We start from the raw sequence: 144179 nt of genomic DNA on the forward strand, positions 1-144179 counted from the left end.
TGTGTCTGTAAAGTCATGGTGCATTTTTGACCAGTCGCAGGAAAGCAACAAAAGACGATAGAAATGTGAAATCTGCACCAAATAAAAGGAAAACTCTCCCAGTTTCATACCTATTCAGTGCAGTTCGATGTGGGCTCACGCACAGATTTTTTAGGGCTCCTTAGGTAGCTATCCTGTATAGCCTCTACAGACTCGTCACTGACTGATGGCCTACCAGAACGGGGTTTCTCCACCAAACTGCCGGTTTCCTTCAACTGCTTATCCCACTGAGTAATGTTATTCCTATGTGGTGGCACTTTGTTATAAACATGGTGATGTTCACATTGCACTTTGGTCACGGATTCGAATTTAGCGAGCCACAGAACACTGAACTTTCCTCTGTACTGTCCACATCGTGCCTGGCATGGCTGTGGGCTGCTCCGCTGTATACACAGTGTTACATCATCATCTGCGCATGTGCACATGCTGCCACATCATCCTACAGAAACTGGGAGGGTTTTCCTTTTATTTGGTGCAGATTTCACATTTCTATCATCTTTTGTTGCTTTCCTATGACCGGTCAAAAGTGCACCATGACTTTACAGACACACTGTATTAGGTTAGCCCAACCAGGCAGTGGCACATTGGATAGAGCGTTGATCTGATATGCTGAGGACCCAGTTTCAAAACCCTGAGGTCACTGGCTTGAGGCTGGGCTCACCAGTGTGAGTGGGGGTCACTGGCTTGAACATGGGATCATAGACATGACCTCATGGTTGCTGGTTTGAGCCCAAGGTCACTGGCTTAAGCAACGGGTCACTGGTTCAGCTGGAGCTCCCCTGTCAAGGCACATATGAAAAAGCAATCAGTGAACAACTGAGGTACTGCAACGAGTTGATGCTTCTCAACTCTCTCCCTTCCTGTCCGCCTGTCCCTATCTGTCTCTTTCTCCTCTCACTAAAAACAAACAAACAAAAAGAAATATTAGGCTAAATATTGAGGTTCTGCTCCTGCCACATTTGTTAGTTTTCTGGGAGAACTTGGCCAAATTTCCAATACCTCAAGATTCCTATCTGTAAAATAGGGACAGGAAAGAGTTGCTATAATGATAAAATTATTCAAATTAAAAGGTTTTTGAAATTTAAAATAGTGTATACATGTATCTTAGGTTTAGTTCTAAAAAAAATTTAGAAATATTTTTCCAGTAATTCTTTTCCCCCCAGATTTTTGAGATTACACTATATTAATACTTTGCAATGCCAGATTTCCTTCTTATTGTTTTCTTTCATCCACTTTGCTTCCTGTCTTTTGCATTTTTTTTTAACTTTTGAAGCTAGGAGGATTCATTTCTTATGAATGATATAAAGCCTATGTGATCTGTGCCTTTTCTGTTAAGTAAAGATAACCACCAGCATCCATAAAGACAATTTTTAATCTCTTTTGACTGACATTGGTGTGTTTTGACTTAAAATTTTATCTTTAAGATATCATTATATACTATGCCTTTCAACTTTTTTTTTTGTGTGTGTGTGGATATGTGTCAAATCCAACTATATTGTATGGGTGTAGTTGAAAAATGGGAGTATGTTTTTATGAATTTGAACATCTAAAAATTCTACTAAACATTACGGTTTTAGCAAAATATATTTCAGAGTTCAAAGAACAGAACTGACTTTTAGTCAAGTTGTGAAATTATGATACTCTGGAAAGTTTAGAGATCAGAGGCAAATCTAGAACTCTAAATCTATTGTAACCCATGAACAATAAGCACAGTGACGTTATTTATGGTGCAAACTCAGTACTTACTATCTCCCACATTTAGGCTTGTCCTTTGATTTATTCTGGAATAGAATTAAAGATGAGTGTGCTGTTTGACCTATCATGGAGAGAAAATGAGGAGTAATGGGAGATTAAAATAGAAATTTACCCTCATGATGTTAACTCTTTGATAACCTTGTGACTGTCTTGACTAAATTTAGCATTTTTATTTGTGAAGAACTGTTATGGAGACATTCTTTCATGTATCCTTCTATTTGTTTTTTGACGTCAAAATATTTGTTGTGGACTTACTATTAAATAAGCAGTTTTCAAGGTACTAGTAATGAAAACAGAAGCATACTTAACAATTTGACAGGACTATCCTTATTCTTGTTCGTTTGGGTGTAAGTCACAGGGGTGTGGGAGATGATAGAAACATTAGTGCAGGAGACCATTTTTATCCAAAACTATGACAGGTCCTGTGGAAATACTTATTTAATATATTTTATCTATTCCCGTAAGTTTGGAATTAATAATTTAAATTTATACATTTTCTTTGTTTGAACACATTATCAGTTGCAGAATCTTGGAGCTCTAAGATAGTAAAGTTTCAAATTTTAGTATGTTCTATGGAATCATGCATGAGAGTATTTCCATTTTGTTCATTTAAGGGAGAAGAAATTGCCAATCATTGCCATGGGAACTTGTGAACAATGATGACGAAGGTTTTTTTGAAGTTTTTTAAAATTTTCTGATGCATTTAGAATTTACTATATGGTTGCAGAAAGTGACTTTTAAAGTTTTCCTCTGTAAATTGCTAATTTATGTGTCTACTTATAATTTTTTCCAGGTTTATTGACACACTTGCCTATTACAACATGGTTATCTCTGTAGCCTTAGCTAATGCTTCCCTCATGTCACATAATTGCCATTTCATTTTTATGGTGAGAACATAACATATAGATCTTCTCTCTTAGTAATTTTTAAATATATAATACAATATTGTTAAGTATAATCACCATGCTGAGCATTTGATGCCCACAACTTATTCATTTTGTAACTGGAAGATTGTATTCTTTGACCAACATCTTCACATTACATATTGCCCCCAGCTTCTGGTAACCACCAGTTGACACTCTTTTACATTTTGGATTTTTTAGATTCCACATATAACTGACATCATACAGTATGTATCTTTTTCTGCCTGACTTATTTTACTTAACATAACGCCCTCATGGTCCATCTGTGTTGTGCCAAATGGGAAGATTTCCTTCTTTTTATGTGGTTAAATAATGTTCAATTGTATATACATATGCAGACCACATTTTCTTTATCCATTCATTTATTGACAAACACAGGTTGTTTCCATATCTTGGCTATCGTGAATAATGCTGCAATGAATTGGAGTGTAGCAGATATCTCTCTGAGATCCTGATAGCAATTCCTTTCCATTAATACCCAGAATTAGAATTGTTGAATCATATGGTAGTTACAGTTTTAATTTTTTTGAGGAACATTCATACTGTTTCCCATAGTGGTTGCACTAATTTACATTCCCGCCAACAGTGTGCAAGGGTTCCCTTTTCTTCACATCCTCACCAACATTTACCACTTGTCTGCTTGATGATAGTCATTCTAACGGATGTGAGATGATATCTCATTGCGGTTTAGATTTTCATCAGTGATGTTGAGCATCTTTTCATGTACCTGTTGGCCATTATAACTTTTATTATATACTATTTATAATCTATAAAAATATGTAACAGTTATGTACATTAGAATGTACAATATTAGAGTGAACAATTGTGTGAAAACCTACTGGGGCAAATCGTCAGTGGGTGTGCGCACTTTGGGTTGTTCAGGTCATTTCTGGCTTCTTCTGTTCTAATTGATTTGGAATGATGTTGTACCATTTGGTAAATATTTTGGATATCTCTGCTTTTATCAGCTAACTTTTGAACAAGAGCATTATCAATGCCATTGAATATATTCTTTTGCTTCCTTATTTTCCTATCAGATGAACCGACTATCCTGAGTTGTATGTATATCAATTTGTTTTTAGAATATATATATGATATTATTTTGCTTTCTTGCTCTGCATTTTATAAAAATAGTATAATACTGCATGCATTTGTCTGGGACTTGCTAGTTTCATTCAGTGTCCTATTTCTAAGATTCACTGAGATGGTTCTGTGAAATAGCACATTTGTTTCCATGGTGTTCTGCAATGGCACTCATAAATCATGTCTCCCTGCATCTAAAAGTCTGTTTCTGGGCTCTCTATTCTGTTCCATTATGTCAAATTTTCTTTTGAAATTCCATATTCTAGTGCCACGTTGTAATTGTGCATTATGATAAGTGTTGGTATCTAGGACAAAGCTCATGTTTTGTGCTTAGACCTCAGTATTTAGGCAATTTTTGACCTTTCACACCTTTGTAACATTTTTTAAAATCTGTCTTTCAAGCACTTAAAAAGTTAGAATTTGATTAAAATTGTATTCAATACAAAGATAATTTGATGGAAAATTGATGCTTTTTTTTTTTTTTTTTTAAATCAGTCAGCATTCAATCAGAGAAACAGATCCAGCAGGAGATATTTATTGAGGGATCTTATGCAGGGAATTGACTGACAGGATTTTGGGACTGACTACGTGAGTCCAGAATCACAGGGCAGTCCACAAGGAAGGGCAGGCTGGACCTCTTGCGACACACTAAAACTGCTGTCCACAGATGGGATTTCTTCTTCAGGAACGTCTCAGCATTGCTCTGAAGGGCTTTGAACTGATTGAATCAGGCCCGCCCAGATTATTCAGTATGTATAGCCTCCATTACTTAAAGCCAACTGATTATAAACTTAATAAATTAGCTTAATAGCAACAGCCAGATTAGTGTTTGATGAAATAATTGAAGACTGTTGAGTAGCCTGTACATAAAATTGGTCGTTGCATTTGTCACAAACATGGTAGGTTTCTCCATTTATTTACTGGAATTTTTCCACATTTAATGCCTTTTTGAAAAGTAATTTTCTTTATACAGTTCTGTTTTAATTTACATTTTCTAGTAGTGACATCTCTTGGTGCAGACAAATGCAATTGATATTTATATATGGATCTTCCCCTATCTACCCTACTGTTTATACTCTTATTCTTTCTAATATTTTTTTAGAGATTCCTTTTGGTATTTTATATATATAATCATATAATTTATAAAAATAACAGTTTTCTTTCTTCCTCTTCAATGCTTATGTTTTCTGAAGCAATTTTTATATTGCATATGATGGAATTTACTCTTTGTGGTAAATAGTTCAGTTCCTATGGCATTTTTAAAATTCACAAAGTCATCTATTTACCACCATAATCAAAATAAAGAACAAGTGTCATCATCCCCTGCCCCTCAAGAAAATTCCTCTGTGCCACATGTCTGTAGTTTTTCCTCTCCTTCTCCACAAACCCTGGAAACCACTGATCTGTTCTTATTCCTTAAGTTTTGCCTTTTGTGGAACGATACACAAACGGAATCTCATTATGTGTTTGTGTATATGTGTGCACATGTGCATTAGAGACAAAAGGACAAACAATGGAAGTTTGAAAGCTCAAACACATTGGCCACAAATTCCCAGTTACACAATGAAACTGTGCGTCGCTACTGACACTCTGGCTACGGCTGAGAAACCAAGAGAGAAAAATTATCTTCTATTATAGTAGCAGAATTTTCTATTTTGTATCACCTTCCAATAAGATTGCATATTTTTACAATAACTAATTATTGCAGCAAAATTTCAATGAAGAAAGGGCAATGTTTTATGTAATTTGATCAAGTGAACCTAGTAAGTGTTTGAGCAAATGTGAAGCAATCAGAGATGGAGTATCATTTTTTTTTCTTCAAAAGGGTGATAAAAGAAGGAAGATCTGCTGACTGTTGAATTTTACTTTTGGCTTATAACCACAGTGATCATAAACATGATGTTATCAATTCCCTGAAGTCTGCATCTGCAAGCAAAACCTTTTCTTCTAGAATGTCTAGTGATAATCAAATCTTTGTACCTATACTTAAGGCATGCAGTAAAGGGAACTATTAAGCTTCTGCTAAATGGTAGCACAGAATCCAGTGTTTTACATATATTTTAATTCAATTTAGCTTCATATCAGGGTAAGGATTAATATCCATTATCCATAGCAGAAAAAACTGCAGTTTGGAGGGGAAGAGCTTGCTTACAGTCACACCTGGAGAAAACAGGTACCAAACACAATTACACTTTCAATTCCCATGAGTAAAATTCATGAATGATTCTACCCCATAAATCTTTAAATTCCTGTTTTATAACAGCATTCTCATTGTTGCTGGAAAATGACCTTTTTCATTGCTTAGTCCAAAGTCCTCAATATTGAAGTCCTTTTGGCCAAAGTGTGGTAGTTGGCCCGGGCTAACTGTTCTTTGTACTATTTCAGTCTGTTGTAACAATAAGAGCTCCGTGAGGCCATGTAGCCATATATAGCCTTGAAAGAATTTAAGGCATTGAAAGAATTTAAGAAAAATAATGAAGTCCTGGTCTTCAATGGTTGCAAAGGGAACTTATGCCTTAGGGAGAGCTACCAAGGAACAAACAAAATCAAATAACTGAAAAACAATGGGAAACTGTGCTTTTTTACTCTCAGCAAGGAGGACTGAGTTTTACTTGTTCTGTTTCAATTAATTTACCTAATTTAACCTTTGAAAATGTCACCTTCCCTTCCAACCTCAGTAATAAATATAAATTTTTTCTGATTTAATTTTAGTAGCCTCCACATTTATTCTCAGCAGCTGTTGCCATTTTGGTTTGAACTGGGATAAAGAATGAGAAGAAGGCCCTGGCTGGTTAGCTCAGTGGTAGAGCGTCGGCCTGGCGTGCAGGAGACCCAGGTTCAATTCCTGGCCAGGGCACACAGGAGAAGCGCCCATCTGCTTCTCCACCCCTCCCCCTCTCCTTCCTCTCTGTCTCTCTCTTCCCCTCCCGCAGCCAAGGCTCCATTGGAGCAAAGTTTGCCCAGGCGCTGAGGATGGCTCTGTGGCCTCTGCCTCAGGTGCTAGAATGGCTCTGATTGCGGCAGAGTGATGCCCCAGATGGGCAAAGCATCACCCCCTGGTGGGCATGCTGGGTGGATCCCGGTCGGCGGGCACATGCGGGAGTCTGTCTGACTTGCCTCCCTGTTTCCAACTTCAGAAAAATACAAAAACAACAACAAAATGAGAAGAGGGAGATATGGAAAGAATGCTTTTAGAACATTTTTACTGCATGAACTTGTAGAATGGGTTGATCTCTTAAGTGTATATAAATATTTTCTCCCAAGTTGAGGGCAAAACAGTAGCATTGAGGAAGAATAGTAAATCAATGATAAGTTAATAAAAGCAAACACCTTACAGACCATCCAGCTATAGAAGACTTTCTGTGTGTGAAGTGAGTGATTTCAAAGACTGTTGCTGAATGAAATGCATGTCTTTTTACTTTGAATTTGACAGATACTAGCACCTGCACATTCACTCAGCTCTCTAGCACCGGGCTGTAGACCAGTACTTTTCAAATTTTTATATGTATTCGAATCACCTTGGATCCTTGCTAAAATGCAGATTCATCATGCCTGGGTGGGACTTGAGTTTATACGTTTTTTTATAGAGTTCACAGGTGAAGCTGATATTGCCGGTCTGCGTTTTGAATAGCAAGGCTATAAAGATTTTGGTCTCTGAAAATATCTTAAGGACTACATGGGAAACATAGCCTGTGTTCATATGTACCATACCCGTATAAAGAGGATCGTTTAGTTTAATATCTTTTTTGATGGAAGTTTTGCAGTAAGTACAGTTGACCCTTGAACAATGTGGGGGTTAGGGATGCTGACTTGCCACAGTGTTGAAAATCTGCATATCACTGTTGACTTGCCCTAAAATGATCAATGAATCACTTACTGTTCAAAGGAAGCCTTACTGATAACATAAACTGTCAACTGGCACATATTGTGTGCGCTATATGTATTCCTACTGTATTCTTACAACAAAGTAAGCTACAAGAAAGAAAATATTAAGAAAATCATAAGGAACAGGAAATACATTTACATTATTTATTGAAAAAGATCTGCATAGAAGTGGACCCATGCAATTCAAATCTGTGTTGCTCAAGGGTCATCTGTATTTCTTCTGTTATAAGGAGGACAAAATGAACAACAGCTACAATTCAGGACTGTCCGTGGTAGTCACGGTGCTGAGGACTTTACATGTTATGTTCTTTGGTTTTCACATCCTTGATAAGACATCTGAATTATCATTTACATTTATAGATAAGCAAACCAAGGCATAAAGCCATGGTTTCTTACCTCCAAGAGACCATGTAACTAATAAGGTGGTAACTACATGGTTAAAGAGGCTACATTCGGAACTGTCAGGCATTTAGAAGTTGCTTGCTTCTAAGATCTGTGATGTTAATCACCACTCCATTATAAAATATTGGGTAGTAATTTAAAAACCTTTTTATAAAATTAAAAGAATAAGGGCACAAATTTTACAGCTGGAAGTGGATTCAAAGCCTGAATCTTTCACTGACTGCCTGTTTGACCCTGAGAAAATCTTGTTGCTTCAATTTCCTCATTTGAAAGTGGAGACAATACCTGGACTGTGCTCCTCTGGAGAGCATTTGAAAGGTGTGAAAATCAAATGAGATCAGGATCTGATGTGTTTTGTGAGTTGTAAGATAGCACATCGTAGTCCCTCCCCCCAAAGTCTATTGTCCATTGCAAGTCAAGAATAGGTATCATGGCTTTAAAAAGAACTCAATAAATATTTTGCCTGGTCTCATTTGATGCTTGTATGTTGGAGGAGCTCTGCACACATAGAAGCTGGGTCACAACACCGTTGAAATATGTTTAATTCAGAATGTTCAGTATTGTCCTGCCCAATGTGGGGCCTGTTTCCTTATTTTTGGTTTGAAAAAGGTGGAGCCAGTGATCCCCAAATTTCTTCCCAGGTGGAATAGATGAGTTTTTTATTTTCACTTTCAATTGATTTATAACCACCAACTGGTTAAGTCTGCAGGGTTTTGATGATGATGATTTACCACTTTGCCTCTGTTTCATTTGTGTATATAACTTTTGTCAAATTCTAGTAAAAGAATTTATCTTAGGAGCTGCCACAGATTTTGTAATAAATTCAAGAGTAGGAAAGACTTACAGGTTTGAGGAAATAGGTACAATTTACAGGCTGTGAGTTCAGAAGATTATTTATTGATAAATATATAATATTAGACAGAGGGCTGTTTTAGGGAAATGTGACCTGTTCCCCAGCTTTAGCAGAGATAACAAATCTCAGAGCCAGGGAGATGCAGCAGGAACAAAGTTATATGCTCTGCTCACAGGGAGTCAGGAGAAAACCACGAACAGAATAAATTCCTGAGCTCCATGGGGAGAGTGTGGAAGTTGGCCATGACTGAGAGGAGATCTGGAAGCCAGATAAGTGCTACAGAGGAAAAGCGAAAGGCTCAATGCCTGGGACACAGCAGGGAAAACATGAAGAAGGAGGTGATTTTTTGAAATACTAATAAGAACTACCATTTAATGCTTTTCAGTTTATAGATCACCATTAAGTGTAATGCCACTGTATTCTGACTGCATTTCTTTGTGATGGAAATGGATACCTTCACTCTAAAAAATGAAGAAATTAAGTCTCAGAGAGGTTCATTTATTTACCCCTGGAGACTGAGAAACTCTGAATTTCACGCATTTCCTGAGGTGCTCTGTAGCCTCTCTTGAAACAAACTTATTGGGAAGGCATTCCTTTCACAGAGCCATAAAACTGCCCATTAAAAATGGTTTCATATATATTTTTCTTGTTCCAAAAACCAATTCTCACAACTTTGATTATGTTAGGTTCAATTCTCAAGTCTGCTCTAGGAGAATTCAGAATCCCTCCCTCCCTCCTTGCACCCATGGGTGCTATCCTAGGGAATCTCACATCTGGCCAGCCTCTAAACTGGGCTGGAAAGAACTCGATCTTCTTGATGGGTGGGAGGAAGAACGATCATGTCTTCAGAGTCATTGTGGAACATCGTAGAATATTTTGCCATGATGTCTAGGTTGTCTAGAGGGTGACATTGGTAAAAATGAAGATCCTGTAAATTAACTAAAATGGTAAACTCTGTAAAAACAATATTTGCAAAGATAATAAAAAGGCAGAGTCCCAGTAGCTATCATATAGGAAATTATTACCTTGATAATGTGTCTACTTAAATGCAAGGCAGTTCTCTTTTTCCTAGATTCCCTTCTGGCTCTTCTACAAGTTATTTAGATCTATAGATTATTTTTTGTGTTTACTCTGTTTACTTGACACCCCAGTTTACATCTGATGAAAAGCACTGGATAAATTTTTTTAAGGAGAGATTTGAGAGTTATTGTATCTCACAGTGGTCATCTCTCTGCTAACAGAGCTGCCATTGAATTGCTGTCATCCACATGCGGGGCCTGTCCAGTCCCTGTGCTCCTGCTGCTACCCTGGGAGGAGGAATGTTACACCCTGGTCCAAGGGTGGCCTAGTCTAGGAGCAGGTTTGCAGCTGTAACCCTTGATTGTTGACCTTTTGATAGAAACTCTCATGGTATAAGGGTTGTCTATGTTGTGATATGGTTAAGAAGGCAATATTATTTATATTCCTCACATTTTGAAGAGTTTAGAGAAATACTTTTTTTTTTTAGAAATAACTGGTTTTTATCTAGTTTTGGATTCCTAGGAATAATGCATTACTGTTTGAAAATCAGTGTTTTCTTGATGTGTTATGGTACTTTTATTTGGGGAAAAACAGATTTGGTATAGTCAATTATTTGCTTTATAATTTTTAAAATTTGAAACAGAAAAGTCATATCTCATCTATAACAGTAGTAAGAGTGTAATATAGAAAGGGCAATTTGAACTCACGATTCTGATATTGTGTGTTGTTCCCAAGTAAGTGCCTTTAGAAGATTTGAATTTAGAAATATTTATTTTACCAAAATCTTTGCCATTCCATAATTTCTACTTGTTAGCAAGATATATGATTTTAGGTTTTTTTTTTAAAAAACCACTTTTTATCTATTAATATACCCAATAAATTATAGAAGGATAAAAGGACAAATTGTATTGAAAGATTTATTAATCTACTTATACTTTGAAATGAGATATAATTAAAGTATTCCTTATAATGGCAAAACTGAACTCCGGTGATGAGGTCAGTGTAGTGGCTTTCTTTTGGAGAGAGTGGACTGGGAAGAGGTCCAGGGGAACCTTCTGCAATGCTGGAGATCTTCTATGTCATGATCCAGGTGGTGGCTACAGCATGTGCACGTATCAAAAAATTCACCAAATGCCTAGGTACTTTAGAGTATATATGTTATACTTCAGTTAAAAAAAAAAAAGAGAGGGAATAAAGTGCCTATAGAGACATAATATTTAAAATGATGTAACATGAATTAGTTGGTCTCAGGTAGGCAAATACCAACTTTCCCTTTTCTTGCTTAGTTTAGTCCTATCACCCATCCTCCTAATCTTACAAAAACTTTTAGTACCAAAATGAAAAGACCTATCACAAAATATTACTAACTGGTTTGGGAAAGACTTTATACAAAGTACAAATGGGTAATAAGAGCTGACAAGAAATGAGTTAATACTCTCAAACTGAAACTGGTAAAGAGTAGGAAACAAAATTCCACAGAAGAGGATATCCAATGATTAATAAAGAAATGAAAAAGATGTCCAAACTCACTAAAAATTAAAGCACTTCAAGTTAGAGCAAGGTAATTTTATTTAAAAAGTTAGTAGAAAACAATTGAGAGGTTATTTTTAATTTAATGTTATTTAAAAGGCACTAGTTTATAGCTCTCACACTTTAAATATTTTAGAGAAATATACTTTTCAGAAGCAAAGTGAAATAGGTTCTTTGTAGTCTAAATGCAATTAGAGTCTTTGAGATCTGGTACCATTTCTTAAAATTTGTTTTCAATTGTATTTTTTAGATACCTAGCAGTTTAACATTTTTCTATTATACATTCTATTTTATGTTTTATTGCAGTTGTGAGCTTCCTATAGTTTTTAAACTATAGGAAGTTAAAGTTAAAGGTTAGATGGCTAATTTCTCCTGAGTTACTGGACTCAGATACTGTTTAATAAGATACCATAATTTGCCATCCAACATGAAACCTTGTGAAATAAGAGCTCTCAATGCTGAATACTTCTCTGAATTCTGAAAATAAAGCATGTAATGATACTCATTGGCATGCAGAATATTTTAGAAGTAGAACAACTTCATGGTCAGTATATCCAGGAAAGTACTCCAGGACCCTTTAGGCCCAGAGATAGTAGATTTTGGCAATAAACCTATACTTAGAACATATATTATACATTATCTTTTGGCCCTCTATCCTGAACTATCTCAACTGTGCATGTCTCCCAGAACATGGGCCTAAGCTTGTCTCCTCTGCCTGTCAGGTCTTTTCCCCTAGTGCTCACCAGTTGAACTAATTATGAGTCTGCTTAAATACCTGATATTTGACTGGAGGCTTCCAGAACCCCTCTGCCCAGATTTGCGTGCTCCTGCCACTGACTCCTACAGTCCTTCACACTTGCCCTCTCCACACAGGGCTGTCATTATTTGCATACAAGACCTTGGACATGACCCATGTGTTAGTAATAGAACCATGGGTCTATTACTATAGAAATGCAGATAGTTTTGTTTCCAGTGCCTGGAGTCTGAATAATTAATGCATATTTATGGATGGGTGCAAATAATTACAATCACATGGGGTAGCAGTGTGGCAGAACGAGAAGTACCTTGAAATGATGAGACAGATTGACTGCGTATGTTGGTAAATGAGAGAACAGATGTGAAACACTGGAGTGCCCGGCACACAGGACATTCTCGTCTCCCTGCTTCCCTCTTCCTTTTTAACCTCAGAAGGCTTTGAGATCATTGTTTAACTGGAGTGAGTGTCTCTGCATGGGTAAGGAGCAGGCACATGTCCGATCTGCTTTCCTGTGGGCACGTGTACAAACACACATATAGAAAAGCACTTTTACATGTACTCTTTGTTATGAGGACTATTTCTACCATGGATCATTTTAATAACATTTAGAGGGATTTCATCATTAACTTTTTGGAATATCAGAAATTTTTCATCTAGTTTGGGAAGCAAAGTGGTTTTTGAGGTCATCAGTAATTATTTTGAAAATCTAGATTCTTTCTATGTTTTCTCCACATAGGCCTTCTTAACATGTTATAATGCTTTTGCCAATAAGCTATTCTTCATTGTAGCATTTCATTATACATTTAGATTTCTAACCTTGAAGATTTTTAATGGAGCTATATAAATTTGCCTCAAGATGACATGAAATATTACCAGATCTTTTTCTCTATAAGTCCTTATCACATAATCATATTATTTTTGGTGAATTCTAGTTAAACTGTTACCCAAGTTAAGTAAACACAATGCTTATACTGATATAAGATTTATTTTTCTATTCTATTTCTGCATTTTAATTATACTGAGTGGAAACAGTTATTATTTGTTGCTAAGAGTTTAGTTGCTAAAAATGCTGGTTGTCATGCTGAAACTTCATGTACTTTATGACATGGTGAAATAAGAAAATTTATTAAAATTTTTCTCATTCTCATCAGTTCATTATTAGCTACCTTTCAGCCAGTTCTCAACATTGCTTTCAGTTGAAACTTCTTTGTCTCAAGGTCTTATACACAGAAATATAGCTCTTTCTGAATACAAATAATATTTTCCCAAATAGCTTTTTCATATCCCTCTCGAACTGCATTTTATTTTATTTGTGATCTTTAATCCCTTATCTCCTCTCACTTCACTCGCCTCTCCTTTCTTCCTCGACTCCATGAGTAGCTATGTCCCATGTACTGACATGTACTGACTCTTTTTTCTCTTTCTTTCTTTTTCTTTTTTTTTACAGGGACAGAGAGAGAGTCAGAGAGAGGGATAGACAGGGATGGAGAGAGATGAGAAGCATCAATCATCAGTTTTTTGTTGCGAGACCTTAGTTGTTCATTGACTGCTTTCTTATATGTGCCTTGACCACGGGTCTTCAGCAGATGGAGTAACCCCTTGCTTCAGCCAGCGACCTCGGGTCCAAGCTGGTGAGCTTTTGCTCAAACCAGATGAGCCTGCGCTCAAGCTGGCAACCTAGGGGTCTCGAACCTGGGTCCTCTGCATCTCAGTCCGATGCTCTATCCACTGCGCCACTGCCTGGTCAGACTGCACTGACTCTTTTATCCCTCCTTTCCTCTGACCTTCTATCGTTCCTGCCTTTGATTCTCCTACTCTGATTATTTGCCACTGCATGTCTCAAGAAAGAACTACTCTTTCATTCATTCAGTATGTACTTACTCATTTTCTTCTATGTGCCAATCATGGTGTCAGATGCCAAACATAGATAACGTCAGATTGTTTCTGCAGTCTTGATGTGTAACATTTAGTGGGAAGATTATATTTGTCCCACTCCAAAATTCTTTTGCTCATTGCTAAAGTGTTCCCTCTAGCCTTGCTACCCAAAGTATGGTCGTCAGCATTCCCAGAGAGTTTGACAGAAATGTAGAGTATCAGGCCCCAGTACGAAATTAGAATCTGCATTTTTTAAAAACAAGATTCCAATGTGATTTGTGTGCACGTTGAAATTAGAGAAGCACTTTCTGATGGAAATCCCCATATCAAGTGTTCCCATTCTTCTCCCCTCTAGTCAGGCCTTAGCTCAGACATGCTTCCTTACTTTTAGTGGAGATTCTTGCTTTTTCTACAGACAAGATAATTGAGGCCTCTTGATATGAGCTCCTTCACTTTCTTCCTACTTACTGATAACTCAATCTCTGTCTTCACTTTCATCTCCTCTTCACACATGTTCGACCTCTTCAAATTTCTGCTCTATTTCCTTTTTCCTTTGTTTCAAACTTACTCATTAATTCACTCTTCCTTTGTCTACATTTCCTGTTTGTTCAGTCTCCAAAAAATTGCTTTTTCTTTTCTAATTTGGGACACCTTTCTCCTATGCTGAAATTGTCCTTTAATTCCATATCCACCTGGTTCTTCCGGCTGAGAGAAGCCTAAAATCCTTTCCTTAATTTCTTTACCACCTAATAACTCTCAACCTCTTGAAATCTAGGTTCTACCTTTATCTTCTTTACTAAAACAAACCCAGAGTCATAAGTCACCATCTGCTTGCCCAATCTGAGTTACTGTTCTCATACCCTTTTTATTTTGTGTGCTAGGATTTAATGAGACTGGCTACATTTTTATTATTGGACTTTTACTTCGTGGGCATCTATGAACCTGCAAACTGTTCCTTTGATGGATTCTCCCCTTGCCTGTTTAAACACCTCTTTTTGCTTTTATTCCTTTCTGTCGCTTTTTCTTCCTTTTAACCTCTAAGCTTTTTAAAAAAAGAATAATTTTATTAATATATAAGTTTCATATTATAAGGTGTATCCATTTTAATTGTACAGTTGGTTCTATTCGTTTTGACAGTGGGTATGCCCGGGTAAATACTACCACTGTCACAGTCAAGTTAGAGCACATTTCCATCCCCACAGAGAGTTCTGTTGTGCCTTTTGTAATCAATTCTCACCACCCTGGAAAACCACTGATCTGCTCTCTGTCAATATATATTCCTTTTTGTTTTCCAGAATTTTATATAAATGCAATTATACATATATGGTTTTGTTTGTTTGTTTGTTTTGATTCCTTCAGTAGGCACATTTATTTTGTAATTCATCCAAGTTACCATGTATGTTGGTAATTCATTTCTTTTTGTAGCTGAGTAGTAATTACTTTATCCATCTACTACCATATATTTTAAAATTCAATTGTGAGCATTTTTCAGGGTATTCTTCTTTGAATTTCCTTTCTTTCAAAAATGGTATGCACTTCTATGGCAGGAAACATCATCTTCTTTTGCATGACTTCTGAATCTCCACTGAAAGCCTTTGCCTACATCATGGATTTTAGAATTTTCATTCAAGCCTTGTGCTTGATATCTGTTCATGGGTGGCTTAATTGCAATTTATTCTCCAAAATAGACTTCTACCTAATGTCCTTATTTCTCTTAATGGTACCTTCTTCTTTCTGTTACTCAGGCAAAGTATATTCTCTTCACCTACAAGGTAGGCTTGATTTTTTAAGCTCTACATGTTCTACTTTTTCCACCCCTTATATTCATTCCTTTGTTTTCCATTTTTCCACCCCTGATCTGATTTCAGGTGTTGTTTTGTTTTTTTTTGTTTTTTTTTTGAGATATCTCTCTCTGCACTTCTAATCATTCTCTTCCCAGCTGTCATGTTTATTTTACTGAGACACAGATCTCACATTTATATATCCCTGCCCAAAGACCTCCTACTCCTTCCTTTTGTCTCCTGGAATAAGTCTTAGTTATGAATACCAGTGACTGAGTAACTTCTGCAGCCTGGCCTTTAGGTGCTCCCTGATGCACTGTAAACTGAAGAGTCTCTTTAACTTCTATTTGAATCATTTAATTATTATCTTTTGAAAGGACAAATTTTCTTCTGTGGTAACTTGGGATGTAGAGCCCTTGGCTCTAGGAGAATGATTAGTAAAGGCGGAATGTTGGGGACTTTTTGCTGCTCTTGGTCTTTTTAGAAACTACTACATGATATCCTCTTCCCATTTTTTTATTGGATTGTTTGTTTGTTTGTTGTTGAGTTTTATGAGTTCTTTGTATATTTTGGATATTAGGCCCTTATCTGAGCAGGTGTATAAAAATATCATTTCCCAATTAGTTGGCTGTCTGTTTATCTTGTTATCAGTTTCTCTTGCTGAGCAAAAACTTCTTAGTCTGATGTAGTCCCATTCATTAATTTTTGCTTTCACTTCTCTTGCCTGTGGAGTCAAATTCATAAAATGCTCTTTAAAGCCCAGGTCCATAAAAAAATGGGAAGAGGATATGAACAGACACTTCTCCCAGGAAGAAATACAAATGGCCAACAGATATATGAAAAGATGCTCATCTTCTTTAGTTATTAGAGAAATGCAAATCAAAACTGCAATGAGATACCACCTCACACCTGTTAGATTAGCTATTATTAACAAGACAGGTAATAGCAAATGTTGGAGAGGCTGTGGAGAAAAAGGAACCCTCATCCACTGTTGGTGGGAATGTAAAGTAGTACAACCATTATGGAAGAAAGTATGGTGGTTCCTCAAAACACTGAAAATAGAACTACCTTATGACCCAGCAATCCCTCTACTGGGTATATACCCCAAAAACTCAGAAACATTGACTCGTAAAGACACATGCAGCCTCATGTTCATTGCAGCATTGTTCACAGTGGCCAGGACATGGAAACAACCAAAAAGCCCATCAATAGATGACTGGATAAAGAAGATGTGGCACATATACACTATGGAATACTACTCAGCCATAAGAAATGATGACATCGGATCATTTACAGCAAAATGGTGGGATCTTGACAACATTATACGGAGTGAAATAAGTAAATCAGAAAAAACTAGGAACTGCATTATTCCATACGTAGATGGGACATAAAAGTGAGACCAAGAGACATTGATAAGAGTGTGGTGGTTACGGGGGGAGGGGGGAGAGGGAGAGAGAAGGGGGAGGGGGACGGGCACAAAGAGAACTAGATAGAGGGTGACAGGACAATCTGACTTTGGGTGATGGGTATGCAACATAATTGAAAGACAAGATAACCTGGACATGTTATCTTTGAATATATGTATCTTGATTTACTGATGTCACTCCATTAAAAATAAATAAAAAAAAAAAGAAACTACTACATGAGAAAGCTGACTTCAGGCAAGGGTGGACTACTTTGCAAGTGGAGATGGGAGGTAGTGGAAGTTTGCTAAGGGAGGCTCCCTTTGCCTATGGCCCACACTCTAAAATGAATGGGAATTTAGAGGTTTAGGGCCCCATGACACTGAACAAGTCAACTTCTTCTGTGCACCAAACAGCACAAAAGATTGCTGCCCATGGTTTTCTAGCAGCAAAGAGTGACTTAAGAGTCCTGTCCAGCGTACTGTCCCAGATGGCTGCGAGGCAGCTGTCATGAAATTGAGAAAGATAAGCACAGAAGCCAGTGACTAGCAGAGGAAAGCCGCAGACTTAAAACTCAACCAGAGAGCTCTGGCTGTGGCTGTTTTACAAGGAACTGACTGGAGGCAAAGCAACCAGAAGTAGGCCTGGACATTCTGTGATGCCTCCATGCCTAATAGAACTCACTGCTTTCCTATACCACATTTGGAGGCCTCTGTGTTAGAGAGACTCAGTCTCTACTCTTGCTAATACACTGCTGGAATCTAATTAATCTTGAATATTATCCATGAAGCTTTTATAATTCTCCCAACTCAAAGTAATCTCTATCCTTCTATCTCTAATAGCACTTTGCTCTTTTCTCGTAGTGCTTGTACTTTGTTTTATGGTCATTTTTCTTGCCTTTCTCAGTTACTAGATTCTAAGCCTTGGTGGTGAGGAGGGGGGACTAGTGGGGAGGAAAAGCAGTATCTAACTTATAGGGTTTGACATACAAAAGTTATTAAATAAATATTTTCTTAATTGTATTGACTTTGTAATCATTTTATAGGCAGTATATGTTCACTAGTTGAATGTATATGGGAAATGATGAGATGATGAACCTAAGCCAGAAATATTTCATATAAGAATATATGAATAGTGATGCATGTTTTATCTATATGTACATATGTACAAACTTTTATCCCCTTGGTAATATCTTATCAGTCATAGATGATTGATATATTTGGTGAATATCTTGTCTTCTTAAATAAACTATATTCCCTTGAGTATCTTTTCATAGAAGAGCATGGCATCAAATTGTAGCTATGAGCTGCTTAATAAAAATTTTCTTTTGCAATAAAAGAATATCTTATTTTCTTGGGTTGTGTTCAAACAGGCAGTTTGTCTTTGTGGTTGTGATTAATGGGATTTGGTATCAGATAGTTCTGTATGGATTCTGATTTTATCAATTGTTAGTTGTATGACCTTGGGCAGAAAAGTTAACCTTTCTAAACCTGTTTTCTCATCTATAAAATGAGCAGAAAAGCATTACTTTACATAACTTTGTTATATTTTAACTAGTATACATATAACACTTTTTATTATCTTGAAGTAAATCACAAATATTATTTCAATAAGTATTTCACCATGTATTTCTAAAAGATAAGGACTCTTGCTAAGCTACAACTATAATACTATTACACAGTCCTCCAAATTGACAAAAAAAAAACCCTTAAAATCATCAGGTACCTTCTCGGAGTTCAAATTTCATATTATCTCATAAAAAAATGACATTTAAGAAGTCTATTTTGAAAAATATTACAAGTTATATGTAGTGAAAAATGGCCAAACAGATAGTTCACAAAAACCTTAGCCCATTTAAAATTTTACTCCCATAAAATGAACACATTATTTCTATGTATTTGTGGAATGAAATATTCTCCAACTTATTCTCTTAGTAACTTGGGTTATGAGAGTTCATCGACAGGTATAGTAAGTTTCCTGTCATAGATCACAACAGATTCATTGCTGAAATTCCTCCACACAGTTTCTTTCTGTTTAAATAATTTAGCTGTTGCCTGCTGTATATGTGGCTTCATCACTTCTCATCATCTTTAAAGATGGCATTGTAGGATATTGTTAGTTCCTCATGACATATACTTCCACTGTGGATAAGATTAAGTTTTGAAATGACTACCAAAAGAATGGATTATTTTGCACTTTTTTGCCTTAGCCTGAGTATATCCTTTTCCTCTGGGGGCATATTCTGGGCACCTACTTCAGGGGTAGTTCATATTTAGGTTCTGGAGAGGGGTTTGGAGAATATACAGAAAGCAAGAGATAGGACGCTGTAAAGCCAGGAGCCACCATGTGACCATTCACATGAGGTTCGCATTGGATTCGGACGGTCGGTAAAGAAACAATGGAGCCAAGAACTGGTGGGCCATCATCTTTAATCCTAGCTTGCACCCAGTGGGCAAGTAAAAACACACACTGGGCTCCAAAACCCACTCACATTCAGTGCTCACAAAGCTACTGACTTATCCAAGTTTCCTAGAATCAAAGGTTTCTAGCTCACCAGACTTATTCACCTCTGTTCTCCATCTCCTTCCTTCTCCCTGCACAAACTCTGCACAAACTGGTTTCTCACTCAGCACTCCAACATCTTGGCTGCTTCTCCTGGCTTCCTCTATGTGGCCTTCTCTGCTATCCTCTCTAATGCTAATCTCAGGAACCGAGAGAGCAAGCTCCCGTTCTGCCCCCATTTTATAGTGTAGAAATCAAAACCTTTAATCCAATATACAAAATAGGGAAGTCTCTAATACAAAGTCACTTACCTGAGGCATGATGGAATTATACCACCCCACATCAAAAAGGGTGGGAGAGGCTTAGTCCTAAAACCAAGCTCCAGGCTACAAGGATCCTGCCTGCCCACAGCCCATCCCAACACACATTATTATCACCTGGGCAATGGGCTTCTACGTAGGCAGAGCCATCTTTAACAAAGTGAGCATAATATATTTTATCTGCCCAACAGACCCCTACTCCATAGGAGCTTTCCCTTTCCTGAGGAGAAAAGATACACACAGAAAATGACATGAAACCAATGAAAGCATCACATTCACAACTGCGAAAGTGAAGGACAAACAGAGTTCATAAATCCTGATAGGGCGCAGCATCCCAGAGAGATCAGAGTCAGGTGGGTTTAATTGAAGAAGGCTTTTGGAATTGGTAATCTTGAATTCAGTTTGGAAGGAGCTGATAGGCATAAATTTGAGTTGAATGAAAAAGGCATTCTAGGCGAGAGGAAAGAAACAGAAGTAGAAACAAGGAGTCATCAATGGTGATTGAGTTTAAAATGAGTATGGCTTGGATTAATGATTTTTTTATTGTGTTGGCTTGATGCTAATAGAGAATGTATATTAAGGAAAATATGAACTGTGAATGAATATGACTTATGCAAATTTCAAAAACCATCATTTCACTATTATAGAACTTTTCAAATATCTCTGACTGCAAGAATTATTACTGTGTAGGCATAGAAGTTCTGGGAGCAAAAATGAGGCAGTTATAACAGCCTCTAAAATGAAACAGCCACAACATCTGGAGTAGCATATGGGTGTAGCATGGTGGAAGCTGACTTAGACGTCAGTTTAAAAAACAAATTCCAATCTATGTGTGCCAGTTGGTAGCTCATAGAATTTTCTTTACTCATCCTGGAAATATATGCCAGTAACAGAGCCACAGATATGTTGGGCTCTGGTTGTGACTGTCATTCAAATGGAGACAAATTAAAAATAAATTACTCTGCATGTGAAGAGTTAATGGTTATGATTCTCAATTATACATATTATTATTTATATTTTTCCTTCTTTCATTGAACTGATGTGCCCCGAGTATCTATTGGGATTTACTAGTCAGTTGTTGCTTGTGTGACATTTAATTTCGAGCAATATGGAGGGAAGAAGTTGGTGTACATCCATTTTTCTGACAAAGGAGGAAGCAAAGGTATGGAGGTGGGTTAGCGCACAGTGGCGGCTGCAAGATTTAGTTTCTGGTCAAAAGTGGTGTCTGTGCTGGAGGTAGTGTCCTTGCAGTAGAGTTGAGTTCTTGGCAGGAATCCAAGCTGTAGTACACAGCCACTCAGTAGGGTCAGTGGCAGGAGCAGCAGTTGCCCGAGGCTGTCCCAAAAGGCTGTTTTGGGAGCTATTTCTGGAAGACTGGACTCAAGTCTGATTCTTCAACACTTCAAAAGATTCTGTCAAATACTCAGTAACCTATTAATAAACTCCTTTTGTCTCAATCACCAGAGTTAAATATCAGTGCTTGCAACCAGGAATTCTGAGGTTGAAGAAGTGGGAAGAGAGTTTCTGGAACTCTCTTCTGGTGCAGTCCTTTGGGGTTTGCTTAAAGATGAATAAAAGTGTTAATGCCATTATGGAAACCAGGGCCAGATAGCCAAGTTTTGAAGAGCAAAATGTTTTGGCGAAAGAGGCTTCAAGTAACACAGACGTTTGTGGAAGAGGGAAATTAAAGAAATGTGGAATAGTTAAGGAGGCAGGGGTACAAGGTACAACAAGGTCTGTGAGGGAGGTCCAAGGAGAGGAGTAACTCATCTCTCCCTTTCTCCCTCCTCCTTCCCCCCAAAGATGGCTAGGTCAGAGAAGAAATTGAGCAAAGATGCTGAGAACTTTTAAAGTCCTGAGAAAGGGAAGTCAAACAAACACAGTAATAGGGGTATAAGAGCATCTGCAGAATGGGTGATTTTGAGCATTTGTGGAGAAAGAAATCTTAGGAACTTGAACTATGGCAGGGGTCGGGATCCTTTTTGGCTGAGAGAGCCATGAATGCTACATATTTTAGAATGCAATTCTGTGAGAGCCGTACAATGATCTGTGTACATTACGCATTATCCAATAAAAATTTGGTGTTGTCCCGGAGGATAGCTGTGATTGGCTCCAGCCTCCCGCAACCATGAACATGAGCGGTAGGAAATGAATGGATTGTAATACATGAGAATATTTTATATTTTTAATGTTATTATTATTATTTTTTTTAAGAAACAATGAACGATTTTTTAATTTTTTTATTTTTTACAGAGACAGAGAGTAAGTCAGAGAGAGGGATAGACAGGGACAGACAGACAGGAATGGAGAGAGATGAGAAGCATTAATCATTAGTTTTTCATTGCGTGTTGCAACACCTTAGTTTTCATTGATTGCTTTCTCATATGTGCCTTGCACGCGGGTCTTCAGCAGACCGAGTAGCCCCTTGCTGGAGCCAGAGACCTTGGGTTCAAGCTGGTGGGCTTTTGCTCTAACCAGATGAGCCCGCGCTCAAGCTGGCGACCTCGGGGTCTCGAACCTGGGTCCTCTGCATCCCAGTCCGATGCTCTATCCACTGCGCCACTGCCTGATCAGGCTGTTACTATTTTTTTTTATTAAAGATTTGTCTGCGAGCCAGATGTAGTCACCAAAAGAACTACATCTGGCTCACAAGCCATAGGTTCCTGACCCCTGAACAATGAGAAAGGTAATAGAAAGTTAAATAAAAATGAATAAAAAATTGCTGAGTGATAACACATTGTATTCAAGCTCCTGGAGTCTCAATGTGAAGTGGCATCAGCTAGTCAAGCATTGACATTATCTAACATCCCTAAGAAGTCTGGCTGGGGGAGGGTGGGGACTGGGCAGGAGTCTGTCATGCTGGTGGGGTTCACTTGAGGTTTGAAAATGGCAATGCTGGTTCAGGGGGAAGGAAAAGGAGTAAAAAGTATGTTGAACTTTTTCTACTTCTCAGAGGTTATTTATTTATCTTTCTTCCCCACCCTCTCCTCTTGAATTTACTATGACATCTTAATCTTCCCTCAGCTCATTTATCCAGGTTTTACCCTTTCTTTTCCCATAGCCTCCTGTTCACCAGCTATCATTTCTCCTTGTCACTCTATGATCTGTTGCCTCAGGCTCTTGCTGTTTTTATTTTTCTTACTATTCTGATACCTACCTGATTCCTTTATTTTCTCTCTACAGTTCACTTTATTTTTCTCTTTTGCTTTCTGAATTATATTTTTTGTTTTTATCAATTTGTATATTTTATATCTTACTTTCCAAACTTCCTAATTCTTCTAGTCTTTACCTTCTGAACTTTATTTTTTATTTTTTTTATTATTTTTTCTTTTACAGAGACAGAGAGAGTCAGAGAGAGGGATAGATAGGGACAGACAGGCAGGAACAAAGGGAGATAAGAAGCATCAATCATCAGTTTTTTGTTGCGACACTTTAGTTGTTCATTGATTGCTTTCTCATATGTGCCTTGACCGTGGGCCTTCAGCAGACCGAGTAACCCCTTGCTCAAGCCAGCGACCTTGGGTCCAAGCTGGTGAGCTTTGCTCAAACCAGATGAGCCCGCACTCAAGCTGGCAACTTTGAGGTCTCGAACCTGGGTCTTCCACATCCCAGTCCAACGCTCTGTTCACTGTGCCACTACCTGGTAAGGCTAATTTTTTTTTTTTATTTGAAGAAAATCAGTGTGTTCCTTTTCTCTCCTCCATATATCAGCCTCCATCCTGGCCGTATACCTTCTCTATCCCAAGGGGCTTTGGGTCTCTACTTTCCAATTCTCTTGGCTATTTTCTACTCATTTTCATCTAAGCTGCTTTTTTGGCCTCCAGACTGATTTTATTTTTAACCCTGGCATAACAGTACACTTAATCCAGGTAGATCACAAATGAATATATGACCTTTCCCTGCTAATAAATCTGTTTGGGACCCCAAAAACTATGACCCGTCACTACTCAATTGTCAGTGCTGCTGCTAGCTTTGGACGTTTTTCCATGCTTTGACCATGTTCCTTATCTCCAACAGTCCTTTATTAATCAAGCCTCCTTTTTCCAAATGAATACTTTCACTATCCCATGAACTGGTAATCAGAATTTCTAAATTCTTGATGCTGTTCATATTGTTTCATAGCTTGGAACATATATATATATATTTCTCTTTCAAAGCTTTAAAATCTTGCCTCCCATGACAATTCTAGAGTTTTCTTTGGTTTCTCCTAGCACTAGATGTACCAAGCAATTTAACCGTAATACATGGTGTCTTAAGCATTGGCCTGTTTGCTATTTCCTTTAATCAACTGTGGAAGAAACTATGAGAATAGAGCTTATATCATTTAATTCTGTATCATCCACAACATCTAGAATGGTTCTGAGTACATATTAGGCATTTAATATGGTTGCTTTTATGAATTATTACCTTCATATTGCCTAATTCACATTACATTTTTAAAGCCTACTTGAAATATAAATTTTGGTCCGAGATTAAATGACCAAGGGGCCTGATATCATTTATTTTATGCACCATGGATCTGCGCAGCATTTCCTCCGGTGTCTTCCTGAGCTGGCAGGAACCAGCCATTCATTTAAATAGGCAATGGAAATGAATTTATGTGTTGTCTTACTTGGTAATAAAACTTAAAGTGCAGTGTAATTTGTGATGGTTTGAAGCAGTAATGCAATTTTGGCAAGTCTCTATAAGACTTACTGCTTGAGAATTTTCAAGCCAGTAGGTTATAGACTGTCTTCCTAAAAACAATTGATTAAAATCACCTCCTTCTGGACTTGATCCAATCCTTATTGGCAATAACTAAAGGCCAGATTACAATTTCTTTTTTTTAAATTTTGCTTGATGTTTTCAGGATCAAACCAAGCTGGCCTTTTTATACAGTGCATTTTCTGGTCTATTTTTATCATCAGGTATAATACTTCTCCTAATTTAAGAGATACAAGATAATAAAAAATGTGTCTGATTCATGTTAAATTTGGAATTGAAGCAGCAAGGAAAACATCCCATGACTCAAGAAAAAAAATACTGATGGGAATAAGAGCATAAAATCATTTCAGCTATCCAACTTCCTTTACAAAAATCATCCTCACATTCTTGGATATGTAAATGTAAAGCAGTTGGGTGTCAGCATGCTAGATTTGAGAGGTTTTCAATAGCTAGCTCTTGCTGGCAATTTTTTTTTTTTTTTTATTTTATTTATTCATTTTTTTTTTTTTTTTTTTTTTTTTAGAGAGGAGAGGGAGAGACAGAGAGAGAAAGAGGAGAGACAGAGAGAGAGAGAGAGAGAGAGAAGAGGGGGAGGAGCTGGAAGCATCAACTCCCATATGTGCCTTGACCAGGCAAGCCCAGGGTTTTGAACCGGCGACCTCAGCATTTCCAGGTCGATGCTTTATCCACTGTGCCACCACAGGTCAGGCCATTGCTGGCAATTTTAAACTGCAGAAGTAAATATTCCTAGGTGTAATGTTCCACAATCCAGAATTTATTTCAAAAATTGGATGCTAAAAAAATAAATTCTAAATTTATATTTGTTCCCTGGTTCTAATAAAGATTTTTCTAAAATGATAAATGATCCCCAGGCTTTCTATTATGTTGAGGTCTTTAGTTCTAATGATCATCCTTTATTTTATTTTCTTTTTCTTTTACAGAGACAGAGAAAGTCAGAGAGAGGGATAGATAGGGACAGACAGACAGGAACGAAGAGAGATGAGAAGCATCAATCATCAGTTTTCCGTTGTGACACCTTAGTTGTTCATTGATTGCTTTCTCATATGTGCCTTGACCGTGGGGCTACAGCAGACCGAGTGACCCCTTGCTCAAGCCAGTGACCTTGGACTCAAGCTGGTGAGCCTTGCTCAAACCAGATGAGCCCACACTCAAGCTGGCGACCTCAGGGTCTCGAACCTGGGTTCTCCGAATCCCAGTCTGATGCTCTATCCACTGCGTCACCGCCTGGTCAGGTTCTAATGATCATTCTTAAAGTGATTTATGTCTTCAGAATTGCAAATCAAGTTTACTGGAGTCCATATTTCCTTGTTGGATAAATATGTTAGGCTTCTATGACACATTCACATATTCATCAAAAGGTGCAGATTTATTAGCCATCTGCATAGTATTAATGCCCAGTGCCAGAGTAGTTCCACTAAAAGTCTCACCAAAGAGAGCACACAAATCTTACTTGATTTAATTGTACCCCTATAAACAGCTGTTACTGTATTTCCAAGGGATTTGTTTTATTAAGGAGTATTTAAAAAATCATTATTTTCATTGGAAAAATAACTTGAATAACACTTTCCCCTCAGTTGATGAATTTCTTTACTGGTTTATCCCCTCTGCCTCTTTCCTGCTAATGCCCTAAACACTCCAGACTCTCGACTGTCTGTTGCAACAGCAAAGTGCCAAACATGGGACAATCCAAACATCTTGGGTAATCTTTCTTTCCGCTCACTGCTGGGGAAAATTATACAACCGTCCAAATAGATGCAATTGTAAACATACCTACTAAAAACATCTAGAATATTATTATGAACCAAGAATTACTCAGCAAGTCCTTCATCTCCCACTTGCTAGAGTAAAAACTCTAAACCTGCATCAAATTTCTAAGTACCCTACCTCTCACCCTTACACTCTTATACCATTATTGCCTCCTATTTCACATAAAACAAAAACAAATACAAAGGTTATCAAATATGAACTGCACATTCCATCTCCATTCATGGCCATCCTCACTTCTTTCCTGCCCATTTCTAATAACAAGTATCCCTTGCACAAAAGTTCTCTGTCATATTGTGCTCTACCTTTCCTTCTCTTCTTTTTAAAACTGTGTTCTTTCAATTATTCTCTCTGGTCTGTCTTCAACCTCACCCTCTCTCTTTCACTTGGCTGGTACAAGCAAGTCATGCTTACCCTTAGTAGTCAATAAACCTATTCACAAATAGTAATCTTTTCTATTTATTCATACTATGGTATATGGTTGTATTTTTCTGTTTCCTTTGAAGTCATATATGGCCACATATTGTGCTTCGGTCAATAGCAGGTGATGACTTTCACTGATGGCTGAAAGTTCTAAGAGCCGAGATGATAGAACCTCCACTTTCCTGGTCCCCTGAGTGGCTATGATGAACATAACAGAACTTTGATGATCTTCACTGGACATGGAGAAATGTAGCTTCAAAGTTTTGGGGTTATAACTGCACTTTAACTTTTAACTTACCTTGACAACTACAATTTTCTTCTTAAAAATAACCTTCAAGACTCTGCTTACATTCTCTTATACAGTGTGTCTGTAAAGTCATGGTGCACTTTTGACCGGTCACAGGAAAGCAACAAAAGACGATAGAAATGTGAAATCTGCACCAAATAAAAGGAAAACTCTCCCAGTTTCATACCTATTCAGTGCAGTTTGATGTGGGCTCACACACAGATTTTTTAGGGCTCCTTAGGTAGCTATCCCATATAGCCTCTACAGACTCGTCACTGACTGATGGTCTATCAGAATGGGGTTTCTCCACCAAACTGCCGGTTTCCTTCAACTGCTTATCCCACCAAGTAATGTTACTCCTATGTGGTGGCGCTTTGTTATAAACGCGCTGATATTCACGTTGCACTTTGGTCATGATTCGAAATTAGCAAGCCACGGAACACACTGACCTTTCCTCTGTACCGTCCACATCTTGACTGGCATGGCTGTGGGCTGCTCCACTGTATACACGGGTGTTACATCATCATCTGCACATGTGCACATGCTGCCACATCATCCTACAGAAACTAGGAGGGTTTTTCTTTTATTTGGTGCAGATTTCACATTTCTATTGTCTTTTGTTGCTTTCCTGTGACTGGACAAAAGTGCACCATGACTTTACGGACACACTGTATTACATTTATTCTTTCCTTAACAACTTATTTTCTTGAAATTTACTTTGTTAACTTTTTCACTTTTCTGTGATTCCTTAGCTCTTTTTTTTCTTTAATTTTTTGACAGGGACAGAGAAAGAGTCAGAGAAAGGGACAGACAGGAACAGACAGACAGGAAGGGAGAGAGATGAGAAGTATCAATTCTTCATTGTGGTTCCTTAGTTGTTCATTGAGTGCTTTCTCATATGTGCCTTGACCAGGGGACTTCAGCTGAGCCAGTGACCTCTTGCTCAAGCCAGTGACTTTGGGCTCAAGTCAGCAACATTGGGCTTCAAGCCAGTGACCTTTGAGCTCAAGTCAGCAACCTTGGGCTTCAAGCCAGTGACCTTTGGGCTCAAGCCAGGGACCATGGGGTCATGTCTATGATCCCATGCTAAAGCCAGAGACCCCTCATTCAAGCTAGTGACCAAGGGGTTTCAAACAGGGGTCCTCCACATCGCAGTCCGACACTCTATCCACTGCACCACTGCCTGGTCAGGCTCCTTAGCTCTTCTTATATTTTCTAACTGCTCCACTTAATCGGAACCGTTCTTGCTAAACCTTCCAATGACCTCTTAATGTTCTGTGACAGTGGACTGATTTTATTACTTTAATGGATCCTGGGTAGCATGTAGCACTGTCGACCTTTTATAAACTTTACATGCTATTCACTTCTCATTCTCTTCCTTATTTCTTTTCCATCAAACTTTTGCTTCTTCCTTGGTCTCTTTCTAACAGTTTGCTGCTCACATGTTGGTGTTCTTAGTATTTTGGTTTCTCACCCTCTATGGTCTTTCATCTCTCTCTCTCTCTCTCTCTCTCTCTCTCTCTCTCTCTTTTAACAGGTTCCATAAATAACTGCTTATTTAGTCCTGATTCCAAATCTACATGCAATAAAGATAATATTGTGCAGCATTAAACTAAGGTCTTTTTTATTTTCACCATTACTTCATAAACTTTGTGTTGCTATTCTTATTATGCCAAAAGCTTTTTGTTTTGATACTAGGAGAGTTGCTCTTACATAGATAGCAATCTTATTTATTTACTTATTTATTTTTAAAAATAGACTTAAAATTTTTTTAAAGAGTTAGTTTATTCATTTTAGAGAGGAGAGAGAGAGAGAAAGAGAGAGAGAGAGAGCAAGATCAGGAAGCAACAACTCTCATATGTGCCTTGACCAGGCAAGCCCAGGGTTTCAAACTGGCGACCTCAGCATTTCCAGGTTGACATTTTATCCACTGAGCCACCACAGGTCAGGCTGATAACAATCTTTTTAAAATTTTTATTCATTTTAATTTATTGTGTTTACATGGATTCAAGTCCCACTGAATATAACACCCTCACTCCCTACCCCCATGTTCCTATTTATACCCCCTTTGCTCCCCTCCCTCTAACTTCCTCCCCTCTTCCTTCTGGGATTTGCTGTCCTGTGATAGCAATCTTCTTCAAACATTTCCAATGGTAAGTATGGCAACAGATTATTTTCCTGTGGCCTATTGGGAAAAAAATGCTGGTACTTGATGTGTTTGCATGAAAATGGGCTTAAAACTCAATTTATATGTATACAGAATGGAGTTGCTAAATTTCTTTAGTTTCCCCAAGTAACACATAAAGGGTTAAACCTAATGAAGTCAAAATCATTAAACTTTCCCCCTGTTATAATAAATATACTTCATCTTTTCTTAAGGCATAGGCAGGAGGTTGAGCCAGAAAAATGATCACACAGAGGAAGTTTTTGTTTTTTAAAGTATCCCTTCTGCAGTTGGAGGCTTGTTAAGCAAAGAAGAGAAAAAGGAAGGAAGTAAGCAAGATGGTCAGATGTGTGTTCTGGTCTCTCCACCCAAGATTCACACATAAGAGGAGATCAACCAGGACAGGCAAGCATAGGTCACCCCTGGTGGAAACTTTAGGAGAAGAATGCTATGTAAGGTAGACCTCCAAAAAAAGTTAGTGGTCTCAACATATGCAGGTAGAGCTTAGTGATCAAGAAGCAAGAAAAGTCCATTTTGCCCTGCTAAGCCTTCCTTGGTGCACACACTCTGTTGAGAGCTTGGGCCTGCCCTATGGCCTCTTGTGGATCCATAGCAAAGGCTAAGAGCAGATTACTCTCAACATGAAGAGTCAGAAAGAGAATAGAAATGTGACTCAGGCATTTACAGCCATGAATTTACAAGGAGAGACTATATCATTTGGAGGGTGGAGAGGGAGGGGGCAGGGAATCAGGCTGTGAGTAAACTAAGAGAAAGACTGGACAAGACATGGATTAAATAAATTATAGATGTCAACAGAAGGTATAACTGTACAGAACTTAGCCAACCATACTTCAGAGGATGGCTGACTGGCCTTTTGCTGTCAAGACCATGAAGACCCAGAGAATACCATATGGATCTGAAGACTGCCTTCAGTCCCAGCCAGAAGTCACATAAGCATCCACTCCCACACCCAGCATGTCATAGTAAAGGGGTGTGAGGGGCAGCTGCAATTAGGAGAGTGTAGGCAATTAATGGTAGTGTTTAAATTAGCGGTTGGAAAACACTTGAAAGCCAATGAATCATTCTGTTACTCCAACATTCTCCTCTTAGTAAATTGGACTGGTGAATAAGGCTAGTTTAAATATAGACCAAATAAGAAAACTGTATTTTATATGTTCATTCAAATAGTAATGTGAGTAAAATTTATGACCCTTACACACACACACACACACACACACACACACACACACACACACACACTTCTTTTCTGTAATATGTTCCACAATTTAACTATTTTTAGCTAGAGGTCTCACCAACCAATGCCCTTCCCCCTCAAAACCGGCTTTATTTTAGCAAATTTTTTGTCCCAATCAACAGCATCACAAAACACAAAAACCACACCAAGGGCTTGTTAATTCTCTGTAATCTTTCCTCCTACTCTCCCTACTCACCAGTTCTGTAAACCCAATCTCATAATTATCTCTGACTTCATAGAGCTCGCTCACTATAGAGAGACAATGGTATCTGTAGATCTATGTGAACAGACAATCATTATTTCTTTTCAGATATGGTGGTCAGTGTTTTGTAGAAATTTTTAGAGAGTTAGAAAGGGTTGGTTGGTTAGATCATCATCCTAATATGCAAAAGCTGCAAGTTCCATTCCCAGGCAGGGCACATATAGGAACAGATTGATGTTTCTGTCTGTCTCTCTCCCTTCCTCTCTTTCTAAAATCAATAAATAATTGTTTTTAAAAAGAGAAAGGGCGGCCCTGGCCGGTTGGCTCAGTGGTAGAGCGTCGGCCTGGCGTGCGGAAGTCCCGGTTCGATTCCCGGCCAGGGCACACAGGAGAAACGCCCATCTGCTTCTCCACCCCTCCCCCTCTCCTTCCTCTCTGTCTCTCTCTTCCCCCCCTGCAGCCAAGGCTCCATTGGAACAAAGATGGCCCGGGTGCTGGGGATGGCTCCATGGCCTCTGCCTCAGATGCTAGACTGGCTCTGGTCGTAACAGAGCGACGCCCCAGATGGGCAGAGCACCGCCCCCTGGTGGGCATGCTGGGTGGATCCCGGTCGGGCGCATGCGGGAGTCTGTCTGACTGCCTCCCCATTTCCAGCTTCAGAAAGATACAAAAAAAAAAAAAAAAAAAAAAAAAGAGAGAGAAAGGGCTAGATCTCCCTAAGGTCCATACCATGAAGAATAGAAATAAAACAACAACTGGACCTTTATAGATACGTGTGCAATAAATGTATAAAAACTCGATGCATGCCAATCATATACACAAACCCCGTGGCTGACTCTGAGGTTGGAGGTTGGGGCACTGCAAGGTCTGATTCTTAACAGATAAAGAGAAAAATGATGTGGTACTATATTTGCCTATGTTAAATCTGGGTGGTAACATGGTTGTCTATTATATTAGTTAATTAGGTAGAACTTTCATTATATATGGCTCCAAATAATCTAAGTCAAATTCCCTGTTTCTTAAGTAGAAGAATTCCTACAGGTTTAAACATAGATGTTTGGTTCAGGTGGATCCAAATGAGAATTCTACCAGCTTTGACTTCCAAGAGAGTCAACTAGGTAGGGAGTCTCCATCATATATCCAAGCCTGGATAGGGCAAGTTCCTGTCTGGGTATCCTTCAGGTTGTGCAAGTATTTAAGAACTCACATTAATCTTTCAAATCCTAAGTATATAATGACTGTAGGTGTAAACTTGCTTTTCTTGTCTCCTCAGCAATTTACCTAGTCAATTAAAATTTAGATAAATTTCTGAAATCAAATGAGGAAAACAGATGTGTTATATCCTCCACATTTTCCATTGAAAATATACTACAGAATATATCACTTCTCAGTGTTCTTAGAGAATATACAACCATGTGAGATATTTCCAATATAAGTAGGAAAAAAATACTTAAAAGCAAACACCCGAAGACTAACAGTGATTGCAAGTTAGAATCATATGCATTTTTCCTCTCTATTTTCACCCTCCTGGGTAATGCATGATTTCACTTTAATAATGTGAAAATAAATGTAAAGGATTATAAAAATAAATTTAAAAATCCTCCAACATAGTCCTCATCAGGGCTCCTGAATGTCCCTCTTCTTGCGTACTTGTTGCAGCTGTACGGTCTGCTCCACGGGGAAGTCCACCGAGTGTCTTGCAGATGGTGTGTTAAGTCTGCTTTAGAAAGAAGAGAGGACCTATTGGCTGGTGCCTCTCACAGAGAACCACTAGCTATTCCACATCTTTCTGTTTTGCCGTGTGCCAAGAAGTTTATTATTGGAATTTGCCTTTTTAGGAAAGCATTTATTTACAGGCCAGATCTAACTGACTCTATCATAACTGTGCAACCACAGGCCCTTTTCGATTTTATGGATTAACTCTTCCCCCTCTCGCCTGGCCTCTTTGCACCCTGCCAGTAGTCCAGTTAGTCATGACAAAAGTAAAAAGATATAAAGCTTGAAAAGTCCTCCAACCATTCTGGTAACCATAACAATTTTCAAAATAAGGGAATTATATTAATATAATTTTATTTATGATAATAAAATTAATTGCTTTTTATGGTTTGCATTGCAAAGTTAACATTATTGGTACTAATCTCCACTGAGAACTCTGAAATACAGCCCTTCATGTAAATTGTGTCCATTAACTTCATCAGAATGTCAAGGGAAATAATCATTCATGTTGGAAAAGTTTCCACCTCCCTTTCAGACAAGGGAGGGTCAGAGGTTCACCCAGTGAAAGAGCCAGTGCAATTGGTACTGCAATCATAACTTTTAACAAGCATCCATTTTATAGACAAAAGAAAAGTTTAATGTATCTGCATGAACCTGAACTGTGTCCTTGAAGCGTTTTAGAAAAAGCAGGCATTTGAGGAATCCATGAATAACTACTTAACATGTAAATTACGTTCTCTCTTGTATCACCTGTAATGACTGCTGAGTCCTATTAATGAGCTGGTGCTACAGTAAGAAATAGCGATGCCCTTTCAAAGCCATGGGTGGTAGCGGCAAGCTGATTTGTGAACAAGGCTTATCTTTCTCTGTTATCGCCTTGCTTGACAAGCTTCTCCTCCTTCCCCACTGCCTCCATGGCTTCATAACTCAAATCTTAGCTGCTGGGACTTCCCTTCACCCAGACGGCACCATTTGCTGCTTTGTAAAACCGTGGCCCCAACCCAGTGATCCAGAAGTTGAACTCAATCATTCTGCACAATAAAGATAACAGCTCCTGGCCCGGGTCCTGTGTCAAAGCTTTCTAACCCAGTCATAAACGGCCGAGCTTCATTCAGACTCCATTCAGCAGTGGCGGTGCGCGCCTTCGGCAGGCGGATAAACCTGCAGCAGGAGGTGCTCCGACGGCCAAGCAGAACAGCTTGCAGTTTTTGATAAAACCTACATTGCTGTGGCGTTTTATTCTTTAAAAAAGCACAAACATTGACTCCTCCTCACATATCTATCGGGCTTCTTTCTATCTATGGCAAACCCAGGAGACATAATTTAACCACAACGGCACTTAGAAACCTCCCGCACGATGGGGGGAGGGGAGTCCGCACAGGGGCTCCTTTCCCTTCCCTTTATTCTCTTTCAGGAGGGAAGTTTCAAAATCTAACCCCGCACCTCCGTCTCACCTCGATTGTATGCTCCCCTAATCCCACAGGTCCAGTTTCGCTTTGGCATCATAGGGTATGGATTAAATCAGAATGTAAGGCTGAGCTCCAAACCCCACCTCCTGGCCCTTCCTTCGTGCTCTGGCTCAGCAGGGGGAGGTGAAGTCAGCAGCCAGGGCCAGCACCGCTCAGGCCAGACCCCTGTCCGCCAGCTCTCATTGATATTCTAAAGCCGTACTAAGTCAGGATGCTACAAAGCACTTCTATCTGTCCACTAGTAAATAAACCTTAAATGAAATCTTTCAGTGCAGATGCAACGCGCTTTGTTACCAGCATGAATTTTAGGCAAATATTGTAACAATAGCGCTTATTTAAAGATGCACTCCCTGAGATGGTTAATGTTCTGCTGGAAAAAATGTTGCACTTCCTGATGGTCCAATACGTCTGGTTTTACGATAACCTTTAGATAGAATGCTGAATAAATGGAGGGGAGGTGGCTTCTGCTTGATAAACCAGGAGTGCTCTGTAAAGTGTTTCATCCTCTCCTGAGGCGGAATTGGTCCAAAGCTGCATGTGCGGTTTTAGATTTTAGGTTGGCTTATTGCAGGAAGATCCCTTATCCCGGCTTAAGGACCTCTGGTGGGGTGTAGGGGGAAGGTGCAATTAATTCTATAGGTTTCTTTGGTCATTTCTTTGATGATATTTCTGTTCAGAGTGAGTAGAAAATTAGCGAAGGACCAAGAAGAAATCAGGGTGGGCACTCTTCTGTCTTTTTTGTTACAGTCTCTAGGTCTTAAAAAAAATAGTCTTTGCTGATGGCCAAGACCATCAGTGAAAGCAGTTGTCCCCAAATGTCCAGGGGACAACTTTCTCCCTGTCAATACCACCCATTTCAAACTTTCTTTTTCTGAGAAATTTCAAGTTACTTAGCACATTGAACTACAGATTTGAATGTTCACTTGTGACTGGTTAAAATATATTTATTTATTTATTTATTTTGTATTTCTCTGAAGCTAGAAATGGGGAGACAGTCAGACAGACTCCTGCATGTGCCCGACTGCGATCCACCCGCCATGCCTTCCAGGGGGCGATGCTCTGCCCATCCGGGGCGTAGCTCCATTGTAACCAGAGCCATCTAGTGCCTGAGGCAGAGGCCATAGAACTATCCTCAGCGCCCGGGCTAACTTTGCTCCAATAGAGTCTTGGCTGCGGGAGGGGAAGAGAGAGACAGAGAGGAAGGAGAGGGGGAAGGGTGGAGAAGCAGATGGGCGCCTATCCTGTATGCCCTGGCTGGAATCAAACCCGGGACTCCTGCACACCAGGCCAACGCTCTACCACTGAGCCAACCGGCCAGGGCCTAAAATTTATTTTTAACTACTTTATTAAAGTATGACTAACACATTAAAAAGTGGTACATATTTAATGTGTACAACTTGATGAGTTTGGGGATCAGTATATGCATATGAAACCAGCAACTCCATCAAGGCCATAGACATATCCATCATCACCTGATTTTCTCTTATTATTATTATTTTATTTTTATTTTTATTTTAGTGAGATAAGGGGAGGCATAGAGACATACTCCTGCATAAGCCCTGACTGGGATCCACCTGGCAAGCCCACTAGGGGGCAATGTTCTGCTCATCTGGGGCCACTGCTCCATTGGAACAGAAGCCATTTTTCTTTAGCATCTGAGGCAGAGGCCATGGAACCATCCTCAGTGGGGGAGGCCAACTTGCTAGAGCCAGTTGAGCCAGGCTGTGGGAGGGAGAGAGAGAGGAAGAGAGAGAGAGAGAGAAGGGGGACAGGTTGCTGCTTGTCACTTCTTCTGTGTGTCCTGACTGGGAATTGAACTGAGACATCCACATGCCTTCTGATGCTTTACCATTGAGCAAACTGGCCAGGGCCTCGCCTCCCTATTATTATTATTATTATTACTATTATTATCATAATAATCATCTGTGTGTGAGAGAACACCTAACAAAAGATTTACCCTCTTAGTAAAATTTAAGAATATAATATTGTATTGTTAGTTGTTGGTACTATACTGCATAGTAGATCTCTAGAAGCTTTTTATTTTGTGTAACTGAAACTTTATACCCTTTGGCCATCACCTCCTTATTTTCCCCTTCCCTAGCCCCCAGCAAACACCATTCTATTCCCTACTTCGGTGAGTTTGATTATTTTAGACTAGAAAGCCTGGCGGTCATATGAAATGACCGCTGTTCTAGATATTATAAATTGTAATTAAAATGATTTGTGCAAAGGTGTCTGCTAATTCAAACTGAATTACCCAGGGCAGACTGCGAGGACGCCCCTTTGCTTACTGCCCCACGGGGTTTCCCCCTTCTACTTGCTTAATTGCTTAAAGTAGAGTACAATGAAGGAAACCACTGGTGGTAGGTACATTTCTTAAGAGCCACTGCTAGCTCAATAAATAAAGGTGATTTAAATAATAAAATGTTAATTCACATGTCAAAGATCTCTTTGTACACAACATTTCTTGTGTAGATCTTTCCATCATTTTTAAGCTTGCCTTGCAGAGGACCATCAATTATTTTTAATTTTACGTCCGTTCTTTCACGAACTCTTGAACAGGCAACATAAAGTTGACCGTGTCCAAATGCAGGCTCAGGTAAAAAAATGCCAACATGCTTAAGCGTTTGGCCCTGAGACTTATTGATGGTCATAGCAAAGGCAAGTTTTACAGGAAATTGTCTACGTCTCAATTGAAACGGCAACCCTGTTTGAGATGGAGCCAAATCAATTCTTGGAATGACATGTATTTCACCTTTAGAGGAGCCAGTCAAAGACTTAGCTATTATGACATTATTTTTCAATTGGAGAACCTCTAGTCTTGTACCATTGCAAAGACCCCTTCTGGTGTTAAGATTTCTTAACAGCATAATAATTGCTCCAATCTTTAACCTCAATTTGTGAGGTGGCATGCCAGAAGGCAACAGACTATTTAAAAATTCCGTTGGAAAGTGTTGGCACTCGCTTTATTATCAGCTACAATGGAATCAACTCTTAAATATGTCATGTCGTTCCCTTCTATGATATTTAAGACATCATCATTTAGTTTGTCTTCTCCATTTGAAACTGTTTTAATCCTTTTTGCGTTTTGGTCAGCATTACTCTGTCATTTTTTTGCATTTCTCTCCTGCCTTTGTTCAAGGGACTCATTTTGTCGAGACAGGCTTTTTTGTCTTGCATCTGAGGCAAGCCTTGTTTCTCTATGCTCATCAATCTCATTTTGCAGAGAAAGACACATTTGCTCTGCGACTGAAGCAAGCCTTGTCTTTCTCTGCTCAGTGGTTTCTTTTTGTCGAGAAAGCCATTTTTGTGCAGCTTTAGCTCCTTTTCTCTCCTCTTCAGTGCTGTATTTTCTAGGAGGCATTTTTTTTTTTTTTTTACAGAGACAGTGAGTCAGAGAAAGGGATAGAGAGGGACAGACAGATAGGAATGGAGAGAGATGAGAAGCATCAATCATTAGTTTTTCATTGAGCGTTGCAACACCTTAGTTGTACATTGATTGCTTTCTCATATGTGCCTTGACCGCGGGCCTTCAGCAGACCAAGTAACCCCTTGCTGGGGCCAGTGACCTTGGGTTCAAGTTGGTGGGCTTTTGCTCAAACCAGATGAGCCCGCACTCAAGCTGGCGACGTCGGGGTCTTGAATCTGGGTCTTCCGCATCCCAGTCTGACGCTCTATCCACTGTGCCACCACCTGGTCAGGCAAATCTAGGAGGCATTCTTAAAAGAAATTACGTTAAGACGTAGTTTTTATGTAAAACAGATGATTGCCAATGCAAACAAATGTTCACCTTCCCCCTGACATGCTCAATTTGCGTTCAGCCGTGGCAACTTCACCCCATTGGCTAGTACAGTTATGCAAGCAACCAATAAGCTATCGGCGACAAACAGACACGTAAGCCACATATAATAAAGATTCCACATGTGAAGTCATACAGTATTTGGCTTTCTGTGTCTGGTTTATATTATGTAGCGTAATGTCCTCCAGGTCCATCCTTGTTGTCACAAATGGCAGGATTTCCTTCTAAGTCTGGATAATGTTCTATTATATGTTTATATTATATTTTCTTTACCAATTTATCCATAAGTGGACATTAAGTTTGTTACCATATCTTGGCTTTTGTGAATAATGCAAATGGCGTGATCATGGTATTGAAAATACCTCTTTGAGATCCTGATTGCAAATCCTTTGTATAAATATACAGAAGTGACATTGCTGGATCATGTGGTAGTTCTCATTTTAAGTTTTTGAGCAATCTTCATAGTTTTTTATAATGACTGTATCAACTTCCATTCCCTTCAACAGTGTGCCAGGATTCCCTTTTGTCCACATCAACACTTGCAATTAAAAAAAATTCTTTTTGTTTGTTTGTTTTGATAAAGGCTGTCCTAACAGGTATGAGGTGATATCTAATTGTAGTTTTGATGTTCATTTCTCTGATGATTAGTGATGTTCATTGCCTGAATCACTATTGGCCATTTGTATGTCATCTTTGGAGAAAGTGACTGAACTAAACCTTAATCATTTCTAATTTCTCTTACAACCTTGTAAGTGTAAAATTAGTTAAAAGAGGAGATGTTTATTTATACTGACACCTAAAAAGTCCATGACCTATAGGATTAATTCAGCAATTTAATAATGATCAAATTTCTTACTACACCAGCCACTGGTTTGGAAGCTGGGTATATAAGAGTAAATAGAAGAGGTTCCCATTCTTGTGGAACTTATCATTTCAGCAACAAGATGTCATTCTAATGAAGCAGGAATTGGTGTCCAGCTCTCTGCAAGGATTTTGTGTGAGGTGATTCAGTTAGCAGATGCAGAGCAGAGCTCATTGCTAGGACACCTGTCCTCATAAAATTTTTCTGTTTTCTTTTAATTATTGTGAGATGAGCAGCTCTGTTGAAGAGCTATGTAGGACAGTCTGAAGATTGAAAAAAAAATTAAATTTATTTAGAAAACTTAATTTAATGGAGTGACATTGATCAATAAGAGCAATCTAACATTCTTGAAAGTGTTCAGGTGTGTCCTTTGTGAATGTACTGAATCTGGGTCCACACTTGACTTTTATTTTTAAGGATAAAAGTTATTTGGAGGAAAAACATTCATCTAGTATTTTATAATAACTATTATTTTTCAAGCATTGAAAATCTTTATTGGTTTTTTTCCTCCCCGTAACCTTTAAAATTCAGAGCTTTTAAGCAGGCTGAGTTTTCTAGTACTAAGAAAGATCTAATTCAGAATTATTTGACCGTCAGAACTCCACCCTATCTCTGGGCTGATTATCTATATTTTGTGGCAATTCTTACCTTCCATTTTATTATAGCTAAACCTATTTTAGATAAGTGTTAGTTTAATAGACTCTATAAACTTGATATATTCTTTGTATACATTGAAGTAATTTGCCCACACATATCTATTTTTTGAATTCTTACCTGTTGGTCCTTTCCATCCTGTTCCTCTACCTTTCATCTCATTCTCCCCAGAAGTTCTGTAGTAGAAATGAGATAGAGTAAAAGAGTGTCAGTATAAGAGAGAGGAGAATATAGCAGAATATTGTGGTTTATAATAACTGAGTGGTAAGGTAGGGGAAGAAGTATATTTCAGAGAGAATCAAGGTGAAGAAACCAAATAATTTTCTTGAATTTTCAAAATCAAATGTTTCCAAAATGTGGCATCATTTTTTGTTTTTTCATTGTTATTTTTTTCTGTTGAGTCAATAAAATATCAAATTAATACTCAAATGCAACATATGAAAAATATAACATTAGACATCAGAGAAATGGCGCCGTGGGGAGTGCTCCCAATACCTCTCCCTGAAACTTCAATAAATTCAACAATTAAAGACAGAAAAAAATCTCAGGAGCATCTGAAATACACAGACATCAAACAAAGGTACAATTGGGCGAAAAGGTGGCTGAATATATAAGCCACTCTGAAGGAAATAAGATGGAGAATGGAGTATTCCGCTTTCCTCACTGACGTGAGCAAGGGCTGCTTTCACTTGAAACTGAGAGAAAGCGAGGGCTGTGGCCATGGAAAAGCTGGGCTAGGGCAGAGACGTTCAAGCCAAGGAGAGAGTGTACCCACAGCTCAGCCCATGCAGAGCTAATGCCAGTGGCAGACCCTGGCAGAAATGGGCGAGCAGTTGCCTTGTTTACTCCCGGTATCCTGGTCGGCGAGTGCAGGCAGTGTGTGAGTGGATCCACCTGGCCCTTCTGGTGTGGGTGCCTGTGTTCCTGGACAGAGGGGCTGGGTCAGAGACTGTCAGTAGTGACCCTCTGAGTGGGCTGTGACCAGAGTTTCTGAATAATCCTGGCTTCCTAAACAACAGCACGCAGGAAGTGCACAAAAGCCAGCTTCCCTACACCCGGATCTGTCTGGGCGTAGCACCTCTGCCAGCCATACAGGCTAACAAAGGACAATCCTGGGGAAGAGAACTGTGGAAGTGGTGGGGGGAAGGGCATGCAGGCAGCTTGCAGACAGCCTCTGGAGGGCAGAGCTGTGGAGTGCTGAGGCATATTAGACATGCCCAGAGGCTCATAGAGAGACACCTGAAAGGTAATCGGCTTCCAACCCTTCCTGATTATGCTAGTGGCTCGGGTTGGCAAAGCCTTACCCAGAGCCCTGCATCAAGTGGAGATAGAGGGGGGATTTGGCAGCTCTTAGAACCTCTTGCTCTCCAGGAAGTGGCTGGGGCAACTTCACAGCTGGGTCCCAGGCTGCTGGTTCAGGAAGGAGAGATTTTGGGAGAAGTTCCAGGAAAATGGACTCTCCCATTGTCAGAACCTGCAAACACTAATAAGTCCTGCCTACCAACAGGACTGAGACACAACAGCAAATCTCTGTCTAAGAGTGCCACAGGGGCAGAAGCTGAGGTACAGTGCCACTGGCCAAAAAGAGAGAGAAGAAAAAAAAGAAAGAAGATAACTTCTCAAAACAAAGAAAATCCAGTCTTTATAACTTTTTCCATTTTTTTCTTGTATTTTTTATCTTTTTTTTCTTCCATCTTGGTTATTTTATCCTCTTTACGTTTTATTCTTTTCTTTTCATTTTGAACATTATTACCCATAGGTGTTACATTTTCCATTCTTTTTTTTTCTATGAGTGTTACATTCCAAAAAACTTAACTCATTTTTTTTCTCTCTTTCTTCTTTTCTCTTTCACTTTTTCTCTCATTTGAATCTCACCCACAAACAAATTATTTTATTCTGGATTCAAATTTTTTCTTTGTGGCATTTTGTGTGCTTTTTATTTCACTTTTTATCTCTTTAGCATTTCCACCAACTCAGGCTCTTCATTCTATAGCTTTTGTGCCACTTAATAAAATAAAGTTTTTATTTTTCACTGTATTTTTTCTTTTTTCTCTTCTTCTTTTATCTTACAATATTTCTCTCATTTGACCATCATTTACAAACAAATTATTTTATTCTTGATCAAAATTTTTTCTTTGTGGCATTTTGTGGGTTCTTGCCTTGTCTTTTGCCTCTTTGTCACTCCCACCCAACCGAGGCCCTCTGTTCTACATATTTTTGTTCCACTTAGCACAAGAGTTTTCAGTTTTTTACTGCATTTTCTCAAAATTTTTTTTATCAACTCTTATTAGTGTTATTAACTATACCGCTCTCAAATGCCATTAAAGAAAAAAAATCAAATATTATGGATACAAAAAACAGTGATGTAGCTCCAAGAGATGAGAAAAAATCTATAGAAAAAAATTTCAATAGCTTAGAAACCTTGGAGTTAAATGACAGAGAATTTAAAATTGAAGTCCTAAAAATACTCAAGAAAGCACAAAAAGGCAATTTAGGGAGCTCAAAAACCAATTCAATGAACAGAAAGAATACTTCACCAAGGAAATTGAAACTATGAAAATGAATCAAACAGAGATGAAAAACTCAATTCATGAACTGAAAAACAAGGTAACAAGCTTAGCTAATAGAACAGGCCAGATAGAGGATAGAATTAGTGACATAGAAGACCGGCAACTAGAGGTACTACAGAGAGAAGAGGAGAGAGACTCACTGAATTAAAAAAAAATGAGATAGCCCTACAGGAATTGTCTGACTCCATCAGAAAGAGAAACAAAATAATAATGGGTATATCAGGAGGAGAAGAGAAAGAAAATGGAATGGAGAACATATTCAAACAAATAATAGACGAGAACTACCTAGTCCTGTGGAAAGAACTAAAGCCTCGAATTCAAGTAGCAAACAGAACACTGAGTTATCTTAACCCTAACAAACCTACTCCAAGGCACATCATAATGAAATTGGCACAAACAAATGACAAAGAAAAAATTCTCAAGGCAGCCAGGGAAAAGAAGAATACAACATATAAAGAAAGACCCATTAGATTATCAACAGATTTCTCAGCAGAAACTCCACAAGCTAGAAGAGAGTGGATCCCAATATTTAAAGTTCTGAAAGAGAGGAACTTCCAGCCAAGAATACTATACCCATCAAAGCTATCCTTTAAATACGAAGGGCAAATAAAAACATTCACAGATACAGAAAAGATGAGGGAATTTATCACCAGAAAACCCCCACTTCAGGAAATATCAAAGGGTGTTTTTCAACCAGACACAAAAAACAAAACAAAACAAAACTACAAGTAAAAGCTCCATCATGATCACAATAAAACAAGATTAATCTGTGACAAAGAAACAAAAACGGGGAGAGGACAAAGATTAACAATAACAAAGGAGGATGGAGTGCAGAAGCACTCATGAGATATTGTGCTACAATAAACATGATATGTTCATTGTAAGTAATGCTTTTCATTACTTAATGATAACCACCCCTGAAAAAAACAACACAGAGTACATGGCTTGAAAAAAAATAACAGAGAAAAGAAGTTTAGATTACAACCAAAACAAATGATTGAAAAATCGAAGAACCAAACAAGATTCAAAACTATCAGAAAGCAATATATAAAATGGCAATAGGAAACTCTCAAATGTCAATAGTTACACTAAATGTAAATGGATTGACCTCACCAATAAAAGGACATAGAGTAGCAGAATGGATTAAAAAAGAAAATCCAATTGTATGCTGCCTACAAGAAACACATCTAAGCTACAAGGATAAAAACAAATTCAAATCAAAAGGTTGGAAAACAATACTCCAAGCAAATAACATCCAAAAAAAAAAAGCAGGTGTAGCAATACTTATATCTAACAATGCTGACTACAAGACAGCAAAGGTAATCAGAGACAAAAACGGTTATTTCATAATGATAAAGGGGACACTGAATCAAGAAGACATAACACTTCTTAATATATATGCACCAAGCCAAGGAGCACCAAAATATATAAGACAGCTACTGACTGACCTAAAAACAAAAACCAACAAAAATACAATCATGCTTGAAGAACTCCATACACCGCTGATGGCTCTACATTGTTCATCCAAACAGAAAATCAATAAAGAAATATTGGCCTTAAATGAAACACTAGAACAATTGAATATGATAGACATCTATAGGACATTTCATCCCAAAGTGCCAGAGTATACATTTTTCTCTAGTGTACCTGGAACATTCTCAAGAATTGATCATATGTTGGGCCACAAAAATAACATCAACAAATTCAGAAAGATTGAACTAAGCATATTTTCTGATCATAAAACCTTGAAACTAGAATTCAACTGCAAAAAGTAGGAAACCCCACCCCCAAATGTGGAAACTAAACAACATACTTTTAAAAAAATAAGTGGATCAAGAAGAAATAAGCACAGAGATCAAAAGGTACAGGAAATGAAAATAACAATAAAACATATCAGAATCTCTGGGATGCAGCAAAAGCAGTAATAAGAGGGAAGTTCATATCACTACAGGTCGATATGAACAAACAAGTGAGAGCCCAAGTAAACCACTTAACTTCACATCTTAAGGAACTGGAAAAAGAAGAACAAAGACAATCAAAAACCAGCAGAAGAAAGGAAATAAAAATCAGAGCAGAAATAAATGAAATAGAGAACAGAAAAACTATAAAAAAATTTAATAAAACAAGAAGATTTTTCTTTAAAAAGATCAACAAAATTCACAAACCCTTGGCAAGACTCACCAAGGGAAAAAGAGAAAGGACTCATATAAACAAAATCCAAAATGAAAGAGGAGAAATCACCACAGATATCATACATATACACAGAATTATTGTAGAATACTATGAAAAACGATATACCACCAAATTTAACAATATAGAAGAAATGGATAAATTTCTAGAACAATACAATCTTCCTAGACTGAGTCATGAAGAAGCAGAAAACCTAAACAGACCCAAAGCAGGGAGGAAATAGAAACAACTATTAAAAACTTCCCCCAAGGCTTGACCTGTGGTGGTGCAGTGGATAAAGCATCGACCTGGAAATGCTGAGGTTACCAGTTCGAAACCCTGGGCTTGCCTGGTTAAGGCACATATGGGAGTTGATGCTTCCTGCTCCTCCCCCCTTCTCTCTCTCCTCTCTCTCCCTCTCTGTCTCTCTCTCTCCCTCTCTCTCTCTCTCCTCTCTAAAAATGAATAAATAAATAAATAATTTAAAAAACTTCCCCCAAAATAAAAAGTTCAGGGCCAGATGGCTATAGTAGTGAATTCTATCAAACATTCAAAGAAGACTATTCTACTCAAAGTCTTCCAAAAAATTGAAGAAGAACCAATACTGCCAAACACATTTTATGAGGCCTACATAACCCTCATACCAAAACCTGGCAAGGACAACACACACAAAAAAAACTACAGACCGATATCTCAAATGAATACAGATGCTAAAATACTAAACATAATACTAGCAAATCAAATACAACAACACATTAAAAAAATAATTTATCATGATCAAGTGGGATTCATCCCAGAATCACAAAGATGGTTCAACATACGTAAAACGGTTAACATAATACACCATATCAACAAAACAAAGAACAAAAATCATATGATCTTATCAATAGATGCAGAAAAGGCATTCGATAAAATACAACATCATTTCATGTTTAAAACACTTAACAAAATGGGTATAGAAGAAAAATATCTCAACATAATAAAGGCCATCTGTGATAAACCATCAGCTAATATCATATTACATGGCATAAAACTGAGGACTTTTCCCCTAAAATCAGGAACAAGATAAGGTTGTCCACTCTCTCCACTCTTATTCAATGTAGTGCTGGAAGTTCTAGCCAGAGCAATCAGCCAAGAGAAAGAAATAGAAGTCATTCATATTGGGAAAGAAGAAGTAAAAGTTTTACTTTTTGCAGATGATATGATCCTGTACATCAAAAACCCCAAAGACTCCACAGAAAGACTACTAGAAAAAATAAAACAATACAGTAAGGTCACAGGATATAAAATTAATATACAAAAGTTTATTGCCTTCTTATATGCCAACAATGAAACGTTAGAAAACGAGCTCAAAAAAACAATCCCCTTCATGGTTGCAACAACAAAAAAATAAAATACCTAGGAATAAACATAACAAAGAATGTAAAGGACCTATATAATGAAAAGTACAAAACATTGTTGAGGAAAATAAAAAAATATATAATGCAATTAAAAAATATTCCTTGTTCTTGGATAGGAAGAATAAATATAGTCAAGATGACTATATTATCCAAAGCGATATAAAAATTTAATGTAATTCCTATAAAAATTCCAATGTCATTTTTAAAAAAAATGGAACAAAAATTCATCAGGTTTATATGGAAGTATAAAAAACCCCAAATAGCCAGAGCAATCCTAAGGAAAAAGAATGAAGCTGGGGCATTACAATACCTGACTTCAAATTATTAGAGAGCCATGACAAGCAAAACAGCATGGTATTGGCAGAAAAATAGACACTCAGACCAATAGAACAGAATAGAAAGCCCAGTGACGTCACGGAAATGGCGCCGTGAGCAGCGCGTCCGACAAATCTCCCCAAAATCTCAACAAATTTATCAACTAGAAACAGAAAAATTTATCCTGGGAGCATTCTGGAGTTCCACACACACTGAAAGCGAAAGGACTGTTATCACTTGAATCTGAGAGACGGGTCAGCTGAAGGTGTGAAGGAAGCTAACAACCGCACGGACATTCACTCAAGCCGAGGAAGGAGTACGCCTGTGGTGATTCAACCCACACGTGCAACTGCCCGCCCACACTCGGGAGCGGCAGCCTGGGCGCTGGTGGCCTCCCGCGTACCCTGAGAAACCATGCGCGCACCCCGGCTGAGGTCCGGTCGCAGAGCGAGCTCACTTGCACCACCAGCGTCCCCAGCGGCCCACGCACTGCCCTGAGAAACTGCACGTGCACGCCCCGGGACGCGGTCTGGTCGCAGAGTGAGCTCCCTTACACCACCAGCATCCCCAGTGGCCCGCGCACTGCGAGTGAGGGTCCCCATCCACCGGTGTGCCCTGAGAGACCGTGCGTGTACCCCGTGCCACGGTCCGGGAGGGGCACCAAGGCTGTCTTGCCCATTCCGGAGATTCTCTCCATGGGCGGGGCACCTCACCCAGCCATTCAAGCTAACAATCAAGTGTTGGGGGAGGGGCGCGCAGGCAGCCTGAAATACTTTCTGGAGCACAGCTGCGGATCCAATCACTGAAATTAGCTTAACCCACGAAATCTGCACACCCACGGGGCTCTAATTGATAGGATCTCTCTCAGTTCAGCCATCCAAGACAAGAGACGTGATATTTTTCAGTGCCTCTCGCTAAAGGGGCAGGGGCAACTTCTGATTGACAGAGCCTCCATATTCAGGGATATACACTAACAAGAGGGACTTGCAACAACTAGTGCCTCTTCTTCCCAGCCAAAATAGATTACAAAGTGTGGAAAGCCTGGGTTGAGTGGTCCACTGAATGCTAGGTGCTGAACAGTCACCTCGACAACAATTGACTCCCAGCCCCACCTGATTACGCTGGAGGCTCTGACTGCCAGAGCCTTACCCAGAGCCTTGCGCTGAGTGGGGATAGAGTGGGGATTTCCCAGCTCTTTGTGCCTCTTACTCCCCAGACAGAAGCAGTGGCAGCCTCATAACTGGATCACCAGGCTGCTAATTCAGGAAGGGGAGACTAGGAGAGAGACTCCAGGAAAGCAAACTCTCTCATTGTTGGACCTTGCAAACGCCAACAAGCCTTGACTACCAGCGAGACTAAAGCCAATTATATGACATTGCCATAGAATCCCATCAACTGCAAATCCCTACCTAAGCGTGACACAGGAGCAGAGCCTGGGGTACAGAGTCACCGACCAGGAAGAGGGAGAGAAAAGAAAAAGGAAGAAGTTAACCTCTCAAAATCAAGAAAAATCCACAGACTTTATAACTTGTTCCACTAATTCTTCGTTGTTGTTGTTTCTTTCTTCTATCTTATTGCCTTTACTATTATTTCTATTTCCTCACCTTGGTCCTTTTATTCTCTGCCCATCTTATGCTTCCCTTTTCTTGAACTACACTACCCATGAGTGTTACATTTTATTTCTTTTCTTCATCATTACTCTCCTTTAGGATTACACTCCAAAACCCTTAACTCTCACTGTCTCCCCTTTTGTCTTTTTATTCTCTTCCTTTTTTTTCTTCCTTCGTTTCTCTTTTTCTTATTTTTTCCTTTCTATTCATTTCTTCTTTTCTCCTTTTACTTTTCCTCCCATTCAATCCTCAATCACGAACAAATTATTTAATTTGGGACTCAAGTTTTTTTTTTTTTTGTTCTTTTTGCTTTTGTTTTTGGTTTTCCTTTGTTTGTTTGTTTTTGTGGCATTTTGGGTACTTTTTACATTGCTTTTTAACTCACTAGCATTCCTCCCAACCCAAGGTCTCCGTTGTAGTTAGTCTTCGCTCCACTTAATACAACAGATTTTTACTTATTATTTTTATTTTTTTCTTCTTTAATTATTATTATTTTTTCTCTCCTTTTTTCTGTTTCCCTCTTACCCCTCTCATTATATCTCTTAGTCGACCATCACTTACAAGCAAATCATTTTATGCTTGTCTAAGATTTTCTCTTTTTTTTTTTGCATTTAGTAGGTCCCTACTACATTTTTTGCCCCTTGAACTCTTCACCCCAAATCAGGCCCTCCGTTATAGGCAGTTTTTGTTCCATTTAGCATAATATAATTCACAGGTCATCACGATATTTCCCTAAGGAGGGGAGAGGAGGGGAAGAGAAGAAAGAAAAAAGGAGGAAATAATAAATTATTATTGTTTTTTTTTGTGGGGTGTTTTCCTTTTTTTTTTATTTTTTTCCTTTTTATTCTTTATTAATTCTAATTAATACTATCAAAAAGACCACACTCAGATGCCAATAAGAAAAAGAAAATCGAATATTATGGATACAAAAGATAGAGGTAAAACAAATAGATGTCGAAAAATCTATGGACAAAAGATTTAACATATTGGAAGCCTTGGAGCCAAATGACAGAGAATTTAAAATAGAAATCATAAAAATACTCAGAGATATACAAGAAAACACAGAAAGGCAATATAGGGAGATCTGAAAACAACTCAACGATCACAAAGAATATATTACCAAGAAAATTGAAACTATAAAAACAAATCAAACAGAAATGAAAAACTCAATTCACAAGCTGAAAAACGAGGTAACAAGCTTAGCTAATAGAACAGCCCAGATAGAAGATAGGATAAGTGAAATAGAAGACAAACAACTTGAGGCACAACAGAGAGAAGAAGAAAGAGACTCAAAAATAATAAAAAACGAGAAAGCCCTAAAGGAATTGTCTGACTCCATCAGAAAGAATAACATAAGAATAGTAGGTATATCAGAGGGAGAAGAGAAAGAAAATGGAATGGAGAATATACTCAAACAAATAATAGACGAGAACTTCCCAAGCCTGTGGAAAGAACTAGAGCCTCAAATTCAAGAAGCAAACAGAACACCGAGTCTTCTTAACCCCAACAAACCCACTCCAAGGCACATCATAATGAGGATGACACAAACCAATGACAAAGAAAAAATTCTCAAGGCAGCCAGGGAAAAGAAGAGTACAACATATAAAGGAAGGCCTATTAGATTATCATCAGATTTCTCAGCAGAAACTCTACAAGCTAGAAGAGAGTGGACCCCAATATTTAAAGCCCTGAAAGAGAGGAACTTTCAGCCAAGAATACTATACCCATCGAAGCTATTCTTCAAGTACGAAGGAGATATAAAAACATTCACAAATACAGAAAAGATGAGGGAATTTATCATCAGAAAGCCCCCACTCCAGGAAATACTAAAGGGGGTTTTCCAACCAGAGTCAAAGAACAAAAGAAAACAAAACCACAAGTAACAGCTCCACCAAGAAAACAATAAAACCAAACTTAAACTGTGACAACAAAAGAAAAAAAGGGGGGAAAGGATGAAGATTAACAGTAGCAAAGGATGATGAAGCACAGAAATATTCATAAGATAGGGTACTACAATGAATATGGTAGGTACCCTTTTCATTACTTAATGGTAACCACCCTTGAAAAAACCACCACAAAAACACTTGACTTAAAAAAGGTAGCAACAGAGGAAAGAAGTATGGAATACAAACAAACAAAAACAAATGATAGAAAAACAAAAGAGAAGAATCAAACAAGATACAAAACTAACAGAAAGCAATTTATAAAATGGCAATAGGGAACCCACAAGGGTCAATAATTACACTAAATGTAAATGGATTAAACTTACCAATAAAAAGACACAGAGTAGCAGAATGGATTAAAAAAGAAAATCCAACTATATGCTGCCTTCAAGAAACACATCTAAGCAACAAGGATAAAAACAAATTCAAAGTGAAAGGCTGGAAAACAATACTCCAAGCAAACAACACCCAAAAAAAAGCAGGTGTAGCAATACTCATATCTGATAATGCTGACTACAAGACAGAAAAAGTACTCAGAGACAAAAATGGTCATTTCATAATGATTAAGGGGACACTGAATCAAGAAGACATAACAATCCTTAATATATATGCACCAAACCAAGGAGCACCAAAATGTATAAGGCAGCTACTTATTGATCTTAAAACAAAAACTGACAAAAATACAATCATACTTGGAGACCTCAATACACCGCTGACGACTCTAGATCGGTCATCCAAACAGAGAATCAATAAAGATATAGTGGCCTTAAACGAAATACTAGAACACCTGGATATGATAGACATCTACAGGACACTTCATCCCGAAGTGACAGAGTATACATTTTTCTCTAGTGTACATGGAACATTCTCACGAATTGACCATATGTTGGGCCACAAAGACAATATCAGCAAATTTAGAAAAATTGAAATTGTACCAAGCATATTCTCTGATCATAAAGCCATGAAACTAGAATTCAACTGTAAAAAAGAGGGGGAAAAACCCATAAAATTGTGGAAACTAAACATACTTATAAAAAATGAATGGGTCAAAGAAGAAATAAGCGCAGAGATCAAAAGATATATACAGACAAATGACAATACGACATATCAGAATCTCTGGGATGCAGCAAAAGCAGTAATAAGAGGAAAGTTCATATCATTTCAGGCCTATATGAACAAACAAGATAGAGCCCAAGTAAACCACTTAACGTCACACCTTAAGGAACTAGGAAAAGAAGAACAAACACAACCCAAAATCAGCCGAAGAAATGAGATAATAAAAATCAGAGCAGAAATAAACGAAATAGAGAACAGAAAAACTATAGAAAAAATCAATAAAACGAGGAGCTGGTTCTTTGAAAAGATCAACAAAATTGACAAACCCTTGGCAAGACTCACCAAGGAAAAAAGGCACAGGACTCAAATAAATAAAATGCAAAATGAAAGAGGAGAGATCACCACAGACATAGATATACAAAGAATTATTGTAGAATACTATGAAAAACTATATGCCAACAAATACTACAATCTAGAGGAAATGGATAAATTCCTAGAACAATACAACCTTCCTAGACTGAGTCATGAAGAAGCAGAAAGCCTAAACAGACCAATCAGCAGGGAGAAAATAGAAAAAACTATTAAAAACCTCCCCAAAAATAAAAGTCCAGGCCCAGACGGTTATACTAGTGAATTCTATCAAACATTCAAAGAAGACTTGGTTCCTATTCTACTGAAAGTCTTCCAAAAAATTGAATAAGAAGCAATACTTCCAAACACATTTTATGAGGCCAACATAACCCTCATACCAAAACCTGGCAAGGATGGCACAAAGAAAGAAAACTACAAACCAATATCTCTAATGAATACAGATGCTAAAATACTAAACAAAATACTGGCAAATCGAATACAACAACATATTAAAAAAATAATACATCATGATCAAGTGGGATTCATCCCAGAATCTCAAGGATGGTTCAACATACGTAAAACGGTTATCGTAATACACCATATCAACAAAACAAAAACCAAAAACCACATGATCTTATCAATAGATGCAGTAAAGGCTTTCGATAAAATACAACACAATTTTATGTTTAAGACTCTCAACAAAATGGGTATAGAAGGAAAATATCTCAACATGATAAAGGCCATATATGATAAACCATCAGCCAAAATCATATTAAATGGCATAAAACTGAGGACTTTCCACCTTAAATCAGGAACAAGACAGGGTTGTCCACTCTCTCCACTCTTATTTAACGTGGTGCTAGAAGTTCTGGCCAGAGCAATCAGACAAGACAAAGAAATAAAAGGCATCCATATCGGAAAAGAAGAAGTAAAGGTATCACTTTTTGCTGATGATATGATCCTATACATCGAAAACCCGAAGTACTCCCCAAAAAGATTACTAGAAACAATAAGCCAATACAGTAAGGTCGCAGGATACAAAATTAACATACAAAAGTCCATAGCCTTTCTATATGCCAAGAATGAAATATTAGAAAACGAACTCAAAAAAATAATCCCCTTCACGATTGCAACAAAAAAAAAATAAAATACCTAGGAATAAACATAACAAAGAATGTAAAGGACCTATATAACGAAAACTACAAGGCATTGTTAAGAGAAATAGAAAAAGACACAATGAGATGGAAAAATATTCCTTGTTTTTGGATAGGAAGAATAAATATAATTAAAATGGCCATATTACCCAAAGCAATATATAAATTTAATGCAATTCCCATCAAAATCCCTATGAGATTTTTTAAAGAAATGGAACAAAAAATCATCAGATTTATATGGAACTATAAAAAACCCCGAATATCCAAAGCAATCCTAAGGAAAAAGAATGAAGCTGGGGGCATTACAATACCTGACTTTAAACTATATTATAGGGCCACGATAATCAAAACAGCATGGTATTGGCAGAAAAATAGACATTCAGACCAATGGAACAGAATAGAAAGTCCAGAAATAAAACCACATATATATGGTCAAATAATCTTTGATAAAGGGGCCAACAACACACAATGGAGAAAAGAAAGCCTCTTCAACAAATGGTGTTGGGAAAACTGGAAAGCCACATGCAAAAGAATGAAACTCGACTACAGCTTGTCCCGTGTACTAAAATTAATTCAAAATGGATCAAAGACCTAAATATAAGACCTGAAACAATAAAGTACATAGAAGAAGACATAAGTACTAAACTCATGGGCCTGGGTTTTAAAGAACATTTTATGAACCTGACTCCAATGGCAAGAGAAGTGAAGGCAAAGATAAATGAATGGGACTACATCAGAATAAAAAGTTTTTGCTCAGCAAGAGAAACTGATATCAAAATAAACAGATAGCCAACTAAATGGGAAATGATATTTTCAAACAACAGCTCAGATAAGGGCCTAATATCCAAAATTTACAAAGAACTCATAAAACTCAACAACAAACAAACAAACAAACAATCCAATAAAAAAATGGGAAGAGGACATGAACAGACACTTCTCCCAGGAAGAAATACAAATGGCCAACAGATATATGAAAAGATGCTCAGCTTCATTAGTTATTAGAGAAATGGAAATCAAAACTACAATGAGATACCACCTCACCCCTGTTAGATTAGCTATTATCAACAAGACGTGTAATAGCAAATGTTGGAGAGGCTGTGGAGAAAATGGAACCCTCATCCACTGTTGGTGGGACTGTAAAGTAGTACAACCATTATGGAGGAAAGTATGGTGGTTCCTCAAAAAACTGCAAATAGAACTACCTTATGACCCAGCAATCACTCTACTGGGTATATACCCAAAACCTCAGAAACATTGATATGTAAAGACACATGTAGCCCCATGTTCATTGCAGCACTGTTCACAGTGGCCAAGACATGGAAACAACCAAAAAGCCCTTCAATAGAAGACTGGATAAATTAGATGTGGCACATATACACTATGGAATACTACTCAGCCATAAGAAATGATGACATCAGATCATTTACAGCAAAATGGTGGGATCTTGATAACATTATACGGAGTGAAATAAGTAAATCAGAAAAAAACAAGAACTACATGCTTCCATACATTGGTGGAACATAAGAACGAGACTAAGAGACATGGACAAGAGTGTGATGGTTACCAGGGGTGGGGGGAGGGAGGACGCAGGAGGGAGGGAGGGAGAGAGTTAGGGGGAGGGGGAGGGGCACAGAAAAAAAACTAGATAGAGGGTGACGGAGGACAATCTGACTCTGGGCGAGGGGTATGCAATATAATTTAATGACAAGATAACCTAGACATGTTTTCTTTGAATATATGTACCCTGATTTATTAATGTCATCCCATTAACATTAATAAAAATTTATTAAAAAAAAAAAAAGAATAGAAAGCCCAGAAATAAAACCACATGTATATGGTTAAATAATTTTTGATAAAGAGGCCAACGTCACACAATGGAGAAAAGAAAGCCTCTTCAACAAATGATGCTGGGTATACTGAAAAACCACATGCACATGTACTAAAATTAATTCAAAATGAATCAAAAACCTAAATATAAGACCTGAAACAATAAATTACATAGAAGAAAACATAGGTACTAAACTCATGGACCTTGATTACAAAAAACACTTTATGAATTTGACTCCAAAAGCAAGGGAAGTGAAGGCAAAGATAAATGAATGGGACTACATCAGACTAAGAAGCTTTTTGCACAGTAAAAGAAACTGACAACCAAACAAACAGACAGCCAACTAAATGGGTGATGATATTTTCAAACAACAGCACAGATAAGGGCCTAATATCCAAAATATACAAAGAACTCATAAAACTCAACAACAAACAAGGAAACAATCCAATAAAAAAACGGGAAGAGAATATGAACAGACACTTCTCCCAGGAAGACATTCAAATGGCCAACAGACATGAAAAGATGCTCATCTTCATTAGCTATTAGAGAAATGCAAATCAAAACTACAATAAGATACAACCTCACACCTAATAGATTAGCTATTGTCAACAAGACAGGTAATAGCAAATGTTGGAGAGGCTGTGGAGAAAAAGGAACCCTAATCCAGTGTTGGTGGGAATGTAAAGTAGTACAACCATTATGGTGGTTCCTCAAAAAATTAAGAATAGAACTACCATATGTCCCAGCAATTCCTCTACTGGGAATATACCCCCATAACTAAAAAACACTGATACGTAAAGACACATGCAGCCCCATGTTCATTGCAGCATTGATCACAGTGGCCAAGACATGGAAACAACCAAAAAGCCCGTCAGTAGATGATTGGGTAAAGAAGAAGTGGTACATATATACTATGGAATACTACTCAGCCATAAGAAATGATGACATCGGATCATTTACAACATGGATGGACCTTGATAACATTATACTGAGTGAAATAAGTAAATCAGAAAAAACTAAGAACTATATGATTCCATACATAGGTGGGACATAAAAATGAGACTCAGGGACATGGACAAGAGTGTGGTGGTTACGGGGATGACGAGGGGAAGGGAGGGTGTGGGGGAAGAGGAGGGGCACAAGAAAACCAGATAGAAGTTGACGGAAGACTATATGACTTTGGGTGATGGGTGTGCAACATAATCAAATGTCAAAATAACCTGGATATGTTTTCTCTGAATCTATGTACCCTGATTAATTAATGTCACCCCATTAAAATTAATAAAAAAAGAAAAATATATAACATTAGTTATTTTAGCATTATCTCTCTTTTAAATCATGGTCGTTTGGCCTCCCTTATAAATTTCAAGAACAAATTCATTGACCAGTTGTATAACCATGAATGGGCATAGCCCATTAAATCCATTAAATAATGCTTCTGTGGAAACTGAGCCATAGAGAACTTAAGTAACGTGTTTAAGTCACAGCAATAGTGAATGGGACAGTGGAGATTTGAACCCAGGTATCCTGGCTTTTTGAAGTGACTATACTTTTGAGTCTACTTACACTGCTCACAAAAATTAGGGGATCAGAGGACGTGCAGATACACCAATACTTTCAGCCTTTTGTATAGTGCATTTTCACCAATGAAATAAAAGTTAGGTTTGCATCTCATCTGCATAATTGAACAACTTTCTTTGACTTCTTGTTTGTTTTTCTGATTTTTTTTAATAAAAAAAAATCAAATGCTTTTTTTATCACTTCATATTCATTTTGAAATATACCCTAATTTTTGTGAGCAGTAGAAATACTGTCTCTTATGTACTATAGACTTTAAAATATATATTTATGAAGTTTGTAAAACATGCAGATATTTGGGTTCTATTCCCATAGATTCTAATTTAGTTGATCTGGGGGTAGTGGTATCAGGGAAGCTATTTTTAACAATAGTTGTAAGTCATTCTGATTGGCGTGATCCGTGGATCATTCTTTAAAAGCAGTGGTTTGCAGTAATGGAAGTTTAATAAAGTTATTAAGGGCAAAGGCTTAGAAATTGAATAGTCCCAGCTAGTATCATAAATCCTCTAGTTCTGACCACAATACTTAAACTCAGTTTTCTAACTTGTAGAAGGGAGGGTGAAGATAAGGGTTTTTGTGTGAGAATTTTGTCCCTCAATCCAATTAGAATTCTAAATATATTACTGGCAAATAGTAAATTCTCAATTTATGTTAGCTATTATTAGTGCAGCATGGATAACTCATAGTTAATTCCAGTGTTGCATATGTAGATTCCTCAAAAGATATATGTAATAAAAATATTTTCTTTCTTTACCTGAAAAGAAAAACAGATATTCTGACCTCTATTTCTAACATTCCTGTATTTTCCCTCTTAACTTTAAAATCATTTCCCCCAAGTTTCAAAGTTAGTTCTTAAGACTCTTGACTCTTCATTCAAAAGAATAGTAATCTGTTTTTCTGACTTCTGTATCTCCCGCTGAGTTAACCTGATTGTGTAGCACTAAATTGGGTCAGTTGGGGAAGACAAGTGGGGGTGGGAGAAGATAAAAGGTTTTTACTGAAATCTGAGATTAAATTCTCACCAACTAGCGGAAGTGTCATCCAGGCCTTTGTTCTCTGTGTCTCCTTTTGTGCTAATGTGGTTACATGACATAAGGGTGAATTATTTAACTAATGCTATTTTATTCCTTTTGTATAATCAGCATTCTTTCACTTTTTTCCCCCCGTGATGACAGACAAGCCCCTCAGAAAAGATTCAGAAGCCTTTGTAGTAGAAGGGAACCAAAACTGAACCACTGTCTCTTGATAAAAGGAATGCTGACTGAACTGATTGGGGGAGAGTGTGGAGTTTATTGTTAAATATTCCAATATCATTCTAATCACCAACCAGAAAAATCAAATACTATATCCTGTAACTGGAAATTTAGAGTCCCACTAAGATGAAAGAATGAAAAAATTCAAAACAGAACAGAGAAGGGGAACACCGCCCTGTGACCCCATCAGATAGTTCTCATGGGTCTTTTGAATCCTTGACCATATAAGTATGATATGACCTTCTTGAGATGAGGAAGACATATGTGAGCATCGTTTGGGACATGGAAGGAAGAGAATATTAATTATCTAGTCCCTGTACTGTCTGGACTTCCCAACTTAGTTTTAGCAACTTTAATTCAGACGATTGGGTTCCAAGATACCTGGTTTCTACCTTGTCCTTTTGGCAGTGTTCTGAAGGGTCAAGATTCTCCTACCCTTTTTTGGGGCCAAATTGTCTCTGAAAGCCTAGTGTGTTATGTAATTATAGGTTTGCCACCTTAAAGTTCTTGTGAAGAAAGAAAATGTTGAAAACTTCCTGAGCTCTCCTCATTTCCTATTATCACCATGTCCAAATGCTTTTATCTAGTTTTTTAAAAAGCAAAAGAAATGCCATCAATTGATTTGCCCTATCTCAGCCATTGGACTTAATCCATTTCCACTCACAACCATAGATAAATTAAACTGTCCTGAAATGAGCTGAACAAACATATCATATGCTATTTAAACACAAAATATATGGCATATAAAAAAATAGGAGAATAAAATTACTAAAGCTAATCATATAAAGTAATTTATTTGAATTTACACAGTGTTTACATATGTGTTGTATGTATAATATGTAACATATGCCTTTTACTTTAGACCAACAAAACTTTCTGAGATGATGAAAATATTCTCTATCTACTGTTCAAGAAAATAGCCAACTAGTCTTGAAATGTTGTCAGTGTAATTGAGAAATGCAATTTTTAATTGTAGTATATTTTGATAAATTTCAATTTAAATAGCCACATGTAACTGGAAGTGACAGTATTGAACAATGCAAGTTTAGAATGGTATAGCAATTCTGTAGGAATGGAGAACCCACTCTTGGTTACATAGTTCTATCTGGAAATAACCTGCTTGTTTGTAAAGAAAACACCTTCCTGTGCTTGAGTTTATTTACTGAGAAAAGAAAAAGGGATTAAAAAAAAACTATTATTTTTTTGTGAGTGATTTTATTTTATCTATATTTGGGTAAAACAGATTATATGTAATGCTAATACATAGTCATGTTTATGTATAACAAATACAAATTTTATTAAGCATAGAAACATTTAAAAAAGTTTTAATTGTTTTTATTTTAAACTAGAATTTGAGAAAGGGTAAAAGTTAGAACTATTCCATTTATAATTTTTTGAATGTTAGTTAGAAGAGATATAAAAGAAGAGCAATATCTTCAAAAGGGAGGTTGTCTTTGAGTTGGAATTTAGACAGGACTAATCTGATATTTCCAGAAAGATTTCTCTTTGATAGACAGAAAATGGGCTTCCAAAGGTATCCATAACCTAATCTCCAGAAACTGAGAATATGTTAGATTACATAGCAAAGGGGAAGTTATGATTGCCAGTGGAATTCAAATTGCTAATTACTTAATTTAGAACAAGGAGATTATTCTGGAGTACCTGGATGGGACAAACATAATCACAAGGGTCTTTGAAAGTAGAAGAGGGAGCAGAAGAAAGTCAGGACCAGGTGAAATTAAAGAATAACCAAGACCCTGACCCTGGCTGGTTGGCTCAGTGAATAGAGCATCAGCCTGGTGTGTGGATATCCTGGGTTTTATCCTTGCTCAGGGCACACGTGGCCATCTGCTTTTCTCCCCTTTTCCCTTTCTCACTCTTCCTCTCTTGCAGCCAATGGCTTGAATGGTCCAAGCATCAGCCCCAGACTGTGGTTGCCTGGTGGATCCCTCTTGGGGTACATGCAAGAGTCTGTCTATTTCCCCTCCTCTCACTAAAAAGAAGAAAAAAGAATAGCCAGACAGGTGCAATATAAATTTATTTAGTTTTAAATTGTGATAAAAAAATACAAAAACACAAAACATAAAATTGGCCATCTTTACCATTTTAATGTTTATAGTACATTAGTATTAACTATACATACATTGTTGTGTATATATTCTCTAGAACTTTTCATGTTGCAAAACTAAAACTGTATTCCTGTGCAGAGAAGCATCAATTCTTTGTTGTGGCACCTTAGTTGTTTATTGATTGCTTTCTCATATGTGCCTTAGCTGGGGGCTACACAAGATGGAGTGACCCCTTGCTCAAGCCAGCGACCTTGGCCTCAAGCTGGTGAGCCTTGCTTAAACCAGATGAGCCCACACTCATACTGGCAACCTTGGGGCCTCGAACCTGAGTCCTTCTTGTCCCAATCTGACTCTCTATCCATTGCGCCACCACCTTGTCAGGTGTGACTGGTTTATTTCACCTAGCATAATGTCTTCAAGATTCATTTATGTTGCAGCATATTATAGGACTTCCTTTTTTAAAGAGGTTAATAATATTCCATTGCATGTGTATACCACATTTTCTTTGTTCATTATCTATTGATGGGTATTTAGGTTATATCTCTTGGCTATTGTGAAAAATGCTGCAATGGCCCTGACTGGTTGGTTCAGTGGTAGGGTGTTGGTCCAGTGTGTTGATGTCCCAGGTTCGATTCCCAGTCAAGGCACACAAGAGTAGTGCCCATCTGCTTCTCTACCTCTCCTCCTCTCACTTCACTCTCTCTTTTCTCTTCCTGCTGTCATGGCTTGATAGGACAGAGTTGGCCCCAGCTTCTGAAGATGACTCCAGGGCGTCAGTGTCAGGTGCTAAGAAGAGCTGAGTTGCTGAGCAACAGAGCAACACCCCAGATGGGCAGAGCATCGCCCTCCAGTGGGCTTGCCAGGTGGATCCTGGTTGGGGTGCATGAGGGAGTCTGTCCCTGTCTCCCCTCCTCTTACTGAATAAAAAATTAAGTAAATAAAATAATGATACAATAAACAAGGGAGTACTAATATCTCTGAGATCCTATTTTCAATTCTTTTGGATATACTGTATACCCAAAAGTGAGATTGATGGATGATAGAGTAGTTCTATTTTTAATTGTTTGAGGAAACTCCATATTGTTCTCTATAGTGGCTGCAACTTTCTACATGCCCACCAACATGCACAAGGGTACCAATTTTTCTATATTCACGCCAACACTTATTATATATATCAGGGATCCCCAAACTTTTTACACAGGGGGCCAGTTCACTGTCCCTCAGACTGTTGGAGGGCCAGACTATAAAAAAAAACTATGAACAAATCCCTATGCACACTGCACATATCTTATTTTAAAGTGAAAAAACAAAATGAGAACAAATACAATATTTAAAATAAAGAACAAGTAAATTTAAATCAACAAACTGACCAGTATTTCAATGGGAACTATGCTCCTCTCACTGACCACCAATGAAAGAGGTGCCCCTTACGGAAGTACGGTGGGGGCCGGATAAATGGCCTCAGGGGGCCGCATGTGGCCCGCGGGCCGTAGTTTGGGGACCCCTGAATATGGTGGTCATTCTAATCGGTGTGAGGTGATATCTCATTATAGTTTCGATTTGCATTTCCCTGACACTTAATGATGTTTTCATATTCTTGTTGGCCATTTGTGTATCTTCTTTGGAGAGCTGTCTAACTCCTTTGTACTTTTCTTACTAGGCCTATTTGCTTTTTTATTGTTGAGTTGTAGTTGTTCTCTAATGTATTCTAGACAGTAACTCATTTTTATGCTTTATCCACTGCACCACCACAGGTCAGTTAACTCATTTTTAGATATGCAATTTGTAAATACTTTCTCCCATTCCATAGGTTGCCTTCCACTCTGTTGATTGTTTCTTTTGCTGAACATATTATAATAAGTTTTTGTTTTTTACAGCCCCATTTTTCTTTTGTTGCCAGTACTTTTGGGGTCATATCTAAGAAAATATCATGTAATCCTAAGTCATGAAGATTTTCTTCTAGGAATTATACAGTTTTGGGCCTCATGTTTATATTAATAATTCATTTGGAGTTAATTTTTGCATATGCTGTAGGTAAGAGTACAATTTGATTCTTATGCAGGTGTCTGTGACTCTGTAAAGTATGGATTGATCATATGGCAGAGAAAAGAGAAGGATAGAGAAAGAGAAACCCTAGGATTTTGGCTCCAGCTCTGAAAGAGGCAGAAACCTAATATACTTCCATAGAACAACAGCTCCTAGTGGTATACACAGTGCTCTTTCAAGCAAAATGTCTCAAGAAGGAGCGCGTTTCTTGGTAAGAACTTCCTTTCTTATCAAGATGTGGAGTTAAGAGTATGTTCCACTGACTAATCTTTGACTTTGCTCAAACTCCCACTTTGACAAATTGGCATACAGTGGGTCCTCAAGTTATGACAGTCTCAACATAAGACGTTTCAAGTTTACAATGCTCCCTCTCATAAAAACTTAAAAATATTTAGATGTAGATGTTCTGGCTTACACTGTTAGCATTGCACTTTTGGACTACATGGGCGAAATAGTTTGGTTGCATGTGGTGAAAGAATACGTAGGGAGTACAGTGTATAGTACAGTATATTTATGTCCTTTTCTTTTTTCTGTGGCTGAGCTGTGTTTTTATGTTTTAGATTATGATTTTACAACTGTGTTAAGATAGATAAGTGACTTAGGCTAGGGTGTGTTTTGACTTACACCAAAACTCGGGTTATGTAATTGTCATAAGAATGGAACTGTGCCATTGGAGAAGTTTTTGTATTGGAGAAGCACCCTGTATTTGTATTGGAGAAGCACCCTGCCACCAGCCCACTGTTCCTAGAAATGTAGGTGCTAACTAAGATCACTGATTATAGGAGAGGCAAGGGGGAGATAGAAAATGGTAAGGGGAGGAAATGGTTAATAAAGGAGGCTTGACTTTGGATGGTGAATACACAATGCAGTGTACAAATGATGTATTATATAATGGCACATCTGAAACCTTTGTAATGTTATTAACCAATTGTCACCCCAATAAAATCAATTAAAAAAAAGAAATGCAGGCACTAGAAGGTTTTTTAAAGTATGTCAATCTTCCAATGCCCCCTCCATGGAGGCCCATGCAGACCCCATGGTCTTTTGTATAGCCTTACACATTATAAGGCCCATTTCAGGGAAATTTTCACTGATGCCTCATATGCAGATGAGTCTAGTTGTGACAACCCACTCACATGGACTGTAATTACTATTTGGTCTAACACTGATACCATATGGATGAAAATAGAAACAAAACATAGAAGCCAGTTGCTAAACTTGAGTATTTAAGCTGGTGATCACTAATGAGCACTGACTTTAAATCTTTTGCACTGATAGTTGAGCTGTTCTAAATGGATTAACCCTATTGCTTAGACAGTGGAAACCCAAGGGGGTCAGGATCATGAATAAGCTCTTCTGGGGTTAGGACGTAGAGGAAGACATTGGACTCACCTGCAAGAGCTTGAGACAAGCCTTATAGTCTTCTACATCCCAACTCATAAGATCCTGACACTCCCAAGAAATTAAGGAGCTGATGCCATAGCTGTGGTAAGAGCCCAAGCAACTCACCCTTCAGTAGATACAGAATATTGGATGCATAGAAAAAAGCAGTAACCATAGTACTTGAGTGAATGGCATATTGCCAAGGATGCTGCATTGCCCTTGAAATACAGTTAAGCCCTTGGTTAATGCAGTAACAGCATGTCCCGTCTAAACAAAGCCGAAAGGAGTCTGGGGCCATCCACCTAAATAGCCAAGTGATGAAAATTGGTAAATTGATTGTATTGGTTCCATCCTTCTGAGTGATGGTACTACATAAGCCTTGGTTTATGTGGACAGTGCTTCTGGCCTAACCCAAGCTTTCCCTTATTGCTACCCAAACCAGGCTGCATCATTAGGGGGTCAGAGAAGCTGAGTATTATGAATAGTTGAATATTTGACCCTTGTCAAATAGACAGTTATTGGGGGTCACATTTCAAAAATTATAATGTGTAAGGCTCTGCAAAAAACCATGGCATAGAATGGAGGTTTCATCTCCCCATAAGCCACAGTAGCAGGGTTGGTTAAAAAGAAAGAATGAAACATTAAAGCAATAGATTAAATTACAAACAAATAAAATCACTTTTAGTTCTGGGTGAACTAAAGTCCTATCCCAGGCTTTAATACGTTTTAATGATCAACCAGTGGGGTCTGTTGTCTCGTATGCCAGACTAGGGACCCCTGCTAAGACACCTGATACTATAAAGGTATGGAAGTCACGGAAAACAACCATTGCCCTTACTTTCACCGTGGATCAATGTGCTGTGCTGCTGAGAACACAAGTCCCATCATGCCTGGAATAACATCATCTCCTTGAATTAGCAATGAGATATCTCACTGGAATGAGTGAGTTACTTCACACCTTTGGGTGAGGAACTACTTAGTCTTCACTGAAGTCCTGTTTTCCTGTGGCAAGCCAGACCTTTGGAAATGCATTATACCTGAAATGAAACATGCACCATTGAAAGAGGGGAGATAATGGGGGGTACAGATCTGGGACATCCTGCTTCTAGTCCATCTCCTCATGCCTGACACTGCTGCCTCACCCTCCGCCCCCACAACGCCAAGATGTATGGTATGTACTATAGGTCAAATTTGTATGTCTGCTATCACATTAAAATCTAAGGATCAGGCCACAATTATAATTTTTATAGAGGGGGGAGATTTTTATACAAATCCTTATTAACTATCTGTCTTTTTGACCTTTGTCTTATGCTGTTCCTCTGGTGTCTGGTCATAGGCTGGGCACCTGATAAAAATATTTTCTATAGCATGTCTGACAAGGAATCAGTTCAATTGCTGGGTATGTGGATGGCTGCCTCAGTTGGAAGGCCCTAAAGCGGTACACTAAGGAAGAGCAACCTAGGACTAGTACTCTTCATTCATGTGAAATTACCAGTACTCATCCAGAAACCTGGCCTGTCACATACATAGAAGCCCTCACTGTATTCACCCAACAAGCCTTAAGTGATAGCCATGAAAGCCTGTCTCCACTGAACATGAAGTGTCTCTAATGAGGAAAACTATCTTTCAAAGCAGAATGGCATTGGACATGATTACTGTCTTGTAAGGATGAACCTGTCCCATTATCCAAACAGAATTTTATGTGTTTATAGTTGATGAGTCTGCTAATGTATCATCTTTATTAAATCACCTGAAGACACAGGTGAACAGTTTGAATGATCCAGCCTCTAACTTGGAAGACATAGTACATTAATGGTTCCAATCATGGGGCTCTCGTAGAAAAAAAATTATTTATATTGGGAACCATTATTTTAATTTGTGCTTTCTATCGCATGTGCCTGTATTGTTACTGTGGCATTTTCCTCCAGCGTAGCTAGATAGCAGCCAAATGAGCCACCTCCATGCTGGGGAAACACTTTGTTGACCACTCAGGGCACACTGCAGAAGAAGAGGGCTTGTAAGAACCTGTCACAAGAGGTAGAGTGTTGGGGGAAGTCATTGAGAGGATGTAACAATCAGTTGATCTAGGAGCTGGACTCTGGCATTTTGAGGCTCCTCACTCCTCTCTCATCCTTGGAATGTATGCTCTGCCCATTGTTCCCACAATGGGAACTGTTTTCAAGGGTGCAGTTTTGAGAGAGTAAGGTGGTGCTGAGACCATCTGGACAGTGTACATGACTAAATACAGTGAAGGTCTTTTAAATACAGTGGAGATCTACTCATCTTCAAGTCACCCAAAACAAGCCTCATGGAAGTTCCCTTGATTATTGAACCTATGACTACCAATCTGGAGTAGTGTGCCTCTTTTGTTTCTCCTTGCCCTACATGGATGGGGCCGGTTTCAGATTTACCCAGGGAGCTTCTGAGTTGTCAAACCAACAGCTGTTGTTTCTTTTTATTTTTTTTTTAAGTGGGAGAAGGGAAGATAGAGAGACAGACTTCTGCATGCACCCCAACTGAGATCCATCTGGCAACTCCCATCTGGGGCCAATGCTCAAATCAACTGAACTATCCTCAGCGCTAGCCCAGGACCGATGCTCGAACCAGTTAATCCACTGGCTGCAGTAGGGGAAGAGAAAGAAAGGGGAGAGGGAGGGGAAGAGAAGCATGTGTGTCCTGACTGAAGATCAAACCTGGGACTTCCACACGCTGAGCCAACACTCTATCCACTCAGCCAACTAGCCAGGGCCAGCTGTCGTTCTTATAAGTGAAAACTGTAGAGCTTTTACTCTCCACATGTGCGCAAAAAAGAGATCACACAAGCATGCAGGTAGATGGCTATCGTCATTATCTCTCAACCATAAAGTTCTCACCTGGAGGTGAATTGCCTGGCACCTTGATCTGGGACTTCCAAATCTCCAAAACCATGAGGTATACATTTCTGTAGTTAAGCAACTGTCTGGTATTTTGGTATAGCACTTCAAACAGATGAAGATGGTAGCTTTGTAATATGTTTTAAAACCAGGAAATATGAGACTTCCATATTAGAAGTCTACCAATATGACTACCAAATTGGTAGTCATAGGTTCAATAATCAAGGGAACTTCCATGAGGCTTGTTTTGGGTGACTTGAAGATGAATAGATCTCCACTGTATTTAAAAGACCTTCACTGTATTTAGTCATGTACACTGTCCAGATGGTCTCAGCACCACCTTTTTCCTCTCAGAATTGTTTGGTTATTCAGGGGGTTTTGGGTTTCCAGATGAATTTTAGTACATTTTTTTCTATTTCTGCAACAAATGTCATTGCATTGAATCTGTAGATTGTGTCAGTTAGTGTGGACATTTTAATAATTTTAGGTTTTCCAAACTTTGAATAAGTTTATCTTTTCATTTATTTGTATCTTCTTTAAATTTTTTCAGCAATATTTTGTGTTTTTAAGTGTACAAGTCTTTTGCCTCTTTTAAGTTTATTTCTAAATATTTTATTATTTTGATGCTATTGTAAATGGGATGTTTTCTGAAAATTTTTGGACTGTTTATTGCTAGTATATAGAAATGCAACTGTTGTGTGTTTGTTGATTTGTATCCTACAACTTTGTTGAATTTGTTCTTACATCTTTTTCTATGTAGAATCTTTTTGATTTTCAATATATAGGATCATGTCATCTATGTACAGAGATAATTTTACTTCTTCCTTTCCATTTGGATGCTCTTTCTTTCTTTCTTTCTTTCTTTCTTTCTTTCTTTCTTTCTTTCTTTCTTTCTTTCTTTCTTTCTTTCTTTCCTCTCTTTCTCTCTTTCTCTCTTTCTTTCCTTATTTCTTCCTTCCTTCCTTTTTTTTTCCGACTAATTGCCATGGCCTAGAGTTTCAATATTTCAGTGCTAAGTAAGGTAAACAGAGGTGATGCATATCCTTGCCTTATTTCTGATCTTAGAGGAAAACTTTCATTTTTTTCACCATTGAGCATGAACTTTTCTGTGAGCTTTTTATATATAGCTTTCATTATATTGAGGAAATTTCCTTATATTTCTAGTTTGATGAGCATTTTTTTTTTTTTACCATAAAAGGGTGCCACATTTCTGGTGTTTAGATGGAGGAAGGGGGCCAGGTGCCAGAGAAATGAGAGGCCTTTAGAAGCTGGTTTAGTGTCTCTACAAAGGAGTGCATCCCTGGGCTAAAATTTTATTTCAGCTTAGCGAGACTTCTGCTAAATTTCTAATTTACAGAGCTGTATTATTTGTATTGTATTACTGTAATATTTGTATTGTTTTAAGCCACCAAGTTTGGGGTATTTTGTTAAATCAGAAATAGGAAACTAACACATTATGCTATCTCTGTTCGGGAGTTTTTCTGCAAGTGAGCAGATTCACATAAAGAACTAACCTCAGTACATGGTGCTTTACAATCTGCAAAGCACCATAGCTATTCATCCACTGAGCATTCATTCAACCAGGTGATGTTTAATCTTGCCTATTATGAAATTTTGTAAGCTTTGGGGAAATTAAACAAATACATTATATTATTTTTTACTGGGCACTTTGAGGTGGGTACTTTTATCCTTCTTTCCAAATAAGAAGTAGTGAGATTCTGATAAATTGAGTGACTTGCTCAAGGCAACACAAATAACCTTCTCACTATATACTCAGGGCCATTTCCACTAGAAACTCTTAGAAGAAAGCAGATTACATTTAGTTGGATATTTGTTCTGATATAACTTGAAATTCCATTGTTATTTCCTATGTTATATGGATCTAAGCATGTTATATGGATTTGAGCATCAACGTTTACTGTAATATGAGAAATAAATGTTTAAGTCAATTATCCGAGGATGAGTGAGACAGGGTAGAGCTCCCCGACATGTCTTGCAGGAAATGTTTAAATAAATGCTATAATTGTGTTTATTATTTTAGACAGAAGGATATTCTGAGCTACATATGTATCACTTCTAATAAGCATGGACTTTAGCAAATGATCTTAAGTAGGTAGTGGTATTGGTAGTATTAAATGCATAAAATAGTCATACTAGTACACAGGCTATGGTCATAAAAATGCTGACCTTAAGTATCAACTGCTTATTTTCTCATTTACTGAAAGGTTATTTTGTATCATTACAATTCTACAGACATTTCACAGATGTCTTTAAGAACATATTTCTGCAGCTTGTTATTAAGCTAACTTATGTGCACTGTGTCAGATTTCCATAGCATATTAATGAAAACATTATGAAATTGTACATAAATATGTTTGTAGCAATCGAGATCAAGAGAACTATAAAAATGGTTATAAAATGTAATTAACATTTTAACAGTAAAAAGCTTGATGCCTTGATACCACAGGAGAATGGTCTCAGGCAGGAGATAAAATGAAGAATTCCCAAGTGGGGTTAAGAATACATGAAATACTGCTATCAATACTTAATGGGATATGTCATATTTTACCACTATTTGAAAAAATGTAAACAAGAGTTACCATAGAAATCATCTTGACAGAAAACTATATAAAATACAACATACACTATCCCTCAAGCATCCTTGTAGGGGTTATTATGATGTCCGACTATATACTTCATGTAATCTCTTGATAGTAGGGGAAAATGACAGTGTGTATGTATTTGAATGTGCATGTATGCCCAACACACCTTGAAAATTATAATAACTAAGTGTATTCATTTTTCTTCATACCATAATTACTCTGATAAAACTATAAGTGACAAGGTTATTTATAGCTTTAACAAGGTATTTATGACAGCCATGCTACCTACCACAAAGAAAAGGTAACCTCAGAGATGCTCATACTTTTGAATTTAATATGCTATTTTACATTTTAGTGATAATATTCTTTTGTATCATGGTTCTGACATTTAAGATATAAATTTTAGCAGCCTGGTCTTCAACTAATTAGGTCAGTTGACTTTCCAGATGCAATATCTCATTGGTCAAAAGAAAGCTTTTTTTAATCTTTGAAAAAAAATTTAGCCACACACGCTCTGCTTTATTATACACTACAACACAAACTTAAAGCTAAAAAAAATTTATACTGATTTCACAGACTCTTTTAGTGAATGGAGATGATATTGTAAATTCTCTCGCTTATTAAAAATAGGAATATGGGATTGTAAAGGAATTAAAAACCAAAACAAAACATTTGTTGCTGAACCAAAGGGGGGGGGGATAATTGTAGACATACAAAGGTAAATAAATTGTAATGATTATCTTAAAAGATAAAGAGAAAAGTCTGACACAGTTTTCTTCAAACAATTTTTATATGTTGGAATTAAACTTTAGTTTTACCTGTTACTAAAATTGAAAGAGAGGATTAAAAATAGCAAATTTTACTAATGAAACTAGATTTGAACCTTGAAAATCAATTATTAATAGAGAGAATCTAATAATATAAGAGAATCTAAAAATAATATGTCAGGATCAGATAGGCTTTATTCTGGATGCAAGGATATTTCAGCATTTGAAAATAAAGGTAAACTGGATGCCATTATTTAACCCTGCTCCTTTAAAGAAACACACAAAAATTCCACTTAAAAGTTATATATAGAAATATATATAAATCCCATCTGAGAACAGTTAATGAGAGTGGGGACAACACTGGACAAGAGATGTCAATGACATTTTGGAAGCACAAAATCACTGAGAAAGGTAAAGGATTAAGTAAAAAAACAAAAACAAAAACAGATCCCTCCCAAGCCCCAAAACTCATAGATGAGACAACAGTATGGTGATGACCAGAGGAAAATGGGAGTGGGGGAAGTAGAAGAGGGTGAAGGACAGATAAAGGGTGGTAGAAGACTTGAATCTGGGTGGTAAACACATGATATAATATACAGATGATGTATAAATATTATAGAATTATGCACTTGAAACATATCACTTTATTAATCAATGTCACTCCAATAAATCCAACTAAATAAACAAACAAAAAATGAGTGATTACTGACTTAGCAGATTTGAGAAAGTAGAAATGTAAGCCTGACAGGAGAAAATCCTAGAAGAAGCAAGCCAATTTAAAAAGACAGAAATCAGGAGCTTTATATACCCTTGAAGTCAGGAAGATCGGCTCAAAAATCTATTTCAGAAGCAAAACCACAAGCCACCTTCTCCACTTAACTCAGCTACTCAACCATTCCTCCTTTACCATAACAGAAGATAGGAGGTTGCACCAAAAGGTGTTCTCCACTCACAGATACAAGGCCTGGATGGAAACTGGGGACAATGATAAAAACAGGGAATTCAGTGTGAGAAACTTAGTGCCTCTTTTCCTCTTTTGCTCAGCCAGCTTTTATCCCTCCAGGTAGAAGATGGGAAGATTCATCGACTGGGAGACTGATCAGTGTGTGTGTGTATGTATTATGTGCTTACTGTATGCCATACTTTAAATATTATCTAACTTAAATTTATCTGAAAAATGATGTAGCAAGAAATCTGCAGATTAGATAGTCTTGTTTGTGACAAAATGTAAGAGGTAATCAAAATAGTTCTAAATATGTATGAGGTATTTATTTATTTATTCTTTTAAAAGACAAATATTGAGCAATACTACCTTCAAGGTCTTTAAAAATACGCTTGACATTGCTTTCTTAAAAGATGACTGACATGACTTTAGAAGACAAATATTGAGTAATTGTTTAGCTTGTTATTACTTTTATGGGAATTGGTTGAAAGATTATATTTTTAAAAACAGTATTTCCCATGACCCAAATTAGTATTAAAGGGTAGTATAAAGAAAAAAAACCCCATGAACTTTTGTGTGGTTATATGGCTTTTAATTAATGAATTAGAAATTGAGTCAGTCATTACTATATAACTACATTTTTTTGAATACAAAGAATTGAGATGATTTTAACTCTTTGAGTAGTAAGAACATTCATGTTTGTCCCCGTGCCTCCTGACCATCCAAACTATGATCATACACATGTGAGGCAACATTAAAAAAAGACAAATGTATGCTCTTCTTGTTCCCATAATTTGATATCAAACAAACATGATTTTAAGTTAATAAAACTGTAACTGAAACTAATTTCGTTTTTTTAAAAAATAACACAACAAAACAACTCACTCCTGGGGGCCAGTGAGCATGAAAAAAAAACTCACTACTCAAAGGGTTAAACATTAACATCTTTTATTTATGGTGAAATAACACTGCTTAGAATTAAAATGAGTCACAGATTTTATATCATTGGTTTCTCACAACCAGCCTTTGAGATAGTTAAGGCAAATAACATGATTTTTATTTGCAAATATTAAAACAATTACAATGGAACTTGAGCATTAGACTTGAAATTGAGCACCTCAAGTCAAGGTTTTGACTCTGCTACAACTATCACTGTGAGCCTGGGTGACCATTTATAGTGTCTTGACCTCAACATTCTTTATCAAATAAGAGGTTTCACACACTGTTTTTCACAGCACTCATGTCTGTAATCTGAGAAAGAAGACTACTGGTAAGAAATTGTACCACTTGGTCCCAAAATTGTCACTTAAAAATGTTTTTTTAAAGTTAAGAAATTTTATATTTATTTTAGTTATTTTCTTTCCTTTCTCTGGTCTCTCTTCCTCATTTTGTAAGAACATTGATCTCATGCTAATAGCCCCAGCCTCATGATTGCATCTAAGCCTATAACATCTCAAAGGCCTCACTTCCTAATACCTTCATATTATGGGTGAGGGCTTCAGTGTTTAAATTTGGGGGGGGACACAAACTTTCAGTTCATAACAGCAATTATGTGTATATATCTAGTTCCTACTCATGATCTACCTGCCTATTTGGCATCTCCAAGTGGGTTCCTGTCCTCCTACTACTTATTCAGCCTCCAAACTCCCACATTCTCCATCTGCCTTAGCCACGTTAGATCTCTTGTGACTCTAACGATACCAAGCATGCTTCTGCTGTTTTGTTCATGCTCACTGCTATGCATTTTGAAGAGTGTCCAGTGCATAATAGATACTCAATAAATATTTTTTTAAAGAAAGAATGAGTAAACAAAGCACTGGATGACTATGCAACTGATGTGGCAAAGGATTATAAATTACCTGAGAAAAGTGGAGCATAGCATATAGAATCATACATTGTTGCAGTTGAAAGGGAACCTAGGTGGTCAACTTGAATTTTCACTTTGAATGTTGAGAACTCAGGCAGTTTAGGAAACTAGTTCAAGATTAGATAGCTATAAGCAGCGATATTTCTGATTTGTGGGTTCCTAAGAACCTCATTCTAGTATTCTTATATACCATGCTAGGCTTCTGACTATTATTTTAGCTGTTAATAATAAAACTTTTTTGAGGTCTCTGTAATTCAGTTAAAGCTCATTAATATAAATTTTTATTGAGCTGAAGAATGTAATATACAATAAGTATATGATTTTTAGATTGTCTCAGACTTGTTCTGCTAACAGTACCCATCTTTTCCCCTTTACTTTTTATCTGATTTAGCATACCTAATGTCTCTAGTCTTTCCTCTTCTCAGTCTATTCTTATATCTATTACCATTTCTTCTATCGTTTTTATTGTGATGCATTCTGAGTCTGTATCTTGAAATCATATCTTTCTTTTGAGTTCCAGATGTGCCTTATAGGCATTTGTACTCAAATGCCCATCACAAATTGAAGGTATTTCAAACTAAAACTAATTATCTGCCTCTCTTTAGTAGAGTTCTCACAACCACTGTCCTTCCCTCTAACAATTCCATTCTTTCTCCTGTATTTCATGGCCTGTGGATGTTGCCACCCCTGATTGAGTCAGTAAAGCAGCTCTGTGGGAAGTACCCTTGAATCTTTCCTCTTTCCCCTTTTCCATATTGAATCCATTGACAAAGCTGGTGCCCCTTGGCCGTAAATCTCTCTCCAATTGCTCTCTTTTTTTCTATCCCAAATGCCACATTTCCTAAATCAATTTCTCATGTCTCTTCCTTTCATCACTGCATTAAGTCTCTATGTAGCATAAATTCTTGTATTGTTCCACAGTGCTGCCACATCTTTTAAAAAAGCAAATCTTGCTGTGCCTCTCACCTGCTTAGAATTCTTTAAGAATTCCCTATTGCCTCCAAGAGTAAAATCTCAAAGTCTTCAGATGACACAAAATGCCCTTTATGACTTGATTCCTGCTGACCTTTCCAAGCCCACCTTTTTGCTTTTCCCATCCTTTCTCATTTCCAGCAATGTTTAAACTTGCAGGTGTATGGTTATGCCCTGCACTCTCACCCTGTCTTGAATTTTGCTTGACTACTCTGTCCACCCTCCTTCTTGCAAGGCAGAAGCTGTTTCTTCTGAGAAATCTCTGTGGTCTGTCTCTTCTCCCTGGGCTGTGTTTGAGGCTGCTCTTTGGTGTTCTTAGTGTGCCTGTCCAGGAATCCATAATAGCATCAATGAATTATAGAATAGTTATCAGTTACCTGCTAAACTCTCTCATTAGACTGAAAGACCCTTGAGGCTCTGTTCATATCTCTTTCTTATCTGGCACATGGATGTTGATTGCACAAAGGACTGAATGAGAAATTTGTAGAATAGCATCTTATTATATGTGTACTCTCTTTCAGCATATTTGATGGTAATGGGTATTAAAGCTCATCATTTTACCTTTGACTCTTCTTAACCTTAGCCTAGTCCAACTCATAGTGCTTCTCTGATTTTGATTATAATTACTATAATAAAATTACAGTTGCCACTTTTATAGCCCTTGAATTTTATATAATACATTAAAAATATTTTTATTTACTTATTTATCTATTTTTTAGCTTTTTATTTATTAATTTTGAGAGAGAGAGAAAGAGTAGGAGGGGGAAGAGGGAAGCAACAACTCATAGTAGTTGCTTCCTGTATGTGCCTTGACAGGGCAAGGCCAGGGTTTCAAACCTGTGACCTCTACATTCTAGGTCGACCCTTTTTCTACTGCACCACCACCACAGGTCAGGCAAGAGATGCTATTTTAAAATATCACTCCACTGATATAAACAAAACTTGTGAAATTATTTTGATCACATTTCTCTAAATGAGAGTACTAAGAAAGTTGAAAAAACTGACTGGTCCAAGGTCACGCTCATGGGAAGTTATGAACCATGAATTTGAACCTAGTTCTTTTGAGTCTTTGTTAGCTGCTTGCAAGCATCACTGTTGGCTCTCTGTACTTTATTTACTGTTTAAAAAGCCTACCTTTTTGCTTTGTTCACTCCTCAGTTGTCTGGAGAATAACATTCCAGGGAAATATCTTGTACTGCTTCAGAGTGTCAGAGCAGATGGAAACTGAGAATACTTTTATACAAAAATGTTTTTCTTTAAAGAATAAAGGGAGAAAAAAGAAACGATGAGAGAAAAATGACAGTGTATAAAAGGGAGTTATTTTGGATATTAGGGATGTTTGTGTTCAAGTTTGAATTGCAAATACAGAATTGTCCTTAACTGAAACTTATGAGTACTAAAATTTCCTCATTCTGGTTTATTCTTTTCTTCCCCAATTGGTTTTCTCAAGTTTCTTATTGTATCAGACAGAACAAAAACACCTGTTACTTGGAGATGGCTACTTGGGTGATATTTTAGAACAATAAATTGAACACCAGAATTCACATAAGAAATCATGTTCTTATGAGACTATTTTTAGGATAGATTTGCAGGCTCTAAAAATTATTCAAGCTTCACATCTAAAGAAATGTTTAAGACTTTGCTGTGTTTTTACTTGTTCAAAAGGTTAAATCAACATTCTGTACCATTTCTGCATTTCTTTGTTTTCTTTATGGTTGCTGTTGCCACCACGGACCCCATTTCTAGCCACAAGGCAGGGTAGAAAGCTCATGGCCGGTGCTACAATCAATGCTGATGTTGCTCTTTAGTCAGCTAGAAACTGGACCTGAGTATTTCTCTGGAGTCTGAAATCCTCGGGTTATAACACTAACATCTCCCAGCACACAGTGCAATCTTATTTAACTCTGCTTCTGGGCATTGTACATTTTAAAACTATTTCACTTTCCTGAACAGGTCTCCAACTGACTTATGTTGTGAGTATGAAGTTTTTTTTTCATGTAAAAGAAAATATATTACAAAAAGCAAAACTAAGTCAATAGCATTAGGTGTATGAAATAAAAACTGTGGAGACCTCACCTTAATTTGTTAAAGATGCAAATTGCTAAGTAAAAATTGATACTATGGCTAACTGAGTTTCAAATGTGTCTAATAGCTAAAATGGAGGTGAAATTTCATGTTTTTAAAGTTTTTACCTTCAACTGATGAAAAGTTGTCATTATTGTAGAGTAAAAGGGAATTTATGGAAGTATTTATTGTATAGGAGAAGTTTCAGTGGTTCTCTCTCATTGAAAGTGTGTCTGACTGTCATCTAAAAGTAACTATAGAAATAGAGTAGGTATTTGTATATTAACTGTAATGATGAATAGTTGATGAATTTAAGAACTGTTATTAGTGAAGCAAGTCTTCCCATTGGCTTCTCCCAGCAGCATTTCCTGTTTTTACCTAATAGTGGTAGTTCATTTAGTTAGCATTAAAAGTGGTTGGACTGACCTGTGGTGGCGCAGTGGATAAAGTGTCGACCTGGAAATGCTGAGGTTGCCGGTTCGAAACCCTGGGCTTGCCCAGTCAAGGCACATATGGGAGTTAATGCTTCCAGCTCCTCCCCCCTTCTCTCTCTCTGCTTCTCCTCTCTCTCTCTCTCTGTCTCTCCCTCTCCTCTCTAAAATGAATAAATTAAAAAAAAAATTAAAAAAAAAACAAAAAAACAAAAACAAACAAACAAACAAACAATCCAATAAAAAAATGGGAAGAGGATATGAATAGACACTTCTCCCAGGAAGAAATACAAATGGCCAACAGATATATGAAAAGATGCTCATCTTCTTTAGCTATTAGAGAAATGCAAATCAAAACGGCAATGAGAGACCACCTCACACCTGTTCGATGAGCTGTTATTTAGCAAGTTAGGTAACAGCAAATGTTGGAGAGAGGCTGTGGAGAAAAAAGGAACCCTCATACACTGTGGGTGGGAATGTAAAGTAGTACAACCATTATGGAAGAAAGTATGGTGGTTCCTCAAAAAACTGAAATAGAACTACCTTATGACCCAGCAATCCCTCTACTGGGTATATATCCCAAAAACTCAGAAACATTGATACGTAAAGACACATGCAGCCCCATGTTTATTGCAGCATTGTTCACAGTGGCCAGGACATGGAAACAACCCAAAAGCCCATCAATAGATGACTGGATAAAGAAGATGTGGCACATATACACTATGGAATACTACTCAGCCATAAGAAATGATGACATCGGAACATTTACAGCAAAATGGTGGGATCTTGATAACATGATACGAAGCGAAATAAGTAAATCAGAAAAAAACAGGAACTGTATTATTCCATACGTAGGTGGGACATAATAGTGAAACTAAGAGACATTTATAAGAGTGTGGTGGTTACGGGGGGGAGGGGGGAATGGGAGAGGGATAGGGGGTGGGGAGGGGCACAAAGAAAACAAGATAGAAGGTGACAGAGGACAATCTGACTTTGGGTGGTGGGTATGCAACATAATTGAACGACAAGATAACCTGGACTTGTTATCTTTGAATATATGTATCCTGATTTATTGATGTCACCCCATTAAAAAAATAAAATTATATAAAAAAGAAAAAAAAAAGAAAAAAAAAAGTGGTTGGATCTTTTTTCCAAAAAAGGGTATATCAGTTTGAAAGATCATTTGAAAATATACTTTCCATGGTACCCAGGTTGCTCAGGAGAATTTTCTGACTTGAATTCCATGCTTCTTAATATGAGAAATCTCCAAATGTATTAACTGTACAGTATGTTGATGCAATTCTTAACTGTTAAAGAGGTCCTGATGGAAGTGCAGCCATTTTGAAGTTCAAAACACCAGAAGTTGAATCAGAGACATAGTATTGTCCACTGGTTGTAAGACGGAAAAGCAAATCAGCATTCCATTTACAGGATTTATTCATCTCATAAGGGTTATTACTATAAATCATATGTATTGGATTTTGAGGCTTCATTTGATCAACATTTGCTCTGCTGGGCTTTCCATGTGTGACCCCATTCACTTGACCATATCAGAATATGGTTGACCCAAACCGAGACAATCAGAACCTTCCTCACAGAGAAACAGTTCAGGAAGGTAAGGAATGATGGAAAATGGTGAAAACTGAGTCACCTGATGGCAACATTTCTATGAATTTCTTTCACAGAAGCCCTGGAGCTGCTCTGATACTTCTCTTTCTTGAAGCAAGAGAAAAAGTCTCTTTCTTTCCCTTTGAGAATTTAGAGGTGAGTGAAGTCCATTTCTTTTGCCTGAAAACAAAGAATCTGAACTGGTTTATCCTATTCTATACCTAAGGTAGAATAAGGTTAATTAATTACCTTAATTTTCACATAATTGTGAAATGTTTTAATTCACAAGAGATAGTAACTTGTTAAAAATTATCGCTATGGGGACAATTATGCATGTACTGGTTGCAAACTTGTGAAGTAGGATAAATATATCCTGGAATTTCTATCTCATTTTTCTGGACCCTTTATTATCCTCCTCCTCTGCCTCCTGCTCATGCTCTTCAAAAAGTATATATTCCTTAAACCAGGGGTCAGGAAACTTTTTGGCTGAGAGAGCCATAAATGTCACATATTTTAAAATGTAATTCCGTGAGAGCCGTACAACAACTTGTGTATGTTATGCATTATCCAATAAAAATTTAGTGTTATCCCAGAGGACAGCTGTGATTGGTTCCAGCCACCCGCAACCATGAACATGAGCGGTAGGAAATGAATGGATTGTAATACATAAGAATGTTTTATATTTTTAAAGTTATTATTTTTTAATTAAAGATTTGTCTGTGAGCCAGATGCAGCCATCAAAAGAGCCACATCTGGCTCGCGAGCCATAGGTTCTCGACCCCTTCCTTAAACCATGGGTGTAGAGTAAGCTTACACTATTTTATTTCTGCTGTACTGGTATAATTTCTAATAGCACCTCACTTCACTTCAAAAGTCTCTCAGCTTGTAGCCACCTAAGGTAAATATTTTCAATAGCCTTGATAAGTTAGATAAAGAAAAAAACAAGACAAACTCAAGTATGATCTCAGTTATAAATGATATCTAAAAAGACAAAACAAAACAGAAAGCTTATAGAAACAGAGAACAGATTTGGTCATTGCCAGAAGTGGGCAAAATATGTAAAGGGCGTCAAAAGGTACAAACTTCTAGTTATAAAATAAAATTCATGGGATGTAATATGGAACATGGTGACTACAATTAATAATACTCTTGCATATTTGAAAGTTGCTAAGAGAGTAGATCTTAAAAGTTCTCATCATAACAAAAGAATATTCTATAACTGTATGGTGATGGATGTTAATTAGACTTTTTGTGGTAGTCATTTTGAAGTACATACAAATATTAAACTTTATCTTGCATACCCCAAACTAATATAATATTGTATTTCAACTATACTTGAATTTTTTACAAAAAGAAAATGGGATATTATTAAATGGGAATGAAGTTTCAATTATATGAGATTTCTCTGCATAGTTCCCTTCCTTCTTCTCTTTTCTTGTCCCTAACTTCATCCTTCTTTGAAAGTCATCATTTTGGTCTTCTCTTGCTCTCTGAGTTTTTCATCCCTTAACCCTACCTCAGTCTTCTTGAGTACTGCTACCCAGTACTCCCCCACATCCTAGGCATACACCAGCCTGTGTGGAAATAGTTTACTAATCTGCTTTTCCCATTATAATGGGAATATTTTGAGAGTAAGGGCTGCCGTTCATCTCTCCATCTCTAATGGTCTACTCCAGAGCAATGAGCAATATTCTTCACCAATATAACACACAGAATCAGTTACATGAAATATGTCTCCATGCAGTCACCTCAGCAAGCTAACATACATGATTGTAAGACATTTTTATTGGATATTTTAGGATACAAATAATTATTTTCCTCCCGTTGTTCCAAGATGAGCCATCCTCAAAGGTAGATCTCTAAAAACACAGAATTGGTTATAATTTGAGATAAGATTAGTGCTAAAGAATAAGAATAAATGTGGAACAGAAGATGGATAAAGGAGAGAACAGAAGGGGTGGCTGGAAACTTCAAGTCTATCGGTTTTACAGAAGATATGTTACACTTGAAATTATAGTGCCTCCCATGTACCCAGGCCTCCCATATATTGACTCACTTAATCCTCATCACAACTATATGATGTAGACACTGTCATTAACTGCATTTTACAAATGAATAAATCAAGAGTAATGTTGATAAGTGACGTGCACAGTTGGTATATGGTGAAGCTGAGATTTGAGCTCAGGCAGACTGACCCCACAGTCCCTGCTCTTAACTACACAGGACAATTACAAAGCAATGAAATGGTACAATCTGACAAGCAAGGTCAATTATTAAAATAGCTTAAAATATATAAAGTGAGCCGCTTTCTGTAGTGGAATCTGTGAAGAGTATTTTTATCCTGTTATAATTTAATCTTATTTTCTTTGTTGAAATTTTTTGGTACTAGCTTCAGTTGTATATATGTCAATATTTTTCCAGGGACCAATAATAGCTTATTGAGCAATATGACTTCAAAGACCCAGAAGGTCTAGTCATCCAAACATAGAATTTTTGGTATAAAAAAAAAAAAAGCAAAGAATTTAATTTTTTTAAAGAGAGCATTCCCATATGAAAAGGTTGGAAGAGTCGCCCTTATTTGGAAAGCACACATACTTGCTAATCTGCCAAATAAATCTCCCCATCCCACTTACTCTAGTGGTTTTTCTGTAGTAAATGTAGACAAACAGAAGAACCGCAGCACTTTTAAAATGTTGCCACTTAGTCCTGTGCAATTTTCTTTATCAAAGATGTCTATCTTTAAACAGATTTGATGAGTTCTGTGAGGTTTTGACTTGAAAGGGGGTTCTTAATTTTTTAATCAGCTTGTTCAGGAATAGTATTTTCTTGGTGTGCCTTCTTTTTGTCTTTTCTATGGGGAAATTATACACATTTTTACCAAGTTATCAATTCCCTACCTGAAATTCTACCTTCGGTTTCATGCATGCATGGCTTTATAAAAGTAGGATACATTTGATATGCTTCAGGGACTGTGCAGTGAAAGCAAGATCCTGCAGAGATTTGGCTATATCCAACAAACTCCTGCTGTCAGATTTCTCCTTCTCCTCTGTTTGACATGATGGAATCCCTTACAAACATGTCGATTCAGACCAGCATGCTGCATACTAAATTATAAAAACAGTATTCACGTGTTAGCATTTTAAAAAAGTGGACTCATCATGTAGTATTGTTCTGAAGTGAAATCTTGGTGGTGAGATGAGAAAAGAAGACTGTCCATCAATTATCTCAATATTTTGAAGGCTGTAGCATAGGGTGGGTGTTTGACTCTTGCTGTGGGATGGCAGGTTTGCTGTGATGTGTGTGGATCTGATTTTTTTTACTTTGGATTTGTTGGCAGATGTGCTAGGAATAATATTCAAGTTTGTATGTGTTCTAACATCCTTGGGGTAAAAATGATATACGTAGAATCGAAGAATTTTATGTTTGTATTTGTTAATTGAAGCTGCTGTGCTTTGTACTTTATTTCACAGCATTACACTTGAACAGACATAGAAAATAGCAATTATTTTCTGAGCAATGTGAGACTGGCTGGCAGTATTCCTGGCATGTGGGGAGCCTCTGGACACACAGGAAAGGGAAATTGGGGTTGCAGGCTGGGTTTTCACTTGTAGGATTTCCTCGTCATTTCTGGAAACCAATAATGTTTTACACGTGTTTTGTTCCAACCCTATTGCACAATACACTAGCTTTACATGTCATGGAGTTAAGTAAAATGGACATGTCTGTGAGAATTGCAAGATCTTTTGTCATGCTCTCATTTTCTTACGAGTCAACAATTCAACCATTTTAATTCCTATCATAAGTACGATTGAAGATTCTACTCTCCAGTTCCCCATCAAGTTGGAAATCATTAGAATTAAAAAAAAATGTCTTGACACATACAGTGAAAGGGCTTTTGATGACTTATACCAACATAGGTAAATACTCAGGAGCAAATGTCCAGGCAACTAAAACAACCATACTGCTCCTTAAAAAAAAAATAGCCATGAGAAATAAATTTAGCAAGTTATTCTTCTGTTCAAACCATCCTAAATACCACTTCAAGATTTATATTTTAATCATATCAGTATACTGATGAAACAACATTTATGACCTCCCATTGTCTAAAGGACAATGCTATATATCATACTGATATTAAAAGTCTTTCTTAAGCAGGCTATTTAATCTGAATACTTAGGTAGACTCTCTGGGTCTGAGCTTTGGGTTTCTACTAAAAAGCAACTGCAGTGGAGGTGTCCAGACATTTGAAGAACTTCCTACTCATTGTTAATAATTGCTAATATTTTTCAAGTATTTATTATGTTCTAGCTATTGCACTGAGTGCTTTTCTTGCATGATCTCATTTATTTATTGCAACAACACTGTGCAGCAGGTTTTATTATTTTCCCCATGATGAGACACATTATGAAACTTCCCCATGGTTACGCAGCTCAAATTCTATGCATCCAGTCTGACTCTAGAATTAAGAGTCATCAAAGCACTAAACTGCACTGCTTCCATTTTGCTTTATTTTTTGTATGCAGTATCTGTTTGGATTCTGTCTTAGACTAACCTCTTGGGCTTGCGACCTTGGTTCTTCTGTTTGTATAACTTTCTGTTTGGTTTTGCACCTGACCCCTATCTCACATCAAGCTTGGCTTCACATTTCCTAGTCTTTAAACCCTCTCACTTCCTCCAGACCTAGTCTGACCTCCACTTCCTGCTAGGGCGGCTCTCTCTGACAATATCCTAAACAAGAGTTATGCTAAGTCACCTCTGCAACATCCAATTCACTGACTTTTTCTTTCACTTGCCCAGAAGTCTGGGAAGTATACCCTTAACCTTCAATTGAACAAGTCCTCTTTGGTGACATTTAGAAAGCTGAATCATTCTGGTTCTTCTTCCTAAGTGGCCTCTTTATCTGTCTGCAGGCTCTTCTTTCTTTTCTCTGCTAAACTTGGGCACTCTGAAAAGTTCTGACCTTTGGTCTATCTCTTCTCTTTCCACTCTTTCTCTTTAGAAATCTCGCCTACTCCCATAGCTTGTTATTGTTGTTAGATGGATGAGTCTGTAATCTGGGCTACCTCCCGGAACCTATCATGCAGTAGCTCGCTTTCATTGTCAGATGACTATCTATAGCTTGACCCTGTATTTCTATAACCAATCTTACAGTCTCTGCATGTATATTGCTTCCCTTTGCCCTAAACCTCCTCCTTATTTTTTGACAGCCCCTTTACTTTTCTCAATGCACTTACAAATATATCAGATATCTGGGCTGCAATTTCATTAGGATTTTATTTCTCCCTATTTTTCTTATATTGAATGATAACAATAATGATAATGAATGCTTATTGTAGTAATAGTATGTAGACTGTTCTAAATTTTTACACAGATTACTTCATTTAAATACATAAACTTTATGAAGTAGCTACTCACTGTTTTTCCCACTTTATGGGCAGAGACCTCATCCGTCATGCAGTCTTGTAGATTCCTTGGTCACAAACTCTCCCTTATCCATCTCTTCAGTCAGTGGTATGAACAGCAATATTTTGTATTTGTCTTCTCTGTCTAGACCAGCGATTTTCAACTGGTGTGCAGCGAGAATTTTTAAAACATGCAATACCTGGCTATCTAGTCAGGGGCACTGACCTTGTTTCCCTTAGATCGTCAAATAAGAAAATGACGACAGCCAACACAACAATAGCTGTTTGATGTGAGTCAAAATTATACTTCTTTTTTTTTGTCAGATTGGCAAAAAATATATTTTTGTGTGTGCTGCAGAATTTTAGTAATAGTTTATGTGTGCCATGAAATGAAAAAGTTTAAAAATCACTGCACTAGATCTTCCTTCCCTCAACAATGCATTCTGCATATGTACTAAGGGTTACTCTTCTTAAAATATTGCTTTGACTATGATCTTTCTGGCCCTAAGACCTTTCATGATCTTGTTTGTTTTGTGTATTATAGTCCAAAAATATTTCCTCATGTTCAAAACCATCACTTATATTTCCAGACTTATTTTCTACTGCCATGCCATGAAAGCTGTAGCCACACTAATTTCTTCTAAGATTGTTTTAATTTTCAAAGGTCTTTCTTTTCTCCTGCCTGCTTTGGTTATTTCATTCTTAGAATATAAATGCCCCTCATCTTCCTCACTCTCTTCTCTGCCTTTAGCAATCTTATACAGCATCAAGGCCAGGTTCTACTTACTTTCTTAAGTATCCAGACAAAAGGATACTTAAGAAATTCCATGAGACAGTTGTTTGTATTACTCACATAAAACCTGTTTATCGCCTTGTTTGTGGATATTTTTGTGTATTTCTTTTCTTCCTACTGGGCTGTAGACCTTTGGAGGAGTTGTAGCTGTCACATTCACCAGGTACTCCTCTTGGCATAAAAGAGATCTTTTTATGGCGGAAATCCTTAGAAAATACTTGACTGTAGCAATGAGTGAAGAATCCCCTTTATGTATCTATTCTCTTGGTTTTTAATTCTTGGTGGGCATAATTTATCCTTAGAATCCAGTAACACTGAGACCTTGTAGCCAGAGGGAAAAAGAGAACCACATACAGTATAGGGATAAGGTTTTGTATAAACTTCAGTGCATTCTTTGATCACCTGAAGCCAACCCAGGCTAAGAAACCTTATGCTTAGTGAAATAAGCCACTCAGAGAAAGACAGGTACTGTATGATTTCATCTATATGTGGAATCATGAGTAAAAAAATAAACAAACAAAACAGAAACAAACTCATAAATATAGAGAAAGACTGACAGCTGTAAGAGGGGAGGGAGATTAGAGCAGAGGTTTAGGTGAAAAAGGTGAAGAGATTGAGCAAAACAACACAAAACAAAAACCTCATAGACACAGACAACAGTATGGTGATAACCAGAGGGAAAGGGGAGTGGGGAGAGGCAGAAGACAATGAAGAGGAGAAAAATGGTGATGGGCAGAGACTTGACTTGGGGTGGCGAACGTACAATACAATATACAGATGATATATAATAGAGTTGTACACCTGAAACTTGTATGATTTTATTATAACCAATGTCATCCCAATAAATTCAATTTAAAAGAAAGGAAAAAAAGAAACTGAATTTCTTTAATCCAAGTATTTTATGGTCTGTAGTTAGGCAGCGTAACAATGAGGGGTCATGCGTGCTTGGAGGAGTCCTGTCACATTTCTGTGCCCAGGCTTCTAAAGTGTAGACAACACTACCCTGTCTGCCTCAATGGGATGGTGAGATAATAACAGAGAAATACATCTGGAAGTGTTTATTAGCACAGAATTTAGTATTCATGATGTCTGGCAGGTAGGGTACTATACATATTAGGAATATGGGAAATTTACAAGCCAAAAATATAAATCATTCTTATCCAATGAGGTTATAATTTTTATATTCTTATCAGAAAGAGAATGGAGAACTTTAGCCATGTATGTAGAACAGTTTGATACTTTATTATAAATAAAGCTTATATTCATTCCATAATCTTTTCTTCTAGGATCCTTAGGGAAAAGGGCAACAAGGCCACTAACCTTGTCAGTGACTATATTGAAATTTTATGTGGATGTTCCTTCTCCCTATATCAGCAGTCCTCACCTGTGTTCTTTGAAAAAAAAAAAGCTGTAGTGATTTTGAAGTATAGATGTAAGCATCAGCCCCATTATCCCATGAATGTAGGGGGATCAGAAGATGGACCAAAGTTCAGGATAAGGAAAATAGAATGAAGAAGAATAATGTGCCTGACTATTTGAAACTCTGTGGGTCTCGTTGGTGGCTGGCTGTAGAGCTTAGCTCTGAAGTATGGGGTTTTTCCTGAATTATGTGCTAGCTTCCTGGTGATAGTTATACAGTTAATACCTTGATAGTGATTCAAGGGTTCTCTTCTTCCATTGTTTCTTTCAATTGCTCCTGATCACGAGAGCCATAGTTGAACTTATATTTCTAATGCAAGTAATAATTCACAAAACTCAAGAGTGTATGTAAATTCATCCTAACTTCTTTTTGTAAAGGCTGAATAAGAGAGGTAGGTATTATGAGAGGCAACATCTTGGGAGCACAAGTTGAATAAGCAACCAATTAAGCCAACATTCATTAAGTACAAAGGACGAGCTACATCCTTTGTCGAGAAATGAGTAAGATATAATTTGTATCTTCAAGTGGTTAGAACCCAGGAAAAGAGGTAGACACATAACATGTAAGAATTTTATAAGAACAGTGACTGATATCTTCACTGGCCATTGTGGGGGTATAGAGAAGGAGGAACTCAACATAATTAAGTGGGTTAGGGAAGATCTTAAAAGAGCCCCTGTTACCATCACCATCAATATTTATTTACTAAGTACCTAACATTTATGATGTTATGCTGATGCTATAAAGACAAACATGTATAGAAGGGACTTCAAAGCCTCTAAGATCTCATAAATTAACATAGACATAGTGACTTAAAATAAAATATAAGACAGCACAAGAGCAGACATGTTTATAGTAGTAGCAGTTTGCTCAGAGTTGTGTTATAGAAAGCAGAGAGGTCAGTGTATGTGTATCCCTTAGGTTCTTGGATCAGTCTGCAAAATGAAGGTCCTAATTAATGCAAATTTTTATGATGTGATGGAACCCATGGAAATAGGCTAAGATCATTAATTCATTATACAAAGATCTCTGCAGTTGCTTTCAGATAGGAATACCTTTGCTGTCTGATGAATAAATACACATAAGAGAGAGTTAATGTCACCTTCCAAGTCTCTGGGTCAATCTATCCCACTGTCACATCTTTAATTTGAATCATGACATTCTGAAAAAGTAATTTTAATTTTTTCTTCTATTATTTCACAACAGTTGTATTGTCAAGCACTTTTCAGGACATATATGTTTAAGATTTGGCTTCCTCCCTGAAATTGCTTCAGATGCTATCTATGATAATGGACTTGAAAGTCGTCTATGAGCTGGTGATTCTATAGTGTGTCCGTAAAGTCATGGTGCACTTTTGACTGGTCACAGGAAAGCAACAAAAGACGATAGAAATGTGAAATCTGCACCGAATAAAAGGAAAACCCTCCCAGTTTCTGTAGGATGATGTGGCAGCATGTGCGCATGCGCAGATGATGACGTAACACCATGTATACAGCGGAGCAGCCCATGGCCATGCCAGTGGAGATGTGGATGGTACAGAGGAAAGTTCAGTGTGTTCTGTGGCTCGCTAAATTCGAATCCGTGACCAAAGTGCAGTGTGAATATCTATCGGTGCATTTATAACGAAGTGCCACCACATAGGAATAACATTACTCAGTGGGATAAGCAGTTGAAGAAAACTGGCAGTTTGGTGGAGAAACCCCGTTCTGGTAGGCCATCAGTCAGTGATGAGTCTGTAGAGGCTATCTATACGGGATAGCTACCTAAGGAGCCCTAAAAAATCTGTACGTAAGCCACATTGAACTGCACTGAATAGGTATGAAACTGGGAGAGTTTTCCTTTTATTTGGTGCAGATTTCACATTGCTATCATCTTTTGTTGCTTTCCTGTGACCAGTCAAAAGTGCACCATGACTTTACGGACACACTGTATTACTATGAATACATAACGGGTATTCTAATTTCTAGTAATAGTATTTTTAGTGGTTGAATTTTTCTACACTTTTTCTGACAGATAAAACTTTCTAGTTAGAGAAGGGACCTCTGACCCAGTCCCCAAGAAAATAACAAGTGTCCTTAGAAAATTTTGATTAAAAATAGAAAATGTGGGATAATAAAGTACCAATATGTGTAATAACCACATGTCTTTGGTTAGACTTTATAAAAAGAAGACAAATCAGTAATGATTTTATTTTAGAAAAAAATGCTATGTAAACTTATTGAAGTGCTGTCTTAATGTCACATTCCATCATTTGTAATTAAGTTGCAGGCCTTTGCCTTAAGAAACATAGTTTGTCTGTCTATATCTATCTATCATCTATTTATCTATACCTCTTTGCTATCATTTACCTCATTGATCTTTTTGTCCCATATATTATAGATCATTTTGAATATATATGTACCATTAGCTTATGTTAAAATTAATATTAAAAGCACTCAAAGGAGTATTCTTTAATTGCATTTCTGTTAGATAACAATTATTGCAATTTTAACTATGTTACAAATGGTGAAAGTGCATGTTAGTTATTCCTATTGCTCTTGCCTCTTTTCTGCTGATTTTGGGATTTCTAGTTGCATTTAAGTTGATTAGAAATGAATAAAATTACACATTCAATTCCCCAACTTCCCAAATATGAAGAATATGATGGTAAAAGATCTATTTCAAGCAATATAGCTCTTGATATAAACATGTGCCAGGTCAGTTGCCTTCTTGTATTTTTCAGTAGGTCTAATACAGAAGCTTTTTAGAGAAGAACATTGTGCATTTGACAGTAATTGTGACTGATTTTCATAATGCACTGATGTTAGCATGTCAAATCTTCTGCAGTTAGTTAAATTCTGGAAAGAAATTAAATTTGGCAATAATTGGGATTTTTTTTCTCCTTGCAATTAAAGAAGGCTCTCCTTCTTGTTTTGCTTCATGTGCAATATACACAGTGATTTCTTTAGCATCACTTAAGTGTACTTTAATTTTTCTGTCAAATTCCAACCAACCTATTTTTATAATTTTGCCAGTTTCCATTTCAACCCCCATTCATCCTTGAATTACTTGTGAAAATTCAACGTGGAATTGAATGCAAGAAATAAATTGTTTCAACTTTCTGCCTTTTTTTTCTTCTTTTTTTTATGAATAAAATAAAAATCAGAACATATTTAAACAAACCAGGTGGGTTTTTTTTTTAAAGGAAAGCAGTTTTCTCTGGTCACAAAGATTGTGCCCAAAGCATGTTATGTAGAGCAGTGAACAATAGGATGTAGACATTGTACCTCCTTCAAAGAATAAACATTTGATAGCACTCAGAGGATTTTTTTTTTAGTTGTTGAGAAAATCATGAGAGGAAATGCACACATAGTTTTGGTCTTCTGAAGGCCAGTTGTGTCATGTGTATGTTCTCAATAAACAAAGAAGTTTAGAAGATTGAGGTATTAGTATTTAAATGCAACACAGAAAGCCAAACGCAGATTTGTGCATATTGGTCAATAAATATACTTCCTAATAAATAGTCTCTACCCTACCCATATCACTGCATTCTTTGCATGCTCAAGAGGGTTCACAGTGGATACAGACTAGGTGGTGGCAGCAGGGCGGGTAAGGTTGGTGCAATAAAGACACATGACAGGACTCTATTACAGTAAGTAATGCAATTCCAGAAATAACCTATGTGGAACATATTGCCTCTGCTACACATGTCAGAGAATGGACTTTTGATTGATGATGTCGCAACACAGAACCACATACTAAAACTTTGTGAAATTATCATGATAGTGTAAAAGTGTACAGATACTTGCCAATAGTATTAGTGGCCTTTATAGTTAAGGAATGGGTAAAGCATGTAAATTCTGTATGCTGGTCATGTCTTACAAATGTTTCTAGTTGCTGTCATGAACATGTAAGTAAGCAGGAAGGCATGATGAGTCTGGCAGTCATCACTTCCTGAGAGGTGGAGACATTCTCTGGAGGGTGATTATCTACAGAAAACTATACCACCTGGAGGTGCCATACTGCTATTATAAAAATTCATTAATGTAGGAGAAAAATGTGTCCATTTGTGCCTGAAAAGGGAGTGAGCAGTTTGGAATACTAAACAGTGATTCTCTGGCTGTGTTTTATACACATGAGATCCTATAGAACAGTCACCTGTAAATTGTACTACTCTGTCATTTAACCAACTTCATACACTTAAGAAAAAAAAAATAAACCTAACAAATGAATGTTCATAGCACTTCTGTAGAAGCATTTGCTGACAGTGAAAGTGGCAAAGTTGTTAGGTTTTAAATTGTTTGGAGAAGTGGTTTGCTTTGAAAGCTGAGTGATATGATTTAAAAAAAGTTGGCTACAAATTCTGGTTTTTAAAAGAAAGAATTTGCAAATTGAAGTTAAAACATATGGGCCATTATTGTTTGCTCACGTTTGTTTATTGCAAAACTGCTTTATAAAGGAAACTAAAGGAAACAAGGAAAAACATGGACCATCTCAAAACATATACATTTTTCCCCATATTTCTTTGCCTTAGCCTGATAGGAAGTTGTTTTTTTTCCTTATAAACTAAGTGCAATTTGAAAAGAACCAGTTAAGATAGCAAATGCTTACAATGAATTTATATACTTTTTATAATTTAAAACAATTTCTATAATTAAAAGTCTATTCTTGTAAATAAGTCTATTTTTTCAGAATATATTTTGCTGATGAATATACTGAAATCACTATTTCAACACTTTATAGGAACAGCCTTTAGTCAGTTATCTATATTTTCCTGTATGTGTATGTGTGTGTGGGGGGGGGGGGTTCAAGTTTTAGATGTATATAATTGCAATAGTTTTATATTTAAAAATTATTGGCAGAGTCTATTGGGCTAGTGATATGATTCTTTGCATCAATAAGATAGATTTACCCCCAGATGAATTTTAGAAGTTGTTAAAGATTTGGATTTTAAAAAAAATTTTATTCAGTGAGAGACAGGGAGGCAGGGAGGCAGACTTCCACATGTGCCCTGACCTGGATTCACCCGGCAAGCCCACTAGGGGGCAATGCTCTGCCCATCTGGGGCCGCTGATCTGTTGCTCTGAACTGGAGCTATTCCAGTGCCTGAAGCGAGGTCATGGAGCCATCCTCAGTGCCTGAGGCCAAATTGCTCAAACCATTCGAGTTTGTGCCATGGCTGTGGGAAGGGAAGAAAGAGTGAAAGAGAGAAAGAGAGAGAGAGAGAAGGGGAGAGGTGGAGAAGCAGATAGTCATTTCTCCTGTGTGCCCTGCCCGGGAATCCAACCAGGACTTCCACACACTGGGCTTCTGCTCTATCGCTGAGCCAACTGGCCAGGGAAGATTTGGATCTCTTTTACAAAACTTGGAAATTAACTCAGAGACTGGAAAATGATAATGCTTAATATTTTTCTTTTTTTTTAAAAAAATCAAATTATAAGAACTTACTTTGTTTTTATTATTTTCTATTTATTCCTTTTAGTTTTAAATATAAAGCAAATAGTAGTACTGCATGTGGTTTAACCTTGAATTTCCAAGTTAGTTTTAAATGTGCAGAAAATTTAAGCTCTGTGAGGCCTCAGACTATACCTATACCTGTTTCATTCACCATTGGTCTCTTTTTTTTTTTTTTGTATTTTTTGTATTTTTCTGAAGTTGGAAACAGGGAGAGACAGTCAGACAGACTCCCGCATGCACCCGACTGGGATCCACCCGGCATGCCCACCAGGGGTGACGCTCTGCCCACCAGGAGGCAATGCTCTGCCCCTCTGGGCGTCACTCTGTTGCGACCAGAGCCACTCTAGCGCCTGGGGCAGAGGCCAAGGAGCCATCATCAGCGCCCGGGCCATCTTTGCTCCAATGGAGCCTTGGCTACAGGAGGGGAAGAGAGAGACAGAGAGGAAGGAGAGGGGAAGGGGTGGAGAAGCAAATGAGCGCTTCTCCTGTGTGCCCTGGACTTCTGCACGCCAGGCCGATGCTCTACCACTGAGCCAACTGACCAGGGCCACCATTGGTCTCTTATAATAATGGTTACCTTTATTGAGATATTACTTTGTGCCAGATGTTGTTTGTAGCACATTCACACACACATATTATTTGTTTACTTGACCATTGCTTTTTTTCTATCCCTAAATAGCAGGATTAAGTATTTTAGAGACCCTCAGCACCAAGACAGATTATGGTGTCTCATCTCCTACTCTTTGCTATATAGAATTCTATTTTATTTTATTTTATTTTATTTTATTTTGGGAGAGTCAGAGAGTGGGACAGATAGGGATAGACAGACAGGAAGGGAGAGAGATGAGAAACTTCAATTTTATTTTTATTTTTATTTTTTACAGGGACAGAGAGAGAGAGTCAGAGAAAGGGATAGATAGGGACAAACAGACAGGAACAGAGAGAGAGATGAGAAGCATCAATCATCAGTTTTTCCTTGCGACGCCTTAGTTGTTCATTGATTGCTTTCTCATATGTGCCTTGACCATGGGCCTTCAGCAGACTGAGTAACCCCTTGCTCGAGCCAGCGACCTTGGGTCCAAGCTGGTGAGCTTTTTTATTGCTCAAGCCAGATGAGCCCACGCTCAAGCTGGCGACCTCGGGGTCTCAACCTGGGTCCTCTGCATCCCAGTCCGACGCTCTATGCACTGCGCCACCACCTCGTCAGGCAAATTCTTTCTTATTTTAAAAAGAAGTAAACCAAATTCAAAGGCACAAAGCTTTCATATATACTGAAATTGTTTCCATAGTTAAAATTATTTTAGATATTTTTGGCCAAATTATGGATGAATTCTTCAAATTGAGTCTCACTCATTTTTAATTCCCCCTTTAGTAATGTGCTCAATATGTACTTAATTTGCCTTCTGCAAAATTCACCTGTGATCCTCAGTGCCTAGGACAGTCCTAGAGACATAATCCAATGCCAGCTGATATGGTGATAGGAACAAGTATATCACTTTGCACCTGTCTTCACCTAATTGGGAAGGTGAGGCATACACATTCTATGGAAAGCTTAAAAATAAAAGAATACCAAGAAGAATTTATTTGAAAAACAACATCCATTTTCATTTTGCTCATTTGTTCATTCTTTTTTTTATTTCTTTCTTTTCAGTTTATGTGCTCTATGCAGGGAGTTTGGGAAAAGGACATATAAAGCCCATACAAGGAATCAACTAAGGGCGGTAAGCAAATAATACAAAATAAATTAAAAAAATACACATTCCAATTCTGAATAAGATTTACATCTTTGGCATTAGTAGACTAGAGTGTCAAGTGCATAGCAGTCAGAGCATTGGGTTCCAGTCCTGACACTTGAAACAAACTCCTTGCGTTGCCTAGCTCTCCCTTGATTTATCTGTAAAGTAATACTTTGAGTAGCAGGTAGTGATGATACTGGTAGAGATCCTTGCTCTCATGTTCTTTTTAGTCTGTCCCTTTTCCTCTTTTAAGTTAGTTTCCTCTTCCAGAAATATTTTTCAGAAGCACTGGAGATACTAACTTATGAGGAAATGTTCTAGACCAGTGGTAAGCAAACCGCGGTTCGGGAGCCACATGCAGCTCTTTGGCTCCTTGAGTGTGGCTCTTCCACAAAACACTACATGGGGGCACATAGGTATGCGCCGGGTGATGGTCTGTGGGGTGACTGGAGACACTGCGCAGGTGGGCGGCGGGATACTCAGCGTGGGGGAGGCGTGCAATTCATGCATGAGTTGAGTGAGCCAGTCAGTTCGTAGTCTCATTGTGCAGTGGTTAGTGCTAGGAGTGTCTGCAAATCCGGACAAGTATACAAGATGAGTGTGGAAGGGAGAGTTGGAAGGGGTCGAACTCAGCGAATGTACCTCAATCAGATTGAGGAGATTTTTAGCAAAGGCCAGTTTAGGAATACCCTAATTAAGTTAATAACAACATAACTACCTATATAGTTTAAGTTTAAAAAATTTGGCTCTCAAAAGAAATTTCAATCGTTGTACTGTTGATATTTGGCTCTGTTGACTAATGAGTTTGCTGACCACTGTTTTAGACTTTGGCCAGTGAGAGAAGCCAGAGCTGTACTCTAGAATCTTTGAAGTGAGTGAGGTGGAATGAGGGACTTCATGGCAGAATTGACATTTGAACTGGGTCTTATAATCAATCATTAGTACGTCTGTATATAACATTTAGTACAATCAGCACTTATGTGAGTCAGTGTAGGAAACACAAACAAGAAGACATTCAGATAGAACCATTAATAACTGCACGGCTTTTTTTTAAGTGAAAGGAAGGGAAATAGAGAGACAGACTCCTGCATGCACCTTGACTGGGATCTACCTGGCAACCCCCATCTAAGTTCGATGCTCAAATCAACCAAGCTATCCTCAGTGCCCAGGGCCAACACTCAAACCAACTGAGCCACGGACTACAGGAGGAGAAGAGAGAGAGAAGGGGGAGTAGGAAGGGAAGAGAAGCAGACGATCACTTCTCATAAGTGCTCTGACCGAGGATCAAACCCAGGATGTCCACATACTGGGCTGATGCTCTATCCACTGGGCAAACCGGACAGGGCCACTTCATGACATTTTAAATCATTTATACTTTATTGAGGAAATATAAACAGTAATTTCTATTATCCTAATCCAATAAAATGTATTTCTCCCTTGGATTATTGTTTATTCAATAATATGGACCTTAATTTCATGTTGAAAGAAACATTACTGCATCCAATAGGTAGTTTATTATTCTCTGTCATTTCCAGAATTATGCTTTGCGTCCAATGTTTGGTTTATGGGCTTTTCCTCTCCTGAGAGTACTAAATTGAATGTGTTCTATGAAATGTAACATTGAACAAAGACTGGTTTTTCCAGCTTTTGTAAAGAAGATTATATAGTCCATGGGTTCCGCCTGGCAAGTTTTTCCTCACTGTATGTCTCTGTTCATGGTGAGTATGATAGGTTAAGAACAGTTCTACTTTTAATAGGTGTCAGTACATTTCCTCAGAGACTGATTTTTATTAGTTTCTAAAGATAACAGCTTATGCATGCACACATGCTGATGTTTCTGAAGGGCATTGTGATGAAAGATTAGAATGCTTTTTGCCTTATTCCTGATATTTTTTTAAATCATGCTTTAGATAGCATGGGTGCATTTCTTTTTTTCTTTTTTCTTTTTGTCACCAAAAGAGTAAGATCTATTAATATTGTTACTTGTCATTCAACTTCATTCATTCTTAATGCCAAAGTCATCCTGTTATGTCCACAAAAGTTGAGATCCTGAGGGTAAGATATGGCATACCATTCAGGATATTCAGAATGTAATGGTAATCTAGAAATTATATCAAAGGGAAGAGGCAAGAAACCCATGATTTAAGCACAGGTGTTTAATGGCTAATCATGGAATTATATTCATCTCATAAGAATGAAAAACTCTACCTGGGGAATTGAAAATTAACACAAAGTCTAGATCTTCATTATAATACTACAAATGAGAGAAGAGAACAAATCTTGCAGCTGTATATCACAGAGGACTTTAGCACACACATTGGGAGCGATGGAGATGAGGAAAAAAATCACCAGGCTTGGCAAGATTTAAAAATGGAACCTCCATAGCATCTTTCATGGATAGTGAAACAAACTTTTCCTAAAAAAGTTTTCTTTTTTCCAGGAAGATGCATCACAGTTTCATCGTAGACATTGAGATCTGAGGGATATTTTAAATCCTCAATTTTAGTTTTTATGATGTCTTATTTATGCACTTATATCAATCAATCTAATTACAATGGGTGAAGACATTGGCATCAGTCCGATCCATGTAGAATCTGTCTGTAAGAGTATTGGTTTTTTTTTTTGGGGGGGGGGGTGCCTGAACATCTTATCTTAAATGGATGATGTGTGTAGTACATAAGGAACAACTTCTAATGTCATGTTCACTCTACAAACATGTATGGTGCTTCCACAATAGCTGGATACCATCAATAATAGACTCAGTAATAACATGAATGAAATGATTAGACTGTGGGCCTTATCCTCAAACTGTTCATGGTCTGATGACATGGGATAACCTTCACCATCTTCCAGCTAGATGAGACATAATCTTTGTAGGGAAGAAAAATGGTGCCCAAATGACTCTAGCTCTTAAACTAGTCAGTTTAAAGCAGCATGACAGTGGGCTGAGAGTCTGGAATTCACAATGTAAAGGGTCATTGAAGATGATTAAATGAATGATTATGACAGAATTACATATAGTTTCTTTTTCATAGGTTTCATCATTTGGTAATTTCAGCATCTTGGTGAGAAAGTGTCAGGATTTTCATGTCCAAGTGTCAGAAATCCCAATATTATTGTGCTTATATTAAAAACAAAACAGAAGTTATTGGCACACATGCTTGAAAAACCCACAGGTGGGTCTGGATGCAGCTCTGGACCTCATCATGTCTCAGCTTTGCCTTCAAGGGCTATGGTCTTGGGCCCAGACTCCACATGAGGACCTGTAGTTCAAACTCAGTGGAAATGATCATCTCTTCCCAGCAGCTCCAGACACGTCCTTGTCTTCCCTCTGTGTGAATGAATCACGTGAACATCCTGCTCTTCACTCTGTTCTCCTCTCCCCTCTCTTCCACTCATCCTCTCTTCTCACTCTGTAGCTGTCCCTTGGTGATCATATTCACAACTCTAACTTCAGCCACCACTTACATGAGCACGGCTTCTCCTCTCTAGCTATGAAAGCTCTAGATCAGTGTTTCCCAACCTTTTTTGTGCCATGCCCCACCTTAACCTTTCTAAAATTTTTATGTCCCCCCCTATGTAACATACATAATTTTTAACATTAAAAAATTGATTTGTTCACTTAATAAACATAAATGATAGGTTCTAGGAAGAAATCACTATGAAATTGTTAACAAAACACAGTAAGTAAAATTTCAAAACATATAATGAAAAACAGAAAATTAAATTCCAAATAATTTTAATACAGATTTTTCTATATTAATTTATTATTTTAATTTAGTGTGATCCTTGCGCTTGATGCTTGCTGCACAGAGATTTTATATTAGGTTCCAATTTGGTTAGCTTTAGTCTCAAGTCTCCATGTTGTGTTATATCCAGCCGATTTCTTTTTTTTACCAGTAAATCATTTACAGCACTAAATCCACATTCAGCTAAAAATGAAGATGGAAACGGTAGCAATAGTTTTCTTGCACATTTGGTTGAATTTGGGTATTTGATTTCTGTTTCCTCACAAAGCCATGCCATCGCTTCTTTGATATTAAATAAAGCTTTAACTGACTCATCATTTTGCAATTCTGCGAGTTCTTCTTGATACTGCATATTTGATATATCAGACAAATCCAGTAACATTGGCTGCATCATCCATGTTGGGAAATCAATTTGTTTTAAATCAGAAAATCTTTCTTTTAAATCAGCCGATAGAATATTCAAATGATTGACAATAACAAGTAAAGCGGTATCAGTTACTTCACCTTTTTGGAGCCAATGAAACTGTTTAAAGTTTTTGTTGTTAATATGTTTCTGACATAACTCAATATTGGCAAAGAAACCAAATATCTTTGCTTTTGCATTGACAAGAGTTTTATTTGTTCCTTGAAGTTGCTTATTTAATATATTTAGTTTTTCAAAGATATCGGTTAAATAACTCACAAATGCTTTACCATCTATTGTTAACAGATACTTCATTTCAGGTTTGTCGCTTAAAAAATCACTAAGAGTATCAAACAGTTCCATAAATCTTTTCAAACAGTTTCCTTTAGATAGCCATCGTACTTCAGTATGAAGTAAAAGTCTCACATGGTCTTCATTTTGTTCTTCACAAAATAGCTTGAAAAGATGCTCACATTTGGCACTAGCTTAATAGCATTAACACACTTTATTACTGTATGTAATACTTCATTCAGAACAGGCAAGATGTTTTTAGCTACCAAGTTTTCCTTATGAATAACACAATGCACAAGAATCATTTCTGGATTCGCATCTTTCATCAATTTTAAGCAGCCATTTTTCTTGCCCATCATATTGGGAGCACCATCTGCAGCACAAGATGTTATATTTTTCATTGGTATATCATTGACATCTAAGTAGTTTTTTAGCTTATTATATATATCTTTGGAGGTAGTGGTGCTTTCTAATCTTTTACAGAACAACATTTCTTCAGCAAAATGTCCTTTATCAATATATCTTACGTAAGTTATCAATACTGCCTCACTGTCTCTCAAAGTTGATTCATCCATTTGCAAGGAGAATTTTCTTGTTTTCAGCTTTTCAATAAGTTGTTTTTCAATATCCTCACTCATTTTGTCTATTCTTCTGCTAACAGTATTGTTATATTGTTACTGAGTGGCATAGCTTTTACATCTTTGTCATCTTTTTCAAGAACCGTTATAAGAAATGTTGATATTAAAATATGTGTTAAAATATATTCAATGTGACATAGAGTAAACGTATACTAAAAATTCATATTTATTTAAATGTATATAACACATTTACTATACTACCACCGCAAATCAAAAGGTATCTATATTTTTCCACTTGACAAAATTTTCTGGAAAGTTATGCTTCTAAAATTAAAATTGTCATGCATGCACTATTATAGCCCCAATAATATTTATAAAATATTAGTGCTTTCTAGCCCCGATGCAAGAAGTACTTAATAAAGAGTTTAATATTGATAAAAATAAAATCAAATACTTACCAATTATATCTATACAATATATATATGTATATTTATTAAATCAACGAGCTTTTACAACAGTTTTGACTGACACTTATTTCAAATTAACACCAACTGAAAGATGTGAAACACTACAGAAGTTGCGATGGGCCAATTAGGTGAGAATAACTGCGTTGTTTAGCGAGTTTTTAAAATGTCCGGGGTTCCCCGCAGCAGACGGCACGCTCTGCGGTGAACCCAGGATGAAGTTTACTTGACGATGCCAATCACCCAGTTGATATTTTGGTCTCGTCAAACGAAATTATACTTAATAATTATTTACCGCAATTATTTAAGAATTGCATTTTTGTTAAATTTGGCACCGATATCTAGCATTGCATTTAAATGGCCCGGGGCGAAAGAGTTAAAGTCGTGTCGAGTCCATTTTCAAATTGCCCCCCTTAACTATCGAATTGCCCCCCTGTGGGGCATGGGCCCCACGTTGGGAAACACTGCGAAAGGTTATTTTACCTGCCTCAGAAATTTGTTGCTTTGTGTAGCTACCTGCATTAATTATTTCAGCTAGATCTTCTGGATAACTTGTTGCAGCTTCTACATCAGCTTTTGCTGCCTCATCTCGTGCTTTCCTGTTATAGAGGCACCTTCTTTCCTCAAACTTCATGAACCAACCTCTGCCAGCTCCCAGCTTTGCTTCTGCAGCTCCCTCCTCCTGCGGCCTTCACAGAATTGTGTAGAGCAGGGGTCCCCAAACTATGGCCCGCAGGCCACATGCGGCCCCTGAGGCCATTTATCCGGCCCCCACTGCACTTCCAGAAGGGACACCTCTTTCATTGGTGGTCAGTGAGAGGAGCATAGTTCCCATTGAAATACTGGTCAGTTTGTTGATTTAAATTTACTTGTTCTTTATTTTAAATGTTATATTTGTTCCCGTTTTGTTTTTTACTTTAAAATAAGATATGTGCAGTGTGCATAGGGATTTGTTCATAGTTTTTTTTTTTATAGTCCGGCCCTCCAACAGTTTGAGGGACAGTGAACTGGCCCCCTGTGTAAAAAGTTTGGGGACCCCTGGTGTAGAGTGAGGGCCTTGCTCAAGATTAGGCTAATGGTTAAGGGAATGTTGTGCCTGGTTTGATCTTCTATACAGACTACTAAAATTGTTTTCATATCAGTGAGAAGGCTGTTTCACTTTCGTATTATTCGTATGTTCATAGGAGCAGCACTTTTGATTTTCTTCAAGAACTTTCATTTGCATCACAACATGGCTAACTGCTTGGAGCAAGAGGTCTAGCTTTTGACCTATATTGGCTCATGATATGCCTTCTTCACTAAGCTTAATCATTTGTAGCTTTTGATTAAGTAGAGATGTGCAACTCTTCATTTCACTTGAACACTTAGAGGCCATTGTAGGATTGTTAAATGACCTATTTCAGTATTGTTGTGTCTCAGGAAATAGGGAGACCTTAGGGGAGGGAGAGATGGAGGAACAGTTTAAACACTCACAATACATATATAAATATATTTTATTAAGTGAGAGGTGGGGAGGCAGAGAGGCAGACTCTCGCATGCACCCTAACTGGGATCTACCCAGCAAGCCCCCTATGGGTTGATGCTCTGCCCATCTGGAGCCATTGCTCCATTGCTTGGCAACCAAGCCATTTAGTTCCTGAGGCGAGGCCATGGTGCCATGCTCAGAGCCTGGGGCCAACTTGCTTGAATGAGCCATGGCTGCAGGAAGGGGAAGAGAGTGAAGGGGTAAGGGTGGAGAAGGAGATGGTGGCTTCTCCTGTGTGCTCTGACCCAGAATTGAACCTGAGGCTTCCACTTACTGAGCCAACACTCTACTGCTGAGCCAACTGGCTAGGGCTCACTCAAATATTTGTCAGTTAAGTTTTGCTGTCTTATATGGGTGCATTGTGTGGTGCTTCCAACAATTACAATACTACCATCAGAGATCAATGACCACAAATCACCATAACAAGTACAATAATAATGAACAGGCTTGAAGTATTGTGGGAATTACCAAAACGTGACACAGAGACATGCAGTGAGCAAATGCTGTTGGAAAAATGGTGCCCATAGACTTGCTCGACCCAGAGTTGCCACAAACCTTCAATTTGTAAAAAAAGCACAATAACTATGAAGTGCAATAAAGCAAAGCATAATAAAATCAAATATGCCTGTATATATTTTTCTTTCTTTAGTCATTGTTTTTGCATGTTGGTGGCTATCATCTAATATAAATCACCTGATTGGCATGTGGGCTATATTGCCAGTCTCTAAAACTGAAGAATATATGACTTGTTATTGTCTTCTTTCCTTGGAAGTGCACATTCTACATGTCTACTAGAAAAAGAGGGACTCTATACCTTATTAAAATAATACAAATGGAGAGTGGAATTTTGAGATTGAAATGAAGATTATAATTATAAGAAAAATGCATATGTCACTTATGAGAAACCAGATTAGGCCCTGGCCGGTTGGTTCAGTGGTAGAGCGTTGGCCTAGTGTGCAGGAATCCCGGGTTCGATTCCCGGCCAGGGCACACAGGAGAAGCACCCATCTGCTTCTCCACCCCTCCCCTCTTCTTCCTCTCTGTCTCTCTCTTCCCCTCCCGCAGCTGAGGCTCCATTGGAGCAAAGTTGGCCCGGGCGCTGAGGATGGCTCCATGGCCTCTGCCTCAGGCACTAGAATGGCTCTGGTCGCAACAGAGCAACACCCCAGATGGGCAGAGCATCACCCCCTGGTGGGCATGCCGGGCACATGCAGGAGTCTGTCTGACTGCCTCCCCGTTTCCAACTTCAGAAAAAAAAAAAAAAAAGAAACCAGATTAAATTAAATACTGTTACATAATAGGCATGGGAGGATGAATGTGAGAAGAATGAGATTATTAAAAAAATGATAGTAATAATACTAACAATTATTGAACACTTATATGCCAAACATTGTAATAAGCACTAAACATGTTATTTTTTCATGTGTAACTCTCAGGTAAATCCTGTGATCCAGATACTATTATTGTTAGTGCCTGAAATTGACTAGCAAAAAGATAAAATAACTTCAATATTAAGAGAAATTTTTAGAATATAAGAAGAGGAATTGATCTGGTAAACCATTTAGTCAAAGAATAAAAATAATAATATTAGTGATTATAGTTCTACTACTTATTATGTGCCTACTATATGCCTTTTAGTTTATAGGTATCTCATTTATGGTCACAATGTCAATGAGTAGATATTATCTTTCTCATTTTATAGACAAGAAAATTAAAGCACTGCAAGATTATATACCTTTAGAAAATGTCCTCTGAAATATCACTTCTCTTCTAAATTCTGAATTAGTTGACAAGGAAGCCAATATGTTAGCTAGTGGAAAGTCAAAATATCACATTTATGACGGATGTACTAGAATGTGTTTTATTTCTGTGGGCAATTGAACTTGCTAAGAACAAACCTCAGTCATAGCCCTGCTGGCCTAGGCAGACCTCTCCACATGGAGGTGGTATTCTGGAAGAGGTAGGGCACGATGAAGCAGAGAAGATGTACTTTCTGCTAGTGGGCCCATTCCTGAGAGAGAAAAAGGCAGGTGTTCAGGCTTGCATTTTCACTTTCCCCTAATAAATTCCTTGACCAGATATGCCATCCATTCCCAGGGTTAAATGAAGCAATGGAGAGAGGCCCAAAGGTCAAAGCTAATAAAATTCCTCCAGGTGGAAGGAATTATCAAGAATGCAGGACACATGTTTTCCCCAACCAGCTGCTAAGTGGCGAAGCAGACAATATAGAGTGATGCCTAGACAGAGAGCCAGGTTTTTCTGCCTCCGGAGCTCACACACTTAACCATGTTTGCTTCTCGAGGCAGGCTCGTGGGAAGGGAGTGTGTTTTTATTGTATTGGCTAGTGATCTTTCAACAGAGTATCTTTGTCTTAATGCTTAACTATGTAAGTGAGGCATAACAAATGAGAGGCCAAGATTTATAGCATACATCAATAGCCTTCAGCAGCTGCATGGGGTGCCACTGGCTGTCACTCAGTAGGATGGAGTCTATCTTAAAGTAGCTGGTAGCAGTTTTGGAAACTCAGGCTTTGTTCTTTCCAAATCAGGTTTAACAAGGCCTTGAGTAAAACAAAAGTAATGGTATTTTAGCAAACTACTTCTGAACTTCAAAGACTCACTTCCATGGAAACTAAGCAGCTTGAGCAGAATTCTGCCAATTTACAGAAAGTTTGAAGATTCTTGGGTATTCTTTGATGACAGCAACTAGTTTTTTCATTAATTTGAAAGGCTCTTTTATGAACAGTCCACAGTTGGAAGAAACAAAAAGTGAACAATATTTTCACAAAAGTTTATTTTTTTCCTTGCGACTATCTGGGTGATGGAGTCAATATTAAAGATTTTTAGGAGTGTGTGTGTATGTGTGTGTGTGCATGCCACATATATATAGAGAGTGGAATTTTGGGATATATATATGTATGTGCCATATCTATATCTATCTTTGTTATCTATCATCTATCTATCTATCTATCTATCTATCTATCTATCTATCTATCTATCTATCTATCTATCTATATCTATCTATCATCTATCATCTATCTATCATTTATCATCCATCCATCCATCTACTGAGAGAAAGACTGGCATGAACTTCTCCATGTCTGTTTTGTGATGTCTACTGCTCTCTCTCTCTCCTTTACTGGGAATTTAGCTAGGAACTGTGGTTTTTTGTTGTTGTTTTTTTTTTTGCCTGCATTACCTCATTTAGGATCTTGTCTATCTTGTTAACTTTTGTATCCCCATTGTCTGTTGCAATGCCTTACACATAGTAGGCATTCAGTAAATATTTGTTGATTGTTGAAACCATGAATTGCTAAAATGAAACCATTAGTTAATATGAGAGTGTTAAACCAGTGATATATATATATGTCTCTGATATTTTATATTTTTCAATTCCTGCTTCTAGTTTACTCAACAATAAAGTTATTGAATACCTACATTGTGATGAAGGTATACAGAATTCTGAGGATATAGCTAAACAATTTACAATCCCTAGATTTAATGAAGTCAAATTATTGCCTAGCATATGCCAATATTAACTGATGAATCTTGAGACATTAAATTTTATAGTTTATTTGAGGCTTTATTAGATAGATTTGGAAGGGTCACACCTCTGTGTTTGAAGTGCTGATAAATGCTGATTTCTAATGGTTCTGAGTTGATGATGTATGTGGTGATGACAATGCTCCAACTATTAATTTGTTCTTCTAAGAGTTTATCAGAGTACCTTCTTTCTAATTTGGCATTTAATCACCTAAGTCAAGCAACCAGAACTTGCTTTTACCTTTGTAGAATATAATTTTAGAAGAGGAAGATAACAATAATCAGCATTGTGTTGGATACTTGCCATGTTATTCCTAACCTTTAAAGCATCCTGCATGGTAGGCATTATTATTCCAGTTTCCATGATGAAGAAAAGCAGTCTCAGAAAGGAGACCTGACTTGACATGCCACATAGTGAGTGAGTGGTATGCAGAGAACTCAACCCAGGTCTGACTTCCAAAGCTCTGCCTTCTTCATGATCTATGATCGCAGAATCAATGGATGTCTTACATAATTGAAACTTCTTTTTAGTTCATTCATTTACCAGATGTCCTAACATTATATGTTAAAATCCTCACTTTACTTACTAGAAATGTGGTAGGTAGGCTAGAGAATCAGAAAAAAAGAATTATATCAAGGAAGTATCTGATTTTCACTAAAGTCTAAATTATAAAAATATCAAAATTAAATTAATATTTAAAATGTAATAGAAAATACCTAGGGCATAATAAAACACATACATATTCCAAGCAAGGAATAGATAAGAACCTTTTTCTTCTTTTTTTGGCCTATTCAACTCACATATTTTGAAATAATTTATCTCCAACTTCTAAAACTATGGCCTTTATTCTTTGATCTTAATCCTGTTTTTCATTTATTGGAAAGTGCTATTTTTATGGGCCAGTGAAGCTTACATACCACTGAATGACATTTAGGTATTATAGTTATTTCCATGTGAGGAGAATTAATTTCTTCAAGGAGAGGGCCCAGTCCTGTTCTGTACTGCCGGTTCCATTGCTGACTCTCTACAGTTACATTTGCTGCCTGAGAGAGCACAGTCTTTCATAGTATCTTAAACCTTAAATACAGAAAAGTTTTTATTAAGTTTTGATGGAATAATTTGTTGAGCCACCTTTGTGTTATATTTTGTGAAGAGGTAATTAATAAATATGTTTTTGTTTTGATTGTCAATTTTTATTAGAAATTAATCTTGCTTTCTAAGATTATGAAAGAATTGAATGTGATATTGAGTAAGGAAGTGATTTAACACTTTTGCAGTTATAAACAGAATAAACTAGACTATGTTTATGAATATGAATCTGTAGCTTTTATATTGAATTATACTTTTTTTTAAAAAGAAGTAACTAAAGTTGATATTTTTTTGAATACTAATTTGATTTCTATGGTTTAATTTTATTTTCAGTCCTGTCTCAGATAATTCTTTTTTTTTTTCCTTTGATTATCTGACTTTCTTCTTGTTTTATGCAGTGGTACATATGCTGGTTAAATGGACAATTTATCTACCTTTACCTGCCATTCTTTTTCATCCCTCTTCCCCTTCTCAACATCTTATTTCTTGGTTCCTCTGCAACAACACATCCACTAGTGTTGGCTAAACAGACTCAAATGTAAACAAGACTGGGAATGCTTTCAGGTTTTTGTTGTTATTTTTACTCTGGCCTTTGGCAAATGTCCATGGCAGACACTAAATTGCTGTATGAAAAATGCTAGTTTAATTGGTTGGTTATTGGGAGTGGATTTAACCCCTTGGATTTTCATAGTGGAGCCACTGTTCCCTTGGAATTAAATAGGCATTGAGCTTGGGTCCTATCCCATCAGGACCTCCTAGAATTGCTTGGCCTGCTTATTTATCTTTGGGTATCAGTTTTGTAACTGTTATCATGAGCTCTGTTAGAAAATGTAATATGCCTGACCTGTGGTGGCGCAGTAGATAAAGCGTCGACCTGGAAATACTGAGGTCGCCGGTTCAAAACCCTGGGCTTGCCTGGTCAAGGCACATATGGGAGTTGATGCTTCCAGCTCCTCCCCACCTTCTCTCTCTGTCTCTCTCTCTGTCTCTCTCTCTTCCTTTCTCTCTCCTCTCTAAAATGAATAAATAAAATAAAATAAAAAATTAAAATAAAAAAAAGAAAATGTAATATAATTAAGGTGGTAAGATTAAAAAAAGAGAGGCGAGAGAAAAAAGAAAAGGGTTCAGTTTTGGTGCTGAAAATCCCAAAAGAAACTCAAATTCAGCATGAACTGCATTTCCTTGTTAGTGTTCAGCTTTTAGATAAATGCAGCAGTAGGAGGTCAGAAGCGGAGCGGAAGGAGATGATGGAAATAGTTCTAATCATTAAAGCAGAGAGAGAAACAGCAGAACAGGTGACTGTCCTCTGTGTCCGCAGCAGGTAAGGCTAATACAATCTGTTTCTGACAGTCGGATACATCAGGTTGCACAAATTACAGGTTTTTACTGAGAATTTTGCAGCAAGATTAAGGTTTTAATATGCATTCCTTCTGGTGACAATTATCAGTTTGAAGAAATTGTATTATACCTTGCAGAAAGAGGGTACTCAGGTCACAGGATGCTCAGTCTTTAGTTGTGCTTGAGCCAACCTGTGTAGCAAAATGCATGCCTGACTTAAACGGCTCTGATGGAGGCAGGCATTTGTAGAGTGGAGGTGTGCACAAGCCCTTAAGACTTTAATTGTGCATATTACCATGGGGGAAAAAAGCCAGTCCAGACAAGCAGGTACAATCAATACATCCCATTAACATCTGTGTCCTTTAAAACATAATTATTTTATCTGTAGTGACTCTTGAAGCAGGAGAATTTTCACATTGTCAAGCCTCCTCCTCCGCCAAAGATGTCAAATATATATAATTTGCCCCTCCCCTCAATTTTAGTGATTCAGTATGTGGAATTCTTTGATGCTTAAAATTTTAATTTCTTTGTTGTGATTATTTTGTGGTTTTGAAAATTACTTTGAAGAATTTTCTATCTTATTTCCTGATAGTTTGATAAGGTATCTGTACCTTACAAGAACAATGAAGTGAAAAGGTGTTACTTAGATAGGGAAGGGCAGAGCAATAGCTGGATATTCTTATCATTGGAGGTGTGAAATAGAGGGCTTGAATGAAAAAGAAAAATAAGCCATGCTTAGAAATAATGTTGGGTGAATATATTCAATTGTGTGTGTGTGTATGTGTGTGTGTGTGTGTGTGTGTGAGAGAGAGAGAGAGAGAGAGAGAGAGAGAGAGAGAGAGAAAAAGAGAGAGAAATTATGTTTGTTTAAACACATTTGGTTTTAAGGAGACCATTTAAAGAGCCCATTAAGACTTTGTTCTTCAGATTTTCCTTTTGTTTAGTTGGTTTCTTCTCTTTTTCTTTTTTAGTTGGTTTCTTATGAACTCTTCATTATTTGTCAGCATTTTCCTGCACATGTACAGTAATGAGAATGTTTTTATTTTTTAATTTTAAATATTGAATTTAAGGTGGACCAGGGAGCATTTGCTTTCAAGTCTCATGGATGAAGCCTAAGCTACATTTCCCACGTGGTTACAGACATGGTATCTGGCACAGGAGCCACTGGGAATCCACTGGCACTGGGGACATTGGACCTTCATGGGGAAAACATTTCTCAACAGAGTCAGGGCTTTAAAAATAATGCTCAGGGCTCCCTGTCAACTACATGCCTTCCCTTACCACTTCTTGGCAAGTAACATACTGAAATCAGGAAACAACTCTGTCTCAGTGTGGACATAACATGGCACTGCACCTGGGGGAGAGGACATGACTGCATACACGGGCAGCGCCTGGCCCGGCCCAGCATGTGCAGACACCAGAGAATACACACAGCTGCAGCACATCACTGATACCCTGTCCCTGAGCTGATGAGTTCCCCATCTGGGCAAGACCAGGACACCAGTAGCAGTCGGTGTCCAGGCCCAGCAGACAAGCACTAGAGGCACTAGCACCTGCGGGAGATGCTGCTGTGACCTGTGGAAGTTGCACAGCATCACCCCTGCACAGATGTCACAGCCCTCATTGCCAACAGGGGTGACATGATGCAGCAGCAACTGAGACAAGTCTTGGGACAAAGCAGCGCCTCAGAGATTCCATCCAACATTGGCTTACCACCTCGTGGGGCTTGGATACTTAGAAATGTCTGCTGTGTCAGAAATGTCAGGTGCCAGACTGGGCTACATAGACCTTAGAACCATTCCCAAGACAGTGGGAGCAGGGCAGGAGGGAAACCAGGTGCCACCTTGGTGGTCAGGAAGGTTTATTTCTGAACATATGAGATTGTTCCTTGGGGCTGCCAGGGATAATTAGGGGTGGGGCAGAGTGGGGTGGTGGTTAGAGAGCTACATGTCAGGCAGAAATGGATGACTCCTAGAGCCAACTGATTTTGTGTTTCTTTAATGCAAAATCAGAGATCTTTTGATTTCACTCCTGCTTGCCTCCATTTTGCCCGTCACGTATACCCCTCATCAGACTGGTGAAATGTGAGACCAAGTGAAATGCGTCGTGTGCAGCATTGGTCACTGGGCACTACTCATATTTTGGGTGGGAATGGGCACAAATTCCTTGCATTTAAGCTACAGTATTGGGAGCAAAACAATTGCTTTGAAGTTTCCAATTTCTTACACAGGACTCATTTTCTACCTTTGAGTCTATAACAATCTAAACAAATAGTCCCCCAAATAGGCAGTTTTTGAAATTTTGGGGAATAGATTTTTGAAAATATTTGAAAGCAGATTGCTTTGCAGTTTTAGTCAAATTTAAGTATGACAGAGCAGAAAAAAAGAAAAACTCATTCATTATTTTTAATCCAATGAATGCCCTAATTAATACTCAATATTCGATTCCCAGAGACCTTCATCTATACGCAATATTTATTAATTTCATCATATAAAGTATAAGTGCAGCTTTTTATATTTTTCTTCAGAAGCCACGGTTTTGCTAAACCTAAAAAATATTTCTGAAATATATTCCTTTAATTTGAAGAAGTTCTATAAGTTAACAAAATTCTTACTTAGAGAGAATATTATAACTTTGCTGTAAAGGCATGGTAAGAATTACCTGATTATCCTCTTTGTTTTCTGAAAATTGTTTCTCATGCCAGGGGATGAATAACTATTAGACAGACAGTTGAACTGTTAGCATTTTTGGCTCAAGAACAAGCGCCAATGTCCCACAGGAGGCTGAGCGGTGTTCACAAGCCATCCACGGTATGATTGATTTTTATGACTTGCTGACATATGTTATGGGCAGTGGAATGGGATGTCTTTTTTTTCTCAGTGGCTTGTTAAGTATTTAAATGAGCAGGCAGAACGATGTATCTCTTTCCTCCAGGCCTCGTGGGTCATGCTTTTTCATCTTTCTCCTTATTGGAATAGACAAGAATGAAAATGTTTTCAAATGGGGCTTTCTTCCTAATTTAGCAAAGTTCAAGAAAATGCTAACTTCTTTCCCAGTCAAGTATTATCTCCACATGCTCTTTACACAGATTCATTTTCTCACTTCGGTCTTTACAGGGCCATGAGCCAGGCTGCGGAGAAGATTGGAGATCTCCACTCTCTCTATATACAATCAAACAGTGTCACTCGCCTCTCTGATCTGCCCAAGTTATAAGTTGCTGACTCTCCTGTTCTGGAACTTAAGAAGTAGGAAGAAAAAAAGAAAACCACTTAGAAAAAAAAAATGTCCCCAAGTGAGTCAGTGTCGATTAAAAGGACTCCTTGATGCAAATGCCGCATCAGCATCAATTTTGTCACTTAAGAATTTTAAGATCAGAAGCAATTACACCTTGTTTTTATGCAGCTACCCTACATAGCCTTGGCTAGTAAGTCAACCTGCACTATAATTTACACTGACATCTCATTTCAGTGGATCTGCAAGCAATCTAACAGAAGATGGAGCTACTAAGAGGAGAGGCGTCCAAACTTATCACTGAAGACATTGAGATTCATTATTTTTGCCAACTTCAAAAGTGAACCTTATATTTATCTATGCTTTCCCCCTCTGTTCTGCGTATCTCTTTACTTGAATTAGTTTATGTTTTAGGCAAATAATTTCTGCTTGAAACTAGATATTAAATACTTTAGCTGGTTACAAAAAGCATCTAAGTACAGTAATCCAGGTATGGATTTTCCATCTTAGAAAATTTGCTATGGAAAGAGTGAATACTAAGACCTCTAACAAAAATATAGCTACATCAAGGACATTCCAGTTTGTGGTACACACTAGAATGTCTTCGCAGCTCTTTGCAATTTTGCCCCTCTGAGAATGGCACCTATGCAAGAAAAGGGGCTTTGAGAGATCATCCTGGGCTCTACCTCCCTGTGGCCCCTTTCCTTCCTGGCTGTATTTCCTTGGCAATGGACTCAAATAAGTCTAATTAGAGTCCTAGGAGAATTTTAAAAATTGACACAAGAGGGACATTTTGGTCTTTCTTTGATGGTGAGAGCACCAAATGAGTGGCTTAAAATTTTTTGATACTGAATATACGGAGGAATTAACTATAGAGTAGACTGGGCTTTCTCAACTTTGGTGCTACTGATAGTTGGGGCCAGAAACGTTTTTGTAGTGGGGACTGCCCTGTGCATTGCAGGATGTTTAAGAGCTTCCTTGGCACCTACCAGTTAGATTCCAGTAGGACTTCCCAGTTGTGACAACCAAAAAGTGTTTCCAGACATATCAAATATCCTCTGGGCAGCAATACTGCCTCACCCCTCAGCTGACATCCATTAGAGTAGCAGGGGTCCCCAAACTTTTTACACAGGGAGCCAGTTCACTTGGAGGGCTCCCACATACAGTGCTCCTCTCACTGACCACCAATGAGAGAGTTGCCCCTTCTGGAAGTGCAACGGGAACTGGATAAATGGCCTTAGGGGGCCAAATTGCGGCCCGCGGGCCATAGTTTGGGGACGCCTGGCAGAGGAAAACATAGGCAACACATGGAGAGAAGCAGAAACTAGAAATGGTAGAATTTCTTGCAGACAGTGTCTTAAAGATATTTAAATTCTGTTTTGTTTTTAAGGCACAGATGTTTTTCTGTCTTTTCATAGTTATATGAAGTAGTTGGCACAGTTTTTTTTTCCCCTTCATATTTACCTTTGGGGTGGGATTCTGCTATTGCCAAACAAACAGTCCAGACTGATATGGTACTAAATTGTGGTAGATTAAACTTTTGGCCACTTTTTTTTTGTGACAGAGACAGAGAGAGAGAGATTCAGTGAGAGGGACATATAGGGACAGACCGACAGGAAGGGAGAGAGATGAGAAGAACCAATTCTTTGTTGTGGCACCTTAGTTGTTCATTAATTGCTTTCTCATATGTGCTTTGCCTGGGGGGGCTACAGCCATGCAAGTGACACCTTGCTTAAGCCAGCAACCTTGGGCTCAAGCCAGTAACCATGGGGTCATATCTAGGATCCCAAGCTCAAGCCAGCGACCCCGTGCTCAAGCCAGAGACCTTGGAGTTTCAAACCTGGGTCTTCTGCATTTCAGTCCAATGCTCTATCCACTGCCTGGTCAGGCACTTTTGGCCATTTTTAATAGAAAGTGATATACATACTAGAAATATGCTTTTATCTACCAACCCTCCTGCAATTTTAAAAACAGGTTTCAATTAAAAATAAAAAAAGGAACAGATTTTAAATAAACAAGTTAATTTAAGAAGGTAGCTGTGGGTGAATGGGAACACTTATTAAAGGGGCAGAGAGTTTGAGTTTTGCAAGATGAAAATGGTTCTGTGGATGGATGGTGGTGATGGTAGCACAACAATGTGAATTTACTTAATGCTATGAAACTGTACACTTAAAAATAATTTAAATGGTAAAATTTATGTATATTTTATCACCAGTTTAAACAAAGGGCAGGTGTGGGGAAGATAAAAGGAAAAAAGAGGAATATTGGGTTGGGCCAGGTTTGGCTTGTGCATTCCTAATGAGCCGATTGGTTAGCAATTCACCTTGGAGCAGAGATAACCAACTGCAGTTTACAAGACTGACAGCATTTTACCTCTGCATTTGATGTGATTATTCCTTCAGCAGTTGCTTTTGAAGAAGATGTATTGAGGCACAGAGGAAAACCTTCTGAATTACTCTGCCGGTTTCATTGTGTTTTAAAGCTACTTCAGGTCATCTACAGAAACCTCTAGACCTGGTACTAACTTCTGCCTACCAGAGGATCACAAAGCTGTCTTGGTCATAGGTGGGCTTAACCCATTCAGAACTCTATTATCTTGGGATTCACATGTTGGAAAGTGTTTTTTTTTTTCTTTTTCTTCTCAAAAGTGGCTTGTTTTCTCAATCCCAGAGATTGATCAGTTATAGCTAGAAGCATTTAGGGCTGTGCCCTTAAAGCACTAAAAACAAACAATTGCTCATCTGGAGTCCCTAATGTAGAATATGGATGTTTTTCTGACCATGAAGGAAACAATGGTGTCTATAGGCACAGACTGGTAAAGATGACCATGTCAGAGGGACAATAGGACCAAGAGGAAAAGAGGATCTTGGAGAAATCATATGCACGGAGGGAGGGACATGTTTATTTCATTCTGAATTCTTGTTGAGGTATCTTGCCCCGTTCATGTAATTTGGAATAGAATATATAATCTCAGCAGATGCATTCTTTACAGTTAAAACATAATGCATCCAGATTTGTTGCTTTGAGTGGCTGATTAGAAACTATCTGCATGTAACAGAAGTTTAAAAAAGTCTAGAAGCTATTTGAGGTGGGAGTGGAGGTGGAGGTATGGGAAAGGCAGATTTATGAAGCTATACAAAGACCCTTAATTCCTTTATCATTTAGACCAGGGGTAGTCAACCTTTTTATACCCACTGCACACTTTTGTATCTCTGTTAGTATAATAGTAACATTTTCTAACCGCCCACCGGTTCCACAGTAATGGTGATTTATAAAGTAGGGAAGTAACTTGACTTTATAAAATTTATAAAGCAGAGTTACAGAAAGTTAAAGCATATAATAATAATTACTTACCAAGTACTTTATGTCGGATTTTTGCTAAGTTTGGCAGAATAAATCTTTATAAAACAACTTACTATAGTTAAATCTATCTTTTTATTTATACTTTGGTTGCTCCACTACCGCTCACCATGAAAGCTGGAATGTCCACTAGTGGGTGGTAGGGACCAGGTTGACTACCACTGATTTAGACAGATAATCATTTTTCTCAACAGAGGTCATATTTTGCCCCTACATTTGCAGGTGGAGTTAGTGATCAGGCAGTGAGGCCATAATCTGATTTCCCCAACAGAAAGCAAATAAAACTCAAAATTTTTATAAAAACAGAAAACAAAGACAAGAGAAAAAAAAGAAAGAAAGAAAGAAAAAAAAACCCCATTTGTCAGATTTTCTTATCAAGTTAATCTTCCCCAATATACAAATAAAGGAAAGGCTTTGGGACAACTGAAATATTTCTCCTGTATTCAGCTTTAAATTATAGTTATTAAACACTCTGTATTTTTTTTTGTATTTTTCTGAAGCTGGAAACGGGGAGAGACAGTCAGACAGACTCCCGCATGCGCCCGACCGGGATCCACCCGGCACGCCCACCAGGGGGCGACCCTCTGCCCCTCCGGGGGTGTCGACGCGACCAGAGCCACTCTAGCGCCTGGGGCAGAGGCCAAGGAGCCATCCCCAGCGCCCGGGCCATCTTTGCTCCAATGGAGCCTTGGCTGCGGGAGGGGAAGAGAGAGACAGAGAGGAAGGAGGGGGGGTGAAGAAGCAAATGGGCACTTCTCCTATGTGCCCTGGCTGGGAATCGAACCCAGGTCCCCCGCACGCCAGGCCGACGCTCTACCACTGAGCCAACTGGCCAGGGTCTGTATTTTTCTTATTAATCTTATTATATGCAAGGCATGAACACAGTTAAAATGATCTAGGTCTTCTTATTATAAGTGTGTTTTAAATCATTAGTTTTTAAAGTACCGATATTTCTAAGAAATGTTAGGGTACACGAAGTGTTCTGTTACCTCATTGAACAAATAGGACATTGTATCACATGGAAGGCAGTGTGGCCAAATTCTGTATCACACATTTTTTTATAACCACAGCCATTTCTCATATTTGCGGTGGCATTGTATTTTGGTGAGGTAGTTAATTGGTGGGTTTTGAGGGTCCGGATCTACTTCTTGCTCTTTGTCATAATTGTAAAAAATTTTTACATGTGTTTTCAAGGGAGTGTATCTATAATTTATAAGAAAAGAGAAATATTTTTCTGACTGTGTGAGTTTAAATACAGTCCTGCATAAGAGCTTAAAGAGATCAGAAGAATTTATAATACTTATGTTGGACCAGGCAGGGATACCTTTCAGAAGCTAGGGTCACCATAAAATTTGTCTTCCAAATCTGACAGTTTGAGAGAATACATGAAGTCAAATGAGTAATTATTCTAAAAGAAAAGGCATAAGTGAGGATTATCCCAGGCAAACTTGGAGGGATAGCCATTTTGAGAATTTGCTGAAAAGCATGTACCCACATCTTAGAAGAATAAAAGTATTATGCATGCACAATGCATGTTTGCCATGCACCACTTTGCAGTTCACATCTTCATTTTAAGAACCCTTGCACCAGATGATTCATTTAACATTTATTTCTTGTTGGTCTACCTTGTCCCAGGCATAGCACTGCACAAAACTAAACATTCCTGCCCTCCTGGGACTGATATTCTATGAGGGCAGTCTGACAACACAGTAGGGAAAATTCTAAAGATGGCCCCCCAGGATTCCCATCACCTGCTTATTCAATCAAAGCCTAACCTAAATATTGTTGTGGTAGGACTTTGTCAATGTAACTTAAGGTTAAGGGTCTTAAAGTAGGGAGAGGAGCCAGGATTACCCAGGTGGGCCTAATCCAATCACTTGAGGCTTCAGAAGCAGAGTTTTTCCTCAGCTGGAGCCAAAGAGATTTGGTGGAAGATGACAGCAGGAGTGATGAAGCCATAAGGGCATTTAAAGAGAGCTGAAGCATGAGGAGGGCTGTAGACCTTCTGCTGGTAGCTGTGAAACAAAAGGGCTATGAGTCAAGGAATGTAGGTAGCCTTAGAAACTGAGAAAGACTGTCCACTGATGTCCCCCTCCACTGGACTTCTGATCTACACAAATGAACCATGAGGTAATATATTTTATTGTTTTAAGCTGTTATGTTTGTGGTAATTTGTTATAATTATAGACTAATACAGAATATAAACAAGCAATATAGTTGCTAGTAGGTTATAAACCCTAAGAAGTAAAAAATAAAACAAGGAAAGATATCAAATTGGAGAAAGCATGGCATTTTATGTAGGAATTCTAGGGAGGGACCAAGAAAAGGTGACTTTTTAAAAGAAGATGTGAAAGTTATGAGGCGGTGAACCATAAAGATAGGGGGGCAAGGGGGTGGATGAGCCTTCCGCAGAGGGACCAGTGAGAGCAAACGCTTTGAGGCAGGAGGTGGTTGGGTTATAAGGAGTAGCAGGAAAGAGTAGCAGCTAAAGTAGAAAGAAAAGGAGCCATTTTTTGAAAGCCCTGGAGGTCATAGCAAAGACTTTGGCATTTATTGTGAGTGCCAGGAGCTAGGAGAAGCTTTGAGCCAGGGAGGGAGTGCATGGTCTGACCTGCCCTTAAGCTGGGCCATGTTGGCCTGTGTTGAGAACAGACCGCAGGGAGGCGTGAGTGGAACTGCAAAAATTGTAGAAACAGATGATGCTGGCTTGCGCGTAGTTCTGGGTAGTAGAAGTGGTGAGAAATGGTCAAGTTTGATTTATTTGGAAAGTACAACTGGCAGGGTTTTCTGGCTGACCATTTGTGGAGGATGTGGGTGAGGGAAAGGGGTATCTTTCACAACTCTTATCAGGAAACAAAGTCAAGACTACAGAATGTGTCAGTCAAAATTGTGAGTCTTACAGTATTTCGAACATTTAAAAATCATTTTATGCAGTGATGGTGGACTAATTTGGTGGATTTATCTCTGTGTGAGCACACGACCCTCCCTTCCCCCAGGCACGTGTGGTTCTGGAACATTCATGTGGTGATTTTTTTCCATTGGCAATTGGTTGCAATTGCTGAAGTTCTGGGCTCTGCTAAGGTGCCTTGCTCCTCCAGGAGTGGTTGAGGCTGTAGACCCACAGAACCAGTCTGCCCAGCAGCAAGTCTCCGGGCTGTTCCTGAAAGAAGACAAGAAACCTGCGTCCAGAGTGAGTATACAAATGAAAAAGTTACTGTAAACCCACAGAGCACAGACCAAGTTGTAAGAAGTTTGAGCATTTAAGAGCTGGGATATGGGAATTGGTGGAAATGTAAAATTGTGTCAAATTTATTAACTTGGAAAGGTAGTCACAGGCACGATTTAATCACTTGACTATGTAAAACATTACAGCTCAATAAATGGCGGCAGTTTTTCACATATCTACAAGAGATAATGTGGGGGATTTAGGTCAGCTGTGAAGCAGGGTATTTGTAGCAAAGTTATTGAATAATGGAAGGAGTGCCCGCAGAATCTCAGAAAGCATTTTTAACACCTGAGGGACAGATATCCCTGATCTCTCCACAAGATGGCAATCGTGAGTTGACTCCAATTTTTGTTTTTTCTGGATAAAAATATCAAGTTTATACTTTGGAAGGAAAAAATAAAGAACCGTGACTTATGTTTCACTGTCATATATTGTATTATATTATCTATGGATGAGTTATATTTCCCCAAACCTCCATCTCCACTTATGGGTTTTAAAACATCCTATTTTAAGAGCTGAGGAAGGCATGTTGTAATAGTGGGGTGGCAAATATCCACTGCCTGGCTTCACATCTCAACACTAGAACATTGTTCTTATGGAAACTTTGAAAAACCAGAAAAAGTTTTATGTATCTTAGCAGTCTAAAATGAAGTTCTGCCTAAAACTTGGTATAAAGAAGAAAAGTTAGTTAAAAATCTGGATGTTTTCTCAACATTAAAAAATTATGATTTAGGTCAAGGAATGTGAAAGTAGTATGTTTTATAAAATGCTCTCAAAGAATTGTTGTTCCAGTAAGAACCTTTCACCTTTGAGATGAAATGCTTTTGATTTAAAATTCAGAGAAATACCCTTTTATTTTTTTAATGAAATAAATTCTCCCCTTAGGTATGAGTTATAAATCTCATCTACTTAGGGGTACATCTTGCCACTTAATCTGTAATAATTTATTCTCTATTTTGTACTTCTATTTTTCCTGATGGCAAAAAGAAAAAGAAAAAAAAAATCATGTCTGTTACTCATATAGTCTACCATTCAGAATTTTTTCTCCTCTCCTTTGTGGAGTTAATTCTGGGGTATAAAAGCTGCATTAGGGGAGGGTACCTGGTTCCTGGAATTTGTGTATATTGTATCTTTAACTTGAACATTGATATATTTGTGCCTGAAACGAGGTCAGTCCTCCATGCTGCATCCACGGAAATGTTGTGGTTCTTGTTCTTTTTCTATATCTTCCTCTACTATGGCATCTGTTGGGCAGATAAAATATATTATGCTCCCTTTGTTAAAGATGGTGCTGCCCATGTGGAAGCCTGTCTCCCAGGTGATATTGTGTGTTGGAGGCGGGCTGTGGGCAGGCAGGATCCTTGTAGCCTGGGGCTTGGTTTTAGGACTAAGCCTTTTCCACTCTTTTTGATGTGGGGTGGTATAATCCCATCATGCCTCAGATAAGTGACTTTGTATTAGAGACTTCCCTATTTGTATATTGGATTAAAGGTTTTGATTTCTGCACTAGAAAGTGGGGCAGACCGGGAGCTTGCTCTCTCTTGGTTCCTGAGATTAGCATTAGAGGGGAGAGCAGAGAAAGGCCATGTGGATGAGAGGAAAGAGGCAGTCAAGATGGCGGAGTGCTAAAGGAGAAGCCAGTTATTACAAAGTTTGTGCGGAGAGAAGAAGATGGAGAACAAAGAAGAATGAGGCTGGTGAAGTAGACGCCTTGATCCTAGGAAACTCGGATAAGTCAGTAGCTTTGTGAGCGCTGAATGAGTGGATTTTGGAGCCCAGTGTGTGTTTTTACTTGCCCGCTTGGTGCAAGCTAGGACTAAAGATAATGGCCCATCAATTCATGGCTCTGTTGTTTCATTACCGTCTGTCTGAATCTAATGCAAACCTGCATGGGCCAGGCGGCTGGGATGGTGGCTGTGGCTACTGGCTTTACAACCTCCCTTTTTTATACCCACAAGACCCAGGTTTTTTCATAAGCCTCTTTTGCTCAGTTAACTTCCATGCTCTTCCATGCTCCTGGGAGACCTCTAGAGCAGTGGTCTCCAACCCCCAAGCTGCAGACTGGTACCAGTCCGTGGGCCATTTGGTACTGGTCTGCAGAAGAAAGAATAAATAACATATTATTTTTGTTTTATTTATATTTAAGTCTGAACAATGTTTTATTTTTAAAAAATGACCAGATTTCCTCTGTTACATCCATCTAAGACTCACTCTTTTTTTTATATAAATAAATTTTTATTTTAATGGGGTGACATCAATTAATCAGGGTACATATATTTAAAAAAAACATGTCCAGGTTATCTTGTCATTCAATTCTGCTGCATACCCATCACTCAAAGAGAGATTGTCCTCTGTCACCTTCTATCTAGTTTTCTTTGTACCCCTCCCCCTCCCCCTCTCCTTCCCTCCCTCCCCCCACCCCCTATAACCACCACACTCTTGTTCAAGTCTCTTAGTCTCGTTTTTATGTAAGACTACTCTTGACGCTTGTCTTGGTCATGTGATACATTTATCCATCCCACCCTAAAGGCCGGTCCATGAAAATATTTTCTGACATTAAACCAGTCCGTGGCCCAAAAAAGGTTGGGGACCACTGCTCTAGAGGGTTACTTAATGTTCTGGTTGGTGTGCTTTGCCTGACCACAGCTCACTGTGGGGGCTAGACTGGCAGTATTTCCCAGCCTATAAAGGTGGGAGGGTGCTATATGTGTTGTAGCTGACAGGCATTTGGGTCCTGCTTTTACAAGCTCTGCTTGGGAACTGGGGAGGTCTGCTCTCAGGAATACAGGTATTCATGATGCTTTTTCTTTCTCCTCCAGCTCTCTTTACCTGTGCCCCTTCTCTGTGTAGCATTACTAGACATTTACATTGCGACCTTTGTGCATTCAGCTACTGGCTTATTAGTTACAAAATCCAGAAGATTGTGTGTGTGGGGGGGTGGTGGTGGTGGTGGGAAAAAGCATGTTAAACTGGTTTGCCTTTAATGTATCTGAAAAATTGTGAATTAGTACTAATATAGGACACATGTTACTGAGTGCAGCTAAGAGACACTGTGACAAGTCCAAGATCCTCCAGTTACTAATTGTGTGAGCTTAGATAATTAAAAGATGTACATGGTATCAAATTGTGAAGTGTAAATGTAGGCTATGATCTTTTTCCTTTTTAATTTAAAGCTATGGTGTTTAGGTAAAACCCAACTTAATACAAAAGCTTTTAAAGACTGGGTTTCCATAGTTCCTCAAGGCAGTTTATACAGAGAAATTCTGTGGTTTGAAAAAATACTGTAAAATTTACTCAGTTTTAATGGCCTGAATACAAAAATTTGTGCATAAATATGATTTTCCTATATTATTCTCCATCTATAATTATAAAATTGTTGAAAACATACTTTTCATCACATCTGGGTATATAATTAAATTCTTCTTTAGTAAGATTTTAAAAAACAGAATAGAGAAGTGTGGACAAATTCAGGCAGAATGAGAGAACAAATATTATAAAAAACACCAAACAAAATTGTTACAGATGGCGCCTTGTTTGTTTGCCTCAGTGGTAGAGCCTCGTCCTGGCGTGTGGAAGTCCCGGTTTCAATTCCGGTCAGGGCACACAGGAGAAGCGCCCATCTGCTTCTCCACCTTTCCCTTTTCTTTCTCTCTCTTCCCCTCCCGCAGCCAAGGCTCCATTGGAGCGAAGTTGGCCCGGACACTAAGGATGGCTCCATAGCCTCTACCTCAGTTGCTGGAATGGCTTTGATTGCAGCAGAGGAATGTCCCAGAGGGGCTGAGCATTGCCCCCTGGTGGACATGCCGGTGGATCCCCATCAGGTGCATGCAGGAGTCTGTCTGCCTGCCTGCCTGCCCCCCACTTCTCACTTTGGAAAAATATACACACACAAAAAAAATAGTTACAGATGGCACTCTGGATCTTGAGAAGATTTCCCATAAATACTTAAGCTTACATTAATTTCACATGGTTCATAATACTCTAGAATAATTAAAATTATATGTTGCAGATAGTATTTTTGCGGGTAACTACCGAGAGCTCCTTTTTTACAGCCTTTAGTACAAAACTTTCTTTAGGCTTAAAGTAACAACTGTGATCTTATGAAGAATACCAAGGGGGCATTGCAGTGTGCTTTGCAATATGCTAGTCTCCACCACAGTTTCTTTCCCACTGTGCTTACACATCCAACGTGCACTTGCCTCTGTGTGAGTGAAATGGCACCGCAGCCCTGAACGGGGCAGTCACCTGCCCAGCTTGACACAAGTGGCAGCTCAACAGAGTTTCACTGGAACATTTATAAAGTTTTAGGTAGTGGCTACTGCCAGCTTGGAAGGTAATTAGAATAAGTGAATTTTGTCTAGAAGCCAAGGAAAGAAAAGCTATCTGGTAGTGAGATAAGAGGATGACTTTATTGTTTTCTCAGCCCTTGTACTTGCAGTTGGACTCTGCGGCGCAGTAGGGGCTGAAAATCATGCCCTCCCTCCCATGCCTTTGTGAACCCAGAACAAAGCAATTACATTTTTTAGAAGAAACCATTTAGAGGACAACCAATTTCACTGCAAGCATCCTGGAATCCAACAGCTTAACATGGCTCTGGTTGGAATAACATCTTTAAAATTGTGTCTTGGCTGCTGTGTGACTCCTAGTGTTTACTATAATATGGTGGCAGAAACCACATGACTTAGTGCCTACTGTGTGTGGTCCCCTGTGGCAGGCTGCTGCCATCATGGCTGTGTGAGTACATGGTGGTGGGAAGCAGGCCTCCCAGTCAATTCCTCTGGGGGGGCAGTGGGAGCACGGGGAAGAAATTGCTTCACAACAGCTGGGCAAACAAATGGCTAAGCTCATTACCTGATTCTTACTGTCCAGATTTCTCATTCTTTTAGCAAAAGAAAAATTTTACTAGCAAATGGGATTTTCTCTGCAAAGCTGGTCTCAAGAAATGACATAAGTAGCCCTGAAGTAAATTCTTATGACTTAATTAAAGCTAATGCAATATGCAATTCCAATGCATCATCAACCTTAGTAGAATTGTTGCTTTGTTCTTACTGGCAGTGCAAATTGCTTATGAGGGTACAGGAATAATGCGATAAAAAAATTCTTATAACAGCAGCTTTTTATTGATTTGGATGCAAATGTTTTTGTTGTTGTTTTTTTTTTTTTGGCTTAATATAAAACCCACAGTTTTAAGGGCAGTGGGAATCATTCAGATTGCAATACATTTTGGCATTGGGTATTTATGTGTCTGAAAAGTTGGCTTTTGCTTTAATTTATATAAATTAAATTTTTTCCACATAGATTTGTTTTATGATCTTGTGTTATTGCTTGGGTCCTCAGTCTTAAAGTAATTTTATTGGTTTCAGAATTTAGTAAAATTTACAATTAAATAAACATAAAATATATTGTTGGCTGTACCTTTTTTGATGGCTCTTTTTATGAGAAAAAAAATTACAAATGTCAGATAGTGAAATCTCTTCATCAATGACCTTTGATGTATTACTCTTGCTTAAGTGCCTGTTCTAGTCTAAGTGAATTACTCGTCTACTTCTACTAGGAGATGCTGCTCAGTGGTTAGACCATATTCCAGCCTTGAATATGGGCAGGGAAGAGCATTTGGTTTTTACGTGTGTGAGCAGATTTGGTTTTTAGAATATACATTAGCTTATTTCATGCCTCACAGATGAATTTAGAATGGCTGAAACAATATTTCCATTAAGCAGCTCAGGGAAACGGGTAACATGGTGAAAATGATATGACTGACTTTATAAAAGCTTCTCATGACATTTTACAGGGCATGATGGGTAGTGAAGTAAATGGAATCCCAACAGTGTGCTTTTCTGGTGTTGGCAAGGGCTCTGGAATCCAGACAGCTCTGCTTTTCCCTCTTATGGGGTGGGGGGCATTTTTGATTACATGATTAGAGAAAAAGCTTTTTAAAAAATTAATTTTTTTAGAGATACAGAGGCAGGGAGGCAGAAAACAAACTCCCACATGCGCCCTGACTGGGATCTACCTGGCAAGCTCACTAGTGGATGATGCTCTGCCCATCTGGGGCTGCTGCTCCACTGCTCCAAATGGAGCTATTTTAGCACCTCAGGTGAGACCAAGGAGCCATCCTCAGTGCCCAGGACCAAATTGCTCGAACTATTTGAGCCATGGCTGTGTGTGTGTGTGTGTGTGTGCGTGTGTGTGTGTGTGTAGGGTGTGTGGAGAGAGAAAGAGAGAGAGTGAGAAACAGAGAGAGAGAGAGAGAAGAGGGAGGGGTGAAGAAGCAGAAGCTTGCTTCTCCTGTGTGCCCTGACTGGGAATCAAACCCGGGACTTCCACACGCCAGGCCGATGCTCTACTGCTGAACCAACTGGCCTAGGCCAGCTTTTTGTTTTTTAAAGGGAAGAAATAAGCTGTAATACTAAGTGTAAATGTTTGCTTCAAGAGCAGATTTTGGCAGCAAGAAAGACTCTGATAGACAGGGCTAGGGAAGGACGAAGGAAGAGAAGAAAAGACTAAGGCACAAAGAGCATATTGTTAGCTTCTGAAGCTGTGCCTAATAAGAAATAGGCTCTAACTCCTCAAAGAAACTGTGCACCAAAGCAAAAGCAGTAAGTTGTTTGGAACTCATTTTCTATTGAAATAATATTGTATGTGATCAGAGATGACTTCTCCACTTGGCCCTGTAAATGGTCAAAGGTTGGAAGCAAGAAACATCTCGATGTTCTCAAGAGCTGAAAGGAGTCCATTGTGCTTGGGGCAGTAGGTACTGGGTCATAGAAAAGGTTTGAATTTTATTCTCTGTTCAGTGGGAGGTCATTGAGTAGTTTTGAGAAGGGGAAAAACCTGGTCTAAGTGTGTTTTGGTAGGTAGTTCTTATCTGAGAGAGGTAAAAGTTAAGGGATCTATTTCAGGTACAACAATTTTGCAGGATTTAGGCTTCTGTACTTATGATCTGGATATGGGAATCTGGGTATTATTGATGTAAAGATAAAATCCAATGCCATGATAATGGATGAGGTCACATTTGGTGAGAGGCTGAGAAGGAAAGATGAACCAGGGCCAAGTCTGAGGGGAACAGGAATGAGAGCCTGGGAAAAAGACTTTAATGGGGTTCAAATAAATCAGGAGAATGTGGTCACAGAAACCCAAAGAGCAGAAACTTTCAAGGAAAAAGTCTAACAATCCAATTGTGAGAGGTCAGGTGACAGGGACCTCCACTTAATTCAACAACACGAAGGTCTTAAGGCACCTTGCACAGAGCCATTGCAGTGATGTGGGAGATGCTGGCTATGCGGAGTAGGTTGATGAAATATTCTAAAGTGAGGATATAGTTCTTTTAAGTGTTATGGTTAGAAAAGGGAGCAAAGAAGAGATGTTGTTAGCTGGGAGAGATTTGAAGTAAAACAAAAACCACTTTTTTCCTTTTGTGGCATAGAAGGTATTTAATAGTCTACTCCCGCTGGATCAGGCAGAGAACGACTTCGTACTGAAGGACCTCCCAGAATCCCCAGTACGGGCAGAGAGTCCGGCTGGGAGACTATCCCTCCACACTGAGGAGCTTCTGCAGTAAAGGCCCCACTGCTTGATACTGGAGCTTGGGCCCACACACTGAGGGTGGGCCTGAAAAGCCAGAATTACCACCGGTGGTGCCCCCAAAGCCAGATAGATGCCTCTGCTGTCTGTCATCCTCAACAAAAAATGAAATGGGCAGAGTCCTGCTTCCTATCTGCTATCTTCCAAGTTGATGTGAACCTATTGTTTAATGTGGAGGCCACAGCTAATCCATGCCTGACAATCCTGAAGTGGCACCACTAGCACAGGCCTTCTCTGACCCTGCCTTCAACTGCACAGTCCTCTTTGAAATGCTCTGGCAACCACACAAACATAGCCTGGGTCTTTTTCAGTGGAACAAGCATTTCTTTCTCAAGACTAGCATTGGGAGAGAAGACAGGACTCACATAGTAAAAGGCATCAGTACCTGTCAGCTGCATGTGTCTTAACAGGATGACATATGTTGTCTAGATTGTGTGACTAAAGCAGAAAAGATGCTCATGTTACTTGTTTAGTATAGTTTGCAGATTATTCATGCATAAGAGTGAATGAGGTCCAATTAAAGGGCCAAAATAATTAGTTTTATATGTGGGTGTTCTCATTAGACTATCCACTTACCATTGCCTAAATCATTTCATTATTATTATTTTAAAGAACTTTAACTTTTTCTGTTGAATTCTGACAACACTTTATTAGTGTTTAACCATCTCCTATACGTATAAGAAAATTTTATGTATGACTACATACTTTTTGAAGTCTTTTCATTTATAATATTTATTATAAAAACATGTTGAATGGAAAACTTACATGGTTTTAAAATACCCCATTCTATAAATATTTAATATAACAATTTATAGATAATGTTCAATACAATGAAGAACTTTTTCACAGTATAAATTGTGGTACTAAACAAATCAGTGTCACTTCTATAGGTTTATCTATGTCAAAAGTTCTCTGTAATATTAAGACTAATTCTTTATGGTATATCTTGGTAATTTATATAAGATTTGGTGATACTCAGTGTGAAATATTAAAAATAGAGCCCCTGACCTGACCTGTGGCGGTGCAGTGGATAAAGCGTCGACCTGGAATGCTGAGGTTGCCGGTTCAAAGCCATGGGCTTGTCTGGTCAAGGCACATATGGGAGTTGATGCTTCCTGCTGCTTCCCACCTTCTCCCTCTTTCTCTCTCTCTTCCCCTTCTCTAAAACAAATAAAATCTTAAAAAAAATAGAGCCCTTTCCTTTGTCACTGAATTTGGAGTGATTTTTTTTATTGCAAGAAAATGTCATGGCTGCATATTTTTCCATGACTATGGAAGGAGAGGTTGTTGGGAAACTCTTTATAACCCTCTTCTTCCAAGAAGCTCAGAAAGAATGGGACAGAAAACAGCACCTTCAGCAGAAAATACAATAGTTGCAAAATGTGAGTGCTCTGAACAATGGGAGTAGGCAGTGGGATTAAGCCAGGGAGGTAAACTGTGGTTAGCCAGCAAAGCAGGCAGCCAGAATATTTCAGAGCATGTTGGTGTAGTCATAGAACTTCATTTTTGTGTTTAAGGTATAAACATTTACAGATACAAAAGGTAATGACTTTGTGCAATTAGAAAAAAAGGGCACTAATTGGACAAAGCAATATTTCAGTAAAGACTAGGAGTAAGAATGTTGTGGGAGGTTGGAATTTAAGTAAGAGAAATCTGGACTAGATAAGCAGGTACTTAATAGACCATGTCGAATAACTATTTTGCCAATTTTTCATAAGGAAACACAAGTTTATCTGTGAAGACAGTATAGTATTCTCTAGTGTATTTATTTAACAATAGTTACTAAGCACATCTTCGCAAGGTGAACAAAACAGATTATGTTCTTTGTTATGGAGCTTGCATTCTATGTAAGGAAAGTAGAATTAAATATATTACATGTGATAAGAATTTTGAGAGAGTAAGCTAGATAATGTGTATAAAAAGAATGTGTACCAAGGACTGAGGACCATAATGGGGCAGATAAGAATCTGGAGGAGAGGAAACACCTCCTGGTACCCCATTGCGCTAATGTTGCCAGCATTGTGAAAACAGCATCGCATACACTAGCTCTGTCTCCTCCTCTCCACACACCTCAAGAAAGTTAAAGCAGCAGGTCTCATCTTGAGGAAGATTGTATGGTATGAAATGTTTGCCATGCTCTGTTCTCCCTTTGCTTGTTTCCTGAGTGGCTTGTTTAATGATGGCTGGTGGCTATGCTGCCCAGGAGAGAATAGGGATTAGTAGAAAGAGTGCTTCTTTTTCTAGTATTAACCTGTGTGATAAGGGGATATTCGTAGTCTTTCCAACAGTGCTAATTACTTTTTATTTTCACTCCCTGCTTCCGCTCCCATCTCAGCACTGATATACTTGAAGAAGCAAAAATGGGTGGAAAATACAATTAAGAACAAAGCCAAAGTCTCAGATGCTTGGTACTTCTGAGGAAGTGTTAAGTCGACTGTAACCAAAGATGAGTTTGATTTATTCTTTTTCTGTTTTTAGTATGAAATATACTGTGAATTTTAATTTAGATTTTAAGAGTTTTCTTGGCTCTTTTATCTTTAGATGACATAACCTTATTCATAATGCCTATTCTAACTATCCTTAGATACTACAAGAAAACTTAGGTACTACAAGAAAACTTTCTGAATTTACTGAGAATAAATTTAACAGTAACTTATCTCTAAGTTCACTCATCATTAAGCCATGCTAAGTGGCAGCACTGTGCTAGACCCTCAGTATACAAAGGTAAGACCAAAAGATGACTTTTGCCAATTTTATGCTGAGTTCACTGAGAAAAACAAGTTAATTAAGGTAATGAGATTACCAATATTAATTGACAGTTCTTACAGTGGCAAGGAATATGGAATATTTTATGCTTTCAGACAGATATTGACCAAGAAATACAAACATTTCGTGTCTTATTAGCCAAAGAGCTAAGAGAGAGGAGAGAGAACACTGGGCACAGAAGATTTCAGCATGCAATCCTTGCTGGCCTGTGATCAAATCCACCCCTCCGTTTCTCCTTGGAGGTTTTGGATTGTAGTGCCTGCACAGGTGCTTTCCTCATCTCCTGGGGCTTCTGGTTGCAAGCTGGCTTTGGCCACTGGGAAACACTGGAAGGAGATAGGTCAGAAGAGAGGAGAAGTCAATCATTTTTTCTTCACACACTACCTGAGGTGGTGTTTCTAGTAGCAGCTGTATCTCTTCAAAGGCTCCACCTCCTATAAGGCTGTTCCTTCTTGGTCTCACTTCTACAGGGCAAAATGCGTTGTGGCTCAGGATCTGGCTGGATGACTTTTACTTCTGCATTCTGGTGGTGTCATCTCTCCTGTTGTGTCTCCAGCTGTAGGGGGTGATAGTCTTTTTGCAGTTGCTAGTCTTTGAGCTGCCTCTTCATTCTATTTGGCTTCTTAACTCTTATTGCTGGCTGATCAATTCCTATATTGAATTTCCTCTGTCAAAATGCCTAAGGTAATGACTGATAGAATATCGCATGCTGTGTTCAAAGCACTGTGCTTTTCTAATGAGTACAAGACAATATTCTAAGTCTGAGAGAATAAACCTTCTAAAGAGGCTCTGCCTCTAGCAGAGCATTTTGAGCAATTTTATTTTTTCACCTCTAGAACAATCTTCCTTTTCCTAGTCATCTTTATCAACTCCTGCTTTTCTGTCCTCAGAGTGCACTTAGACTTTTGATTTTACTTTCTCTGAAGTACAGCTTTCTGATTGCATCCCCTACTGACAGAGGTTCTGTATTTATCAGAGCCAGTTGGGTTTGGTGATATGCTTTCACCCTTCCTGGTCCTGGCCATCGCTCTCATCCTCTTTCCCTTTGACATTCTCAGTGGTAGTATCAACATTTGTCTGAAAAATTTCCTGCCTCTCTGCAGATCACAAGTTTTGACACAATAACAGAGGACTAGTTTGTGATCTTATTAGTGACTCAGTGAAGACCTGCCTACTAGAGCTCCATGGGATTGGCTACAATCTCTTTTGCCATCAATCTAATGACTTTTACCAAAATGTTAAAACAGAATGAACCTGACACAAGTTGTGGGAATATGAGTTGTTTTCCTGGATCTGTCTCTGACACATGGCACTCACAGTAAAAGAAATGATACCGGCCTGACCTGTGGTGGCGCAGTGGATAAAGCGTCGACCTGGAAATCCTGAGGTCACCGGTTCGAAACCCTGGGCTTGCCTGGTCAAGGCACATATGGGAGTTGATGCTTCCAGCTCCTCCCCCCTTCTCTCTCTCTGTCTCTCTCTCTCTCCTCTCTCTCTCTCTCTCTCTCTCTGTCTCTCTTTTGCCCTCTCTCCTCTCTAAAAATGAATAAATAAAAATAAATAAATAAATAAATAAATAAAAGAAGGGAAAGCCCTTGCCAAAAAAAAAAAAAAAAAAAAAAAAAAAGATACCTGCTCTCCCACCTCACTAAATTATTTAGAAGGTCCCCCCCAAATTAATAATATAATAGTAAGAATCAGCTGCTTAATATATATAAATATGCTATCCAATTCTTCTTGCAATGATTCTGTGAGGTGGTTGTAACTCCAGGTGAGAAAGCTCACATGGACAAAGGCCAAGTTACTTCTCCAAGGTCATATGTAGAATAAGTGGAGATGGAGCTCCTGGAATCCAACCCTGTTTGTTCATCTTCAATTCCCATGTTCTTTTCACTCTACCTGTGTGCCTTTGGATGTGAAAAGATTAATCAAAATGTTCTAGGGAAAAAATGTGTTATAGGTTATACAAATTCTGGAGTGTCACAGTTGATAGTATCATCCTTCTTTGAATTAAAGCTGTCACATACCAGAGAAGATAACCAACAGATTAATTGTTCTCTCTCTAAACGACTGACATACTTAACTTTTTGCATTATTTCCTTCCTGAGTAAAAATATTTTAGTTTTTAATTTATGTTCACCTCACTGTCTTTGGCTATATGGCCTTTCTTCTTGGGTCTCTAGCTATAGACCTTGGTGGGCACAGGAGTCCATTTGATCTTGTGAGCCTGCACACAGACCCACAGTGCTGTGAGCAAAGAGTGAAGCATGCAGCAAATGGTGTGAGGAGACGCAGCAGGCAATCTAGCTATTGGCTGTTTGCTTTAAGAGTTCAGAGAAATGCATTGGCTTAAGTTTTCCTTTTGTAGTATCCCAAAAAAGACGCTAAGAACTTTCAGAGATACACTAGAACAGTCACTCAAATCTTTTTTTCATATTTGTACTGCATTCTGAGTGTTCTGAAAATGTGTTATGTTGCCTTTTACCACATTTTGACTGTCAGTCTGCTTGCTTCACATTGTTTATTGCCGTTCACTCACATTATAGTTTCAGACTGAAGTGCACAACACTGATAATGTGTAGACATTAAAAAAAGAATATTTTTAAAGGAATATTTTTCTTCACTAGCTTTCTTACATTATTGAAAAATTCCCATTTCATATATATTTCTTTTTTGAACATGCAAAAAAATTAATAAAAGATGTTTTAGCACAAAGTTCTGAGAGTTATTAAGAGTTTATCAATGATTGTGCATTGTCAGCTCTGGCTTGATGAGAGCACTTGGCTTGCTTCTTCATTTTTCAGGGGGAGAAAACAGCTGTAGCTTCCAGGGCTGCATAATAAAACACTGATTTCATCGGGACATTTATTAGCTCTGAATGACAAAATCGCAAGTTTCGACCACATATTTCTTTGTCTTTTTTGCAATTAGACAAGAAGAGTGGGAACATAATTATTACCATTTTCTGTCCTATTCATCTTTAGAAATTTCATCAAAGACTTTGCTGTTATATTATGCAGTAAAGTTCTTCTGGAGCCGTGTGAAGTGGGCAGTGGAAGGAGTTACATGGAAATGAGCATAGACAACCTATTTTCTAATTCTGTCAAAATACCCTAGAAGTTTCACTCCTCCACTGAGACTACCTTGCACATTTTGATTTATGTTCACAAGTAACTAAAGTAATCATGGAGTCTGCAGTGCCCATTGGCCAATGCCAGCTGACACAATGGCGGGCCTCCTCTGGATTGGTGTAATTCCAGCTCCTGCACTGGAAACAGAGAAATAAAAAAAAGGCAGTGTGACCTTAGAGGGACAGGAGGAAACTAGCAATAAACTATGAGACATTTCTGGAGTGGTTGTTTAGAGATAATAATGAAGGTCCCCACCAGGAGCACAGTAGTCTAGCACAGAGGTCAGCAAATTACTTTTTAAAAATTTTTTCATTGATTTAAAGGAGTGGGGGTGGGGAGAGAAGCATCAACTCATTGTTCCACTTAGTGGTTCCATTTAGTTTTGTGCTCATTGACTGTTTCTCATACATGCCCTAACCAGAGATCAAACTGATGATTTTGGTGCATGAGGATGATGCTCTCTCTACTGAGCAACCTGGCCGGGGCCACAAACTATCTCTTTAAAGGGTTAGATAATAAAAATTTTAGGTGTCACGGGCCACAAAGTCTCTGTTGCAACTATTCAACTTTATCATGATAGTGTGAAAGCAGCTATAAGACAATACATCAATGAAATTAGTGTACTATATCTTTGTCAATTAGCAGACTTAGGTTTTGTTTTCTTTTTTGTTAAACCTTTTTTAATAAACTTACATTAAGACTGTTTGTGAGATGGTGGGAGTGGAGAGAACTGTGCCTGGTTAATACAGTTCCCTAAGTATTTTACATGGAGATTTAGCAGAAACTGTGCCACATCATAAAGTATGAGTGACCTGGGTCTTTAGGACAATAGGCGTTTATTTTTAGAGCATGCAGTTTATAACACATTTAATGCTAGGCAATTACTTCATACATGATTTTCCTACTTTTAGTTGCTCTGTCTTCCCGATGTCTCAGATTTTATTTCTAGGGTTTGAGACCTGCCCCTATTATATCACCACCCTGCTTTAACGCTCAGATCTCCTCACTACTTACCGAATAAAACAGAATTTTTTCAGACTTTTTTCCATTCAGACTTTCTCAATTTGAATCCAACCTGCCTTCTCAGTTTTATCTTTAGCTCTTCCCCATATATAAAGCTCTTGCTGTCACATGATTTTTGCCACGTCCCTGAGCACAGTCTGACCTTCCTACCTGTTGCCTGTTATCAAGGGATTCCTCTGTGCTTTTGGCTTTATCTGGCTCTGAGAAGACTGCCTATATCTCTAAATCTTCAAGAAGGTAATGATACACTGGGCTCAGTGCCACATGTAATTATAACGAGTTACTAAAATATTAGGGGAGTTATTTTTTCTTTGCAAATATATAACATTTTAGACTTCTATTTAATAAAACAGGATAGCTCTAAATTATAGCAACATATTTTTATTTTTAATTCACAAATTTAATGAGGTGATAACAATAAGAGTACATAGGTTTTAGGTGAACACCTTTGTAGTATTTGAACTGTTGATTATATTCTGTGCTTATTACCCGAAATCAAAGCATTTCTTGTCACCATATATTTATCCCTCTTTACTCTCCTCCCCTCACCCCTCTTCCCCTGGTAAGCACTTCACTTTTATCTATGTCCATGGGTCTGTTTTATATCCCACCTATGTGTGAAATCATATAGTTCTTACCATTTTCTGATTTACTTATTTCACTTAATATAATGTTCTCAAGATCCGTCTGTCCATGTTGTAAATGGCAATATATAAATATTACCATTTATTATGGCTGAGTAGTATTCTGTTGTATATATGTACCACATCTTTTTTTTTCTAGATTTTATTTATTCATTTTTTTATTAGAGGAGAGAGAGATAAAGAGAGAGATAAAAAGAGAGAACAGGGGAAAGGGCTGGAAGCATCAACTCCCATATGTGCCTTCACCAGGCAAGCCCAGTGTTTTGAACTGGCAACATCAGCATTCCAGGTCGACACTTTATCCACTGCACCACCACAGGTCAGGCTGTACCACGCTTCTTTATCCAATCCTCTATCAAGAGACACTTTGGTTGTTTTCATGTCTTGGTCACCATGTATAATGCTGCAATGAACATTGGAGTACATGTATTTTTGCCTACCAGTGTTTTTGAGTTCTTTGGGTGCATACCCAGTAGAGGAATTGCTGAGTCATATGATAGTTCTATTCTTAATCTCCTGAGGAATCACCATACCTTCTTCCATAATGGCTGTACTGGTTTACATTCTCACCAGCAGTGAATGAGAGTTTCTTTTTCTCCACAGACTCTCCAACATTTCTTTTTATTTTTTTAACTTTTTTATTTTTTATTTTTTTTAATAATTTTATTTTTTTAATGGGGCAACATCGATAAATCAGGATACATATATTCAAAGATAACATGTCCAGGTTATCTTGTCATTCAATTATGTTGCATACCCATCACCCAAAGTCAGATTGTCCTCTGTCACCTTCTATCTAGTTTTCTTTGTGCCCCTCCCCCTCCCCCCTTTCCCTCTCCCTCTCCCCCCTCCCCCCATAACCACCACACTCTTATCAATGTCTCTTAGTCTCACTTTTATGTCCCACCTACGTATGGAATAATGCAGTTCCTGTTTTTTTCTGATTTACTTATTTCACTTCGTATAATATTATCAAGATCCCACCATTTTGCTGTAAATGATCCGATGTCATCATTTCTTATGGCTGATTAGTATTCCATAGTGTATATGTGCCACATCTTCTTTATCCAGTCGTCTATTGACGGGATTTTTGGTTGTTTCCATGTCCTGGCCACTGTGAACAATGCTGCAATGAACATGGGGCTTCATGTGTCTTTACGTATCGATGTTTCTGAGTTTTTGGGGTATATACCCAGTAGAGGGATTGCTGGGTCATAAGGTAGTTCTATTTTCAGTTTTTTGAGGAACCACCATACTTTCTTCCATAATGGTTGTAATACTTTACATTCCCACCCACAGTGTATGAGGGTTCCTTTTTCTCCACAGCCTCTCCAACATTTACTATTACCTGTCTTGCTAATAATAGCTAATCTAAGAGGTGTGAGGTGGTATCTCATTGCAGTTTTGATTTGCATTTCTCTAATAACTAATGAAGATGAGCATCTTTTCATATATCTGTTGGCCATTTGTATTTCTTCCTGGGAGAAGTGTCTGTTCATGTCCTCTTCCCATTTTTTTATTGGACTGTTTGTTTGTTTGTTGTTGAGTTTTATGAGTTCTTTGTATATTTTGGATATTAGGCCCTTATCTGAGCTGTCGTTTGAAAATATCATTTCCCATTTAGTTGGCTTTCTGTTTATTTTGTTATCAGTTTCTCTTGCTGAGCAAAAACTTCTTAGTCTGATGTAGTCCCAATCATTAATTTTTGCCTTCACTTCTCTTGCCTTTGGAGTCAAATTCATAAAATGCTCTTTAAAACCCAGGTCCATGAGTTTAGTACCTATGTCTTCTTCTATGTACTTTATTGTTTCAGGTCTTATGTTTAGATCTTTGATCCATTTTGAATTAATTTTAGTACAGGGGGAAAAACTGTAGTCCAGTTTCATTCTTTTGCATGTGGCTTTCCAGTTTTCCCAGCACCATTTATTGAAGAGGCTTTCTTTTCTCCATTGTGTGTTGTTGGCCCCTTTATCAAAAATTATTTGACCATATATATGTGGTTTTATTTCTGGGTTTTTTATTCTGTTCCATTGGTCTGAGTGTCTATTTTTCTGCCAATACCATGCTGTTTTGATTGTTGTGGCCCTATAATATAGTTTGAAGTCAGGTATTGTAATGCCACCAGCTTCATTCTTTTTCTTTAGGATTGATTTGGCTATTTGGGGGTTTTTATAGTTCCATATAAATCTGATGATTTTTTGCTCCATTTCTTTAAAAAATGTCATTGGAATTTTGATGGGAATTGCATTAAATTTGTATATTGCTTTGGGTAATATGGCCATCTTGATTATATTTATTCTTCCTAACAAAGAACAAGGAATATTCTTCCATCTCATTATATCTTTTTCGATTTTCCTTAACAATGGTTTATAGTTTTTATTACATAAGTCCTTTAAATTCTTTGTTATGTTTATTCCTAAGTATTTTATTTTTTTGTTGCAATCGTGAAGGGGATTATTCTTTTGAGTTTGTTCTCAAATGTTTCATTGTTGGCATATAGAAAGGCTATTGACTTCTGTATGTTAATTTTGTATCCTGCGACCTTACTGTATTGGCTTATTGTTTCTAGTAGTCTTTTGTGGATTCTTTGGGGTTTTCGATGTATAGGATCATATCATCTGCAAAAAGTGATACCTTTACTTCTTCTTTTCCGATATGGATGCCTTTTATTTCTTTGTCTTGTCTGATTGCTCTGGCTAGAACCTCTAGTACCACATTAAATACGAGTCCAACACTTCTTATAACCTTGTTGATGACAACCAATCTAACAGGTGTGAGGTGGTATTTTGTAGTTTTGATTTGCATTTCTCTAATAGCAAAGAAAGCATCTTTTCATATATCTTTCAGCTATATGTATATTTTCTTGGGAGAAGTGTCTATTGAGGTCCTCTCCCCATTTTTTAATTGAATTGTTTGCTTGTTTGTTTCTGAGCTTTGTGAGTTCTTTCTATGTTTTGATATTAGCATCTTATTGAAGCTGTTGTTTATAAATATCTCCCATTTGGTTGGCTGCCTTTTTGTTGTCAGTTCTTTTGCTGTGCAGAAGCTTTTTAGTTTGATATAATCCCATTCATTTATTGTTGCCTTTACTTGTTTTGCCTTTTGGGTAAAATTCATAAAATGTTCCCTATGGCCAAGGTCCATAAGTTTAGTAACTATGTATTCTTCTATGTAATTTATTGTTTCAGGTCTTATATTTAGGTCTTTGATCCATTTTGAATTAATTTTTGTGCATGGGGAGAAATTGTAGTCAAGTTTTATTCTTTTGCATGTGATTTTCCAATTTTTCCATTTTTCCAGTACCATTTATTGAAGAGGTTTTCTTTTCTCCATTGTGTATTTTTGGCACGTGTGTTGAAAATTATTCATCTAGATTCTGTTCTATTGGTCTGTATGTCTGCTATTTTGCTAATACTGTGCTGTTTTGATTATCATAGCTCTATAATATAATTTGAAGTCAGGGAGTATGATACCTCAGGTTTTGTTCTTTTTTTTTCTCAGAATTGCTTTGGCTATTTGGGGTCTTTTATGATTCAATACAAACCTGGTGATTTTTTTGTTCTATTCCTTTAAAAAGTGACATTGGGATTTTGATGGGGATTGTATTAAATTTGCATATTGCTTTGAGTAATATGGTCATTTTAACTATGTTGATTCTTCCAATACATGAGCATGGAATATTTTTCCATTTCATTGTGACTTTTTCAATTCCTTTTACTAATGCTTTGCAGCTTTCATTGTATAGGTCCTTCACATCTTTTAAGTTTATTCCTATATTTTTTATTTTTTGTAATTGTAAAAGGAATGGTTTTTGTTTTTTTTTAGTTCATTTTCTGAAGTTTCATTGTTGGTATATAAGAAAGCTACAGACTTTTATATATTGATTTTGTGTCTTGCAACTTTACTGTATTTGTTTATTATTTCTAATAGTTTTTCAGTGGACTTGGGATTTTTGATATACAGGATCATGTCATCTGCAAAAAGTGATACCTTTACTACTACTTTTCCAATATGGATGCCTTTTATTTCCTAGCCTGGCTAGGACTTGCCATACTGTGTTGAATAAGAGTAGAGAGAGTAGGCATCCTTGTCTTGTTACTGATTTTTGAAGGAAGTTTTCCATTTTTCACCATTTAGTATGATATTGGCGATGCTTTGTTTTATATGGTCTTTATTATTTTGAGGTACTTTCCTTCTATACCCATTTTGAGTGTTTTAAACATAAATGGATGTTATATCTTATCAAATATCTTTTCTTCATCTATTGATAGAATACTGATTTTTTTCCTTTGTTTTGTTGATGTGGTATTGCACTGATCGACTTATGTATGATGAACTATCCTTGTGCTGCTAGAATGAATCCACTTGATTATGATGTATTATTTTTTTAAGATATTGTTGTATTTGATTTGCTAGTATTTTGTTTAGGATTTCTGCATCTGTATTCATTAGAGATACTGGTCTGTAGTCTCCTTTTTTTGTAATGTCCTTGCTGGGTTTTGGTATCAGGGTTATGTTGGCTTATAAAATTTGTTAGGAAGTATTGCTGCTTCTATTTGTTGGAAGACTTTAGAAGGATAGGTACCAGATATTTTTGGACTGTTTCTTAGAATTTACTACTGTAGCCATCTGGTCCTGGGCTTTTGTTTTGGGGGAGGTTTATGATAGTTGTTGCTATTACCTCCCTGCTTATAGGTCTATTTAGGTTTTCCACTGCTTTTTGACTGAGTTCAAAAAGATTGTATAGTTCTAGGAACTTAGCCACTTTTTCTAGATTGTTGAATTTGGTGTCATATAATCTTTCATAGTATTCTAATGTGATCCTTTGTATATCTATGATGTCTCCGGTAGTTTCTCCTCTTTCATTTCAGATTTTGTTTATATGAGTCATTTCTCTTTTTTTCCTTAGTGAGTCTAACCAGGGGTTTGTAAATTTTATTGATCTTTTTAAAGAACCAGCTCTTCATTGTATTAATTTTTTCCTATAGATGTTTTCTTTATTTTATTTAGTTCTATTCTAGTTATTACTACTTTCTTTCTTCTGCCTTGGGTTGCCTTTGTTTTTTTCTTCTTCTAGGTTTAAGGTGTGATGTTTACTTAAGACTTCTCATTTTCTTTTATTTTTATTTAAAAAAAATTTTTTTCATTTATTTTTTTACAGAGACAGAGAGTGAGTCAGAGAGAGGGATAGACAGGGACGGACAGAAATGGAGAGAGATGATAAACATCAATCATTAGTTTTTCGTTGCACATTGTGACACCTTAGCTGTTCATTGATTGCTTTCTCATACGTGCCTTGACCGTGGTCCTACGGCAGACCAAGTAACCCCTTGCTGGAGCCAGCGACCTTGGGTTCAAGCTGGTGGGATTTTTTCTCTAACCAGATGAGCCCGCGCTCAAGCTGGTGACCTCGGGGTCTCAAACCTGGGTCCTCTGCATCCCAGTCCGACGCTCTATCCACTGCGCCACCGCCTGGTCAGGCCAGTTTATTTTTTAATATTTTAAATTTATTGTGTCAACATGGATTCAAATGTCCCACTCAATATAATACCTTCACCCCCCCAACAAGGTGCTCCCTCATTACACCTCTTTTGTCCTTCTTCCCCTAATTTCCTCCTGCCCTTCCTCTGGGATTTGCTGTTCTGTTTTCTGTATCTATGTGTTTTGTATATATTTATATAATTTTACTAATCCCTTCACCTTCTCTGATCTTGTCCCTTCATCCCCCTTCCCTCTGACAGCTGTCCCTCTGCTCCCTGTGACCCCCACCTCTGCCTCTATTTCATTCCTCAGTTCACTTTGTTCCTTAGATTCCACATATAAGAGAGATCATATGATATTTGTCTTTCTCTGCCTGGCTTATTGCACTTAGCATAATAATCTCCAGGTTTATCCATGCCATAGCAAAAGGTAAGATTCCCATTATTTTGTTCTTTTCATGGCCAAATAATACAGTATTCCATTATGTAAATGTACCACAGCTTTTTATCCACTCATCTACTGACAGACACTTGGGCTGTTTCCAGATCTTGGCTATTGTAAACAATGCTGCAATAAACATGGGGGTGCATATCTTCTTTTGAATCAGTGATTTAGTATTCTTAGGATATACTCCTAAAAGTGGGATAGCTGAGTCAAAAGGCAGTTTCTTATTTAATCTTTTCTTTTCTTTTTTCTTTATTATTCATTTTAATGGGGTGACATTGATTAGTTAGGGTACATAGATTCAGAGAAAACAGCTCCAGCTTAATTTGACATTTGACTATGTTGTATACCCATCAACCTAAGTCGAATTGTCTTTCGTCACCTTCTATCTGGTTTTCTTTGTGCCCCTCGCCTCTCCCCACATCCTCCCTCTCCTCCCTATATCCCCCGCCCCCGTCGGTAACCACCACACTCTTGTCCATGTCCCTGAGTCTCATTTTTATGTTCCACCTATGTATGGAATCATAATAGTTCTTAGTTTTTTCTAATTTACTTATTTCACTCAGTATAATGTTATCAAGGTCCATCCATGTTATTGTAAATGATCCTATGTCATCATTTTTTATGGCTGAGTAGTATTCCGTAGTATATATTTATCACATCTTCTTTATTCATTCATCTATTGAAGGGCTTTTTGGTTGTTTCCATGTCTTGGCCACTGTGAACAATGCTGCAATGAACATGTGGCTGCATGTGGTACTTTACGTACCAGTGTTTTTGAGTTTCGGGGGTATATACTCAGTAGAGAGATTCTTGGATCATATGGTATTTCTATTTTTAATTTTTTGAGGAACCACCATATTTTCTTCCATAATGGTTGTACTACTTTACATTCCCACCAACAGTGAATGAGGGTTCCTTTTTCTCCACAGCCTCTCCAACACTTATTACCTGTCTTGTTGATAATAGCTAAACTAACAGGTGGGAGAAAACATAGGTACTAAACTTATGGACCTTGGTTATAAAGAGCACTTTATGAATTTGACTCCAAAGGCAAGGGAAGTGAAGGCAAAGATAAATAAATGGGACCACATCAGACTAAGAAGTTTTTGCACATCTAGAGAAACTGACAACAAAACAGACAGACAGCCAACTAAAAGGGAGATGATATTTTCAAACAACAGCACAGATAAGGGCCTAATATCCAAAATATACAAAGACCTCATAACACTCAACAACAAACAAGCAAAGAATCCAATTAAAAAATGGGAAGAGATGCCTGACCTGTGGTGGCGCAGTGGATAAAGCGTCGACCTGGAATGCTGAGGTCGCCGGTTCAAAACCCTGGGCTTGCTTGGTCAAGGCACATATGGGAGTTGATGCTTCCTGCTCCTCCCCCTGTTCTCTCTCTATCTCTCCCTCTCTCTCTCTCCCCTCTCTCTCTAATAAAAATGAATAAATAAAAATCTAAAAAAGTAAATAAATTAAAAAAAAATTTAATAAAAAAAAAAAAAATGGGAAGAGGACATGAACAGATACTTCTCCCAGGAAGAAATACAAATGGCCAACAGATATATGAAAAGATGCTCATCTTCATTAGCTATTAGAGAAATGCAAATCAAAACCACAATGAGATACTACCTCACACATGTTTAATCTTTTGAGTAAATACCATATTGTTTTCCACAGTGGCTGCACAGGTCTGCTTTTCCACCAGCAGTGAAGGCGGGTTCCCTTTTCTCCACATCCTCACCAGCACTTATTGTGTGTTAATTTGTTAAAGCCATTCTAAGAGGTGTATGGTGGTATCTTATTGTGGTTTTAATTTGCATTTCTCTAATGATTAGTGACATTGAACATTTTTTTCATATGCTTATTGGCCATCTCTTTGTCCTCTTTGGAGAAGTGTTTATTCAGTCCCTTTGTTCATTTTTTAATTGGATTGATTACCTTCCTGGTTTTGAGTTTATAAGTTCTTTGTAAATTTTGGTTATTAACCCCTTATCAGACATATTAGCAAATATGTTCTGCCATTGAGTGGGCTGTCTTTTTATTTAGTTAATGGTGTCTTTTGGCTGTGCAAAAGCTTTTTAGTTTTATATAGTCTCATTTGTTTATTTTGTCCTTTATTTCACATGTCTGTGGAGAGATATTGGTAATAGTATTGCTATGGACAGATATTGGAGAGTTTACTGCCTATGTTTTCTTCCGAGATTTTTGTGGTTTTGCAACTTACATTTAAATCTTTTAATACATTTTGAGTTTGTTTTTGTGAATGGTGTAAGTTGGTGGTCTAGTTTTAATTTTTTGCAAGTACTTGTCCAATTTTCCCAACATCATTTATCTGAGAGACTATCTTGACTTCATTGTATACTCTTGCCTCCTTTGTCAAATATCAATTGACCATAAAGATGTGGATTCATTTCTGGGTTCTCTGTTCTGTTCCATTGATCTGTATGCCTGTTCTTATGCCAATACCAAGCTGTTTTGATTACAATGGCCTTTTAATATAACTTAATATCAGGAAGTGATACCTCCCACCTTGTTCTTATCTCCAAGATTGCTGAGGCTATTCATGTTTTTTGGTTCTATATAAATTTTTGGAATTCTATGTCTGTGAAGTATGCCATTGGTATTTTAATAGAAATTGCATTGAAACTATAGATTGCTTTTGGTAGTATGAACATTTTAATGTTTTATCATCTTATCCATGAACACGTTATATGCTTCCACTTGTTTGTACCTTCCTTGATTCCATTTTTCAATGTCTTATAATTGAATACAAGTCTTCTACTCCTTGGTTAAATTTATTCCTAGGTATTTTATTATATTTTTGTGTAATAGTGAAGGGGATTTTGTCCTTAATTCCTTTTTCTGACAGTTTTTTTGTTGGTGTATAAAAATGCTACTGATTTCTAATTATTAATTTTATATCCTCCCACCTTTACAAATTTATTTATCAGGTCTAATGGTTTTTTGATTTAGGCTTTAGGGTTTTCTATGTACAGTAGCAGACCATCAGGAAATAATAATAATTTTACTTTTTTCCAATTTGGATGCCTTTTATTTCTTCTTGTCTGATTGCTGTGGCTATTTTTTATGGCTTTAATGTCCTTTTTAATGCTTACTATCTCTTTAAGTTGTCATTTGATCATCCATTTTTATTCTAAGATTCTTGAGTGTCGCAGGCCAGTGCAGCTAGTAATTCTGGGTCCTGAGGGAGAATGGTGCAGAATTAAAAAAATAGACTCACTGAGAAAAGAGGGTGGGATTGGGAGGCCTCTTCAATGCTGATGGCAATATCAGGAAGACTGAGCCCCCGGTCTTTGCTTTATTATATAGCATAGACAATTAAAGCCTTTAATCCAATATACAAATAGGGAAGTCTCTGATACAAAGTTACTCATCTGAGGCGTAGATTGGATTCCTCATAAGAGCGCACCACCCTACATCATGCAACAGTCAAGAGAGTGGAGAAAAGCTTAGAATTGAAAAAATCTTAGTGTTAAAAGATCTTAGTATTAAAAGAATGGGAAAGGCTCAGTCCCAAACCAAGCCTTAGGCTACAACGACCCCACCAGCCTACAGCCCGTCTCCCACATATGCCCCTTTTTTATACTTTTAAATTTAACTCGTGCTGAGATTTGAACTTGTCTTATTTCCCAGATTCTAATACAGAGGCAGATAGGAAAAATACAGAATAAATAGAAAATTAGCATAGCCAATGTTAACAGATACCAAAACAAGTGCCTTAATACATTACAGGGACTAAAGCCTTTAAGCAAATTCTGAGCCCATATAACAGTATCTATAATAGAGTCTTTGCTGTTTTGAATATCCTTAACATGTTCACCAAGTCCATGCTGACACATCACCATTCTGCATTCCCTGCAAATGCAACCCAACCCCAGTTCAGTCTATTAAGAGTTGTTGCAAGGAGCAGGAGTCCAGGAAACATATCCAGGAATAGTCCAGGAGTCCAGCAACACATCCAGGAAAAGTCTTCATGGCACTAGAGTTGTGATCACATTTCCACACTTTGCAGCTAGAGTCCATGACCCAATGACTACTGCTTCTAGCTGGTAATGATTCAGGTAGACTGTAAAAGCTATCTGCAGCATGTATGGAGATGGAGCTTCCATTTTCTTTAGCCTGGAGAGATGAACCCAGGGGACATTTCCCTAGAGCTTTGCAGCCGTAAGGTGGTGAAGAGAACCTTGGGATATACTATGCTGAAAGGCAAAGGTAAATTCATCTCTAAATTAGGAGTAGGTCCCAGCCTAAAATAGGCATGGGGCATTGAGGCAAGAGGAATAAAGGAGACACTATATATTAAATAAAGCAGCAGAAAATAAGACTATCAACATCCACAACAGAGATCTTTGAGGGATGAATAAAAACCCGAATATTCAGGCAAGGCATAGTAAGTGACCTTTGTGTCCATAAGAAATGAGATCAGTTTACCTGCTACTTGGAAGAAATACCTTAGGCTCGTCCACAGTGACATGAGATGGGGCTGATGGCCCTAGGCACCTTTAGCCTTCAGTGGCAAGTTCCAGCAGGCTAGGCAAGGTTAGGTCACAGTGGCTGGAACAGAGCTGGAAAAGACTGCACCCTCCCTTAGAGGAGTGAGGGGACAGCTTACCCTCCAGTGTCCCTTTTTTTCCACAGCAAAGGCATGTTCCTGGTGGGGTCCAAGAAGCCTGTCAGGCTTTAGCTCAATGACCTTCCTTTTCACTCTTGAAGCAGGGCCCTGATGGAGTCCTATGAGTCCCCTTCAGGGTGTTGGAACCTTTAAGGGCCTATGCCAAGACCTGATATTTTGCCTGATCTCTTTTGAGCTTTGTCTGCCTCTTGGTCATTATAAACCTTAAAAGCCATGCTCAGAAGATCTTGCTGAGGGGTTGGAGGGTCCTCCTTGCCTATATAAACTTTTTCCGTATATCTGGAGATATTTGGAAGAAGATAAAACAGTGTTATTAGCTGGATCAAATAAAAGAGGGTAGAAGTTTGCAGGAGAAAGGTTTGGCGTCTCCTGTACATCAGCATTAAAAAGAAATTTTTTTTAAAGTAAAAAGCATGATAAGGTAGATTTGCAGGAGTTCCAGGATATGACTTTCCCCTTTTTTTATATTATTTACAATTGACCTTTAAGCATTTGTTGAGCACCCTTTATAATATTTTGATTTCAAAGATTGTAAGAAATACTTGTCTGTATGCTAACTTCTAAAAAAATATAGTAAATGCATTTTCAATCAATATTTTCATACTTATTAAAACACTTCCTTTACATTAATTAACAGGTAATTTAAAGAGTATATATTAAAGCTGGAAAATTCCAGTGTGACTTTTGTTATTTTTCTATAGTATATAAAAAAAAATCTTTAGGCCCTGGCCAGTTGGCTCAGTGGTAGAGTGTCGGCCTGGCATGCAGAAGTCCCGGGTTTGATTCCCAGCCAGGGCACACAGGAGAAGCGCCCATCTGCTTCTCCACCCCTCCCCCTCTCCTTCCTCTCTGTCTCTCTCTTCCCCTCCCGCAGCCAAGGCTCCATTGGAGCAAAGTTGGCCCAGGCACTGAGGATGGCTCCATGGCCTCTGCCTCAGGTGCTAGAGTGGCTCTGGTCGCAACAGAGCAACGTCCGGATGGGCAGAGCATTACCCCCTGGTGGGCGTGCCGGGTGGATCCCGGTTGGGCGCATGCGGGAGTCTGTCTGACTGCCTCCCTGTTTCCAGCTTCAGAAAAATACAAAAAAAAAAAAATCTTTACACTTCTATTATGCAAATCTATGCTGCTTAAAGCTTGGAGCAGCCTGGCTGAATTAGCAAGTCTTTAGGGTTCACATTTTATTTTATTTAAATTTAAATGAGTGCACTTTACTTATTCCAATTAAAACTATATATTTGTAGGGATGAAATCATTTTGTTTTTTCAATATTAGAGCTGGCACTTCCAATTTTGCATGCAAGAACTTAATTCAGGCCTTAAAAACAGACACATTTAGACATTAAACAGGGATTTCACATACAATCACATAAATCAAGAGTGAAACTCAGGATTTTAGAGATTAGAACATGGCCTGCTAAATCTTATGTAGGGCTTTTGTAATAGAAATGTAATAAGGATAAATACCAAACAGAAATCTCTCTTGAAAAATCTCAAGATGGCCATATGAGATTTCTGTTTAGGCATGTCCAAACAGGTGCCCCCTTCACCCTCTTTCCAGGCATGGTACAGGAAAGAAATAAAATGATCTAAAACATGAAAGAAAATTAGAGAATAATACAACTTTAAAAAGCATCCATCTTCTAATCATTCTCAACAAAGAAAGGGATAAGAGCATAGTAAAATGAGCCTTATACAATTGCTCTTGTGAAGTGAGTCTCTCATCCAGAAACATGGTGTCTCACCAGTCATTCAGGAATCCACTGAGGAGCTTCAGCAGACCTAGGAAAAACACACACATATCCTCGGCCCCATAAGAGGAAAGAGTCTGGCCCTTGACAGATTCCTGTGAGTGGTTACCTCCATCACACTTCAGGGAAGGCTTTCCTTGTAGGATTCCAGAGTCTTTCAGCTGCTGAATGACCCTGTACAACAATATTCAAAAAATTTAAAGAAAAAGAGCATGACAAAGAAGATTTGCAGGGGTTTGAGGATATAATTCCCCCCTTTTTTATTTTTTCTAATTGATTTTTAAGTGTTTGATGTGCACACTCTACAATGCCTTGACCCTGGGAATTGTAAGAAATTCCCATCTTTAGGTCAAGTCCAAAAGTCTGACAAAATGTAGTAAATGCTTTTCCTACATATGCAGGAGCATTGTTAGTTTTAATCAGTTTAGGAAGTCCAATAATAGAAAATGCATACAGAAACGAGCTATAACATGCTTAGCAGCCTCTCCTGTTCTGGTAGAGGCTACTATAAATCCAGAATAAGTATCCACTGTAAGGTGGACAAAGGTCTGTTTGCCAAATGAAGGTATATGAGTAACATCCTTTTTCCAAAGTTGTCCTGGTAGAAGTCCTCGAGGGTTAACTCCAAAGGAATGGATAGATTGTAGAATAGAACACATTGAACAAGATTTAACAATCTGCCATGTTGCTTCCTGAGAAAGTTGAAACTATTTATGCAGTGCTGTAGCATTCTGGTGATGAATAGTATGAGACTGAATTGCTTGATCTGTCATGGTTGCTCCAAGAATTTTCTTTTGGGTAGCTTGATCAACAAGGGCATTCCCTTTGTGCTAAAGCTCCAGGGAGCATGGAGTGAGCTCGAATATGTCTTATAAAACATGGAGCTCTATGTTAATGTACAAGTGTTTGAAGAAGGAGAAATTGCTAAAATATTTCCTCATCAGCAATTGTCTCTAAGGCAGTTGTCTCTATAGTGGAAACAACCATAAGTAAATATTTTCTATCTGTATATAGATTAAAGGAGGAACATGCATGGGAAATGCTGAAAAGCCATGATAATGGCATGTAGTTCTACTTTTGAGCTGATTTTAAGGCGACTGTTTCAGTATAAACTGTCCATCAATTATTAAGCCTGCTATTTCTGAGCTGGACCCATTAATGAAGACTGTAGGTGCTTCAGGAATGGGCTCATTAACAATTGTCTTAGGAAAGACAAATGTAGTAATTAATGAAAATTGAACTATTTTATCAGCTGGGTAGTGAGAATCAATTTTGCCTGTAAAATTTGCAAAAACAATTTGCCATATTTTGGAAGTTTCTCAGAGCCATTGTTGATCTTTTGAAAAAAAGAACAACAATAATTGAGGCTCAAAATCTATAAGCTGTAAGAGTTGTCTACACCCCTTGATAATCAAGGAGGCAACAAGATCAAAATACGGAGATAAAACTTTCTTAGGAGTAACAGATAAATGAATCCATTCAATAAGACCTGAAGCTTGCCACAATAGTCCTGTTGGAGTGTAACTTGAGGGACAAATTAATAAGGCAACTGATTCTTCAGGATTTATGCATTTTAGTTGTGCTTGTTCCAAGGCTTTTTCTACAAGCTTTAAAGCTTGCTGTCCTGCAGCTGTAAGTAGCCGAGGAGAAGCTGGTTCAGCTGAGCCTGTAAGAATATCAAAAAGTGGCTTCAGTTCCCTGGTAGTTAATCTCAAGGAAGGTCTAAGCCAGTTAATATCTCCTAATAATTTCTGGAAATCATTTAAAGTTTGCAAGTGATCTGTCCTGATTTCCAATTATTGTGGACGAATTTGTTGTCCCTCAATAATTTGTCCTAAATAAGAGAAAGGTAAAGATAGCTGTACCTTTTCAGGAGCTATATAAAGTCCTGATTCTTTCAAAGAATATTCTAGTTGCAAAATGGTCAACACAGTGTCTTTATCTGGATGAGCAATAAAAATATCATCCATATAATGAATTATGAATGCCTTAGGGTGCTGCCTTCATACTGGAGAGATAGCTTGAGTAACATATTTTTGGCACAAGGTAGGACTGTTAGCCATACCTTGAGGCAAAACTCTTCCACTAGTATCACTCCATTGGAGGTTGGAAATTAGGTGAAGGAACACTGAATGCAAAATGCTTGCAATCATGAGGGCTTAAAGGAATAGTAAAAGAGCAATTCTTCAAGTCAATAATTGCAAGGTAAAAATTCCATGGAATGGCAGTAGGAGAAGGGGGTCCTAGCTGGAGAGGACCCATCATTTCCATAGTCTTATTTATTGCTTTCAAATCTTGTAATAGCCTCTAGTTTCTTGATTTCTTTTTAATGACAAATATAGGCATATTCTGTAGGCTATTAGAAGGTTCAGTGTGCCCAAGCTGTAACAGCTCTTGTACCAACTGAGCAGCTGCATTAAGTTTCTCCTGAGAAAGGGACCATTGGTCTACATATACAGGATTATTTAATTTCCAAGTAATTGGGGCTGCACAATGCATTATTGGGGTACCAGGAGCTACCAAGGCCCCTATGTTAAATTTTGATATCCTAATCCACGCCTTCTGGTATTGGGTGCCACTTCGATGAGGGTGAGAATTCCTTGCTGTTCCTTCCCTAGTCCCTTAGTGGCCAAAAATCCCTGATCAAGCATTTGAGTACTGACTAAGCTATTAGGACTGATAAGCAATGCTCCCATATTTTTCAAACATCTCTACCTTATAAATTAACTGGCAATCCAGGGAGCACATAAGGCTGAAAAAGTCCAGAATGACCTTTTTTATCTTCCCATTGTTAAAAACTAGAGCTTTATTG

The sequence above is a fragment of the Saccopteryx leptura genome, chromosome 1 (genome assembly GCF_036850995.1).
Source record: "Saccopteryx leptura isolate mSacLep1 chromosome 1, mSacLep1_pri_phased_curated, whole genome shotgun sequence".
NCBI classification, from domain to species: domain Eukaryota; kingdom Metazoa; phylum Chordata; class Mammalia; order Chiroptera; family Emballonuridae; genus Saccopteryx; species Saccopteryx leptura.